The sequence below is a fragment of the Ammodytes marinus genome, assembly GCF_949987685.1.
Source record: "Ammodytes marinus genome assembly, chromosome: 2".
Taxonomy (NCBI): domain Eukaryota; kingdom Metazoa; phylum Chordata; class Actinopteri; order Uranoscopiformes; family Ammodytidae; genus Ammodytes; species Ammodytes marinus.
The window spans coordinates 6,555,560-6,699,738 of record NC_137231.1 but is presented as its reverse complement, the minus strand read 5'-3'; the positions used below and the strand labels follow the sequence as shown (position 1 = coordinate 6,699,738).

Genomic DNA, 144,179 nt, shown 5'->3' with positions numbered 1-144,179 from the left:
AGTATTCAACTTCTCTAATTTCTTGGTAGCCATTTCTAAAAAAATATTGTGTCATTAGTGAATAGGTTCTGAAAATGCTCACATCTGTTTTAATACAATGGCCAAGTGCCCAAATGTATGTTCAGAGAGTTTATTGGTCTTAATGATTAAGCCTAAAGAGCATGTGAAGCCATTCCACTGTACAAAAATCTTTGTGCTGTTGAAAAAATACATTCTTAAGTTCAGGTCAAGCTAGTATCAGTGCCCAAAACATGTTCAATTCTCTGTTATTTTTGGGCAGTGTACTTGCAATCAGAGGGTGTATTCAGAGTGGAGGATTGATGACTGTAACCAAGATCTCTCTCATGGAAACGAAGAGGGACCTAAATGACACCAAGTGATGAATCCTAAATGCAAGCCACAGATGGTGCTACAAATGCTGGATATATTCTGAACTAACCATTTACAGCTACTTGCTATCTGCTAGTAAGCCAGCCTGCTGACATTTCATAAATGAACATATAGAACATATCTCTTTCCTTACCTAAGCTCTGCCCGATTAGCTTTAACTGAACCTGTGAGATTATTTCCTCTCTCCATTGTCCATTCTATTGACATATTGTACAGTAACATCCCAATACACATTTGAGACATATGGTATGTTTGGTACACCGTGAGGTCAGGCGTTTGAATAGCATGCATTTGGTATTGGAAGGCTGGTGTCGGTTCGTCCTTTTGTCCTGTTGGAGTTCAATATGGCTGCTTCTATATAGGCTGTCAAACACTGAGCAAAAGTCTTCTATTTAGGTAGCCATACCTAGGCAAGCCTATACTGTGAGCTTTAATCTGGAGCACATGTCCAGATCTGTTGCTCACTGGTCGACAAAGTTAACCCGATACGTGAGCTGATGGCCATTGTCCCAGGCGTACAAGAGCTTCTCCTTGGGGTTGTAGTCAATCTGGGTGGTGTAGGAGTACTCGTTGATGAACTGCAGGCGTGGGATGGCGGCGGTGTTGGTGTGGGTGTCGTAGGCATAGTTCACCTCGCCCTCCTTTTGGTTGTACACGTTGACGGCGTACAAGACCCCGCAGATGATGAAGCAGTTCCCGTAGGAGTTCCTCTTGAGACCGGTCCTCCAGGTGGTCTCCTTCTTCAGGGTCAGGTCTCCCGGGTCCAGCTTGCTGATGACGATCATCTCCTGCTGGTTGTAGTCGTAGTCCATGGAGGGGTAGATGACCCACAGGCCGCTCTCGTCCACCGCAAAGTCAATGTCGGAGTGTCCCCTCCACTTCCAGGGCGTGGTGTCCTCGTAGACCACGTCGTGCAGCTGCGTCCAGGCCGACACGTAGCGCATCCTCAGGTCGTACTTGATGATGTTCTTGGTGAAGGCCCGGTTGTAGTAGAAGGCGCCGTTGTAAACCACGTGGCCCGTGCCGATCCAGTTGTAAGGCAGTTTGAAAAGGTTGCTCCATCGGCCTGCAATAAATACAATCATTTTATTTTAGCGGTTGATTATTAAAGCATGCATACTCAGATCTCATTTTGCCAAGGAATGCATTATTTTGCACAACACAGATCTACGTATGTTTCACCTCTGATGGACACTGCCTCCATAACTTCCAACGTGTCTGTTATTACCAGTGGCTGCTATATTTAGGTCTATTCAAAAACCTATACCCCACCTCGGCTACAGGTAGGCCCCCCTTCTTATGGATTTTAAAGTTGCTATTCACTGAAAAAGCTTGATCTAAGATATACAGACAACAACACTGTTCATGCAACTTTGAAGGGAAAATTTTCAAATATCATGCAATTTGCTGATGATTCATTGGCTTGGAGACAATAAAATAAATGAAATAAAATGCAATTAAATAATAAGTATGCTTGGTCAACAGTCATCTTATTCAATAAGCATGATAATATATAACAAGCTGATCATTATAGCAAAATAGTAGTAACCCCTGGCCTTCCCGATGTTCCCCTCTGCTGTGCTGTTGTGTTTATTTATACATATCAGTTGGATACATTCAGTGTCTGTTCTGAGCTTATGTTATGCCCGTCATAGAGCCAATGATAATGTTTTCACAATGCCAGACTGTCTACACACTGGCTTCATGAGACAGTGACACAGTTTGTTTAGGGGCTCACTCCTGAACAAACACATTGTGTACTGTAGGTGTCATTTTCGAATCACATCCTATCTGCTATCCTAACCTCCTAACCTCAGGAAGTGCGATTTAGATAAAGATAATACATGAAAAAGCCCGGTGAAGGACAAAAACAACGGGCAAGTGAACCAGCCCCCTCCACCTTCCCCATCCCCATCCCCATCCCATAAGGCCGGCCCACACTCTTAATCCCTCTCCGCTGTGCCCAGTTCAAAGGAAAGGCCAGTGCACATGTCAGGGAACAGCGGGCATCACCGCCACTCCAAATAAGCTAGTCATCCGCACACAGCTGTGAGCTCAGGGCGCCGCGGGACGCCTCACATGTAAGTGCATTTAGAGAGCCCATTGTCCAAACACATCTAGATCAACAAGCCGCAGTCCTATGAGGAGAGATCATCTTAGCTCTCTGAGAGGGTGTAATCCAATTCTTTAGTTGATTTGGATGTGCAAAGGAGTTGATTTTCCCACCCACTGGAGCCGTGCAAACCACTAGGCCCTGCATTCCACAGATCTCATCAGTTTCACAGAGCTCACTGGACAATCAGCATGAATCAATGTCAACATGGTTATTAGAGGAAACCCATAGCTATACATTCAAAAAGGGTGTTATACCAGTAAGACCATTATGCTGGATACAATCATTGTGTTTTCAGTTATTTTCTTTAATGGTTTATTCTATTTTAAAGGCAATTTCCTGTTATTAGTCAGTATTGAGACATGAGGAATAGAGGTTGCTAGGCTATAGCTCCAGTTTGGTAAGTACACTCTGTAGTCCAAAGTGGAGTGAAACAGCAAATTAAAGCAGGACACTCCCTTGTCATGTACAAGACATTTCCCAGCACTGCCTGGTTACCATCACCAGGTGACTTCCTAAACTGAACTACAATACTGCATCTATGACTGTTAAACCGCCTCCTAATAAAAAGACCCAATTGAAGCACACCTTGCTTGAAGTTCTCCAGGTTGCGGAACTCCACCAGGTTGTTGCCGTAATAATAGTTAGTGACGTAGATCTTGTAGTCTTTAGCCAGAGGATCCTTCATCCAGGCTCCCTCGTTGCGTCCGTAACTGTGCTGCTTCTCGGGCTGCTCGATAGAAGACAGGGTGCCTTCACAGTTGAGGATTTTCCCTGGAAGAAAACAAGCACACCGTTCAAAACATGGGAGAGAATGACATTGCATTAACACAGGGCTTGGATCGATTTCACACTCTTGGATTTCTTGGCAGAGTGAACATACATGCTTTTTTTTTTGCTTTTTTAGATAATTTTTTGGAGAGACAGATATGAAATGGGGTAGAGAGGGGAATGACTTGCAGAGAACAACCACGGGCCAGATTCGAACCCGGGTCTGCTGCAATGGGGACTGATTCTCTACCCTCCACTACTGCATGCTTTGTCTGCAGCTAAAACATGGCCTCTGTCCCTTGCAGTCACATATACTGGCATCATTCACAAAGCACAACATACCTGCTCTGTGGAGACTGGGCCGACTGTTGTTGTTGGAGTTGTCAAGCGACAGAACAATGGTCGCAGCTGGTCTCTCAGGTGCCTGTGTACCTTGTGTGGTAGCAGTAGTTGATGCAGTGGTGGTGGTTCTAGTGGTTGTGGCAATGGTTGTAGTCTTGGGACCTGCTGTGGTTGTGACAGTGGCCTCCATGGTATCCAGGACCATCTCAGCTCCCCCATCCTCCGACTGGTTTTCCGTGACGTGGTGCACCGTGAACGCTTTGGCAGAATGGTCTTGGATGGAGGGGAGGAATCACAATAGAGTCAAAACAGAGAATTAGAGACGATATCTGACAATCTGCAAAGCTAGTTCTTTATCCAAAATACAACAGAACTTGGCCAACCAAGATCAGATAGTCCTGAGGCTGAGTGGTAATACATGCCTCATTTCCATTGAGCAGAACAGTTCAGTTAGGTACGGTATGATTTGGTACTGAACTGTAACTAGATCTGGCTTGCTTTTCCACTGCCAGCAACACACTTCCTTGGTACACAGTGTAGCCCGCAAATACATTTAATGAAGAGGAAGAAGACTCTTCACTCCTGTTTACACACGGCAGTTTATCCCTAACACGGAAGTCATTCTGTCGACCAATCAACGGACTGCAGTGTGTAGCTCCACCCTCATGGGACTCTTTCGGACCGGTTGGTACCCCAAGGAAAGGGTATTTTGGGACCATTCCCAACTTTTGACTGTGGAAACGCAAATAATTGCGTGCTGTACCTTATCAAACCAAACTGTGCTGCTCAGTGGAAAGCAGGCCAAAGAGGGTAATGCTGAACAAGCTGCTTCTTGTTCTTGTTAGTCACGGTTAAATTGGGGCAGTATGATCCAAAGTAAGGACTTTGTTTTGAAATTTTTATTTCAACTCTTTTAAACAGTGTTTTTGAAACCTTTCATTCACTGTACAGTTCATACAGCATATGGCTCCTTGACAGCAGGAAACATATTATTGTCTGCTCCGTTCCAGACATTCACATCAAAGAGGACATATTAGCAATGCAGCACTCACCAACTTCCTCCCTCTTCTCTGAACTTTATTCTCCTCTTTCCTTCCTGACACAGCCTGTTGTGCAGTCCTGTAGCTTAAACTGGTTTCTTTATATAATATATTGAGGTAGACTTTAGGTTTAAACAAAAATGTGAGCAAAATGCTTTGGACTGATAACTCAAATTATTGCATTAATTTTATGGCTTTCATTTGAGAGATAGTTAAGGTCTTAGTATGTTTTTATCTTTATAAACACTCCTGTTGCAGAGTCTTTAATGAAAAATCCATATCGGCCTGCCTCTTGTCTTTAAGTTTTTAGATTTCTATAATCACTTGTTATCTGCTGTGATGAACCAAATATAATCTTGGCAGAGGGAGAGTCTGTTCTCCTTCTGGCCGTCATACTCTGGCATCCTGTGCTGCCGCGCAGATGTGGGCAGATTTAAAGCAACGCTTCTTGAGCAGTGAACTAAGACACTCAAACTCTGAACACGTGGACCTGATGCGGAATGGAAAATAAAGAAAAAAAACATCACTTGAGAATTCTATTTAGAATGAACAGTAGGAGGTTTCAGAAAGGCTCCTCAGCATTAAGATGGATTAAATGTAACACAAATGTTCAAACCAAACTAGAGAAACAAACGTTGTCTACATAGAAAGTACTGCACATGAAAGAGAACATGAGCTAATTGTAAACGGCCGTGACATCCATCTTTGTTGAGTAAAGCTGTTGAGAGACACACTACGATTGGTTCTTAAACTAATAACTATACGGATCAAAGACCCCTTTGTAATACTTTGATGAAGATATCTTAAGGCCATGCCATCTCTTTGTACTCTTTATTGCATATGTCCAATATTTTACGATTGCTATTACTACTAATTATTTACCAAATAACACCATTGTCTTTTATATTTTTGGGAATTAAAGTAAAAGGAACATAATTTTTACTTTTATCATAGTCGAGGTGGCATTCTAGTTAATACTGCATGGCAGACTTTTCCTATCAATTTGCAACAGTGGCGTTTTCTCCCGGAGGCCACGGGAAACCAGGCTTCCTTGTTTTTTAGGCTGTAGTTGTCATCCAATAAAAACATTTTTATTAACAGTTTCGGTAATTCTTTGGTGCTGTGTTGCTGTCATTTCTTCCCCATTTTTCTCTTCTCATTGAGCATTTCACAATGCGCGAAACAGCACCCCTTTACATTTAGATTCTAAAGACGCGGCGAAACACGATACAGCACACTTGTCCGCGAGGAAGCCAGCCCGAGCTGGCATCCCTTGGTGAAAAAAAGAAAGAAGGATTGACCAATCAGGTGAGGCTATTGTCTTGACACTGCCCTCCTGTGATTGGTCAGGAGGGTGTCATGAGGGTGCCAAGGGAAGCCACTCGGCCCTTGGCTTCACACCAATCAAATCAAAGCATCATTATCAACGTCACTGAAATTTAACAACAATAACAATAGCGGGAGATTAGCATGTTTGCATTGCTATCATATTAGCAAGAACAGTTATGGAGGGTGGAGATTTTGAGTATTTAGTAAAAAATTATTTTATCAAACTGCCATTTGAGAAGCCATTAAAAATCAAATCTGACGGCAGGCCAATGCGTGTGGAGAGAAAGAAAGTTTATCGCACTTTCAGGGAGGAGAACTATGTCCGCACCGAGTGGCTAGCTGGTAGCGGCAATCTTCAGCTAATGGCCTTCATCTACAAATAGTGAGTAAAATACACACCTTCTCCCGGCGCGGGTTAACTGTTCCCTTTACTGTCCGTTTAGCTATATGTTGTGTTTTGTGTTATTTTATTGCTAATTGTGCCTTGATTAAGTTGCATTGGTATCCACTGAAGTTGTTCTGGGTTGTCTTAAGTAGTGTTGTATAATGAACATTTGGCCTAGTTCTTAAACGAAAAGGATGTATAGAAAGTATGTGTTTATGTCAAGCACATAACTGATTGTGTGAGTCGTGTCTCACGTGAACGTGAAACTTAAAATAGCCTAAAACGTCCCCTAATTATATTGTGAATGAATTCGAATCTGTATTGGGCATTAAGCGGCTAGTTGTGCATTCCGGTCGGGGTGGTGGGTGCATTTATAATACAATGTATAATTTAATAAAACGATTAGGAGGTGTGTGAGTGAGTGAGTGAGTGAGTGAGTGAGTGAGAGAGAGAGCGAACGAGCGGTGTCGGACAGATTACAGGCGTGTGCAAGTCCTGGTAAAGTGACCAGGCGCTATAATAGCTCTTGTAGTTACATTAAATACAAGCTGCGACGTAGTCTGCTCTTTTCTGTCCCCCACCTTCCAATAAACATGTAGATTAAAGGTGTTGTCTCACTTGGTTTCCTCAAAAAAAAATCCCCACGCCACGCCACTGATTTGCAAGAGGATCCACATTGGCTACAAATGCCTTCATCTGAATTACACAGTTAATGTGTTAACAGTGAGTTATCAAGATGCAATCAAGTTTGCAGGCTGTAGAATCAGTGTAAGCAGGTAAAACAAGTGTTTAACATTACCTCTCTTGTTACAATATTTTTTAAATATATCTGATATCAACAGGTGAGGTAGGTCGGTATGGATTTGACTGTGAGATAATGGCAATTTGGTTGTTTTCATAATTGTTGGAAGTCAAAATTGTATTTGAAATTAAACGGTGTATAATTGCCAAGCCCTAAATGCAACTCAAAACAGAAGCATTTAAGTCAAAAAGCATGAAGGTGTATCAACCTTTGCCTGGATGAATAAAGGTCCCCCCTGCATCCTGCTCTTCCCCGGGGATTATGGAAATGCAGCGGACTGGTTTTAGTCATTTGTGAAGGCTGGCTGGGCTCACATTACATGGCAGAACACACGGTTTGACAGTGCAATGTGCGTGTGTCCTGTGCAAACGCAGCATACCTATTCACTCAACTAGACTTAAAGAGGATTGGAAGGAGTCGGGGGAAATGTTTTCCTCTGAATTGGTTGAGGGTCCCCACACACATTGTTGTTGTGAGGAGTGAAACTGGGGCATGTCATGTACATGGCAGTGTTCCATTCAAACCGCATTCCATCAGCTCTGTGTAGTTTGTCAATAAAAGATTTGGATTTCCTGCTTGCTGAATGCAAACTGACAAATCCAATCCTGCACCAGCAAGACCCGCTTTGCTAAACACAACACCGGAATAAAATCTTGTATTGGGGGGGATCATCCCCACAGCCATGGACTCCCCTGTTGTATTGCTTTGCTCTGAACTGTTAAGTTTTTCAAAACAATTACTATCCTTATCTCACACCTGGGTAAAACAACATTCTATGGGGAATCCTGTATACAGTATTGTCCTCTATTGGAAACTGAATCCAGCTGAGAACTATAACTATGGCTCTATGACTCCCTGGCTGATCCTGATCCAGCAAAGTGAGCGTGTGGGTTCAGACTAGGGGTTGCACAAGAAAGTAATTTGGATTATTTTAAACACCCACAGTGGATCACGCACAGATGATCGCACACAGATGGCAGTGCCAACACAGCCAGGGTAAGCCCAATGTTTTGCTTTAGCTCAGAGAGGGTGGCTTTCTATGATGAGGACACCATTATTCTAGGGGAGTATACAGACAGAGTATCCTTGGCCAAGCTGAGAACGCTCACCTCCTCTGTGCTCGTCTTCGTCAGTCTTGGCAGCCTTGTAGTATGTGATGCCCCTCACCACGCCGGGCTGGTGGCCAACAGCCTTGGCTTTGGCCGTAGGGTCAGGCTTGACGGGCTTCCCAGGTTTAATGACCTCTTTCTTGGGCTTTGCAACCTTTTCTTTGGGCGGTTTGGGTGGTGGTTTGGCTCCCGGGGGCTTTTTGTTGGCTACTTTTACAGCCTGCTTGGTTTTCTCATCATGGGTATCCTGCAAACACAGACATTCAGGTTGTATCAGGACATTCATGGTAATATAGGTTTTATATGTTGACTGCAATTGTGAAAGAGTGTTATTAACTTGTGTACCTTCTAGGTTATGTGCAACATTTATATAAGAATGACATGCAATATCCCTAATTACAAGGTCCATCAGTGTTAAGAATTACATTTACCTTAATGCACAGACTTATACTATTATTTATACAAATACTTGTGTTTAATGTCACTAGTGTGACCTTCTCCTGGTACTGCGAGTGACACTATTATTACTGCCCCAAAGGCATCACTGTTCTATTTGTACCAACCATAGACTGTAGGCAACCAACAGAAGATTGAGTCAGACACTAAACAGGAGTCAAGACCAAGTCGCAAAACCAAAACAGATGGATAGACCTTCAATCACTGAATACAGTCCTTTGGAATTAAGAAAGTTCAAACTGTGATTGGAACTGCTCAATGCACAGCCTAAGGCTACATTTTGCATTCATGGTTACAACATGGTTACACAATTTTTCTAACTGTTAGCAGTTGCAGATTTACAGATTAGGCACAGAACAACATTAGCATTCATTTGGAGCCATGTGGCTGATCAGCCGATGAGCTCTATTTTGGTCTCCAACAACAATATCTCTCTAGCCACTTGTTCCATAAAGTAATAAGCATAACATGGTATAATGGCATACAATTGGGCATACAGCTTCATAGGATGAAAATAACACGGATGCTATTAATCGAAATATCTTCACAAAAGGCGGGCTTTTTTGTTGTTGCAATAACTCATTAATCAATTTGTCAATTCATCATAGAACAAGGTGGAGATATTCATGTTGTGGTAACAGTACTACACAAGCATTTTTAAGCAAGACCTGTAGGGGATGTCACAAATGCCAGAAGTCACAAATGCCTAAAAAAAAAAGTTTATATCTCGTAATCTGCTCCATGGATTCATACAAAATTCGGTGTGGATGATCTGTGGGCATTCTTAAGTAATCTCCTAAAGTTAGGTATTGCCTGTTTAAAGAAGGCGAGGCTTATAATAAAAAAATCTCAATTTTTGTTTCAGTACTTGCATGTGTATGCAAAAAGATGGAAAGTGCCTCTCTGTATACCTGAGCCTTGCTCTCAGCTGCGTCTTTCTGTAGCAGCTGCAGGCTGAGGCTGGATATCTCCTTCTTGATGCTCATCATAACGTTGGAGTAGTTCTCGTATCTCTTGAACTGGTTGGTGAGGGTTTCCATGCTGTCCCGAACAAATCCATTCTCTCTCGTGAGGTTTGTCTTGATTGTCTGCCAGAAGACAACATCACAATAATCACTATCAATTACATTATTGACATTTAAATCCATTACATTTAGCTGGTATGCATATAGCTACGCATAAAACACCCTTTATAAAGTGTGTCCTACGACCTCTCGATCATATGATATGAGGAAGGAGATGGGTTGTTGGTCTACCTCTTCCAGCGTGTTCATCTGAGACACCACCTTGTTGATGTAGGAGTGGACCTTCATTAGATCCATGCTGAAAAGTGTTCCCTCGAGGAGGTCCACCATGGATTGGAGCTGGTCATTCATGCCATTGAAGAAGAAGAACTAGAGTTATTCACCTTCTCCTGGACACAAACCTGACAGTTTTATTTGCCTGTATAAACTGCTGTAATAGCTTTAAGTGCCCTCCCAAACATTTGCCGTGATTACCAGTATTGACATCCACACTCTGCTCAATTGGCTGCCCAGTGTTCTCAGTCTGGGGTTCACTCACAGTCCAGCTTAACTAATGTATACTCTCCCGTTTCAATGTAATCATTTCCTACAGAGATGTATTGGGTTAATGCATAGTTAAAGTGGATACAGAGCAAACATCTGGAACTGTCTTTTGTTTCATATGGTACATAGCGTGCTTCTCCAAGCCTGTGAAAAGTGAAAGTATGTGCAGAGGTGTGCTGACGGGCTCACAAAAGATGGTAGATGACATGCAACTATAGCCAGGTCACAGGGAGCGTGGAACAATGACCTTTTAGGCTTTCAAACTGAAGGGACCTTTCATTTCACTGATTGCTTTTCTTTAAGGTCCATTTTTCATTGTTTGGAGTTAAACCAGCTATTTATCTTATTTGCTCTGTTGGTATTTTTACTATTTTAAAACTAATCTGGTGATCTTTTTTTCTCTGGGTTTTGCTTACATTATATTTTTCTTTCTTTCTTCATTAACCATATTACTTCTTGTGATCTAGCAAGAACCCATTTTAATTTCCATTTGTGAATTATGGATTGATTTACTTTCATCTTCTTACATTGCCAAAGTATGAAACTGATATTTGCCAGGATCTTTGTGGCTTTTGCAGTGAGGACTTTTCTTCTTGTCTGGCTGGTTTTAGGAACTTACATTCTGTCAGTCTGCAGCTATCAATTATTTTAATAATTTATATTTTTCTCAAGTACAGTAAATCTTGTTTAAGGAAAATGGAGCGTTTCAGACAGAGGCTCAAATGAAGAGATTCAGCAATGGCACTGTGAGAAATATAAAGGTTTTATTGGACACTACACCATGAAAACTGTTTCTGGCAGACACCCAAATTAAAATTTTGAGTGGGAAAATTGTCATTATATGTGCCCTTTAAGTTTTGTAGTTCCTCACCTTTAATAGCTCTGGGGCCTGTTTCTTCAGCTTCTCCATCTTCCACTCGTTCTCACAGGGGTTGAGGGAGGACGGTGGGGCCGTGCACGTGCACTTACAGTCGGATCCGGAGCTGACCGTCTCCACCGTGTAGAAATCCTCCACGCGGACACTGCCGCTCCGCAGCCGCTGGCAGGCGTCCTTGGTCAGAGGACGCATGATGCACTTACAGCGGCAGTCTGAGCCCTCTGACGTCATCCGAACAGGCTCCGTCTCCCCAAAGATCTAGAAATACATAATGGGAATTGTCCAATTTACAAATCAAAAAAGAGGTATTTTGTATTCACACCCGAATTCTTCTTAGAGGTAACTTTCTTTCAATTTCTTTATTTTTGTATCAGGCCTGATTTAACACATCAGACTTGGATATCAAAGGACTGGAGTGAACTTTATAGTTCTCCAAACTGATCAAATGTGCCAGTTATTTGAAGGTAACTACGGTGATCCGCTGGTTTCTTCGTCTACTATTAAATCCTCAATTCTTCCACTAGATCTATTCCATTAGCCTAACCCCTGCAGGACTTTCATGAATAATAAATATGTTTTCATTGTTTGGAAGGAAAGTGATCCCTGAAAAATAACCACATGTTTCCTCTCTTTTTGAATGTTGGCCAGTATGACTCACAGAGGAAAGCCTCAGAGACAAAAAAACATAACTCATGCGACTTCTGCATCACCAGTTGGCCTTTGGCTGCCATGTCTGATGACAGAGCTCTGGCAGGGCCACGGCTACGGCTTACTTAATAGAAAAGGAAGCGGTGAATTGCAAGCACCGAGCACACATTCCACACCCATCCTAAGTGACACATGTGTGCAAAGCTGACACACAAAAGAGAGATAGCGTTCACACAATAATCCAGCTACAAAGATTTACAGCGGAGTTGATGAAATGTTCAGTTGGTGATTTGACAGAGCACGTTCTGTTTGGTTGAATTTCTCCCCCTTCCCTTATTGTTTCACGGTGGATTGTGAGCTAGTTCAAGACACTGAAGCTCAGCAGGTAATAGATTCACATGGCTTTTTCAACTGAGTGAGGTTAGCATATCTGAATAAAAGTGTGTTTAGACTGAAAGCAAAGCACATTTATAAGATTGAACAGAAAGGCAATGCACGGACACAATTGGTCCCACATTTTTACTTATAGGCTGTGCACAAGGAGAAAGAAACCTCAGACCAATCAATGGGCTTTATGACCCCACTTCGTAGACTTAAAGACACAAGAGGGGGGAAAAAGAGAAAACAAATGGCCTACGTTACCCACAATACAACAAACACTTCTGCAGGTGATTTTGGCACAGTACCTTGGCTACCCTGCTACAGAGATGACTCTAGCTATACAGATCTTTGGTGAGCTGTGTTCTTTCTTAAATCCACATCAACAGATTCTTTTCATTTTCAAAGACCCATCCCACACGGACTCCGGTGAGATCATCCGAGAACATTTATCAGACTTCACACGGCTCCCATCTGGAGACACGTAAGGATTTTTACAAGCTTTTTTTTCATATACGCAGCTGTCTTTCCCAACACCTGGAAACTAAGGTGTAAAATCAGTGGCATTCCCCTGTAAAACTCTCAATGTTATCGAATTTTGACAGCCACTTTTTAGGACCCACCATGGAGATGCCATATTTGAAACGGTTTTACATGTATCTCAGTATACTTTGTCCCACAGGGGATGTTCATATTCATGCAGCTTTTTATAGTACTTCTGTACTTGTATTGTTCATAGTTGTAGTTTGTTTTCTACCTGGCTATATCACTATGGGTTTGGTTCTCATGATGCACTTTATTTTCAACTGAGCTCGGTTCCATCATTTGGAGTTGTGTCTGTTGGATCATGTGTTATAGGATGTCTGGGTTGTCATCTCTCCCTGGTGAGATTTAGGGACCTTTATTAACAGCAGGATGGCTTTACACATGTGGTATCGCTTTTATCAGGAAACAGAGAGATTCTTCATCCATGCTATTGTCCTGTCCTTGTGTGACCGAAACTGGCAGGTAATATTCTCAGATCATAAAGAGTGCATTTGCAGAAACTTTGGTGAAAGACTTATTGAGGTACAACCTGGGATGGATATTAGATTCACCCTATACACCAATCTCTTTGCAATTCAGTCACTCCAAACTGGTAACCATTGCTTTCTCTGTCAGGACTTTCTCGAAGAGATCAAAAAAGGGGCTTAAAGAAGACTTAAATAGAAGGACATAATGGTTGTGTCTGAAAGGCATCGGCTAAACATAAAAGCCACAAAATGTACTTAAGGTTAGGACTCAAGAAGACTTACTTTGTTACCGTCCACCACTGATATTTGAACAGTTTAGGAAGTCTTTGATTTAGGCTGAAGGTAAGGGGAGGAGGAGGTGAGGGCTCATTAGTAAAGGAATGCAGGGCTGAGTGATGGGGGGGAAGATGTGGAGGGATGTGTGTGTGTGTGTGTGTGTGCTTTCTCTTCCATCACTACAGACATATACTGGGACTGAGTGGGGGTGTAATATGGATCAGGACTCCTGTGTGTGCAGAGCCAATCCTGACCCGTGTCAAGCGGAAAAAGGCAGCGGGTCGACAAATCCTGCAGCCACATGAAAACAGCGTGGATTAGCAGAATTACACTTTTTTTTTTAACCGAGGCTGTGTCAATACGGCCATGCTGGGGGCTGCATCGTTCCAAAACCTGCGTAGCAACATGGGCTTCAGTTGGGCTTTGAATTGGAGAAGTCACAGAGAAAAGTCCAGACGGATTTACTTTTTTGGTTTACTTGATGTTTAGTCTGGTCAAGAAGAGACTAAACCATTACCTTGGTTTACTGAAGTAGAAAGATTCTGCAGCATTTTACCATGAAAAACCAATTGGGCCAATCAGAGCAGCTCCCTCCTGCTACTGGCATATTCCATGTGCTGGTGTGCCTAACTGAGCGTCCAGCATCTCCTGCCAAAGCCGACCTACCAGCAGGCGAACAGCCAACACAATTAAGAGTGCTAAGAATTAAAGAGTCCAGAGTATTTAACTTCACGCTTTAAGCTTTAGCCCTTAGCCTTTGAGCCTTTGCCTGTTGACCCTCTCGACTGAAGTCAAGTTTGGGGTCGAAAAAGAACACAGCTTAAATATGAACTCATGTCCGCACACCGGGAGGCCAGTATCCTGCATGCCACAGAGAGCTCCATTAGATCAATCTTCCGCAGCCTTTATCAGCTAACTAACACACCCCGACAGTGATGAAGTGCAGCCCCCAATTGTGCCCAGGGATGGCTAAAAACACAAGATGTTCTTACACAATGTCTGCTGTATTGGTTATAGCCCTCGCAGCTAAAGTCTGTGTTTCAGTAGCACTTGGCCCTGTTGTATCTGCAGCCTTGTTCATATAAACAAGGATATCCTCTCCTTTTAGTGCGTTGCCAGTTGGTAATCTCAGTGGGATAACTGTGTGGTGAAAGAAAAAAGGGCAGGTGTCCTGTGGCAACACTCAAATGTTCCGCTGCACGTTCCAACCTTCAAACACAAACATTACAGTGCTGTGGTTCCTGTTATGACCTGAAGCTGTAATTCAACCCAACAATGCTTTGCTTTTCTTGAACTATTTTCCCACAACTGCACATAAAGGCACAATGAATACCACTTCTAATCAGTCTTAAGCTTGCCAAGGATGCTGAAGGATGGACTATCCTTTTAAAAATCCACAACAAGGGTACTCAAGAAGACCAAAACCGTGGGCCACATTCCAATCCAAAGACTCGTCTAATTAGTGGTGCTTACGATAAACAGCGGTACTGTGCCAATGTAAAGATTAAGAGACATGGTACAAAGGGGGTTCTATTAAAGCCTTCAGTCTGGAGATGAAACACATGAGGTTGGTGGCTCAGACTTTAAACAAAGGCCCAGGCATTAACACAGGGATGTTAATTAGCCAAACACAAAGTGTATCAGGGGCTCGCCGCTTTTGGGGGTACACATCGACATTCCTGCTGAGTCTGTTAAAGTAGCTACAAATATTTTTGAAACACTCTCATTTTTCCTCTGATGACCATACATTTCATGTAACAGCAAACAAGACCAACAGTGGACGACAGAGCACTGTTACTAAATAGTTTTTCTTCATGCCTTTGTCCGGGTACGCTCAGCCAAGGAAAAACAGCTGGCGTCGTAAAAACTCTACCTCTTTTGTCCAAAGGGTCCGCTTGAATTAAAACAAACTGAGAGTTCCTGGGAGCACCTTTAATGTGACCAGAAACGGAAAAAAAAATGATGGGAAAAAGGCTAATGTACATCTTATCTGGGACCAACTTGAACTAATTATGTGGAGTGTCCTCTGTACGCCAGAGTTACATTAAATAACTCATAAGACATATTTTTCATAGGCCTATGTGATTTTTTATTTTATTTTTTTTAAAATATTTTTTGGGCATTTTTATGCTTATTGATAGTGCAGAGAGACAGAGTTGAAATGGGGCAGAGAGGGGAGTGACATGCAGAGTACGACCGCGGGCGGGAATCGAACCCGGGTCTGCTGCTGGGCCCGGCCTGGGGGGGGACGCCCTACCAACTGAGCTAAGGGCGCCCCCCATATGTGGTTTATTAGCCAATATTCAAATCAGCAGACTGTTATGAGTGCCAATATCCTTTGAAAAAAACACAGATACAAATCAACCATGACAGCAAAGGCTCCCCCTAATAAAATCCACATACTAGAATAATCCATTCATATGCACAAAAGACACTGGGTAATTATTAATGTGTGTTTCGGTGACCTCAACTACGAGCGGAATGGTCAGACGTTGCCAAATGCCTTTTCCCCAGATGACTTTTTATAGCAGATGTTCTGCTGAAAGGTTGAAGGGTTTATCACTGCTCAAAACATGCTGACCTCCATTCAATGAGCAAACAAACAAACATTTGAAACATTTCTACTTTTTTAATGAATTTTTACCTTATATTTTTTGTTAACGTTGTTGATCCGCTCTGTACAGGTTTTGGGGAACTTATGATGAATTTCATGCTGTTTTTGCTTTGATTTCTTGAATACATTGTTGAGTTTCTATGTAAAGCACTTTGTAACCGTTTAAAGCTTGCTTTAAAAAAAAGAAGAATTTCACTGCTGCAGCAACAGTACATATCACATCTACACCACAGTACGCATCATCTCCATCCATATACAATATCTTAAACCATTCTGAGCATTTTTCACTTTTGACTAGAGAGATGGGAAAAGAAAGGCACAAGGGAATTTCATTGTTTTAAATTGTCTTTTTTAAATGTATGATCTTATTCGTGACCAGGGCCCAGGTCTGTAAAAGGTCAGATAGATTTGGGCCTAAGAGAGAATTCATGAGACTTCACATACCGTACAAGAATTTGCACATCACATCAGTGTCCAGATGCAGCAAACGGAGAATAGCTGAATTTGAAACTTATCTGCGATCATAAATCTTGCTCTCAAGCTTAAAGGGATCAGCATAGATTGGAGAAAAAGGGGCCTGGACTATGTGAAGACATATGGCACTTTTCAACTGCATACTACCGCCAATAGAAGTCTGAAAAAAAAGTTAGTCCAACAATCCTTTTCAAATGCAGGAATAGAGTGTAAACATGTCATAAACTATACTATACTAACTATACTTTGCCCCTGCGATAGGCCTACAATAATAAAACAATGTGAAGGTTTTTGAAGTTTAATGAAAAATTGTGGACGTACCAAAGCCAGGCTATGTCAGATCTGTGTAAAAGCCCCTGGTCATGTGACATGCAGGGTTGTGCACCCGGGTCGGATGGTGAAAGTTGACCCATTCACACTGACACCGAAAGCACTTTCTCTGGGTCAGCGCCTCTGTGTGAACAAGGTATTAAGCTTCTCTCAATCCCAACAGCCTGCAGCTTTTGTTTGAACCACAAACAGGGAGACATACTTGACTCTCCGCACAGACTGATAATGTTGACTCGTCATCATGTGCACAGCCCCAATTAAAGCAAGTCATGTTGGCATAACACAGCATGACAAAAATGTAATTTTGTGCGCAGAGTGGCGGTAACCTATCGGGCACCTGCAACTGCAGACATACTTCTATCATAGAGCTCTGTCTGCCCTCGGTTGACCTCGCAATGATTGTTCTTTGGGTTTGTTTACAACCAAAACAAGAAGCAGGTGCTGGTTCCCCCCTGCCAACCTCTGGTGCCCCCCCCCTCTCTCTCTCCTCTCTGCCCAGTCTCTCAGTAATGTCTGGCTACAGAGATTATTTTGACTGGGCGTCTGCAGTGACCACGTGGAGCTGTGACACTGCTGTGACGTGAGGGAGAGATACGTCTGTCATCAACAGTATGGATGTAAAGGTAAAAACATCAACTGTGGATTTACTGTAAGTCTCTTACCTGAACTGATGCTTAAGTATCATCCTTTTTTAATGAATCATTAATATGAAAGTCATTAAAAAAAACTGTATAATTGTTTTTTAAAACTTTTTATGGGACATTTTGTCTTGACATTAGAGCTGAGGATAAATTGGAAAGATATTGACGGATGTGAACTTCTCGATTAAATCTTTGCTACAACCGGATACTGACCAAAATGAGACATACTCTTAGCTCAACTTTTAACTGTACTGCATTGTACAAGATTGAAGGTAATGAATATTTTTCTCTTTGGTGTTGCCCCTATTGGATGGTCCCTGTGCTCTTGTCTCACAGCCCACTGCACATAGAGAGTAATGTTATTAGTGGAGGTAAGTGGAAGTCTCGTTTCTGTAAAATTGAACCTCATTAGCCCGATTGCCTTATGATGAAACCAAAGATGGATCGTTGTTTTTTTAATAACATTTTGTCAACATATTTCCAACTTTACCAGTCTGTGTCGTTTTCAAATCTCATAATCAATATGAATTAAATGGTTCCAATTATTCCCTAGTCGGAGTTGGTTTACTTAGAAAACGTCCACAGTCGGTGCTGTGCAACCACTGCTAAGACAGCTACTATTATTTCCACCTCTGCCACTATATCAGCAATGATACGTTTACTACTTTTAGAAGTAGTATTACCACTGATGCTACATGTCTTCACATTACTACTTCTAACACTGACTCCATGGCTGATTTTACTTCATTTATACTACATAGCCAAAAGCATATAGAAAGTCAAACATTCCAGCCACATGCACATGGCCATTACAACCAGATGTTGGAACATCAACTGCAGTGATTTGTGTCCAGTAAGACACAAGAGCATCACTGATAATGCATGATTCTCGCTAAAGAATTTACAGTATATCATCCCTGTGTTCCGAATCGCATACTTTCTACTATTTAGTATGGTAGAAAAAAGATTTAGCATGTCCCGATTCTTGTGGCCAGATTTAGGATGGTTAGAAGATTTTTAGTGTTGAAAACAGCATCCTATTTGGGCGATTCTGACCCATAATCCAGTGTGCACGTGAAGTGACGTCACATCGACGGAGCCTCAATATGAAAACAAACAGGGATGTGACGGATATAAAAGCAAGAGGCAAGATCAAGGCTCATACTGCATCCTAAATAGATTATTTTTATTGTCAGATGTAGTATGTAGAATAGAAAAATGAAAGAGTGTGTGATTTGGATCGCAAGGAGAGATTCTGTCATACAATATCAGATTTTTCAACCAAAACATGCACTGACACCTAGGGCGTGTCCACACCAGTGCGGTTAAAATGAACCCTGGAGCGTTTAAGCCCTTGGTGTGGCTCATTTGGTTTGAACACAGTCCCAGACCTCTGGTGCGCATTAAACAACCGGACTCTGCTCTGCTCGAAAGTGGTGGTCTCAAGCCGCTTGCAAGTGAGCTCTGGAGCGGATCATCTCTGGTGTGAACCCCATCCGCACTAATCACAGGAAGCAGAGTATTTACACATCATTTTGCCTTTTTTTGCTTAATGTCTTTCATTAAATGCATGTGTTATTAAGTTATTAAGTGCACTTTGTTAGAGCATACGCCCCTATGCTCCGCCTGCTGTCCGCTGCTATTGTAACGTGGGCTTAGCCTGGTCAAACCAGACCATCGTACTTCATTTCATTTGTACAGAAGGTTTGGAATCGCTCAATTGACAAACGTTACCTCACTTGAAGGCGGGTGTCTGTTGAAGTTTAAAACTACTGGTTCTGTCAAGTGCCACTCTGGATCTGACAACCAATCGCATAACGTTTGGTCAGGACGTATGTCATGCGCCGGCTACTGATTTCAACTGTAACTGGCGCACGACCTCAATGTCATTGTTCTCAGGCACTCCCTCTTTTCGCTGATTGGACCGATACAAATCTACCGGAGAAAACCCGCAAATATACTGCAGACCCAAATTGACCACTGAAGGGAAATGAAAATTGAGAGGAAGTAGGTAGGCGGGCGGTGCCAGGCTAACGTAGGCTGACAGAGGAAAGTAGAATTAATAGATTGTGGCTATTACAATATTCAAAAATAACCGCCGATGCTCTGTGATGTAGATTATGGTAAGCTAGAAATTGCGAGCTTTTCACTTTTTTACTTGCCAAATTATCTAACTGCATTTCGATGCACGTGACTTGTTCACAATGTATAGTCCGTTTGAGTTTTGAACGCGAACCGAACCATATAAAACACGAAACAATGTATATCCGCTCTCAACTGGTGCGTACCAAAGAAGCGGACTATCAGGTGTGAACACGACCATAGACACCCTAACAACATAGAAAGTAAAGTAACAGCTTTAGAATTTTAGAAAAGCAAAAGCAAAGCAAAAGCAAAGACATGCGAGACTTTCACATTCAGCGTGACTTTAATGCATAGGCATATGAGTGAGAGAATTGTCATGAGTTAAAAATGAGATCGCATTGATATATGAATCAACATCACAATTTTTTTTTTCAATAAATTGTCCAAGCCCTATGTATAATTGTTTTAAGATTTCCTTTCATTGGTAATAAGAGAGCAAACCTGGCACAGGGGTGTCCACATATGTTGTCCACAGACAAATGAATACTAACTAGTTTAAATATTAGTAATGCAAAACACTCCAGTGCTGCCCCCTATGGGGCCTTTGCTCTTCACTGTAATAGGTCGCTGCTCATTAAACATCTGATTGTATCCAGAACAGACAACTGTTGACAGTCACACACACCATACTTGGCCATAGTACGTATATGTGACAAAGCCTGTGGTCTTCATATACAGCGTGCGTGTGTGCGTGAGTGTGTGTGTATGTGTGTGAGTGAGTGTGTGTGTGTGTGTGTGTGTGTGTGTGTGTGTGTGTGTGTGTGTGTGTGTGTGTGTGTGTGTGTGTGTGTGTGTGTGTGTGTGTGTGTGTGTGTGTGTGTGTGTGTGCAGGCCTGTTGGCAGCAGAGGAGAGGTGGCACCCAGTGGGGTAACACAGCAATATCTGGCTGACCCTTGTTTGTACAGCTGCTGGACTCCAGTAAACCCCTTACTCACCCTCGGCCTAATCCAGTTTTACACTCTCCCTCTCCCTCTTTCTCTCTCACTCACACACACACTCACACACATACGCACACAAGGTTTCATCACATCAAGCTATTGTTAAAATGACACCTAACCTGTGTGGTGTGCCATCTGCCTGCTTTGGGATGGGAAATGTAAAAGTCTGAAATGTTGGGTGTTACTCAAGTCACTAATTTGTCTAAAGCAGATCCAAGATGGCTTATTTGTCATATGCACAACAATTACAGCAGCAGTCATTGGCAATGAGGTTCTTGGGTCCCAGGCTCCTCTCAACCATGGAACATAGAAGAAGGAAAACGCAATTGAAGAGAGCAACACCTGAGACACAAATAAACACAAAAGTAGTGCAAGGACACAGTGCAGATAAAAAGTGTTGAGATAAGGTGCACCATATAAAGGCATACACTGTAAGTAAGAGGTGGCTAAGAGAGGATGTTGCTGGGATACTGTCATGACAGGATCTGCTGCTTTTCTACGTTGCTCATTAATGAGTTTCTCATCAACCTTTATTTCAATTTAGCCATGCAATGCAATTACGCGCGCGTGAGTCTTGGAAATGAACGTGCGTAAAACCCGCGTCTCTTCTTACCTTGCTCAGAGAAGACGCATCCTTACACAAAACCAGCAGGCAGGCGAACAAGTTGGTGTATCTCCACATTTTTTAAAATCTCCTGAGTGTCTTGGGGGGCTTCTTGAAGTTCAAAAAATCCAAAGAGACAGTCAAGTCAATGCATTCAGTCCATGGGGCAGATCGAGCAGCAGACAGTGCGCCTATTTTAACTCCATATCCATATCCACGCAGGGAGGATCGTGGGTTAGGCTACAGCGTGTGTCCCGTCTGGATGTTAGAGTGCGTGCTCGTGTTGTGCGTCTGTGGTTCTGCACGGCGCGCTCTCTCCGTATTCAGTCCGGCGCGCATCATCTGTCATCTGCTTTCCTCCTCCACTGAAGGGAGGGGTTACACACTAACACGCGCGTTCTCTCTCTCTCTCTCAAACACACACACACACACGCACACACACACACGCGCGCGCGCGCGCACACACACACACACACGCACGCACTCTCACACACAGGCACTCACACACACTTTATGAATTTGTAACCTTTATTTATACAGGTAAATCCCATTGAGACCGAAGACTCTTTTACAAGGGAGACCTGATTTCCTTTCCCACGTTACCATTCACACACACATTCATACACCGATAGCAGGCTAACTATTGACATTCACACAATTTAAATATCATAACATAACAATTAGAATTTAATTGTAGCCCACTATTTAATAACTTCACTTGACCAGACCCCTCGTGTTATCAGGCTGCATATGTCAATAGGCCTATATAGGCTATATATGTTTAACAGAGGTAATGAAATGAATACACCCTCACGGAGACACAGCACTTGCGGAAAGAGGCGATATGATACAAAGGGCTTTAGGCGCCATCAGCTGGACAGTTATTGCTTTGAGACTCCAAAAGTCACAGTTTTGACATCACACGGGTTGTAAGAGGCTGGAAGCAAATTCAGAAAACGCAGCCAAAAAAAACGTCACCAGGCGACGATTTTCTTGCATATTTAATGCGAGCTGAAAGCCAAAACAAGTCACAAACTCTATGCGAAAATTGTCCTGAAAGGAGGTCCAGTGAGAAATAAACTGCCGAGACCCGTTTGTCTCCCAGTTTTTCAGTGTTTCTATAGCCCTAGATTTGCTTTGTGGTAATTTAAGAATATCCAACATGCAGCTCTAGAAACAAACTAAAAGACCACTCCAAATGTCTTCTTAAATTGGCATCTCTAGGCCTACATTAAAGAACAGAACTACGTTGTCAATTATTTATTTAATGTGGAATATGGGAGAAATGTTTTCAGTAGTCTAGAGAATAAAATAAAGTTGTCCATTGTATTCCAACACATAGAACCAGCGACACTGATCATTTGCAGAGGTCTCTTAATCTTTTCCAGAGTTGGTCAGCCTATAGTCAAATAAAACATTTGAAACGGGACTGAGTCCTTAAGCCCAATACATGAAACAGAAATCACCTTATTAGGTTGTTTCATATTGTGCTTAAATGAATATCACCAAACACATTTTCAATTACATTAGCACAAAGCAGTAGACTGGGGGCCTCTGTTGGGGGTCCCTGGAGTTCCCGGGGCCAAGGGCAGTTGCACACTAGCCTGATAGTGACATGGAGACAGAGGGTGGGCTGTGGAGACACCTGCAGGACATCAAGAGATACACACAAACCCTATTCAGGTAGGATAGCAGGGATATTGAAGTCTGACCTAGTTTGACCAACCTCAGTCATTGACTTGCATGTAGCCTTACTGTTTTGAACACTAAAATAAAGACATATAAGAAATGCTAAAACATAGGAGAACACACGGAGTTTAGCTAAACGCATTCTGGCCTCAGCTTATATCAAACTGAAAACATGATCTCTTCGACATTTTTAGGGTGACCACAAGAGGGCATCCTCAATTAAATGTTTGCCTACTGAAACTTTTATACAAATGAAACTTGATGCTAATGCTAACCGTACAGGCCCATTACATATTTATTTGTTCTTCCCTTTTGGTAAAATACACTGCTCTTCACATTCAGAAAGGGACTCCATATCTCATAATGCATTTAGCATGAAGTGTCCATCAATTGCGTAATCTCTGTTGTGTGTTTGTGCTGCCTTCATGCCACGTGGGAGCAACAGAACTTTATCGGTAGGCAAGGTAAGCGATGAAAATAAAATAATGTTAGCATACTGTGTATTTAAATTTAAAATAGGGTCAATTTTCCACACCTTTACATTCACTAGATTTATTTATGTTTCTAACTGTTCTGTTTTTGTAGGCTAAAGAAACGTTTTCACATAGTGAAACTTATTTGGATACTGTGTTGTAGGAGGCCTAGGCCTATCTCAAGCACGTAGGCTACACAACCACAAAAACAACAACAACAAATTGTGTCACTCTACAGAAAGTAGGCTATGGCCTTTTTGGACTGGTTTATTGGCCTTTATATTTTTATATAACATTCTATTCAATATAATTAGATTAAATTAAGTTACATTTAATGACCTTTATTTCAACTCATGGGAAACTTGCCCTCAAATAATGACAACCGGCAAGAGGGAACACAAAAACACAATAATCAAGGATAACATAGGCTATATAATTGACAAGGATAAGACAGAGATAAACAGAATTAAAGGGATACAAACGATCAAACAAGGATAGGATTAAATAGAGGGTAGAATACTAAGAGCAAGAAATTCAGCTAAAAACAGATCCTAGTCCTACCCCCTTCCTATGTATGATGTATTAAATCATATGATCAGAAATCAAAGGAAGAGCAGTCATTTTTAATCTCCTTTGCAGTGTAGCCTATTCCATACATTTGGAGCACTAGAAGAAAAAGTACATTCTTCATTCAAAAAGGTCATTCCTAAATTGGAGCAAGTTAAAGGAAGCATATAGGAGAAGATGCAGTTCCAATTAAGAGATATAAGGTGAGAGATGTATAGTCTGAATAAAAACAATGTTTCTCACATATCATTGAAAGATAGGGACAAAAAAAATGTAATTCCTTCCATTCGTTATAGGGCCAAATTATGAGCCTATTTATTCTAATTAAAATTGATTGTGAATGGAACATTTCATGTGAAAGAGGAGGAAAATGGTGTCATATTTTCTTTCAAAAGTTATATGCACATCTGTGTGTGTGCTTTTGATATTGAGGTAAGCGTCTCTCCTCCACTCTCCTCGCAGACCCTGAATGCACCACGCCTGGGGGTGTGGACCCAGTTTATTCTGGAAAACACTGGGCTATAATCATGGCACGGCGGCGTGAGCAGTGAGCCAGCAGCTGGGCTGAGGAGGACATCGGGGACAAAGCAGTGCCACCGACATATTCACTAAAGACTGAGAGCATCCAGCGCTGTCTCCTCACCACCACACTACCATCCGCAGCGTGCAGCGTTCCGTGGCGGGAAGAGAGGTGACTGATTCGGGATCGGTTCATGCAGGAGGATGGAGGAGGAGAACAGGGCGAATGGGTTCGACTACCCGGAGAGAAACAACGTTAACGGTAGGCAAACACGAGCCACGGCATGCTCCTGCGCGTTTACTCACACCCACACCACATGTAGCCGAGTGTGTCCGTGACCGGAGCACAACTTTGCTCACCTCCCAACATGACAGCGTGGCTGCACCATTTTTAATTGATTAATTAGCCCCTATTCGTGCATCACTGCCTCACTGGCACCGAATCTTTTAGATAGGCTACACTTCAACTGTAGTCTACACCTATTTACTATCTATGGTCTGCACACACCTGCCCGCGCGTGCCACATAAACGGCAAGCTGTGTGAAACAAGTAGGCCTATTTCCGTCATTAGTATCGGTTGACATTAATTTAAAGCATTCAAATCTTAATTGCACTTTAGTTTAACAAGTGGACCTTAGTAGTGAAAGCTCGCATGTTTTTTTTTTTTGGCCTGAACGTGCAGTTGAGATTGGTTTGTGTCATGTTTTGCATCAGTGGATTGTTTGAATGATTCCTGTGTTTGTTTGCTTCCGAAGCTTTGTGTGTATGTGTGTGTGTGTGTATGTATGTGGGGGGAGATAGCTGGAGTTGGTCTTGCTGGGAACAGAGGTCGGAATGTTTTTATTTGGAGGTGGTCAGTCAGGCTCGGGGAGATCGTAAAAGGTGAACTTTTGAACTTGGAGAACGCCCTGAAGCCATTAGCTTTTTTTTTTTTTAGTCCCCCAAAATCCGGCCGGTGGTGCACAGAATGGAAGAGATGGGAATGAAGACGTTGGTTGAATCCCCGGTGTCTGTCATCATCTTACAGTTCTAACTCTGCTGTCTCCTTCTGGAGCACGCAGCGGGAGTTAATTTCGTCTCCAACTCCATCATAAATTCCATATTGACCAGTTCCAGGCCCAAACTAACTGCGCGCCCCGCCCCACAATGCCTTGCAACTGTGTCTTGTCCCAGGCGCCAGTCCCATATTGTGTCCCCCCCCCCCACCCCCAATGCGGGTGATTTAAGATTTATTGACATTTCCGAGATTAAAATACCTTTAAACTCTGCCTTCGCACAGCATTCACCGTGACGCACGTCATTTGTGTGCGTCTATTGATTGTAGTAATTGAACAATATGAGAAGGCCTGCAGTAAATATCTGAGGTGTTTTTTTGTTTTATGATCGTGGTATTTGCATAGGACATTCTAATCATTAAAAAACGAAAATTAAAAAAAATCCTTCAGTAAAAACATTAAATTAAAATTCAAAGATTTTGTTTGCAGTTTTCAAATGTGAGAATCATTCTTAGGTTTTAGGCTGTTGATGGAACAATTTAAATTATTATAATTTTTTTTTTAAATTTGTACTATGTTCTGTTATTTTATAAAAAATAAAATAAAATAAAATAAATGAAGCTCTGATCATCAGATTGAGATGAAAAACATTAAGTTAGTGAATCTCGGCCCTACCAACCTAAACTAACAGATTTACAGATCGAATTTTTTAAAATTTAGATATTTTTTTTCAGCATTTTAAAATGTAATCCTCTGCCATCCCTCCCCACCCCATATTCTTTCATCCTCTCAACGAAATAAATAATAATGATATCAAAAATAATAAGAACAATAATAGTATATAAGTGAATTCATTTGTTTAAAAAATAAAATAGAAATCATCAGCTATACACACACATCAGAGCACTATGCCGTCATTCATGGAATATCAATTGTCATTTTGTCATTTGTCATAGGATGATATCACAAAGAATGAAACAAATAGGCCCCATTGAATAGCTGAGTACACAAATAAAAAAAGTATATATACACACAGTTAATGGATTAAACCAAAGTAAGATGGGAAATATTGTAGAAGCAATTTGTAAGGATTTAATTTGTACGTATTGAATTTGAGTTATCTATTTAATTTCTAAAATACTGATCAGATGAGACTAACCTAATTTAAGAGCTTTATAGCAATTTACACATTGGCCCATGCAGTTTCTGTAATAATAACACAAAATGAAAATGGCAGAGTTTTTAATGTTATTTTGAATAATATACGCCTACAGCATAAGATGTGGGTGCTGAAAGCCCAATTTTTAAATGGTTTCCTAAGGTTTTCTGACTTTGCTTTTTAGACGAAATCATGATTTTTCAGTTGATCTAATGAAGAAGGCGATGGCATCTTTACTTCTGCATAGTCTGTTACCTTGTGGAGATAGTGATAGTGAGTGACCCAAACCCTTCGCTATGAGGAGTTTGGGGGAGACTTCGATGTAGCAGATGTCAGCCTCGTACTGTCGTGTAGGGGGCCAGCAGATTACGTTTTTTTGCCACATATAATAATCCTTACCTTTTTTGTAAAATTAACATGTTAGACTTTACCTAAGGTAACAGATGCATAAGTGCCCCTATACCACCCCATTTCAATAATACTGAACTATCCCTTTAAAGCCTCTCTTATCATTGTTACTCAGAAGACAAAGACCTGCACACCAGCTCCTGCTCCTCTCCACACATAACCACATTTTAGGAACAAACCCAATTGCCATTGATCTTTGAATTGACCAGGAATTTGGCTCCCCCCTCTGACTGAAGTATGCTGGTTTTAATGTAATTTGAAGTGGAAGGAGAAAGAGAAAGAAGACAGGTTGGGTGTGTGGGTCCACTACTATGGGCCTCGGGGGTTTGCAGGGCTGGCACTGCAGGGCAGATAGACCTGAAAGAAAGAGCTTTGTCGGCCTCTGCTCTGGCTCTCTGGCTCGGGGGAGTGTGTCCTGTCGGCCTGTCCCTGGAGGGGGGAGAGGCCTGCAGAGGGTGGGGCAGACACAGGATGAGATCTGGACCCTGCTGTGAGGCCTGAATGATGAGCCAGGAGCAGTTACAGTAGACTCTGCTATGGGGGGCAGGGGGCCACGCGCGCACATCCATCATCATGTCCAGGGTTTCTTTTGTAAAGTCGCGACTGCAGCTGAGCAATTAAACAAAAATGAATCTAAACCAACATTCAGACCCTGTAATCGACTTAAACATGTTGATTATTTTTATTTGGGCCCTGTCCAAGCCTCTATTTTTTTCAACTCTTAATCAGCATTTATTTGATTTGTATTTGAAAATATTTGTTAACTTGAGATTCAAGTTATTTTTTGAATTTTCAAATGGCAATATTTAAAATAATTTATTTGATTGGCAGGACATGTAACTTATTTATCTCCCTACTGTTTTAGAGAACTTCATTTTTACTTAGAAACTAAAATGTCACATTTTAATTTCAAGCGATGCTTTGATTTCAGTTGGAATAATGAATAAACAACCATAAATGGTTAATCTGTAGATTTCCTTCATTTATATGTACTATTTCATTGGATAACATATCTCAGTTTTAATAGGAGAAAACATATTGACAGTACAAACCTTGTAAGTGAACTATGGGGTCAAAAAAACAAAGAATAGTTCATTAATCGTAATCGATGGTAAAATGTTCAACTAATCGTGATATTGATTTGAGGTCAAATGGCTCGGCCCTAGTCATGACAAATGTACTGGTTCCTAAAATGCAGTCGAGTTACAGTGAGATGGAGCTTATGTCAAAAGGAGAAGGCACATGTTGTACTTAAACTTAACTAATGGCTTTTATATTTTTTATTATTTGGCCTGTTCATTAAGAGAGACAGTGAGAGTATTGGGTTTTATTTGTGTCTTTACAGTATATAGGGGAGAACGGGGGAATCTGAGGCATCGGGTAATGTGAGCCACCCCCTGTATCTAGGCAACGGAAAACATTTGTGGTCATGTGAGATATATGTTTTCAAGCCCCTCTCATTTCCCCATGGCCCTGAAAGAGAGGACCTCATGGTGCTGTGGTAAGCATGTTTTTTTCACCAAAATATTTTGCATGTAAAAGTACATTTTCTTGCTGTCAACTTAATCAACTGTTGTGCCAAAGCAAATGTATTCACGTAGAAAAACTTCTATCATACGTGTTGATGAACTACCAACATATGAAACCATGTGATGCTGATAACTGAAGATTAGCCTGAAATGCTAAGAGAGGTAGTTTTTTCTCAAATTGTGGTGGTGGGGGAAAGTGAGCCAAATGCTGTGGGGGAAAGTGAGCCACTGTCTCACTTTCCCCCTCCATGAGGCACAAGTTAAGTTTAGTCTTATATTTTAATGTAATATTACATACCATATGTTTTATTTTAATGTCATACACATTGTAGAAAAGCCATCATGCCAAGGAAATACACCAGGAAGACGACCTGGGGCAACCACACGGAAAGAGCCCCTTCTCATCGTTCCCTGTAACCTTCAGGGCTGGAATGTAGAGTAGGCCTAGTTGTAGAGTATGACAGGCTGATGTTATAATCCAGTTGGGTCTTCTCCTGTGTTCTGAGTCCCAGGCTGTTCTCGCTGGTTCTGATTTTCCTATGCTTTTACCCCCAGACACTAGCTGGCTGTAAGGGTCCTGTGTTCTGACCCCCAGACTGTGTTCTAATCAAACTGATTCTATCTTTCATTTGAATCTTATTAAAACCTTTTGAATTATAATATGTTGTATTTGATTTTGTTCAGAGTTACTTTCAAGTGTTTAGAAAATTTGCTTTGCTTAATTGACCAAACCCCATCATTCTTTTACTAGTCCGACATTAGTTCTGGAATGTGTGGCTAGCTTTCAGGATTCTTACTGTTACAATATGTGTTGTTATGGTAGTTACAGAGTGGAAAAAGTAAGAGGATCAGTTTACCCCACAGCTGGGGTAAAGTGAGCCACATGACAACTTTTTTTAAAACAATCATATTTTCACTGCCCTTTGTCTTGAAAAAATTCTGCTAATGCCCATTTCTAGGAAACATCCTGAATTAATGGGAAATGTGTAAATTTGAGTAATAAATCATTTTAGCTCCCTTAGAGGGGAGCAAATGTAAAAAGTGTCTCAGATTACCCCGTTCTCCCCTATGTTTTTTTTTTTTTTTTGGGGGGCATTTTTATGCTTTATTTGATAGTGCAGAGAGACAGAGGTGAAATGGGGCAGAGAGGGGAGTGACATGCAGAGAAGGACCGCGGGTGGGAATCGAACCCTGGTCTGCTGCTGGGCCCGGCCCGGGAGGGGGACGCCTTACCGACTGAGCTAAAGGCGCCCCCTCTACAGTATATATGTTTAGCCTATTCTGAATCATTGTCTAAAGTGTGCATGATAAACCTCTGCTCTGTGACCATAATTTACCCTCTTTTTTTTGCTGCTTTTTTGCCTATTATATTTTAAAATTGGTTACATAAAAATAATAGTTTTCATGTAAGTAATCAAATGGCAAAGTTCATAAATAATGGTTATTTATAAGTTAACACATTCAACCTTATTCACCTGCAGTATCTTATGCAGCACATTATTTACCCAGTATATCGATAACCATTTAGTCAATGAAATGTCAAAATATGGTGACAAACGCCGATGTCTGCAAATGTTTAGTTGTGTGCGAGTCCAAATGTCAAAGGTATATTCAATCTCTAATGATGCAAAGTAGAACATGAGGACATGTAGAATGTAAAATACCTGAAAGCATTCTCAAAATGGTCACTGATATACATTTCTATTTTTCTAATCTATCAATCGACCGAATGGCTGTAACTTCCCAACAAGAAGGTGGTGAAATGTGTTCCAGTAAAAAGCAGCCCCTTTTGAGGAGATGACTTTCAGGTTTCAAACATTGGTGTGCTGTCATTTTTCAAACGATTAGAAATTGACAACTGAAGGAATAGTACATGTTTGGGACTCCACCCATTCTAGATAATTTCACCAGATTCAAGCAAAAAATTCTCCTTCCCCCGGGCTGATTAGCATTTCAAACACAGTGATTTATCTCCCAGCACGCTCCACAGCAGATGGTTTCACCGTTAGAGACAATCTGATGAATGAAGAGATCTGGAAGTGTGTGTGTGTGTGTGTGTGTGTGTGTGTGTGTGTGTGTGTGTGTGTGTGTGTTATCAGACTGAGATCCTGTATACAAGAACAGTAAATACTTTAATAATTTCACCCTGGTACAAGGCAAGTCACATCTTTTGATTTTTGGCCAAACAATTAATTAATTACTCAGAAATCAGTTGTATAGATCACTTGAAACAGCCTGATTGATTTAACTTTAATTTCAGTTTTACAATCAAATAATTTAAAATCTGTAGGCTACAAATGAAAATAGAAGTCTACCTAAATGCAAATAATTCCATATTTTTTGAAGAATTCTCTTTTTTGTTCCCATTGTGTTCAAGACTCCAGTTTGTACATGTATTCATTTTCTTTTAGATATAATTATAGTTTTTTACTTTAGCCATTTACAATACAGCCTACATTTTAAATAATAATATAATAATAATAATAATTTATAATAATAATAATAATAATTTTAAAATGCTAACTCAAATGAAACATAATATTGTTTTCATACAGGTATTAGTAGTCATGTATTATTTTACTGTTTATTTGAATTATTTCCAGCTTTCGACCAGTTGAAAATAAACTAAATGGAAAGGTTTCCCTCTGTCACTGTGTACATGTGCATCAGACAGACCTCTTTTCCATTGTTTTACATCAAGCAATGAAAAGCATCAGGATAGGGAAGCACGTGTGTCTTCTGTGAGCTTGGTTGGTTTGGTTAGATGTTATTGGTTATTCTCGGGTCAATTTTTTTTCTGACAATTTGGTTAAAATTTAAATTTGTCACCAGTTATAAAACAACAACAACAAGGAAATAAATATAATGTTACAGAAATGCAGATCAGTGAATGGTTAGGACCTTCTGGGAGGAATGAGGCTGATAAAGATCCCTCATCTTGTATAGTAGGTCTTGAGGCTAATGTCTATCATGCAGACGCTGCTGTCTCCAGGCAACACACAAACGCGCAGACGCACCTTACCCAAATTTCTGTTTTGAATCCAATATAGGTCATTTGTGTTGAGTAGGGAGGGGAATGAAGTACAAACGTCTTTGTTTCTTTTTTAAAACATCAGTGTTCAAAGTTTTTACGGAGCAGATTTTTGAATACAGCCTTTTCCTATTTTATAAATCAAAAAAATACTATGTACAGTACATGTCTTATAAAAATGCATATATATATATAAGGTTAAGTCAAATGAACCTTTTATTTATAAAAGTATGACAGAAGACATATTATGGAATCAAAATAAGACTGAAATCTCAAAATTGACCAGTGCTTTAAAAAAAAAAACAATGTTTTTGCCTACAGTGTCTCCCCATAAAGCAGATGTCACCTATGTCCAGCCCTAATGAGTTTGCATTCTTGAGCATGTGTTGTCAGAATAATGAGGACACACAACACAGCCCCATAGGCCCAGCTCAACATTCATCTCCTCCCTTATCTTATCAGGCATCATTCAAACAGTCGCCTCACGCCGGTGACAGTACATTAGCACACAGTGTAACCCCAGACTTGGGGTGTTTTGCATTCTGCTTGTGAACACTGTAAGAAATTTAATTTTACCATTCACTCTACTATGGACACTGTTTTGATCATATACATTTTTAAGAATTGTTTCGATATTATTTCCAACATAGCACTTGAGTTTTGGTATTAAGGAGAGACACAGCAGGCTAAACACTTTTCTTTTCACAGCACAGGTCGATTTTGAGATTTCTGTCTATTTCGCTTGTCTTATTTCATACTGGTATATGTAAAGGGTCCCAAATCTACATTTAGGTGTTTATTTGACTTAACCTTGTCTGTTAGAATCTGTATTCTTTAACAGCTATTTTCTCAACATTTGTTTTTTATTTCAATACTTAACCAAATCTCAACTTCTAAAGCACTTAAATCAACTCAACTTTCCATAATCATTCCAAGCAATTCAGGCTATTACAGAAGGATTTGTTCATATGTTGTTAATTGTCTGATTAATGATGCATTTTCGTCTTAAAAACATGCCGAGATTTAAATATAAACATAATTATTTAGATTTGAACCAAATCTGCATAATTATTCAAAACATTTGTGAAACATTGTTACACAAAAAAACAATTATTTTAATGTAAGTAATCAAATTGAAAAGTTTCATGATATAAGTTTTAAATGTCACCCTATCAACTGCAGTGTTGCCTTTTTGTCTAAATAAAATGGTCTAAAATTGGCCGAATTTTAAACATAATTTTAAATTATATCTGTTGTTTAACTGTGATACTGGACCAGGAAGCATTGATAGCTCTTTTATCTAAATTATTTATCTGTTTGGCTCTTCCCCGAGGCTGTGCTTGTGATTTTGTTGTTTATGTCAGTGTGTGTGTGTGTGTGTGTGGACACGCGGGGGAGGTGATTTTAGCTGGCTGGCGCTGGTGAGGCTCTATGGGAACGGTGAGGCAGGGTCAGTGGGATGTTGCTCTTGAAGCATTAATGGCCCCTGCTCCTCCGCTGACCTCCACCTAACCCAGGCAAAGTATTTACAACCTCCACTTGATCCATGAGCTACAGGGCTGGGCTGGATGGGCTGCCTCGTCACTGCCTCGGCCCTCGCCCCAACCTGAGGCTCCAACAGCTGCTAATGAGGGTGGGGCGGGAGGGCCATAAACCATATTAGAAAGGGGAGAATTTGTTACAGTAAGGTATTGTGGTGGGGACAGTTGGTACAATGGGGCCCAATGCTTTCGTCGACCCTCTGTGATATTCAACACGTAGCGCAGCCACGGGGGCCATAAAACATCTTCAATTTGAGTTTGAATTTGGGGTGCAGGGATGAGTTTACAGGCAGTTGTAAAAGTCTGAACTTGGTATGCTGACTCTTTTCCCCTGTGAAAAGCGTCCAAGCTGGAGAGAGGATGCAGTTGTCGGTGGGTTATAAAAGAACAGCTGAGAAGTTTCCCTTCAGAAACACTTCTATTTTCAGTCTGAAAAGGGAAAGCGTTGCTCCTGTTCTAGCTGTCACCACCATTAGATGCCACTTATATGGATGTTTGAATTCACTCACTTCAGCTCACAACTGATGGAAGTAGAGGTCTTTTTTACACTGAGATGGTTGGAATCAGTTGAAGACATTCCCTATATCTACCATTGGGGACAAAAAGGTATTGTCCGCTGTAATTTCTAGATCAGGTTTAGTTTAATTTATTCCGTGGAAATAGTCAGAGCTGACGAGACAATTATATTATTAACAGACACCTAAACTAATTTAATAAAAAAACACACTATAGTAGACCACTGTTCAAATAACATTCAAAACCCACAAACCTAATGTCCAAAATAAATAAACCTGACCTATCTATGTTTATTTTTGCCGAATGTCTTTTTTTCACCCGAAATATAGATGTAAAAAAAAAACTACGTTGTGGAAGGTAAAGGTGGAGCCAGAGCACACTTACTATCCAAAGGTGAGAAAGTAAAATGGTTAAGATTGCAACATACTAATGAAGTAGGGCCAATAATGAGATGGTTACTTTAACTGACAATTGTATGCTGAAATCCAATGGAGATGCAGCTAACCTGACATTTCTACTAATGTAACGTTGGATGAATAACTAATGCTGTGATGTAATCTTGAATAAGCATGACCCCAACATGTTGTCGAATAATGTCAATTATGAATGATCAGTTATTTAGACTGTTCATTTTTGATTGATTCTATTTGACCTCAGTAATTGTAAAATCCTGCCTACGGCCTTGGTTGAAGCTGATTGGCTGTTGCAGCGCAGCCATCCTCGCTGGCTTACAGACGAAGGCCCTCATCCAGGCTCCACAGTCATTTCACAGTCAACACAGAAGACACACAGAGCTGTGCACTTTGACTCTTTTAACAGCTATCTGCTAAACACTTACTCTACTCCTTACTACTTACACACACACAAACACACACACCATCATGGGCAAATGTTTATCCATTGCTCACCCGAGTTTAATTTGTTATTGAGTGCTGTGAAATGACTAAAGGGTGGAGAGTGCGTACCAGGACTGGACCCAATTATTTCTAATATCCATGAATCCCTAATATATTCCATTTAGTTAGTTGAGGAATTATATTTAAAAAAAATGTTGAGTAAAATATTTCTCGCAAGACCTAAACGGGATGATTTGCTATTATATCAGTCAAGCTTGAAAACCTTTTTTTTTTTTCTCTTTTCTTGAAAGATAAGATTTTGAAAACAAAAACATATACAGTCATATGAAAAAGTTTGGGAACCCCTCTCAGCCGGCATTATAATTGACTCTGCTTTCACAAAAAAAATATAAAAGTGGTATGTCTTTCATTTACCAGGAACAGTTAAGTACTGGGATGTTTTCCAAACAAAGATTTTTTGAAAAGCAGTATTTAGTTTTATGAAATAAAATACAATGTGAAAAACTGTCTGTGCAAAAATATGGGAACCCTTGTGGTTTTGTTGATTTTAATGCCTGTAACAGCATGTAAAACTGATGACTTTAAACACAAAGTTGGTTGGATTATGGTGTTAAGCCTTGAACCTCATAGAAATGTCTGTTTAATCATGAGAAAAGTTATTTTAGGTGCCTAAATGCAAGTTGCACTTCTCTTTGACTCTCTGCTGAAGTGAGACAGAATGGGATCATCAAAACAGCTCCCAAAAGATCTGAAAAACAAAGATTGTTCATTGTCATGGTTTAGGGGAAGGCTACAAGAAGCTTTCCCAAAGGTTTCAATTGTCAATTTCGACTGTAGGGAACGTTGTCAGGAAATGGAAGGACACAGGCATAGTGGCAGTTAAACCCAGGTATGGCAGACCAAGAAAAAAACAGGAGCGGCATAGGTGGAGGATTGTGAGAATGGTTGCACACAACCCACAGATCACCTCCAAAGACCTGCAAGAACATCTGGCTGCAGATGGTGTATCTGTACATCGTTCAACAATTCAGCGCAATTTGCACCAAAACATCTGATTTTTATAAAGACCAAATAACTTAATTTTTGTCTCATCAGTCCAAAGCATTTTCTTCCAATATGATGCTGGCTTGTCTAAATGAGCTTTTGCGTACTCCATGCAACTGTATCTGTGGCGTGGGCGCAGAAAGGGCTTCCTTCTCATCACCCGGCCATACAGATGTTTTGGTGCAAATTGCACTGAATTGTAGAACCATGTACAGATACACAATCTGCAGCCAGATGTTCTTGCAGGTCTTTGGAGGTGATCTTTGGGTTGTGTGCAACCATTCTCACAATCCGCCGCATATGCCACTCTTGTACTTTTCTTGGTCTGCTAGACCTGGGTTTAACTGCAACTGTGCCTGTGTCCTTCCATTCCCTGACAACGTTCCTTACAGTAGAAATTGACAATTGAAACCTTTGGGAAAGCTTCTTGTAGCCTTCCGCTAAACCATGACAATGAATAATCTTTGTTTTTAAGATCTTTTGGGAGCTGTTTTGATGATCGCATTCTGTCTCACTTCTGCAGAGAGTCAAAGAGAAGTGGAACTTGCATTTAGGCACCTAAAATACCTTTTCTCATGATTAAACAGACCTTTATATGAGGTTCAAGGCTTAACAACATAATCCAACCAATTTTGTGTTTAAAGTCCTCAGTTTTACATGCTGTTACATGCATTAAAATCAGCAAAACCACACGGGTTCCCATATTTTTGCACAGCCAGTTTTTCACATTTTATTTAATTTCATAAAACTAAATACTGCTTTTCAAAAAATCTTTGTTTGGAAAACATCCCAGTACTTAGCTGTTCCTGGTAAATTAAAGACATACCACTTTTATCTTTTTTGTGTGAAAGCAGAGTAAATTATAATGCCGGCTGAGAGGGGTTCCCAAACTTTTTCATATGACTGTATATATATTTTAAAGCGGGCGTGCGTGTTTATAAACCTGATGGATCCATGTGCCATGAGTCTTAGCTGATAGTACGGCTGCACAATTTATTAAAATTTAATCAAAATCGCAATATGGTTTACTGCAATTTTGAAATCGCTGGAAGGCGAAAATTGTGTTGAAGGCTAGTGTCAAATTACATCTTAAATGAAATATTGACATGCTGCAGAGATGTCCTGCCTACACATCATTTTCTTATGTCAAATTATATTGCAATAATCAATCACAATAATCATAATAAAATAAAAACAATATCTCTAAATATCAATGGATAAATAAATGGCTTTTGAAGATTTAATAAATATAAAATGACCCATAGTTACCTGGAATTAAGAATGGTTTGAATATGTTCTTTATTGCCTTCCTTTCTTTAACAGGGATAGTGCTTATTATTGACATGAATGACATATAATGAACCGATTTGTCCAGAAAGGCTTGTGAGATCAGATCAGTTTTCACTACGTCAGTGTCTGAGATAAACAAGACATGACATCATCATCATCCTCATCTCCGTGACAGCGCTTCCACAGTTCCGATCCCCTGCACTGCTTTGTATTCTATCAGGATGATTATTGTCAGATGGCCGCAGTGGGCCTGGGTTAGTGCAGACAGTGTATTGCGCTGGGCGGCTCTGGTGAGTTAGCACAGTGCATAGCGCTGGGGCTGTTCTGTGAGGCAGTAAAACTGTGACCCCTGGTATGATGAAAGGGCAGTGGCTCCTTTGAGCGTGTCAAGCGGCGGTGACGGAGCCTCCCCCCCCTGACCACAGCGTGACCCTGGCCCGCCGGGATTAGCCCCAGATAAAGACATACATTCATTAGTTTAACATAACATACACTGATGACTGCACAATGAAAACGTCTCCCAGGCTATAAAAAAAGTGGCCTTCACCCCCCCCATTGTTTGATCTTGACTTGAAGGCTGCACTGGAGCTCAACAGTGTGGCATTTAATAAAAAATAAGGGTTAGCGCTACAACCTTAAGTGGGGTCAATTTAACTCAAGTGTACATCAATGATTTATCATATTATTCATCATTATTAAATGAGGTTTTCTCCAGTTATATACTCACAGGTTATCATCTTAATGTCGCGTTCCGTACAACTCTGAAGTGGAGGATTTCCCAGTTGTAATTTCCGATTTCCGACCTCAAAGCGTTCCAGACAACCGGGAAGTCGTATTTTTGCCGACCTCCTATTAGGATAATACGACTGGAACGCCGTTTAAAGTCGAAGTTCCTACTTGTAAACTTAAAGCATATCCATCTTCCCAGACTTTGATGTCGGATGTCGGAAATTACAATGGACAATATTCCACATTCGACTTGTCTGGAACGCAGCATTAGTACAAAAGACCTCAAAGTCAAAAAATAAATCATTTTCTTAATCAATAAATGTACCTATGTACAGGTCTTACTTTTTTTTGTGCATGTTTTTAAGATTAAATAATTTATTTAACAAATGAACAAATACTTCTGTAAAAACCTTTTAGAATGGTGATTAAATTACCTTTCTTTATACTAATATGAAAAGACATGTTATGGAAGCAAAATAGACAAACATCTCTGAATTGACCAATGATTGAAAACGCAATCTTTTGTCTGCAGTTGTTTACTTTTGCTTTTCTCCTTCAACTATTGGCATGTCAAAGGTCTCAAAAGAGTAATGTAATGAGACGGTGTAAAGACTGTTGTGGTCAAAAATCTGAGGCCATGGGCTCCCAACGTTCTCTTGTGAACTTGAGGGATTGGAGGCCAACACTATGCAGGGCCGAGCGCTTTGTCAGCCTATAAGCAGCGGGGAGGACAGAGCAGACATTGTGCTGCGCTGTATTACACACACGGGTCAAGGGTCAGGTGTAGAGGTCAAAGGGATGGCCAGGCCGCCGCGCAGCCTGTGAAGACAACACTCGAGTTCCTTCACAATCTGCCATATGCAACATACCCACCGGTAGAGCGCAGAGAGGGTTTCAGACTTTACCTGAGCTCATTCACACCAAGCTGAAGGAACGTTGATGTCATAGAGAAACAATAACTTCCTCAGAACCATCCTCACAATTATAAAAAAAAAAAATTAAGAACAATTTTTTGCATCTTTCCTGCTGTATTGACGGATAGAGAGACGGAGGTGAAATGGTGTAGAGAGGGGCTTGACGTGCAGAAAAGACCCGGGCCGGACTAAAAACCTTCGTCCTCTGCGACGAGGACTGAGCTTCATAGAAAAATATTTTTGTGTGGCTTTCTGTACGTTTGTCAATTTCATGAACATGTAAAACAGTTTAAGGAAAGAATCACATCTGAACACTCATCCATACATTTACCTGCCTTATCTAGAAGATTTTATTTTATTTTTTAAATCACTGAATTGGCGATAACTGTGACCTTTGCACTGGAAATTGGCTTTCCTTCTCTCCGCTGCTACAAAGGACATGGAATACAAGTGGAATTTTGAACGGGGTTAAAATGATTAAAATGCCATTTTGAAGAGAAAGCTCAGCTGCTGGGCTTGGCACACTTCCACAACTGCTGCACCGCTAGAAGGTCAAGGATCTCGTCTAAGCAGTACTATAGGTTTCAAATAGATTGCATACATTTCGCCTGACTAATTATAAGTCTCACACTCATGTTCCCCATGGCCACAGAGGACAAAAATGAATGAATGAATGAATGACTGGGACTGGGGAACATAAGGCTATGATGGCAAGAAACCAGTGGAGGACTAAGAACTCAACTCCAGTACAAAGTATAGATTCTTCTAAGACGATTTTTTTGTTGGCATGTTCAAGCTTTATTAGTTAGGACAGAGTTCAAATGGGGAGACGGAGAGAGAGAGAGAGAGAGGGGGGATGACCTGCAGTAAAGGTCCACGGGTCGGACTCGAGCATTTGAACACTGCACGGAAGGCCAGAGCCAATATAGTATGCGCTCTATCCACTACACACCAAGGAGCGCCCGTAAAGTATAGATTCTTCTGGTCCAAATATTACCCAACTACAAGTGAAAGTTACCCAGCCCAACTTTACTAAAGTTAAAGTTCTAAAGTATGTGTTTTTAAAAATACTCAAGTATTCAAAAGGACTCGGTCCCATCCAATAAGATAAGGGGATCAAACTGAAAGGTGAAGTGACACATATTCCTTTCAGATGATGTTTTAAAATTAATTCTTAATCATCATTCATCACATACACTTACAATAATGACAACATTCAAAAACTTCATTTGAAATGTTTTATCTAGAGAGAAAAAAAACTTGGCCTTGAAAGTAAAGAGTAACTACAAGCTTCCTAGAAGTGTAGTGGAGAAATGTAGTTGACTTCAGTACTCAACTAAATGTACTCTGTCCACCACTGCAAGCAGCTAAGCCCATCTGCTCGTTCAAGGCTGTAGTCAGGAGGCAAACTGAACCTCTTTCTGTCATGCTTGGGTGTCTCTGCTGGAGGGTGTGGGTGTATATGTGTGTGTGTGTGGGGATGGTGTGGTGCCCAAGGGGTAACGGAGCACAGGATCCATTCTGTCCTGCCACACAGTTAAAACAATGATCTATCTGTGGCTGCTGCTTCCTCTCATCCATCACCATTGATTGAGTGGGTGAGTGAAGCGCTGACGTCACACAACCCACTGTTAACTGTAAGTGTAATATCCAATCTGTGCTGTGTCCCCAGTGCATCGGTCAGTCAATAGCTGCTCACTCATTTCTAACATTGGATTTTCTTTTTACTGCTAAGAAGGATTATGGAAAGTTTAGTTGATGCTTTAGAAGTTGAGATGTTTGGTTCGGAGTATAGAAAATGTGGAGAATATGGCTGTTGTTTAGGAGAAATGTACATATGCAAACAGCAGGCGTGTGGTCCAATAAACACCTTTTTAATGTACATTTTACACCTTAATGTACAATTTCAAAACTGACTAACTGAAAAAAAAACTATTTATTTGCCTTTTAAATGCTTCTTGAGCACTCCGAGCACCATAAATATAATTCCAATAGGCTCCATTGTATCGGGGTGGAAATCACTGATCTGAAAATGTAGACAAATACCACCAAATGTATGTTCATGTCTGGATACCACTAGGGATGGGACCAAAACCTGGTTCTTTTGAGGACCCTGTTCCGTTTTCTTCAAAACTGGAAAATCAATAACGTTTGAGCTTATCGATAGTGCAATCGACTCCCATTATGTCCGGAATGTTACATCTCGAGTGGAGTCATGTCATTTTAAATCTAATCACTACAGCGTCATATCTAATCACTGGTGTGCATACATCAGTTTAATTTTTAAATCCACGTTGAAACTGACAGGACAAGAGCTAGTTAGCTTAAAAAAAGAAAGTGAGGTTGCAAACAGTTTCAGATGTGAAGGGTTCAGATTGGCTCAGTGAAATTATTATTAGGCAAAGGTCAAATAAAAAGTCTTGGTTTTAGTTAAAAGCCGGACTGCGTAGTTTTTGAGAAACACACGTGAATTCAGAATTGGATAGTTGTATAAAAAGAAAACGTTCTTTTGGATTGAGTTTGTGTCTCACTATCAGCTCTTACTGCTCAGTGAGAAAGAGAGGGACATAATGGACTGAATATCCTGTTAATGGGTTTATTCACGGTAACAATGAGACTCAGAGGGGGTATTAGAGTTTCAAAGAAAACCGTTTGACCTTACTAAGGCTTCAATGGTGGCATGGCCAACAGCACGTTACATCTAAATCTAGCCTGTGTGAACCCAGTCCGTGCTACGTCTCTGTCAGGCCTAATAGCAGTGTGCCATGCAAGGGCCAAACCATGGTTGAGACATTGGTGGAGTCCAAATAAAACCATAATAATAATTTTTCACTATTCTGAGAGGATAGTTTTGTAATTTGGAAAATTCATATCCAATTGAAAATAACAGGAGACAGCAGATACAATCAATCAATGTCAATAAAAGGCATACACATTTTCTCCTGCACATTGAGCGGTGGTTTGCCCATGTGATAAAAGGTGGCCCTTTGCCTTGTAGTGCTGAGATAAGAGCTGGGGGGGGGGCTGACCCAGGACCAGCCAGGCCAGGCCCAGGCCAGGCTGGCAGGTAGAGGCCAACATACTCGGATATCAGGCTGGCTTTGCCCTTCGCTGGCCATGCGGAACACCAGCCATCTGGGGCCATAGGAACAGGGGACAGTGATGAACTGATATAAGAGGCTGCATGCATGTTGGGGAAGGATTCCTGGTACAGTGCTGTGCTGCTAATGGCCCCAGGTTGAGGTTAGGGGGGACTTTACAACATGGCCTCGCCCTCGTGCACCAACAAGTCCAGCCATATGGCACTTTCTAATAAGGAATGTGAATTCTGATGTATTGTCATATACATTACAGTGTCGGTGGCAGTGTGACTCAAAGCCCAACTGGAGTTAGATGGACTTCAACCACACTATAGTTGGAAGAATATTTTTTATTGTTGCTTTTGTATTGAAAGAGATATTTAGTTGTTTCAAATGATTTTAACGTTTTGATCTTGGTTGTTTTGGTCCGGAGTAAAATAACTGAAGTTGAGGTAATGCCTTTTTAAAGATGGTTGCATAAGAGAAATATTAACAAAAACATTTTTTTTTCATTTTGGATTATTTCCATTTTGGTCAAAGAGTTGACATTAACTGCTCACATTAACGTCAGTAGTGTGAATCTGTGGTCGGATCGTCATACAACATACACATCTACACTAATTTACTCTAGCAATGTCGCCTTCCATTCAGTTACAGTACTGTTGTGGTAAATAAGTAGCATATTGAGCATTGCATAGCAAAGCCCCTGACCCAGGGGGACAAGAGGGCGCTGTGTTATTTTGATGGGGAGCTGATTGCGCCGGAGGTTTTTAGAGGTGAAAGGTTAAAGATGCAGCCTTTCTTTGTCAACAAACAATAGGGCTGGGCAGAGCAGGCTCCGGCTGTATTGGCTGCTGCTGGAAGCCTTCCATGCCTCGGGCTAGAATGGTCAATAAACTGTGGGGTCGGATTAGCAACAGAGACCACACACTGGAGAGCTCCATTCTTCTCTATAGCTTGGTCCATTATCAGTCAACACTGCAGCCTTGGAGAACAGCTTCATCCTCCATCCCAGCAAAGCCACTAATAAGAGCTGTGAGCACAGAGCAATTGAAGAATAAAAAAATAAAAAAACTGATGTGTGGGTGGACTGATGTCCTCCTGTGACCTTCTGTTCGTTTAAGCAAAAGACTGACCATTTTCCAAAGCATGCTGTAGTGTTATACATGTTACAATTGCAACCTTTCAGCCAGCGACCATTTCAGTAAATTAGTCGGTGAACTCCGACAATTGGTTGCAGTGGACCTCATCTGACCAGAGCTATTGGTTCAAGATGGAATCAGACTTGATGTTCACTGTAAGAATTACTTGGACATTGGAATTAGAAAAGTTTCTTTAAAAACAAAAGGACAGGCCATGCTTTGTCATGTTGACGGTTGGTCATCCTACCACTTTGGTCCTGACTGAAGTATCTCAATGAGTAATGGATGGATTGCCATGAAATTTGGCACAGTCATTCGTGATCCTCTCCCTGCTTTATGCACACCCGCCATTACCTGCAACACTAATACAGATAGGTAGAAACCTGCTAACGTCAAACTGAATGCACAAACCCGCAAAACGGAGACTAAAGGGTAGAATTAGCCATTCTGGGGAATGCTGATTCTCTGAATTGCTGAAGGATTTTGAAAATGATTGATTGATTTTGAACGAAGAATTAGATTTTTCTCTTGAATTGCTGACTGCACTTTTAACAGGCAGAAACCTTTTTCCTCTGATGATCATAAATGACCTGCAGCAGCAAACCATCAGTGAAAAGAATGCTATTCTTAAATAGTTATATTGCTCGGGACAGTTTTTTCCCAGGAACTTGGAGGAAACGATTTACGGCAGACGGACAGGAACATCCTGTGTTTCCCGAGACGTTTCTAAATCAAAGTTTAATCTGCTTCACCATGGTCATATTACCAATGTTAAAGTGACAGTCACACATAAAACTGAATGTTCCTCGTACCTGCTTTAAATAAAAAAAGAAAATTAAAAAATTGAGCTTACAAGTTCCAAAAAGCACCAAAAGCTACAGTGAAGCACAAGTTACCCTGCGGCGGGCAGTTAGAAGCAAATATAGCACATGCTCCGATGATGGCAGCACATCGGTCTGACTGTAGTAGCACACTGCTTTAATGAAGGAGCTGTTTTTCCAGTGTTAGTGTGTGTCGGTGCATATTGATGTGCAGCACTTGCCTGATGGCAGTATGTTAAACAGGTGGTGTAAAGGTTTTCTCTGCTGTTCTTTAAGCCCTCCTCACACAGCCAGTGCTCTGTAGATGTTGTAGTGATGTTTTTCAACAGGCTGATGTTAGAGCAACAGTACAGTCTGACAGTGTACAGTGTCACCATAGCCCTTCAGTCTGGTGGGGTTTAGTCATAAACAGTCGTTTAAAGGCCAGGACACACCGGCCCGATAATCGCCGTCGGAGAGTCTGGAGGGGGCGGGGACACGCATCTGTTTGGTGTGTGCCGTGACGTCGGTCGTCGTAGATGTGGTCGGGCTTCTTTTGAGCCGGCGGCGGGCAGTCTTTCAGTTGGAGCAATTTGATTGGTGGAGGGCTAGCGAATCAGTGAAGCCCAGAAGTGAGGCGGGTAGCACAAACGGCTAACAACAGCTAGCCATTGTTTTAATGTGCTTGTTTGTTTGTTTCGTTCAGCCAGTACTCACATGCATCAACCCTTGTTGACTGCTCGACACCATGCTCGACACTCTCTGCTAAAAATGCAGCTCTTTATGGTCCATAAATATAAATACGTATTTCTATCTATGTTCATGGTCTAGAGAGCTTTCTCATCATTTCCGGCTTCCGTATTTTTTTTGGGCCACAATACAGATTAGCGCCGCCTGCTGTTATGGAGACATTACGTCCTGCGCAAGCGCAGAGCGTAGGGAAAGTCAGCAGTCGGCTCAGTGTGTTCTTGGCACTTTTTTGGCCGCGACGGGCTGAATGGAGCTGTCTGAATCGGCAGACTCCATTTTCGGGTAGTTGGACCGTCGGTAGTGTCCTGGCCTTAAAAGCCAGATAAAATAAACACCAAGCTATATACAGGTCCTTCTCATATAATTAGCATATTGTGATAAAGTTGATTATTTTCCATAATGTAATGATAATAATTGATAATTTCATATATTTTAGATTCATTGCACACCAAATTAAATATTTCAGGTCTTTTGTTGTTTTAATACTGATGATTTTGGCATACAGCTCATGAAAACCCCAAATTCCTATCTCAAAAAATTAGCATATCATGAAAAGGTACTCTAAACGAGCTCTTAACCTAATCATCTGAATCAACTAATTAACTCTAAACACCTGCAAAAGATTCCTGAGGCTTTTAAAAACTCCCAGCCTGGTTCATTACTCAAAACCGCAATCATGGGTAAGACTGCCGACCTGACTGCTGTCCAGAAGGCCATCGTTTACACCCTCAAGCAAGAGGGTAAGACACAGAAAGACATTTCTGAGCGAATAGGCTGTTCACAGAGTGCTGTATCAAGGCACCTCAGTGGGAAGTCTGTGGGAAGGAAAAAGTGTGGCAGAAAACGCTGCACAACCAGAAGAGGTGACCGGACCCTGAGGAGGATTGTGGAGAAGGGCCGATTCCAGACCTTGGGGGACCTGCGGAAGCAGTGGACTGAGTCTGGAGTAGAAACATCCAGAGCCACCGTGCACAGGCGTGTGCAGGAAATGGGCTACAGGTGCCGCATTCCCCAGGTCAAGCCACTTTTGAACCAGAAACCGGCAGAAGCGCCTGACCTGGGCTACAGAGAAGCAGCACTGGACTGTTGCTCAGTGGTCCAAAGTACTTTTTTCGGATGAAAGCATGTCATTCGGAAATCAAGGTGCCAGAGTCTGGAGGAAGACTGGGGAGAAGGAAATGCCAAAATGCCTGAAGTCCAGTGTCAAGTACCCACAGTCAGTGATGGTCTGGGGTGCCATGTCAGCTGCTGGTGTTGGTCCACTGTGTTTTATCAAAGGCAGGGTCAATGCAGCTAGCTATCAGGAGATTTTGGAGCACTTCATGATTCCATCTGCTGAAAAGCTTTATGGAGATGAAGATTTAATTTTTCAACAAGACCTGGCACCTGCTCACAGTGCCAAAACCACTGGTAAATGGTTTACTGACCATGGTATTACTGTGCTCAATTGGCCTGCCAACTCTCCTGACCTGAACCCCATAGATAATCTGTGGGATATTGTAAAGAGGAAGTTGAGAGACACCAGACCCAACACTGTGGATGAGCTTAAGGCCGCTATCGAAGCATCCTGGGCCTCCATAACACCTCAGCAGTGCCACAGGCTGATTGCCTCCATGCCACGCCGCATTGAAGCAGTCATTTCTGCGAAAGGATTCCCGACCAAGTATTGAGTGCATAACTGAACATCATTATTTGAAGGTTGACTTTTTTGTATTAAAAACACTTTTCTTTTATTGGTTGGATGAAATTTGCTAATTTTGAGATAGGGATTTTTAGTTTTTCTTTACTTTTTGCCAAAATCATCAATATTAAAACAATAAAAGGCTTGAGCTACTTCAGTTGTGTGTAATGAATCTAAAATATATGAAAGTCTAATGTTTATCAGTACATTACAGAAAATATTGAACTTTATCACAATATGCTAATTATATGAGAATGACCTGTATATATGTATGATTTGAGATTAATAATAGTACTAAGAATAATTATGGAAGGTTTAGTTGATGTGTAAGTGCTTTAATAGTTGAGTTTTTTGGTTCAGAGTATTGAAAGAAAAGAGACAATGGCCATAAGATGTATAGGTGAAATGAACAGACGCAAACGGATAAAGTTCTGTCAAGTAAACACTTAAACGTAGATTTTGGGCCTTTTTATTTATAATAATATGAAAGAAGACATGTTATGGAAGCAAAATAGATGAGAAAACAGTTTTTGCCTGCAGTGTTTCACCTTTTTAAGTTTTAATATCCCGGCGCGGTGGGAGGTGCTCACACATAGACATTAATCCATGTTAAGACGTCAATAGAAGTGTGTGTGTGTGTGTGTCTGCTGCACAGGGGAGGGCCAGCAGTGAGGCACGTGTGTGTGTGTGTGTTGGAACAGAGCTTGTGTGTTGGTGTATGCTCCAGGGAGAACATATGCTGGTGTTGGCTGTGTGTGTGTGTGGTAGGGGGGGGGGGGGAGGGGCATGCTGGCGTGTGTCGGGTCAGGGGTCTGCAGCTGTTGATAGCACGGTGGTACAACCAGCCCGCGCTCTGGATGTTTGTGAGGGATGGAGCTTTGCCGCCTTGTGCCTTGTTGTAAGTGAGAAGTGTTGGACGCAGGCAGCACAGATGGTCAGGGGCTTCTGATGGAGGCACACTGGGGGGGGGGGGCAAGTGGGGATGTTAGAAAGAAAAAGTCTGAGACGGCAAGAGGGGTAACCAATATATGAAGCAAACAGATTGTCCTGGGGGTTATGGTCGGACCCGTATGCTCGTCAGATGGTCTGTAACTCTGTATCAGGCAAGTAAAAAGAAAATGGGATTTGATGCTGTCCGCTCGTGTGGTCCATCGCTCTTATTTTTTATTTTTTTATAATTGTGTTTATTCAAAAATTTACAAAAGAGACCATGTATTAAACCAAAACGGAACAACTCAGCACAAAAACATAATGTTTTTTTTATTGAGTCAGCATTTACTGGACAGTTTATTCATATTCACTTGCTCCAACTCGTCTTATCTGCAACCACTTCGCTAACGAAAAAATGACACCACAAAGTTAGACACCAGTCGAAGTTTCAAGGACTTGAAAAAGCAACAGATTGCCAGAAGTCGAAACTATGTGTGTATCCAAAATGAAGATCTGAAGGTCCAAACCTGTTGTTTCATAGAAATACATATTTTTATTTATTTTTATTTTTAATTTTTTTGCAATTTACCCATTTAAGAAAGGCATTAGGAAAAACGGGTGCTGTAGCCTCACACTTGAAGGATTTCAATGGATTTGTGTCTGCATCATAGCCTACCCCATGTACTGTAAAAGAAAATCTAAAATTACAATGTGGATATTATTTATTCTCACAGGCACACAGGTTCACTTGTCAGGAAAAGCTTAACATACAGTAACGTAGGTCATTTGGACTGTTGGCCAAATTAATACTGCCACAGTGTGTCCTGTTCGGTACACAAGAAACGTAAAAGATTTAGATAATCGTTTATGTGTATTAGTTACATTCTGAATTCGCAACATGGAAATCATGCACGCGTAAGAAATTCTAAATGAAAACCTAGAATCATTATTGTGATTAAAGCAGGTCTGGATTGACATACTAATGAGCTGTGTCAAACATACAATTTGACCAGGGCCCCTCTGTAAAACAAGGCCTCAAGATGAGCTAAACATACATGAGCCACCTTATCATATCAGTCATATTCTGCTTTAATGGTGGTACTTATTAATAGAAAAATAAAAAAAATAATTAATTAATTTACCGTACTTTTCGGACTATAAGCCGCAACTTTTTCCCCGTTTCTCGACCCTGTTATTACACAGCACAGTATATGTTCTGTAGCTACTAGGGATGGGCGTTAGTAATCGAGTACTCGAGTACTCCTCGTTTCAAATGATCTCGATTGGTGGATGAGGAAAATCGTTTTTTGTTTTTTTTAGTGTTTGTAGCCTTTAGGCCGGCCGGCGGGCCGGCCCTATTTTAAAATGTTATATACGTGTACAAAACGGCACAAAACGGATAAAATAAAGTTTAACAAAATTAAATATTTTGATCCAAGTTAAATAAACTAAGCGTTGTGTCAAACAGCAACCGCAAATAACTGCCACCTCTGTGCAGCGCAGCCAGTGTGTGGTCTCCACAGCACCGCGGAGCTGAATGCGGTGCTGGAAAACTTGGAAAGTCACGTAAAGAAGCCAGGCTGACTTCGGGCACATTCGAGCAAACAACAGTTAAGAAGCCTTTATTATGGAATATAGGATTGAGATTCAAAAGCCGACGGTGTAACGTTCCGTTAACGAGGAATTAGTCGCGGTAATTAGTCACGGACAGGAGTGAGCATTACGCGGTTGGATATACAACTACTACTTCTACTGCTTTGGTGAGTTATTTAGCCTATCTATGTGTTTATATTGTAGGACAATAATGTTATTGTATTTGCTGCCCTTCTTATTTTAAATGGTGTCTATTTTGATTGTTAGCCAACTACAGCCCATGCTTTTTTTCTCTCTCTTTTTTTTCTCTCCACCGCAGACCTACTCGATCGGTTTAAATTGTGGCCCGCTTATTTAATTACTTTCAGTTAGGAAAATGTGTTTTAAACTTGTGGAAAATAAATCCTTACAATCATATGGTAACTGTGACTGTTTGACAAGAAGCATTAAGTGCAGGTTATTGGCTTTATTGCGATGCACCGTTATTCTGCAGACAGATGTGCTGCGTTCTAAAAATTGAAAAAAGTTTAACGAGGAATCGATTGATCCTCGAGGAATGCAAGCGATCACACGAGTGGTGAAAACACTCGTGTCCATCCCTAGTAGCTATTGCACTAAATGGTAACACTTGAATATGTTATGCAAATATGCAACTTGTTTGTTGAAATGTTAATAAATGGGAGCTTCCTCAAGCAGCCATCTCTTTCCCGACAATCCCCTCTGTGCACAAATTCTTACATATGGTAATTAAACATTATAACACCTGCGGCTTATAGTCCAGTGCGGCTTATAGTGCGGAAAGTACGGTACTTTCCGCACTGTTTTTGCATCTGTAAAGCACCTTGAATGGCCTTGTGTCCGAAATGTGCTTTATAAATAAACTTGCCTTGCCTTACTTCAAAAGAAGCTGGGGGTCTGTGGCCCTGGGGTAGCTATAATTTGCCTAGTTAGAAACCCAGCCATGATTTGAACAAAAATCATGAATTTGGTAGCCAATTATTAATATTTTTTTGTGTTGTGTGTCAGCATTTTATTCCTCTACAACACACTCTGTCCTCTGTCTTTTAATTTAAATATGATTTTATTTTGAAGTTTAGCTTTTTATTTAACCAGGCAGGTCATCAAGAAGTAATTCACAGAGACGGCTTGGCAAAAGACCAAAGCCTTTAAAGAGGGGGTTGGGACTGAAAAGACAGGTCGGATTAGATGTTGAAAGGACAAACGGCACACACCCAGTTCATCTCAACGCTTTGAACACAGTAAAAGACATATACAGCGGCATTAAATCACACATTTTATGCACAGTTAAAAAGACAGCAAAGATGTTATAGTAATCTGCCTTTTACATTTACATTTAGCCTTTTACAGTTATATTCTAGACTAGATGACATGAGCACATAATGAATGAAAAGGTCATTTTATCAATATCGAATATTGCCAATTTTCTTATTTTCCAAACTTTTCTGAAAGAAATCGGTATACAACAATTTTTACCCTAACCACCTTCAGTGTCTCGCCTAACATAAAAAGGAATTTCCTTTTTATTCACTATAGCTTTGGGCAAATATAATATACATCTCAAACCTCGAAAAAGATCTATGTACAGTGTTGAGGCCATCGTCCAGTAAAGCGCGCTCATTTTCCAATAAATTGCTTTAATTTCAATTTCAGTGTGAGCTGACTTGCAGCTAACCTCTAACCCCTGTGTTCCTCTTCTTCCAGGCTTTTACAGCGACCATCCACTAGACTCTGAACACAACGACGGCATGGGTGAGTCCAAAGACATGTTGCATTTGTTCCCAGTGGGTGGAAGGATACAGCAAAATGAGTTGGTGGAAAAGTCTATTCAAATGTACTCTGCTAGGAAACACACCATCTATTCCCCCCCCCCCCCCCACCCCCCCCCCCCCCCCCCCCCACACTTCATTGTTAAGACACTGAGTTGCTGTAGTAACTGTCATAGCAACACCAGTCACACACAAACATCTTCCTCTGCTCATGACACGGCTGGCTCGGTTTTCACTTTCTGGTTTATCAAATAAAATCCTTACATCATAGCTCCATCTAGTGGTTAAGTAGAGGGCTGCAATCATATATCTTTTTATTTTATTTTATATCATTTCCAATCACATCCACAAGAGGGGAGTACAAACTCAATGATGATGGAGCATGGCTTCTACTGTTAGCAGTATGGGTCCTTTGGCTCCACAGCAGTAACCGGGGAAAAACTGTGTGGGAACTACAGTGGAAAAAGTTAACAATGAAATGTCTACAAGCAGCCACATCCTTTTTAATAGCAGGATCGTTATTGTTGTTTTGTTGCTTTAGAAAGAACTTGTTTGTGTGTTGTTTTTCATCATTTTTTGTTCCATTGGATATAGCCTCAGTTTGTGCATAGGTGTGTTAGTTGAATGCATAACCTCTGTGTGACTGGCTACAACTCATGCCATGGGGTGGTAGGATGGCCTAGAGGAGAAAGTGGCCGACCAGTAACCATGAGGTTATTAGTTTGATTCCCGGCACTGGACAGAAGGGTGTTAGTTGTAACACTAGTGGTGGTTGGTATAGCATCTATGGTGCCCACCATCTCTACCATTATGTCCTTGAGCAAGGCACTTAACCCCGAACTATGGCTGACCCTGCGCTCTGACCCCCTTCCGAGGTGTGGTAACTTGAGAGGGGATATGCGCAGAACAAATTTCGATGTACATTTTGTAAATAAACGTAACTTAATCGTCATCATCACAAATGGCCGCGGGTCATGGATGATAATTTAAACATGTCCGAATGGTGTGACTCTTGGCACTTTAGAGGAAAAGCTGTGAGCAAGAGGGGGCCAAGGGGTGAGGCAATGGTCCAATGTTAAGGTCCAGGTTCAGGCGAAGTTCAGCCCCGGGACCCTTTAGCTTTGCCATGGCAGCGCCAGGTGGCACCATGGGGGGGGGGGGGGTCAGAGGTCGCACACAGTTCACAAAGCGCTGACCTCGCCGTGACTCTCCGCTGACCTGATTGTGTGCGGCTCTGGGTCCAGGCCTGGGCTTTCTCTATAAACAGGGGGAAGGGGGGAGAGGGTTAGTCAGGGAGAAGAAGTGGAAGGAAGCCGGAGAGGAACTATTAAAACCTGCGCACACTAGAGAATGGCCCGCATTGTTGCGTGCTGCACGAGAGGAGGGGCTTGGATTTATGAGGCCCAGAGCCTGATTGGGTTGTAAACTTGACGAGGTTGGCTCCCGGCCGCCGCCACCCCCCCTTCCCCCCCCCCTCTCTCTCTCTCTCTGTTTGTGTGTGTGTGTCTCCCTCTCTCTCCCAGGATGCCCCTGTGCGTGCACTGGGCAAAGGGGTGATGCTGAGGTCAAGGGGGACCGAGGCCGGGCTCCTCCATGCTTGTAAATGCTCTGACGGGTGGGAATTCAGAAACCCCCATTCAGTGACCAAAAAACCTCCAGGTCAAGGGGCCAAATAGCTGAGTTAGCAACAGCTGTTTTCATCACTAGCCCCGTAGATAAAGTCCTTACAATCGGATGAGCTCAAATAAAAAGTTTAGCTGGATGCCCCTGAAATATATGCAAACGCCCTTGAAATTGACATTTTTTTGTATGCATTTGAAGAAAGCCAGTGTTGAAATGGGCCGGCTTTAGACATCTGTAGTGCTTCCTGCACACACTAGTCCCGCCCCTTCCTTCTTCCTGTGCCAACGTCATTGTCGTAGAGGAAGCGAATCGGCCATCGATCCATTTGTGTACAAGATCCATGTGTTAGCATAATTATAAATATGTATCATTGTGGACAGCGACCTTTTGTCTATAATAAAGTTCTCTAGGGCATAGGATTAATACTGATCCTCCCTTTTATATCCATCATACTTGTACGGAGTGCAGTTGGCATTCAATATCATACTAAGTGGTATTAAAAAAGAAAGTCTTAAATTTGGTTTGGAAAACCCTGGCGGCAAAAAAAAGTTGATTTCCTACCCAGCCCTCCTCTGAATCTTTCTCCTTCAGACTTAGAGCAGGCATCAACCATCTTCATGGAGCTGCAGCTGGTCATTTATTGGGGATTAATTAGTGGTTCATGGGGTTATGAAGCTGTAAGACCGCAGTGGGCACAGACGTAGCCCTCTGGTTCGGTGGTAAAACATCCAAAAAGTCCATTTAAAGCCGGAGCTGGACACTTATTCACTCGACACATGCATACATCTGGATCAATTATTTAACGGTCAAGATTTCTCACAGTGGATGTAAATCATCACCTGGGTTATTCTTTAGCTTTTTCCCCTCAAACATTCATTGAAGCAAGTCTCTTGGAAGCGTAAAAGTCATACCCCATCAACAAATGTGTTTTTGTGTCATGTTTTGCCTCCGTGGCTCCACCCCCCCTCCTGCGGTCACCTCTCTTGACCCTGGCTCGGTCACAGTCCTCCCTGACCCCATGCACTGCATTAGGGTCCACAACACAGCTGACCAATGGCTGTCAAGTGGGTCAACAACCGGGGTTATCAGGCTTCTTTAGTGACTACCTCTGTTCCATGGTTAATCATTAGCAGCTGGGGTCAGGACTTTCTCTCCTAAACTTTGCCCCCGAGTGAGTGGTTTCACTCGTGCAGTTTTCATTCCTTTGCAGATACATTTCTCATCTTTTGGGAAATGTACACACTACACAGTAGGTGCGATCATATTGGTAACAATAAATGTACCTTCCAATTTTCCGCATTCCATGTCCACCTGGATAAGCTATGTGGAAGATGCTATTTGGTTAAAAGAGCAATGGCTAAATGCCCAGTTTAATGACTAGTTATCAATCATGTGAGACACTGCCGGCAAAAACATTGCTTTTTTTCAAGTAAAGGTCAATTTTGAGATTTTTGGCTATTTTCCTTCCATACTATAGTCTTCCTCTTTCATATTCGTATACCTAAAAGGTCCCACTTTTTCTGTACATTTAGGTGTTTATTTGACTAAGGGTTGTCTGTTTGCGTCTATTTCTCCTATACAGCCATGTTTAACAGCGCTTATCTTGACATTAGATTTTGTAATACTCTGAAACAAAAAATCTCCACTTCTAAAGCATTAACTTTCCATTATTCATTCTCAGCACTATTCAGAGTGTTATTACTAAATGATTTGTTAACATGTTGTTTATTGTCTCACTTATGATACATTTTATTCTTAAAAACATGCCAAATGCATCTTAAGATCTGTTCATAGGTTTTTTTTTTTTTGATTTGTACAATTATTTATACAATGAAAATGGCTGTATCCAAAATTCTTTAAAAGCTTTGGACACTATTGTGTTGTAAAAAAAAAAAAAAAAAAAAAAAGACTATATAGGGGAAGGTGGGGTGATTTGTGCATTTTGGAAGTTGCAAAACCCCTTGTTTCTAGAAAACCGTGGAAGAAATTGGAAATGTGACCACATATTTAAGAAGAGCCATCCATTTGACTCATCCTGTAAAGAAGGGAGACACAAGGAATAAGATATAAGCACATTTAAGCTAAAAAAACTGTGTTTTGCCTTTCAAAGTAAAATTTCCATGATCAAGGTTTTTTGATTATTGTGTCTGAACAATTATAGACACGTTTGAAAACATTTGACACATGTTTTAGTGCTTTGGTATGCTACACTTTGAGTCTATATAGTTAGCACAATGTCAACCCTAAATTGCTGCATCATGCCTATTATCCAAAATTCTGGGGATGGGGTGATTTGTGCGCAAGGGCCTGGGTGAGTTATAAGTAAGTAAGTAAGTAAAATGTATTTATAAAAGCACATTTATGACAGTTTGCACTGTCCAAAGTGCTGTACATAGTGCATTCAGTAGGTAAACAATGAAGGTAAAATAACAATAACCAAAATAAAAGACGTAAAGCCCATACATCCACATAAACACAGATAGTAGTGCAGAGGTAAGTAAGTAGTGCAGAGGTTAATGGGGAGGAAACACCAGGGTGTAGATATGGGTTTTGAGCCTTGATTTAAAGGCAGTAATGTAGGGGGAATCACATTTGTCAGGTGGCAGTTGGTTCCACAAGCACGGAGCAACTAGTGCAAAGTACATTTCTGAGAGTTGTGCCAGTGGCATGGCTGTATACGCTGGTCACCAAAAGAAAGTGATTGTCTACAGTAGCTCAGAAGAGAGTGACATCTCAATTCCACTTAACGACACCACTGATGAGAGTTCAGATGGCCAGAAAGATGATGATGGTGACTTTGTCATTGTGACACAATGACGCACAAATCACCCCACTACGTGGGGTGATTTGTGCGACAAGACAACTTTTTTTCCGAAAGCTATATTTCTTAAACAGTTTATTCCAGATCCAAAGTTTTTATTGCCAGGGATGCACAACATCCTGAAATATATGTACATATTTGAGTTGGAGACTTAACTGTCAAGGCCTCACTTTAAAATCACTTTGAGTAAAAAGTTGCACAAATCACCCCACCTTCCCCTACGTACAGTATCTCACAAAAGTGAGTACACCCCTCACATTTCTTTAAATATTTCATTATATCTTTTCATGGGACAACACTGAAGAAATGACTCTTTGATACAATGTAAAGTAGTCGGTTTACAGCTTGTATAACAGTGTAAATGTACTGTTCCCTCAAAATAACTTGACACACAGACATTCATGTCTAAAGTGCTGGCAACAAAAGTGAGTACACCCCTGAGTGAAAATGTCCAAATTGCGCTGAAAGTGTCAATATTTTGTGTGGCCTCCATTATTTTCCAGCACTGCCCAAACACTCTTGGTAGATAATCTTATTTGGTTCAGATGGTATCAAGGTTGTGGGGCGGCAACCAGGTGAGGAGTACAAAGACAAGTGTGTCTTGCCTATAGTCAAGCATGGTGGTTGGAGTGTCATGGTCTGGGGCTAAATGATTGCTGCCAGCACTGGGGAGCTACAGTTCACTGAATGCCAACATGTACTGTGCCATACTGAAGCAGAGCATGATCCCCTCCCTTCGTAAACTGGGCCGCAGGGCAGTATTGCAACATGATAAACGACCCCAAACACACCTCCAAACCACCACTGCCTTACTGAAGAAGCTGAGGGTAAAGGTTATGGCCTGGCCAAGCATGTCTCCAGACTTAAACCCTATTGAGCATCTTTGGGGCATCCTCAAATGGAATGTGGAGGAGCGCAAGGTCTCTAATATCCACCAGCTCCTAGATGCTGTCATGAATGAGTGGAAGAGGATTCCAGTGGCAACCTGTGAAGCTCTAGTGAACTCCATGCCCAAGAGGGTTAAGGCAGTGCTGGAAAATAATGGTGGCCACACAAAATATTGACACTTTGGGCCAAATTTTGACATTTTCACTTAGGGGTGTACTCACTTTTGTTGCCAGCAGTTTAGACATTAATGGCTGTGTCGAGTTGTTTTGAGGGGACAGTGTACAGCTTGTATAACAGTGTAAATTTACTGACTACGTTACATTGTATCAAAGTGTAATTTCTTCAGTGTTGTCCCATGAAAAGATACAATGAAAATGAAATATTTGAAGAAATGTGAGGGGTGTAACTACATTTTGTGATATACTGTGTGTGTGTGTATACGTAGAGACGTATATTTACACATAATTAGATGTTGCCATATTTGCATATTTATTCAAACATTTCTGAAAATATTGTATTCCAAAGATAACTGTTAATGTAAGTAATCAACTGGCAACGTTTCATGATATCAATAAGTTAAAAACTATTTAACCTACACACTTTAATCTTCCATGGAGCCCACCTTGCAAAATCAGGCCTCCTGCAGCACTACACCTTCCAGGCCATTAGGGGGCAGTAGATCCATGCCGACCTCCATGTGATGTATGGTCCCCACGTGCCACCTGGACCCAGTGAACTCAACACCCATATGGAACTACTTGTCTGGAACCCAGCCACATGCCTTTCCTTTGTCCTCACATAACTGCACTGCTAACTTATGCCTGTGTCCAAAAAGTCATTCAAGATCACCAGCTTTTCATTTTCCTGTGTGTGCTGCACAGTCAAACACTTGACGCCCCTTCAGATCCCTTGCTTTGTTCCTTTTTGGGATGTTTCTTTTTCTTTTTGAAGTGGTTTTCACTGTTAGGCTGTGTTTGATTTAAAGTAAATGTATAGATCAGCCGAAGAAGAATGAAAGGCCACTAGTAGCCTTTTTCTTCCACTTGATCCTCCCTTGTTCTCCTCTCTCATGGGTGCCCCCCCCCCTCCCCCCGTCCCCCCTGCATTTTGCACTAGGAACATGGCCTGAGTGCTGCAGAGTGTTTTGGAACTGCTGCTGCTGCTGACCTCCGTGCTTTCTTATCATTTTAGTGCTTTCATAATTCATGGTTCGCCTAGATTTGTTTCCCCGTCCCTTTTTCCCCGTCCCTTTTTCCCTTGCTTGATGCAACGTGCGTTGGCGTTGGACTCTGGGGTCAGCCCGCGGAGTGTTTCCAGGTCGGGGAGAAGTGGGTCACGCTGTTCCCAGTGTCGGCGCCTATAACTTCAGTGTGTGATGACAAAGCCCAACTCCACGGGGAGAATCAAGCAGACTTTTGTGTGGCCCTATATTATATATATATACATAGCAAACGGTATGAAACCACTGCCGCATACAGGCCGCTGTAGATACTGTACTGCTTTACTTAAAGCAGCAGCAAAACCAGCACTGACGTTTTCATTAAGTCATCCACTTATTTATTTATAGATTAATCCCTCATTTCAAGTCAGTAATGTATCCGTATTTTGCAGAATGTTGAAAGCTGCAGACTTTAAGGAGCTTAGTTTCATGGAATGTGGGGGTTGTTTGAGAGGTTTTCAGCATGACAAGAATACAACTCGGGAGAGAAACACTTGAATTCCCTTTTTTTTTTTTTTTAAAGCAAACATTTAAATGTATGTCTTATTTTCTTGGTTTCCACTTTTGCCCTTTGGTTGTCTTGTTCCATCTGACATGTGCCCATAATTAACACTGAACAAATCTGAGTTAACACAGTAATGGTTTATGTGAATACACAGTAATGATGAGTTATTAAGACTTAATTAACACCTTTTTAAAATGTCTAGTAGACTGACTGTGTATGTGAGTGTGGAGAAAAAGTGTAAGTTTGCTATTTACTAAGACAGCTGAAAGGCCAAAAGCGTTCAGGGCAGTTCCTCATTGTCCCCTCCGACACGTCCTGGCTGAAAAACGCCAATGTGCTTGACATTTACCAGCATGTTGACATGATCTTACAGGGCGATTACCACAAGATTATTTCCAAATGTTCATATCTCCTCCAATGACATAGTGAAATAGGGTCACAACTTACAAGTCTTATTAAAGTTACAGTATCGTTTCCCTTTTTATTTTTCATTAAGTTTCTATTTATTAGTAGCTGAGGCAGGATTCTGTCTCATATTATTTATGTATTTATTTATTTACTTACTTACATTTTAAGTTACATTACATTTGGGTGAGTGTCCTCCTTTACATCCACATCAGCCAGTCTGTCTTTTTAAATGTCTCCTTGGAAGAATTCAGAATCTGTATCTGGTTATACAGAAAGAACCCGTTTGATTTTCAGCCCAAGAATGAATTTAGACAACACACACAAGTAAGAACAGGATTCAATTTGGAGGTCATGAAAACTGTCATGTTTAATAATGGAAAATCAGAGGGAAGTCATGCAATTGAACATGTATCGGTCATGGTGATAGAGCCTGCTTTAGGCAACATGCTGAACCCCCGCTGTGCTTTGGATAAGAACATCAGTTAAAGACCCACGCGGCGGCTACTGTCAACACAACATGAAAATACAATTAATGTCCATGAAAAGAAAACTCTGGAATCACTGGTCTAAAACATAACAATTTTTGACCCACAATTCGAGGCATACAACAATTTTTGAAATTTGAAAATAATTTTATTTTATAAATAACATTTATAATAACATTTAAGTTAATGTACCATTTAATAACAAATAACCTGAACAGATTTCAACAAAATAACATTGTAAGCAACATGAATACATAAATAACCAAAGATATAACATTTCTCTCTTGTCTGCAACTTCTCTTCTCCAAACAACATTGTAAAACTGTAAAATGTTGGAAGGATAGCTAGTGATAACTCTTTCATTAATCCAAACTTCCCCGCTAACATATACTATATGGTAACATCAGTACATTTCACATAATACGCTTGTTTTTATCAGTGTAGGCCAGCGTCCATGCAAAACATTGCTCTACCTTAATTCTCCCTATTACCCTTACCACGTTTCGGTTCCACATCAGTTGCTCCCATCGAACCTTCACGGCTCACTCACTGGTCACTGAGGGTTTGAACCGCAGTCTGCATTCATTGATCAGTGAGTTATTCTCAAGTAAACCCACCGACAGCAATGAATGTTTATTGCAGCCTTAAAGAGTGAGCGCCTGACGGAATGGTTCCGGGCCAACTGAAGGTCACAGGTTTGACCCTATATTCCACCTACAGTCTGTCGTTCAGACCTCTGCGCTGGATGATGTATGGTTTTCAGACAATGTTGTACTGTGGTGCTCCTCGGGGTACAGTCAACGATCGATGGTTTTGGTCAGAGCAAAAACTCACCGACAGCGTTGAATGTTCACCGCGGGCACCAGGAAAGGACTATGTGTCTTGCAACTACTTGTTTGTTTATTTGATTGATTTAATTGCAGCTTTTTGATTTGTCAGGGAAAAAATCCACTTACACAACATTATGAGACAAAAGTTAAGCTAACCAGGTTTATTTCCATTTGTCTTCAGCCTCTCTTTGTAGGTGCGGTTAGGCTCTAGACTATTGTAAATGCACATAAGCTCCTGCTTGTCCCTGCTTGTTGGTTCCGATCTAAATCACAAATATTTAAAGGTCACCTATTATGTAAAATGACATCATAAGAGGAGAAGCCACATCCCCTCATTACCAATCTAACCTTTCTTTTATTATTTATACTCCAAGAGAGAGATCATTCAGAGGAGACCCTCGTTTCCAATGATGTCGAGTCAATCTAGCATTGCCTCCATATGCAACCCCAGACACCTATGTGTTTCAGACAGAGGCTGAAAAGAGAAGATTCAGCAATGGCACTCTGAGAAATGTGATGTTTTTTTTTGTTGAAAGTACACCATGAAAACAGTTTCTAGTAGAAACCCAAATGCCAATTTTGGACCTGAAAATGACCATAATATGTGACCTTTAAAAAGAGAGACAACATCTGTACTTCTAAACTTGTATTTGTTCCTTTGGAAGCCAGCTAAGATCACCTCAGGTGTCAACAGATGCTTCGAACAACTGAAAAACTCTAACTTTGTAATGCTAATCGTCAGCCAGAGAAAGTCAGGCTTGCATACAGCTGCGTGTTGCGAGTATCACATTCCTGTGTGTGTGTGTGTGTGTGTGTGTATCTGTGTGCGTGCTTCTGTGTTTCTCTTGGTCTGTGCCGAGTGACTCCGTGCCAAGACGCATTACCACCCATGTGGATGTGATTTAGAATGACGTTGATGGGAAGCCAGTGGGAGTGAGGGAAGAGGTGGTGATGCAAAGGTTCTGGTTCCCTTAAATAGCCCATAGCAGACGCAGTGAACGCCATCTCAGTTGTCATCGTCCTCAGCTGTCGGAGCCTTTACCTTCATACTGCAACGACAACAAGAAGAACAAAAAAAATTAAGGATGGGGGAGTCGGTCAGAACATTGCATCATGACGGCAACCGGCTCATAGAAAGGCGGCAAATTGGCACAAATGTGATCAGAGAAAGTTCCCGGTGCCCCGCAGCTTAAACTAGTGCACTGCAGTTGTTGAAGCTAGTTAGAGATTACGCTTGCCTTCACCCTGCGCTGAACCCCATGCTACTGCTCTGGGAGTGCGCCTTTCCTGCGTTAGCTCTCTTTGAGGTTGGAAAATCATGCAGTCATGTATTATTAATGCTGCACTGTCTGTCTGTCGGTCTCTCCTTTTTCTTGTCTTTCTCCCTCCCCGCCCCCCCCTTCTTGGCCCGTTTCCCTTAGCACAGAAAAAGGGATTTAGAACACTCTATATGGTTTACTCTGCATCCTCTTTTCACGTCGGATTTTGCCACTTTATGTAGGTCGGTGGTTTTGATTCCAAGAGGTACTGAGACCTGTTAAAGAGGTAGTGAATATCTCATGATGCAACTCATTGTAGAGAGATTTGTTGCCGTTCCGAGGGATTCTTCTTCTGTTGGATAGATCAGATGGAAAAGGAACACATTTGATCTGCTGATCTCTTTTGTGTGTTCTAAAGGCTTTCTGAACGAAAACCTTTTGGTGTACTGTAGAAGAAGGAGAATGAAAAAGGGGGAGGAAGCAGTCTCTTGCTCTCTGCTTAAATAAATGATCACTTTGGGAAGTGAGGCACAATCCACTCTCTGCTGCTTTGACACAGTTCACTGACCACAAAAGAGACGTCACCATTAACACGCTATAATGCTATCAAATGTCTCGATTTTACGTGAATCTTACATGAATTCTTTTTTTATTGTCGTCGTTTTTCCCGTCAAGCTTCCACTCAAACAAAAGCCCGAAGTTGAGATGAAAGTTGAATATTCCTTGAAAATAATTTTCACCTTGAATCAAAATAGCCAACTCTCCAGGTTTGAGAATTTTCCTAATATCTCTTTGTGTTTCCTCTCACAGACAAGGTGGGAAGTACGGTAATAGTTTTTTTTTTTTAGTCCCTCTGGCTCAGGCTTCAATGGCTTCCCTCTTTGGCACTTGTACTGTTTGGCTGCCTGCCTAAGAATCGGAGGCTTTTTTTTTTTCATTCTGAAATATCTCCCCCTCTACTTCCCCCACATATTTTTTTTATTTTTGTTCTTCATCTGACTTGACTTCCGCTCTCCCCACATTTGGGGAGGGAGACATGTATGCTAACTGACGGCGTCGCATGCTGACTTCACTCATTGCTTCAAGGCGTGGCCGCACTTCCATGTACACGTGTCCACTTAAAAACTTTGCATAACTGCTAAAACTTGCAAAAAGTATAGCATGTGTTTTTAAAAATAGCTGGGCTGAGCATGAGAGCCCCAACCAGGCCCCGGGAGTGAAGAGTGCAACAGTGTGACTGAACCAGTGTGAACCCTGCCTCGTCAGCACATTCCAGGGGTTGGACAATAAGAAGCACACAGTGTACTCTCTGTCGTCGTGTTGCCTGCATAGCTAGCTGGTCTGCGGCCAGGACTCTGTACTTGCTGCCTGAAACCAAGCCAACGCAAAACACACAAAATAAAATGAGCTCAAATGCTTAAAGAAGTTGCTGTATCATATATGATAGTTATGTCAGGACTGTGTTGGTTGGACTGAGCAGTTTTCTTGTGAGTGTGTGTGTGTGTGAAACGGTGAACTTAAAGCAACAATATGTAACATTTCAGTTTGGTGTGCTTTGGCGCCAACTAAAGGTATCTAAACAAAAAAACTACAACATCATAGTGAAGCCAGGAAAGAGTCAAGACCTGAAGCCAGAAAAAAACATGTTGACTGAGATGGTACAGTAATGTAACGGGAATTAACACAAGTATGACCCTAGCGTCTGCAGCCTGTAGTTTGCGTTTGGAGTAATTTACTCAACTGTTGCCATGATGTCTGTAGGCTGTGGCTAAGTGGCCAACGCTAAATTGAAGACGGACATTTAAAAACCAGAAAAAGACACTTTGGTTTAACTGATTAATTTATTTGAATCAAGCCTGAGCCATAACTGGGATTAAATGACTGTCAGCTCCCCCCTAACCCTCCCTGTTTCAAGTTATTGCACAATTTGACCGACTATGAAACTGTGGAAAAGTTACATATTGTTGCTTTAAGGTCAGATTAGATAAGATTTGACATAAAAAAAAGTACATCCTCCCATACAGAGTTATCAATGTATCCAGGGTGCTGTTATTTTTTCCTTGGGGAGTATTGAGCCTTGTGAAAGGTTCAGGGACTTAAATGCTGACTAAAATATGAAGCCGTGGTCCATGTGGGAATCTATTCTCAGACTAGAAACTCTGGGGAATTTAGTCTGTGCACAAGGAACAAGAACTCAGTGTTCCAAACTGTTTCTCTCTGTTAGAGTTGAGGTCAGTCAGCTAGGTTTGGTTAAGCTTCGGGTACAATGTGACAAATCATGGCCAGGAAGTGAAAATGTTGAGTCGGGAGCTGACCCCAGTCCCTTCACACTAGCAGATGAATGTATGCAAACATTCCCCCAAAAAACGGACATTCTATCAGACTGTTATGGTGTAAAACCACCTACTGGTTTCATGGCTCAACCATTTAGGCATCATTATCCACCTTGGTTGAAATTTGTCTTTGGCCTTTTGCTTTTCATTTCCCTTTGGTCATTGCACAGAATCTCACAGGCTATGACCTGAGAGGGACACATATGATGCAGGATTTTGTAGCTCCTTTAGACATTTCAAAACTTTCCTAATAGCTGTTCATTCCCTATGACGTAATGAGTGTTTTGCTCACAACTGTACCCACAGTTAACCTGACACTCCCAGCATAGCACGGATGCCTGTTCTAAAATACTAGTCTCAGAGACTGTCTGCCTGGCTGCATATGCTCTTACACTCTTTCCCATCCCATCGTGCCTCTTGACAACTAATATTATACAATCCACTCTGCGCACTGCAAGACATCTCCTAATGGAACTGCATGAGAAGATTAAATCGCTAAAATCACTGGCGCCGCTTGTGATCCTCCTTCGTGGGCAAACTCAATCAAATTCAACAAATATGCCTTAATTGCTGTGTCAGTCACAAAACGGGCTTTAAGTCAGTGTGGACATTTTAATATCTGCGGGAATTAAGAAGTTTATAATGAGATTTAGCAGTGCAGCGGGTTCAAGAAGTATCATATTTAGCCGTCACGCGGCTTGCGTTATTTCTCACACATTAAGTGGAATGGTCTGTGATGCAACAGTGCTGGTATATGCAATGTGGAAGTCAATAAAGAAATTAGGATCAGATAAAGATAAGGGACCAATAATAGCTGAGAAGTAATGGACACCACTTATGACGTGCAAAGTGTGATGACATTTGATTGTTAACACTGGTTTGATTCTAGTGAAGCATTTTGGCACTGTTCTGTGAAGCTTAGGTATTTTTAGGTTCAGTAATCCTATCATCAATATTAGTATTAGCAATAGTGACACTGATCGTTCTAGTTTTAGTGGTGAGTCCAATGAATCAAATCCAGTTCTAGCAAGGGACGATTGCGGATTATCAGGTTCTTATAATCTTTTTATTTTTTTGTACCTATAATGTCCACCCTGATCGTACACAATGACTTATATTCAGCTCCGTTTGAACATTTTCAGTGAACTATGTGGAATCCTGCAATATGCATCGAATTGTAATTAATCATACCCATGTATCGCGATGCGCATCATATCCTGAACTCCTTGCCAACATGCAGCCCTACCTCCCAAGGTGCTAAAAATCCCACTTATCTTTAAAGATACAAAATATTGGCACAAAATAGCACCTTCTAACAGATTACATTTTAAATTAATAATAACCATGATAATTAAAAAAAAAAACACAAACTTAATAAACCCTACCCGTTGGACAAAAAACACTATTGCATGGTTTGACATTTCTCTTGGTGTATTTCTTTGGATTCTTTGGGCGGACAAAGCGATTTTGGCTGGCCTGAAAAGCCATAGTGTCTGAACCTTGGTACAGGCAGTGTCCAGGCCCGTCTGCCTGCCTGCTCCAGTGTGGAGGGACTCCTTCAGGCGGAGCGCCAAAGTTTTTTTTTTTTTTTTTTCAGGAACACCCTGCTGCCACGTGCCACGGATCATCCTGCCAAGAAGGCTCCGGGGGTTTACTTTGCAAAAACCTTTACTGTAGTCGGGCCAGCTCCTATCTACCGCTGCCAGCTCCTTTCCCCCCCACCATTAACCCATGACTCTCTCCCCTTGACAGTGACAAACATACACTGCAGTCACTGCTTATGATTTACCTGCCCCCCCCCTCCTATTTCCAGTGGTGAGTGACATGCCTGTATGCATGCCTTGTTTTTCTCTTTGTCTATCTATTCTTTCTGACTGCCGTGCACCTTATGAACCTGGTGTCGATGCACTTGATCACCTCACGTCAGTCTGGCTCTATAGTTGACTTATCCACTCCCCGCAGCATGGCCCGAGAGCACTGCACTGGATGTCACACTGCTCTCTATTCTCCAAAGCTCTGTCGGCTCATTTCAGTCGTGAGCGCTAAGGCTGATGAATATGTATCTCGGGTTCTCTTTTTCGTGGATCTCTTTAACAAAGCGGGATGAGAGAGAGAGAGCTCCTTTGTGGTTGTCTTCTGGATTTAACCGTGACATTTCTCCGGAGCCCTCAACCACTTTTTCTTATCTTTCGACAGACTTTATCCCCAGGTCAGACTCGCGGCCCTTTTCTTTTTGAGTGCTGGCATTGTCAAAGCTCACCCCCCCCCCCCCTAAATCTCTCGCTCCAGCTATCGTATTTTGTTATTCTGGAAACTCAAGTGTGTTTGAATATCGGGGACGGAATTGAGTCATTAAAAGCGCAGCAGAAATATCTTTGCCGAAACACAAACACTCTCCTCCAAAGAAAGCCAAACAAAAGGTTATACAACATTCGCTTATGGCACATAATCCCAGGTTTTTTTTTAATCTGTTGAAACGACGCAGTGCAGTGGTGGGATCATCTGTGAACCCTTGTATGCCCCGAATCCGAACTGGCTGACTGGCAAACCGTACTACAAACAGCAAGGGAACATGGAACCAGGCCAACACCCATGATCATGACCATCTTAAAACACCCCCTCCGTCTCCTACACCCATGCCAGCCAAAACGCAGGGAAGCCTCACACCACACTGAGAGATTTAGAAATGGCACTGAGCAGGGGAAGTAGAGGAGTGAAAATCACCGCTGGCTATTCTGATTTCACATTTCCGTTATCAGTGGGTGCCAGCAGCAGGGTGAGCCAGCATAGGGATTGACCTGGTTACTGATCGAACCTTTGTGTTCATGCCCAGATGCTGCTGCCTCTGCCACCTCACGGCCAGACAGACCCGCTTGATCTAAATCACGTTGCCGATTGTGTTCAGCAAAACTAACCGAGTTCAATGAGAACTGGAACGAGAAGGTTGTCCCGAGAAGCGAAATGCTGTATTTTGGTGTCAAAATGGAGTTGTACCCTGAAAGATAGTTCTTCAGCAGTCACCACTGCTGCAAAATGCAACCAAGAGACAATGGGAGGTACTGTATGCACCAAGGTACTTTTTCAGGTTCAAAATAGTAATAGTTAACATGGTGTAGTGAATTTTTCACAGTGCCATTGCTGAATGTCTTCTTTTCAGCCTCCATCTAAAATGCTACGTTTTAAAAATGCTACGTCTCTTTAAGCCCCTCTAAATCAGGTTGGTAATGAGGGGTGTGGCTTCATCCCTTATGATGTTTTAAGGGGAGAGAAATCTGTCTGTTTTTGAACACAGGGTTACGGAAAGGTGAAGGTGGAGAAAAAGAGAGGTTGTTTTTTTCCAAACCTTTTTTCTTGCACTTTGGAAGTCTAGTCATACAATCCCATATTAATGGCGACTAAACATGAAAAATTGCATTTTGCGTAATAGGTGACCTTTTAACGTTGAATTTGTTTACTTACCCTTTTTTTCTGGCATCATTAACCCTATTATTTTAAGTTCAAGTGAAATCTGAGCATCTGAGACTGGCACTGATCACACCTCAACTAGACTCTACAAAGCCATTCATCTGTATGTTTTGTCTATGGCGCCATTTTATTAAAAACATACACCCCCCCCCCCCTCCCCCTTTTTTTTCCCCGACTAACGGCACAAAGTGTCGCGCCCCGTCCCAGTAGGGGAGCGTGTCACCACTGTGTCCTTAATGCGCCATACAACCCTTTTGTGCTTCGTTGACCTGATCAGCTACCGCCTAAGCCACAGCTCGGCTCATCTTTTTTGTCCTACTGTACTGGCGACCCCTACCACTACACTAGTGGATAAAACACACGCCGATCATGTTCTGATCATTTTGAAGGAATTCACCGATGCTCGACTCAACGGCAACGACCGACACTGCGGTATAAGTCGGGCGTGTTTGAGGGTTAACTTTGCAGCTGTTTTGAATGGGCTGATCCTCTGCATAGCACAGTATGACGGCCGTGCGGCAGAGTTGTCGAGGCCAGTGCTTTTGGGGAGACAGTTGCTCAGAGACTTAACCCTCCTCCTCCCCCTAGCACCTTCAGAGGAAAATCTCTGCTGAATTCATGTCTCCTTTCCGATTCCTAAGAGGCGTTAAACCTTTCTGGATTAAAGAAGGTAATCTGACAGGCAGAAGATTGTATTAGCTCCGAGTGTTGGCAGAGCTTTTAATTTCTCCCTCTCAGCCTGCCTTCTCCTGCTGACCTGCTAGATGCTATTATTGTGTATTTTTCTTTTGAATTTACAGCAGAAAAACATCCCCATCTTCCCCCACTGTTCACTCTCTCTTCTCTCACATGCTCTCCATCCCACTCTTCCCACATCCTCCCCTCATGCGCTCTCTCTCTCTCTCTCTCCCTCTCCCTCTCTTCCAGCAGTGACAGCATACTTGTGTGAACCCGTGATTTATCATTCGCTAATCCGCGATGATTATGGCGCTTTCCACACGGGGCCCTTATCTGTTGCTGAGCTCGCTTTTCACTCCGGAGCTGGCAATTATCTTTCAGGCAGCCCTTGCAAACAGACCTGTCTCTGTCAGCCAGCTGCAACAAACCGCCACCGAGGCCTCTTACACTTTTATATACTAAGTAGTATGCATGCAAGCGCTCCCAACAGCAGGCTTCCTGCATACGTGTATTTTTGGGTCGGGGTACTTTGTGAAATGTCACACTAAGATCACATTCAATATTGCATTATGTAAAAAGTTCTGCACTTAAAACCAAAACGCTTTTTAAAAATCCCATTCAGCAATCACCTGCGGAGGGCAGGGACATGCAGCGCAGTAGTTAGGTCTCCTACGAGGACATTTTCACTGTATATGAAAGTCTCAGTTGACCTCTGATCATAAATGAACTAACAGCAAATGAGACCTTCAGTGAAAATAATGCTATTTTTATAATGGTTATTATTAATGCCTTTGCACAGGTCCAATTTCCCTGGATCTCAAACCGAACGATTTACAGCAGGCAGACCGGAATTTCATAAGTGGTACTAAGTCAAAGTTTACCTTGCGTCGCCATCATCGTATTACCATTATTAATCTTGCATAGTATAAATACATTACCTCATCCTGCCTTCTCTTTTACTCAACATACAGTACTACCGCTATTTTCCAAAGAGGCCACTAGATTCCACAAAAACTGAAAGTTCCTCAAAGCTACTTTTAAAGAAGGAAGTTTAATACTGCAGCGGAAAAAAGCATCCCATCCATCATGGCCACTTAAAGTGTTTGACAAACTGGAGCCGGTCATGGCATAACTTCACTGACGGAGAGGGAGGACCATTTTAAACAACCAGCTGATATGAAAACCCTGCCCCAGTCATTGTAGTGACTAATGCTTTCAGTCAGTGTTTTGAGCTGTTGAATTAAATATTTGCCCTGAGCAGGACCCTTATGTGGTGGAACTCATTTTAAGAAACATTCTTCTTTTGGCTATAAAAATAAACCACAAAAAATGCTCTAGTCCATGGCAAGCTTCTACTTATTTGACTTGACATCCCCGCAAGCTTAGTTACTAGCGTATTAGCATCAAGGTCAGCAATTCTGCTATAGCGTGCCAAATCTAACCCCCCCCCCCCCCCCACACACACACACACAGTTTTGAGCAAGAGCCCCCTAAAGCTTGATTCCTCACTGTGACTCATGCAACACTTCCTGCAGTAGTTCAGGGCCAAGGTTGGTGTGTGACAGCATGAGGGGTTACGTTGGTTGGAAGCGAAGGCCCGGCCCGCGGCCAGGCTACACGCACATCGCTGGGCAAACGCTCAGCTGATGTGGCGTCAGCCGTTAATGGGAAGTGACGCGCACATCAGAGCAATGTGGGTCATCACGCCAGACGAGCGGCCCCCGAGGCCTGGATCTGCTCCGCCTGTCTAATCCGCTGTAGCCCGGGCCCAGACCCACACTCTAATCGACCCTGATATTCACTGAGCACACATTAAGCATCTACCATCTCCCCACATCACGCTAAGGAACACAAACACACACACACAGACGCACACACGCGCCACGGAGTGAGTTTATCCATTTGAGACTTTTAAAGAGATTCAAATGTTGTAGTGGGCGTCAGTGGAAAGAATGCAATTTCTCTTGTGAAGCGTTGAATCATTATTTAATTGTGAAGGAGGTTGGGAAAACCTTGTAAAAAAGAAAAAAAAGAAAAAGAAAAAAAGAGACACAGTGCTGGAAACCTGCCCCCACCCAATTGAGTCAAATATGGATAAAGGCCCGAGCAAATATGTAAGGCAAACTGGCAGGCCAATTTATTATTCTGTACTCAACCATGAAGAAAGAGACTCCCAAGAAATCCCGATTTTACGCTTCTACTTATCACCCCCATCTCTGCTCTTCTTGCCTTCTTTGATGTAATGACCAATGTGTGCACAATATTTGTCCACGCCTTCATGGGTTTTGAAATATTCACGCAGGAGGCTAAATATAAATGCTGGGGTCAGTGGTTTTCCCGCACTGGGGAGATGTATATAGCTGATTTACCGATTGAGCTGTAATTTTTTTTTCCTGTCCGATTTGGGTGAAAATGGTTTGGATGGATGATCAGACTATGCGTGTGTTTTTAATAGGATTCCCATGACATGGTCAGGGGGCTGCATGGCGTCTGAAGTAAGAGAGAGGGCTGGGGAGGGAGGGGGGGGGGGGGGGCAGTGTGTAAGAAGAAGAGAAAAAAGCGCACAAACTTTTTGCGAGTGTTTGCTTAGCACCTGTGTTTGGACTTAACGACCTCATCGTAGCCAGAGGGAAGTGACACATGGGCCTTGAAGTGTTTTGACATTTTCCGCTCAAACAGGTTTTTTTTTTCTTTTTTTTTACTGCCGGGGGAAGAGGCCCGGAGGAGTTGAAGCCTGTGCGAATCTGCCTCTGCCTCATCAAAGCAAAAGGCAGTAATTTCCTGTTCATTTTCTGGCTCCCATCCCCCCATACCCGGCGCTCTTGTCTGCTAATCCCCACCCCTTGCAATCTCCCCCCCGCCCCCTCCCTCAACCCCCAGCCAGGGCCCCCCCGCTGGTGTCCTGCCCGCCTGTGCTTCGGCTTGCTACACTCTGGGACCGGGGAGGGCTCTCTCTGCGCTTTGTGTCAGCAAGGCCCGCGGCTTGAGCGCTAACAAATCCTCATTGTGTCCCACGCGGGAGTGGTGACAGAGGAGAGGGAGGGGGGAGGGAAGGAAGGAGGGGGGTTAGGGGCATCGCTGTCTGGTTTCTATTCAAATCCAGGTACACACACACACACACACACACACACACACATACACACACACACACAGGCCTGGGAGGGAGAGGGGCTTATCGAGCTGGGGACCAAAGTCCATCCAGACCTCAGACCAGGCCAGGCCCGGCAGAGGTGAGGTGCGGTGGGGTCACAGGAGCCGTTTACACAACGGACGCCCTCCCTGAACTGACGGACCACATTAGCTGATCAACAAGTGAAGTGATAGTGGACTTCACTAAAGGTTTCCAAAATGTTGTTATCACTTTGTCAGCAAACGATATTGGCTGCCGAGGAATCCTTAACAAGTCTGTGCCGCCATGAGTTTTTGTTTGTTTATCGCATTTGGAGACACAGCCATCCTGTATTAGAGGCTGTATCTAATCTAGGACATAGTTAGGTCTACGTGTTTCCCTGAAAAGCTCTCCTGATTGGGGTTATGGAGTGTATAACTGCCGATGATGAGGGCTGAGATGTGTATCTGTTTAACAAGACTCTACATGTACAGGCATTTCAGAGAATGATTGGGGCTCTTCCTTCAGTCCGACAGTCTCAGATGTGCTACACACACACACACACACACACACACACACACACACACACACACACACACACACACACACACACACACACACACACACACACACACACACACACACACTGAGTTTTTGTTGTTTAGATGTTTTCCAGACCCCAGCCAGACAGGACCGCTGTCTTCGTTGGGTGTTAATCTGAATGACTGTGTGCCCTGAAGAGATGGCACTTGTTTTTCCGATTCTTAAGCAGCTGTGTGTAGTTTGTTCTCATCTTTACTAACACTACAAAATAAATCGAGACTTGTGTGTGTGTGTGTGTGTGTGTTTGTTGGTCCTGGTGTTACGCCTGTTGTGTGTGAGCAGCAGCCGTGGTGAACATCTGTGATCCAGCACAATGTTTTTTTTCTCGGTTGTTGGTATTCCTTTACTCAGCTTTTGCAGTGGATTAAGAGCTTTGGACAAAAGTAGCGAGCACAAAAAAATAAGAACATAAATAGAAACTATGGACAACCAGCATTTCCTGTCACTGAATACATTCCAAACCCAGCAACCCCCACGCAAGCCGGCGGGGGAAAAAACCAAACGCAAAAAGGGGAATAGAAAAAAACAAGCTCTGTGAAAATTATAGTCCCTCCTGTTCTTCCTCTTTTTTTTTTGCTGCCTATATTTAACCTTCTCCTACATTTACATTCTTCCTATGCTGCATTTTCTTTCCTTCAACTCACTCAGTAGTTTTGTTAAGTCAGATTTGAACAATTTCGACTCGGAAATAGCTGCTTTATAAAAGGGGACTGGGGGAAAAAAATGTATAGGCTTTTGAGAAATGCTTTTCACAATGCTGCAAGGGTGAGTCGGTGTGTGTGGGGGGCGGGGGGGGAATTATTTATAGCTCATTCAACCAATGCTTCAAACGGACTGATTTCTTTCGCACACATTTCAGAGCAACCCCGGGGTTTTTCTTAAAAGTGGAAAGGGGCGAGGTTGCAAGGTGAGCACTTTGAGAAGGGCGGTCATGAAGTGAAGCATGGACACCCCTAACCTCCGAGCGCTAACCCTAACCCCCTTCACCCTACCGCTAAGAGGCGGGGTGTCCCCCTCCCCTCGTGGAGCGGAGCAGCAGCTGGCTGACCTGTCCCTCCGCCCGCAGCCCTCTAATGGCTGACCTGCCTCTGTCTGGATGGCCCCGCTCGCTTTTGTCTACTGTCTGGCTCAGTTCCTCCCCAGTCAAACATCGCTACTGGCTACCGCACTTGGCATTGCCATTGCCACAGAGCAAAAGCTTTTTAGAGAGAGAAAAAAAGACACACACACACACACACACACACAGTCTTTCGCACTAGGCACACTTTGTCCGGACGCTCACACAATCTCTTTCTCGCGCATACATCCTTTTCAAAACTCTCCCACACACAGAGCCCCTGTCTGCTTCCAAACACATACGCACACAAACATACTCACACAGACAGACACACACACACACACACAATGTTAGACTTATTGCACCAAGCACAACACAACACTCATACACATCATGAAGAGAAAACATAAACATGTCTTTGTGCCTGCCATAAGTGAGAATCAAAACTTTTTTTTTTATACAGCAACATTTGTAGAAAGTCTTTTTCAATAATATTTAACGGAGTAACGTCCTTTCTTTTATATCAATCAGTATATAACATATTATTACAATAAATGTAAAGTGTTGGAAGTAAAACGTTGGAAATGAAAAGACTGTGGTTCACATACTCACCTAAAGCGTTGCCAGAAGTTCGGCAGAATGAATCTGGGATGACTGGATAGTAGGAAAAATTAAAAAAATCAAGTTCGGGAGTGAAAAAGCTTCCATATTCAAGGAGAAACCTCATGTAGACGTGCTGAGAAGTTGCTGCTCAAATGGGTTGAACGGGTTCCTCTCTGTCTGACTGTCTGCTTGTCTCTCTCTGTGGCTCTCCCAGACGCACACAGACTAACACACACACACACACACACACACACACACACACACACGGACACATTCACACACACACACACACACTTGCGGATACATACTCCTGACAGTCTCTCGGTCTGATCTCCCTGCCTCTAGTGGGAACTCAGCCAGTAGTTTGCAAATACAAGTGCCTTACAAATCTCTCTCTCGCTCTTGCTCTCTCTATCTCGCTCTCTCTCTCACACTCTCTCTCTCTCTCTCCCCCTACCGTGCTCCTACATAGGTAAACAAGCACATGCATTCCCACATGCATGCAACCCCCCACCCTCAACACACACAAACACGCACATCCACACACGCACACAAACAAACAAGAGCTTGGCCACGACGCAAGTTATTGAACTGCTCCACATTTTCTTGCATGCACTATATATGAGGCAGTTGATGGGCAGCAGCACATAGTCATGTGTGGAGCGAGGGCTGCCGTGATTGGCTGAATGCCTGCGAGCTGAGAGGGGGCAGGGGGTGCCTTGATTGGTCCGGGCTCAAACCATTCAAAGTGGAAGACTTCTGTATTGAATGGCTGCCACATGGGGTGGAGTTAAGATGACACTGCTCAGGAAAAAAAAATCTAACATGCTGAGAGTTTTCTTTCTTTTTATGAGAGATTTAACTGCAGTTGTTGGACTGTATGGACGTGTTATGAAGGATATAGTTTGTTACAATTCATAAGCTGAGAGCAGGGAGTTTATGCCTTTTTATTTTTATTTTTTTATTTTATTATCAGTAGTCAATTCAGACCCCTAAACCTATAATTCTAACCCATACTCTTCGATTTTTGTTTTGTCTGACATTTTAAAGATCAAACAGTAAATGGATCAATCAGAAAAAATTATTAATGACGATCAATGATGAAAATAACTGCTTGTTAATTTAGAAGTAAAAATTTTTTTAAATTTAAAAATATTTTCGTTTTCATATGATCTGGGGATTTCATTGAGGGAGAAGGAAAATATGCCATTAAGAATTATGAACCGTGTTCAGACACCATTAACAACTTTAACTTAACGAACTGCTTTTTAATAAAAAATATTAATTTGTTTTTAAAGAGAGGCATTGAACTACATTTGTTTCAGAATCGGTGGACGCATGTTTTCCAACATGCACACATGCTTTTACAGTTTTCCCTGATGTAAATGTGAAGACACGTTCGTCCTGTTTTCGATCCTGCGGGATCGTTGTGCCATCAAAACCCTGCTGTCTTTCTACAGTGCTATGGAAGATCTCTTTCCGTGGGAGCGTCCTCATAACTCCAGTGAGACAAACTTGTATGTGTTTTCCTTCCCTCTGACTGATGATGACGGCATAGCAAGGCCTGGAGCGCAGCCAAGTGCTTTCATTCACACCTGATTAGATCACTCTGACCTGGATAACACGCAACACTCCGTGCTCTGTAACATGCTGCCACACAAGCCTTTTGTTTGGCCTGCTCTGGCACCGAGGGCCTAACAGTTGGACCGAGGTGAAATTAAAGCCCGTACCTCTGCGGATGCTAGGACACCAGAGTCAGTCCACCTATCTATAAATTCCCTTGCTATCTGAACAACTTGCATGTCATCTGCTCCCCTGAATCACATAATTGTTCTGCAAACTGATCTGTTATCACCATCAATCAAGCAATCAATCAAAATGTATTATACCCCAAATTCACACATATCGCAAAATACAAATATCATAAAAACCCAACAAACCATATAAAAACAGGAGTAATTACTTCATACAAAACGTAATGAACAATAAATATGACATACATAGTTCTATTCTATAAAATGCATGCACAGAGGACATTAAATAAAATATAGCCCAATATCAAAAATAGACATTTGCGTCTGGAGGCCCAGTGCATATAAAACTAAAGATAAAAACGATATTGATGACTTTTTTCCAATTTTAACAGTTGACGAGAGGCATCAGGCTCAATGGATATTTAGAGGTGTCATCTTGTAAAAGTTGGAACCAAATTCAAAACTATTGATTTAATATACTGAGGGGTAGCATGTAGATGGTAAAACATAATGGGACCAAGCACAGATCCTTGTGGCACTCCATATTTGATTTCTTTGACTTGGAAGAGCAATTATTTTGGAAAACAAAACAAGCTCTATCGGTTAAGTATGATTTAAACCAGCAGAGTGGTTGACAACCAGTGACTTCAAAATGAAGGACCTGCTTTTTTGTTCTGTCTTGTATTTTATTTTAGTCCACAGTCATGCACCAATTTGTTGTCACTGACGGTGACAATGCTGGAAATGTTGGTTTTAAGAAGCTGATCCAACACTTGAATGAAAGTAGTATTTTGAGAAAGTGGGACATATCACCCGGTCCCCCCCCCCCCCCCCCCCTCCAAAATCTACACCTATGCACAGAGGCAAATATTGCATTTTTAAGCCTGCATAACTGATGAGAAATGTTTAAAGGTGCCAATCTTTCCCCAAGTCAGGTATCACAGTCCCGTCGCAAGTCACATACAGTCATATGAAAAAGTTTGGGAACCCCTCTCAGCCGGCATTATAATTGACTCTGCTTTCACACAAAAAATTTAAAAGTGGTATGTCTTTAATCTACCAGGAACAGCTAAGTACTGGGATGTTTTCCAAACAAAGATTTTTTGAAAAGCAGTATTTGGTTGTATGAAATAAAATAAAATGTGAAAAACTGGCTGTGCAAAAATATAGGAACCCTTGTGGTTTTGTTGATTTTAATGCCTGTTACAGCATGTAAAACTGATTACTTTAAACACAAAGTTGGTTGGATTATGTTGTTAAGCCTTGAACCTCATAGAAATGTCTGTTTAATCATGAGAAAATGTATTTTAGGTGCCTAAATGCAAGTTGCACTTCTCTTTGACTCTCTGCTGAATTGAGACAGAATGGGATCATCAAAACAGCTCCCAAAAGATCTGAAAAACAAAGATTGTTCATTGTCATAGTTTAGGGGAAGGCTACAAGAAGCTTTCCCAAAGGTTTCAATTGTCAATTTCGACTGTAGGGAACGTTGTCAGGAAATGGAAGGACACAGGCATAGTGGCAGTTAAACCCAGGCATGGCAGACCAAGAAAAAAACAGGAGCGGCATAGGTGGAGGATTGTGAGAATGGTTGCACACAACCCACAGATCACCTCCAAAGACCTGCAAGAACATCTGGCCACAGATTGTGTATCTGTACATCATTCAACAATTCAGCGCAATTTGCACCAAAACATCTGCTTTTTATAAAGACCAAATAACTTAATTTTTGTCTCATCAGTCCAAAGCATTTTCTTCCAATATGAAGCTGGCTTGTCTAAATTAGCTTTTGCATACTCCATGCAACTGTATCTGTGGCGTGGGCGCAGAAAGGGCTTCCTTCTCATCACCCGGCCATACAGATGTTTTGGTGCAAATTGCACTGAATTGTAGAACCATGTACAGATACACAATCTGCAGCCAGATGTTCTTGCAGGTCTTTGGAGGTGATCTTTGGGTTGTGTGCAACCATTCTCACAATCCGCCGCATATGCCGCTCTTGTACTTTTCTTGGTCTGCTAGATCTGGGTTTAACTGCAACTGTGCCTGTGTCCTTCCATTCCCTGACAACGTTCCTTACAGTATAAATTGACAATTGAAACCTTTGGGAAACCTTCTTGTAGCCTTCCCCTAAACCATGACAATGAATAATCTTTGTTTTTAAGATCTTTTGGGAGCTGTTTTGATGATTGCATTCTGTCTCACTTCTGCAGAGAGTCAAAGAGAAGTGGAACCTGCATTTAGGCACCTAAAATACATTTTCTCATGATTAAACAGACCTTTATATGAGGTTCAAGGCTTAACAACATAATCAAACCAATTTTGTGTTTAAAGTCCTCAGTTTTACATGCTGTTACATGCATTAAAATCAGCAAGACCACAAGGGTTCCCATATTTTTGCACAGCCAGTTTTTAACATTTTATTTAATTTCATAAAACTAAATACTGCTTTTCAAAAAATCTTTGTTTGGAAAACATCCCAGTACTTAGCTGTTCCTGGTAAATTAAAGACATACCACTTTTATCTTTTTTGTGTGAAAGCAGAGTCAATTATAATGCCGGCTGAGAGGGGTTCCCAAACTTTTTCATATGACTGTATTTATGATTATGTGAATAATATGCTTCTCGGCTCACAAATACTTTATGATAATAGGTTTTTCGAATATAAAGTGTTCTGACATTTCTTGAATACTGTTTACACGTTTAGCTACTCAAAAAGCGTAATTAAAACAGAAATTAAATTGTATAAAGTTTGACATTGGCTGCCTTCCAGACAGATTGGCAGTTGTTGGAAGTTAGGTATGTTTTTAAATTTGATTGGTAACAGGTTTGCAGTATGCACCAGCTTCCAGTGTTTGGGCTATACTAGTAGGCAAAACAAAATCCTGGACTTACAGTATCTGTGAGCTGTATTCTAAGCTTCAACCACCTGCTTCTGCTTTAGAAAGCACACAAAAAAAACCTAGATGTTGTACTGTCCCTTTAAGAAATAAAAGTTTTAAAGTTATGGTTGCAAGTTAGTTTTCATAAGCCACAATTTCACAGTGATTTTATTTTTATTTTGTTTACGGCCATGGCTCAAATTGCATCTCCTCCCTCAACGTTCAACGCTGTCTTCACATTAGCATGTTGTTCTGTATCGAACACAGCATCTCGGTAAAGGATCAGCTAATTATCCTGGCGGGCCTTTTCTCTGAAACACCTCTTTGTTGTGCTAATGTGCTCTCTCTGATAGCATCTCCATCCATAACCTTCTCCATGTGTACAGATAACCTGGAGGGGGGTAGAGCGGTGTATGTAGGGCGCTGGGCTTTGGTTAGTGGGGGTCGGAGGAGGGAGATGTAGCAGCATGTCCTGCAGCTGTGCCTATACGATGACAAGCCTGTCCTCAACCTGCCCTTCGACAGACTAAACACAACACACAACTTTACCTGCAGGGCTTCCTTCCTGCCTGCCTTCCCATCTGCACTTCCACTTGCTTTTTGACTTTGGTGCTGTTTTTTAGCGATCTCTGCAACACATCCCTGCATTGCGAGCTGTAGTTAAAGTTAAAGCAGCGACGGCTCGGCTCTGTTGAAGTGTGATTGGTAGGGTTGGCTGCTTGCCGATGTGCACTGGCCTGACTGAATGCACTGAACCAGGTTTTTGTGCCCACAGCAGTTCTGAGGGAGTCATGCTTGATCTTTCTGGGCCACATGGAAACTAGGTCACTGTACTGTGCTGTCAGTCGTGTCTCTCTCTTGTGGTGTGCGTGTGTTTGTCTATGTGTGCGTGTGCAGAATAAATCGGTAAAATAGGGCTTTTACATAAGGATGGGGATGGGTTCCACGGATATGCAGTGTTGCTGTTGCAGAGATTCTCTCAAACTGCAGCACAACCCCCACCCCCCTTCCCCATGATGCCACATTGGAAGGAGAGAGAGAGATGGAATTCTCATCCTTGGTTCAGATCCCTAAGAACGCTTGGGAAGGCAGGATCTTATTATCACAGCAAATTTGCAATGTGCAGAGTGGAGGAGATTAGATGCGTCTTCCCTTTGAAGTGTATTTTCCGACCATTGTGCGATGGCAAATTCCATCAAGTGTTGGAGCGAGCCGCGATAAGAGGCACGCGTTATGAATGCAGCGGCATTAAAAGCCGTCATTTGAGCAATAAGATGAAACACTCACAAACTCCCGTTAATGTGAAATATTTCCCCCTTGTTTCAGCACTGTCATTCATAACTGTTTTGTGGTAAAGCCACAAATGTTAAAATAACAATGTATGTTGGATGGTTTGGATAAATATGTCAAAAGATGGATCATGTTTTATGTAAATTACAGTGTATTGGTGTTTCAATAGGAGGCTACCATTTCTTTTTATCTACATTTTACATATTTGTTCTCCCGGTCACCATCGTTTAATTCAGCTATGACTCAAATAATGCTTGATTAGACTGTGTGGATCCTTTCTCTATGCAGATTTTCACTCATAGAAATGAGTGAACTTATTTTAAACTCATACACTTTTAAAACAGGTTAGTGATACAAATTTGGCTTGGAAAATAACGTTTTATAAATTGGTTCACAGAAAGTTGCAGACAACATTAGAAGGGCTCAGATTTCCAGAGCAGACAAGAAGGTGCTGCGGTGCTTTGATCAGGCCGTCTTGACGTGTCCCACTCTCACTTTTTGACCTTCACTTTTAGTGTGGTGGCTTCTCTTTTAATGTGGGGGTGTGCAGGAACATGGCTCAAGTGACCCCAGGGCTCCCGGTCACCCCCTCTTAGGGGGCTGCGGGGTGGGAGCATACCCTCAAGGAACCGGCTGTGAAGTGACATCCATGGCCTGGGCCTCAGATCTTGTTGCAGCTTAAGACCAAACACAAACTGTGCAGAGTTGCTGGAGGTGTCTCAACACGCCTGTTCTGCCTCGTCTTATTCCTCTCAGACATCAAAGTGCATTGCGGTGGACGCCAACATGCTGAATAAATCATTCAGAAAATGGTAATCGTCCAGATTCCCTTTTTTATTCCTTAAACAAATAATTCTGTCCTAGGTTGTAAGTGCTGATTGGTGTTGGCTTTTTAGCTGTGTTGAGCATCTAGTAGCTATAAGCAGAAAAACCCCACACACTATGCCATTACATACACTTACGCAATATGGTTATTGTTGGCTTTTTGCTGCGACCTGATATGTGAATGTGTATAAACCTGAAGCCTTATTTGATTATATGGGTTAGATATTAGCACTACCTATGTACATACCTAACAGGGCTTCTTGAAGGGGTTATGGGGCTTTCATGGGTGCATGTGAATAATGAATACTTAGGAAAATAAATATTGCTTCTACAGCAGTCTGCATTTTAGTTACATACTAACTCTGTATGAAACTAAAAAAGTGAAGCTGAAGCTGGTTTATTCTGTGATGTAAATACATTTATGGATTGAGCGCAACTACTGTGTTAATGTCACATAAGCAACAACCTGGCCTCAGTTAATCACAAATGTGCTTTTTAAATGTTGTCTTTGTTGTGGTAGTTTTGCATAGGACTTTAGAAGATTACTGCTAATCCCATCAATTTCCTTTCCCGTAATGGTGATCCTTATATCCTATTAAAACTATAACCACTTTAGTGGCATTTATTTCGACAGTCATCTCTGAACCTAAGCTTCTTATCATGTCCACCCACCAAAAGTAAGCATTTTAGCTAGCCCAGCAACTGTATAAAGACAACAGGCGTTGGATGCTTCTTCAAACATTTGAATAATGATTTCTACTTTTATGCAAAAGAGGCAACCAACACATTTAATATTCCCTCATCGACTAGAAGCTCTGAACAACCACATTTAGCAATTATAACCTGAGCAGGTTATATATTTTCACATTGCTGGCCATGGCATAATGTCACAAAATACTTTGCCAAATCTTGTACCTGCAGTGAACAATTCAAATGGAATGTCTATGAAATGTCTGGAGAATTTTTGTTTTTGCGAAACTGCACTGCTTTGAGGATTGAATTGTGAGCATGGCCAAACAATCTATACTTTCACAAAATTCTTCTTCATGGTGACCTCTTCACAAAATCTTCATTTTGACTGTCATTCAGCAGTGGCCTTCATCAGAAAAAATGGGATTTTGAAAAAAGGGTGGGTGGGAAGACCAGGACAAAAGAGGAGGCTGTAAAACACTGCTTGGTTCTTCATTCAGATACTCTTTCTCAGATGCGCCCCACATTCTGCTGGTGAAATATTGAGTTGTTGTTGGGGGAAGCCTTCCCACTGAGCTTGGATGGGGGTATTTTTAGACTTCAGTCTCTTAAGTGGAGGTCTGGGAAACACTTATGGGGGGGAACACTCCCCATTCAAAAGTGATCCCCCACCCATGTTATTCCCCTTGCCTGAGTTCTCTTCTCCCTTTGCTTCATCATTTCTCGGATTAGCCTGTCCGAACCCTTCAAGGATTGTCAGGTCAATTTTATTTATATGGCCCAATATCACAAATAACAATTTGTCTCAGGAGGCTTTACACTCTGTGAAGCATATGCCCCCTCCATGGGTGTAGGTTTCAGTTAAACATTAGGGGGACATTTTAAGTGGGGGATTCTCCCCAAGAAAATGTTGAGCATCAAACACTTTATTTTCTACATTCTTGTTATGCACCAGTGTGTGCTTTTTCTGCATAAAAGCATGGTTTAAATGTCTTAATTTAACAAGTGTTAAGTAACATGACATAAAGATTGCCTCCCCCCTTGAAATGTATGCCTATGTGACACCCTCTGTCCTCAGACCCTCAATTTGGATCGGGGAAAGCTCCCCAAGAACACATTTAACAGGAAAAATGTGAAATAAACTTCATGAATATCAACCAAGGGGGTTCCCCTCCTCAGGACAGACAGGAAATCGATGTTGTGTCTACAGAACAGACTTACAAAAAAGAACAAAAACTCAGTCCAATCACAGATCGCTTTAAGTGTATCTCGGAGGATGAATGTAAAAAAGATGTTTCCTCAGTCATGTAGCATTAACACAATGTCTGCATCATTAAAGGCTTCATGGAGTGTTTTATATATGAAGGCTTAATGTCTCTGTGCTGACAGATAACCGATTCCTCCCAGGTGTTTTCCATCTCTGCTTCCATATGGAAGCGTTGCTCCATCCTTCTGTTTTCTTGTTGAAGTGGAACTATAGCTGAGCTGTATGCACGTTTGAAAGGGCACCAACAGAATAATTCATTGGATGCTTCGATAAGCCATAATGGACCTGGTAAGGTATAATTCATATGCCCCAGATCTCTGTAGAGAGTCTATGGCTTCCACAAAGTGTCCCACTACCTCCCTGAGTACCCCCCTCTTTCAAGACTCTCATCTTGTTGAAGAGGGACCATTTATTATTTAAATCCTTCCATTATTCATCTATTCCCCACCAATACACCCTCCGTTGCTCTGTCCTCATCTAGTGCAAATTAGCATGAGCTCTGTATTTGTGTGTCTGAAAACAGAAGCGGAGAAAGTAAGCAAGCAGAAAGAGATAGCAGCGGCAGCTCGTTGCTTATTTGTACTGTCCTTCCCTGTGATGTGATGCCGTGTGACATATTGAGTCTAATTTGTAGCCTAAAGAACCAAACAGCTGTGGCCTATTTTGTTTAGCTGTTGTTCGGGTGATGTCACCATTTCTGCCTCGTAAGGCTTCCGCGCTCTGGGCGCTCGGTGTGAGGATGTCAGGAGCATTTCGCTAAGCCTCTGATGAGCAGGGCAGGGGTTGTGCAGCCTTTGGATTAATCTGATAAGTCAACCGATGCTGTTATGCGCAATTTTTAAGACATCTATTTACAAGTGTTAAATATTCACACATGCCCTCTTGCTATATTTGACTCATATTTTAATCTAATGAATAATGGTGTGATAGGCGTTGCATGATGATGTTCTTGGGGGGATGGTGGTAGTACGACATTGTTTTAATTGTAGAAGACGTACTGTTGTCGTTGGTATTTTATAGGGTTGATCCACCCAAATGACAAAAACACTCTAGGCAAGTTTTATTGGTCTGGGTAATGGGATGTGATTTCAATAAAGAAACACGGAAACTTTTGAATGTTATTTATCTAGAGTAACTGGGACTTTATGGGGAAAAAAACACAAGCAATGCACTCCCACTCACTTCCATTTTATTGGTGTGGAGGCAGACATCTTAGAGACAAGTGCCTCGAACCACAGCTATGGTATGTGAGAAATGTTTGTATTTTGACCACTAAAAAAATTAAATAAAAAAAAAAAATTTGAGCAAACTCCATCTGTTAAGGGACATGGTGAGAATGTTTCCAAGGTTAAGAATGAGGTTTTACCTAAATATAAGTGTGTGAATGCATTTGCCTACTGGCACATTTGTCACATCTGAATTTGTCTTGTTAGTTGTGACTCAGAAACATCAAGATAACAAAAATAACTTCAATAACTTTTTCAGATAGGACATCCGTATTAAAATAAAATATATATATATATATATATATACAGTGGAGGAAATAAGTATTTGATCCCTCACCGGTTTTGTAAGTTTGCCCACTTACAAAGAAATGAGCGGTCTATCATTTTCAAGCTAGGGTTATTTTAACAGTGATAGACAGAATATCAAAAAGAAAATCCAGAAAATCACATTAAAAAAAAGATATAAATAATTTTGCATTTTATTGAGTGAAATAAGTATTTGATCCCCTATCAACCATAAAGAATTCTGGCTCCCACAGATTAGTCCTCGTGCTTTAAAAAAGTATTCCTAATCTCAACTAGTTTCATGTATAAAACACACCTGTCTCAAGTTGTTACCTGTATAAAAGACACCTGTCCACAGAGTCAATACATCAAACTCCAACCTCTCCATCATGGGCAAGACCAAAGAGCTGTCTAAGGACATCAGGGACAAGATTGTAGACCTACACAAGGCCGGAACAGACTACAAGACCATTGGCGAGAAGCTGGGTGAGAAGGAGACAACTGTTGGTGCGATTTTTTTGAAAAATAAAGAAACACAAAATGACCATCAATCTCCCTTGGTCTGGGGCTCCATGCAAGATCTCACCTCGTGAGGTATCAATGATCATGAGAAAGGTGAGGGATCAGCCCAGATCTACACGGGAGGAGCCTGTTTATGATCCCAAAGCAGCTGGGACCACAGTCACCAAGAAAACCATTGGTAACACACTATGCCGTAATGGATTGAAATCCTGTAGTGCCTGTAGGGTCCCCCTGCTCAAGAATGTACAGACATGTACAAAACCGTCTGAAGTTTGCCAATGAGCACCTGAACGACTCAGAGAATGCTTGGGAGAAGGTGATGTGGTCAGATTAAAACAAAATCAAGTTCTTTGGTATCATAGTGACTCGCCATGCTTGGAGGAAGAGGAATTCTGACTATGACCCCAAGAACACCATCCCCACAGTCAAGCATGGAGGTTGAAGCATTATGCTTTGGGGGTGTTTCTCTGCTAAGGGGACAGGTGGACTTCACTGCATCAAAGGAAATATGGATGGGGCTATGTACCATGAAATACTAGGTGACAACCTCTTTCTCTCAGCCAGGTCTGTAAAAATGGGTCATGGATAGGTCTTCCAGCATGTCAATTGTCAATGACCCTAAAAGGCAACAAGGGAGTGGCTCAAGAAGATGCACATTAAGGTCATGGAGTGGCCTAGCCAGTCTCCGGACCTTAATCCAATAGATCTGTGGAGGTAACTGAAGCTCAAGCTACAGCCTCGAAACCTTAAAGATTAGGAGAGGATCTGCAAAGAGGAGTGGTCCAAATATCCTCCTGAGCTGTGTGCAAACCTGGTCATCAACTACAAGACACGTCTGACCTCTGTACTTGCCAACAAGGGTTTCTCCACCAAGTACTAAGCAATGTTTTGATAGGGGATCAAATACTTAATTCACTCAATGAAATGCAAAATAATTTGTATCTTTTTTTCATGTGATCTTCTGGATGTTCTTTTTGATATTCTGTCTATCACTGTTAAAATAAACCTAGCATTAAAATTATAGACCGATCATTTCATTGTAAGTGGGAAAACTTACAAAATCAGTGAGTGATCAAATACTTATTTCCTCCACTGTATATATTAAAAAAAATATTTCAGAAAAACGCTAAAACCACCTATACCTGAGACAGGTTTGCCTCCACCATTGTACCGCAATGCGCTGGGTTCAGTATGCATATATTTTCCTTCCTGCTGAGCAGGCCACATCATGTCAGGCAGAATATTTTGACTCCCCAGTGAAGGAGGCTAGAGTCTCAGTGCTTTAATTTGTCTTGACATTCCATATTTACATTGATAAGGGTTTTGTTTTCTGTTTCCATGGATGCAATCAATGGAGGTAATCTAGGGAAGTGCAGTATTCCTGAGTTTTGATCTTACAAAGTACCGTCTGATGAAGGTTCTCTGTCATGATAGTGACTCGGTAGTGTAGTTTACACTATGTTCCACCCTTTAGCACTTGGATAGACGTATAGATAATCAAATGTTCATTAAAATAAAAAAAAATTGCACCAAAAGTCTATTCCAACTGATTGAAGGACTCCTCTGGCAGGACAGAAGGGAGACATTAGATGGTTATTGCCATTGCCAAAGTATTTTCTGTACTGGTCCTTGTTTCAGAGAAGCTGAATGAGCCTCCTACTGAAGATACTTTGTTGTTTAACCAGTAGGCTGAGGCAAGGTGTGTGAAGTGCTTTCCATTATCTTCAGCAGCTTGTGCAACAATATTATCTTCCCAACCAACTCTAGTGGCTCCAGATCAGTCCCCAGCACAGAGCCAGCCTTCTTTATCACTGTGTTCAGTTTCTTAAAGTCCCTCGCACAGATTCTTCTAATTGCTGCTGCCCCAACTTATGGCTGCAAAGATGTCACCTTCCACAACAGACTGATAGAAGATACACTCACCGTCCACTTTATTAGGTACACCTGTTCAATGGCTTATACAGACAAAAAGCTAATCAGCCAATCACATGTCAGCAATTTAATGCATTTAGACGTGGTCAAGACAATGTACTGAAGTCAAACCGAGCATCAGACTGGAGAAGAAAGGGGATGTAGGTGACTTTGAACGTGGCATGGTTGATGGTGCATGGCAGGATGGATCCATACTTTCATGTTGTTTACGCCAAATTCTGAACCTGCCATCTGAAGGTCGCAACTGAAATTGAGACTCATCAGTCCAGGCATGATTTTTCAATCTTCTATTGTCCAATATTGGTGATGCTGTGAGAATTGTAGCCTCAGTTTCCTGTTTTCAGCTGACATGAGTGGCACCCGGAGGGGTCTTCTGTTGCTGTAGCCTATCTGCTTCAAAGTTGGACGTGTTTTGCATTCAGAGATGGTATTCTGCATACCCTGGTTGTAACGAGTGGTTATTTGAGTTACTGTTGCCTTTCTATCATCTCGAACCAGTATGCCCATCCTCCACTGACCTCTGACTTCAACAACGCATTTTACTTCCACAAAAATGCCGCTCACTGGGTATTTTTTTCTTTTTCGGGTCATTCTCTGTAAGCCCTACGGATGGTTTAGAGTGAAAATCCCAGTAGATCAGCAGTTTCTGAAATTCTCAGAACAGCCGTTCTGGCACCCTCAACATTGCCATGTTCAAAGTCACTTAAACCCCATTTCTTCCCCATTCTGTTGCTCGGTTTTAACTTCAATAAGTTGTCCCATCCAGGTCTACATGCCTAAATGCATTGAGTTTCTGCCATGTGATAGGCTGATTAGTTATGTGTTAACAAGAAAATGAACCGCTGTACCTAATAAAGTGGCCGGTGAATGTATATACGATATTGTTGAAGACATTGAAAGATCTAATCTATCTCAAGAAGTAGAATCTGCTCTGTCCTTTCCTGAAGACTTCCTGTTACATTTCCAGTCCACTCTGTTTTCCAGGTGACACCCAGGTATTTATAGCCCTTCATCACCTTAACCTCTTCTCCAAGGATGTAAATAGTGTTCAGCTTAGTCCTCCTCCTGGTCCTCCTGAAATCCACAACCATATACCTCATCTTGTTACTTTTAAGAGGGAGTGCTTGTTCTCACATCATACCAGTAAAAACTGTCCACCAGTTCCCTCTACTCTGTCCCCTGTCCAGAAATGAAACACCTGACATAATATTTATTCAGGTGACAGGAGTCCGAGTTGTATTGGAAGTCGAGAGGAGCTCACCAGAGGTCTGAGATGAGCCAATATCAGTCTCTGCAGGACTTCCATAATGTGGGATGTTACAGTATTCAATCTATAGTCATTGACGGCGGATGGAGAAGACTTCTTTGGTACTGGAACAAGACAGGATGTCTTCCACAGCATTGGAACTTTCTCCTGGCTCAGACTCGGGCTAAAGAGGCACTTTACTGTAGAATCCCACATAGCTGGTTGGCCCAGGTCTTTCTTACCCTGGGGCTGACACCATTCTGACACCATTGTCAGGCCAGTGACACATTTACGAGGTTGAGCTCCCAGTCCTTCTTTGGCCTCGTTTGGTCTTCATGACACGTTGTGACATTAACTTGGGTCAAACTGCTGATTCAACTCTGTGGAGCTTTCCTGTTTTTGACAGGTTCATTGTCCTGAGATACAGGACATACTCAATGCATAATATCTGCCTTTTATGACCTTCATGACTTATGTTATTTTCTTCCTGAAGGCTTAATATAAGTAGTGTATTATATTGTATTGTGAAAAAGTACTACTGAATTGTACTTATATGTATGCTACAAATGTGCTACTAAGGCTACCACTATTACTGCCACTATCACGTAGGGTTTTGTTTTGCGACGGAAACCTAACCCAGACCTCAATACTTATTGACTGTTTTTCTAAGTTAGATCCTTGTTGTTGGTAATCTTCAAATGAAAACAAGCATATACACCGTGTTCCAAATTATTATGCAAATTGGATTGAAGTGTCATAAACATTTAATGTTTTGTTTTTCAATTAAACTCATGTATGATATTGTGTCTCAGGATGCCTTGGATCATTGAAATCAATCTCATACACCTGTGATAATTAGTTTGCCATGTGAGCCCAATCAAAAGAAATCTACTTAAGAAGGACGTTCCACATTATTAAGCAGGTCACATGTTTCAAGCAATATGGGAAAGAAAAAGTATCTCTCTGCTGCCGAAAAGCGTCAAATAGTGCAATACCTTGGACAAGGTATGAAAACAATAGATATTTCAAAGAAACTGAAGGGTGATCATCGTACTGTGAAGAGTTTTGTGGCTGATTCAGAGCACAGACGGGTTTGTGCAGATAAAGGCATAATGAGGAAGATTTCTGCCAGACGAATTCATTGGATTAGGAGAGCAGCTGCTAAAATGCCATTACAAAGCAGCAGACAGGTATTTGAAGCCGCTGGAGTCCCGCGAACCTCAAGGTGTAGGATCCTCCAGAGGTTTGCAGCTGTGCATAAACCTATTATTCGGCCACCCCTAAACAATGCTCACAAGCAGAAACGGTTGCACTGCGCTCAGAAATACATGAAGACTAATTTTCAAACAGTCTTGTTTACTGATGAGTGCTGTGCAGCCCTGGATGGTCCAGGTGGATGGAGTAATGGATCATTGGTGAATGGCCACCATGTCCCAACAAGGCTGTGACGTCAGCAAGGAGGTGGCGGAGTCATGTTTTTTGGATGGAATCATGGGGAGAGAGCTGGTAGGCCCCTTTAGGGTCCCTGACGGTGTGAAAATGACCTCGGCAAATTATGTTGAGTTTCTGACTGACCACTTTCTTCCGTGGTACAAAAAGAAGAACCGTGCCTTCCGTAGTAAAATCATCTTCATGAATGACAATATACCATCTCATGCAGCAAAGAATACCTCTGTGTCATTGGCTGCTATGGGCATAAAAGGAGAGAACCTCATGGTATGGCCCCAATCTTCCCCGGACCTCAACCCTACTGAGAACCTTTGGAGCATCCTCGAGCAAAAGTTCTATGAGGTTGGGAGGCAGTTCACATCAAAACAGCAGCTATGGGAGGCTATTCTGGCATCCTGCAAAGATATTCAAGCAGAAACTCTCCAAAAACTCTCAAGTTCAATGGATGCAAGAATTGTGAAGGTGATATCAAAGAGGGGGTCCTATGTTGACATGTAACTTGGCCTGTTAAGATGTTTTTGATTTCACTAAATATGACCTCCACATTCTGCAAATTCAACAAATGACCATTTTTAGTTCTTTACAACCTATAAGATGTTTTGAAACTCTGTTGTGCATAATAATTTGGAACGGTGCATTTTGAGTTTTTTATTTTTGAAAAAAATACTGTTATCATTGGGAGGATTGTTCAATACAATTTGAATCATACTCTAACGGTTGATGACTTGAAAATTATACTGACTGTCATTTGCATCGACTATTTAGGAAAATCTGAGAAAAATATAATTTGCATAATAATTTGGAATGCACTGTAGTTTCTCTCTGACTGTACCAGTTGCATTCAATCTCTTTTTGTATTACAAGTAGATCCAGAGAGGCAGATGGTGTAGCCAGAGCATTGTATAAGCACGGCACACTGAAGTTCAGTAATGGGTCAAGTTTAAGGTCCCTGCAGAACGGTAGCACCATTGTGGAAACATTTATACCTATAGTGGTTTACTTGTAAAGGGAATGAATGGTAAAATAAATACTAAAATATCCAACATTCACTTGAGCAGAGATATCTGGTTTTAACACATAGTTGCGTGAAAGTCCAGGTAATTTCTCCGGCACTTTCTATATCGTCACAACCCCGGTACCCAGACAGGTAGGTATGTGCGTGTACTGATTATAATGTCTGATGAAACGGGGCGATGCGGGCTGTGGGCTGCAGCATGGAGCCTGTTTCACATTCCTGTGTTCCTCTATAGTGCAGGGAGAAATGTTCCTGGGCAAACATGCTCCAGTGCCGTTTCCTGGTGATTCTCAGTGTTTGCTTTAATCCGCTTGAAGTGGAAGATGAGTGGGGGGTTTACTGCATCAGGAAATTTCACACAATGTCAAGTACTGGATGTGATGAAATGATATTGATGCTTGTATAGCGCATTACTGTGAGGAGGGGAAATGGAATCGATGGATGTCCTATATTTTATAGTAACTCTGTGGTGACTTTTTCACAAGTTCTTTTTTTCTCATTGGGGCATAATTAGGCTATAACACCACATTGATTTTTTTAATAAGATTTAATTCCATTACGATGGAAAATTGGTGCCACATCAATTATTATTTTTTTTTTACGAGAATTAAAATGTGTCGTAAAAATGTGAGAATTTTTTTTTATTATTATTACGAGAATACATTACATATCCCCGGCAGTCTAATGGCAGCGTCCTTGTCACCCACTGTTTGTCTCCGGTGTTGGGCCGTGTCACACAGTCAACCGTAATTTATGATAACGTGGTGCTGATTTGCCAAAAGATTAAGCATTTCCTTATTTGTGAAATATATATGCTGTGACTTCACAAGATTTTCCTCATTTTAATGCAGGGAAAAAGAAAATATTTCTTCTCTAAAGCAAATCACAGCCTACAACTACGACTTCCCCTAATACTCAAACTTTTGTCCTGTAAAATTTCCACTTTATTCTCGTCATGTTTTATTAATATCCTCAACGTGGCCCTAATACTCATAATTCGTAATTCTATAGATTCGCCTGGCTGGATGAAAATGATCCGCAGATTGGTTGGTGAAGTGAATGTTGGTAAAAGCCTATCATTATTTATCGCTATCATTTTTTGAATATTAAATGGTTGCGTGCACTAATCCCACCGTAATCAAAACATGGTAACATATTTAATAACAGTTGGTTAGAATAAATAGATGCTACCATGCTCATTAGGCTTAAAGTGGCCAGCAAAACTAGGTCACATTCTGAATCTCGCTGTTGCCGTATGGCATGTAAAAAATCAGGAACACAGTACATGTACACAAGACATAAAATTACTGAAAAGCAGTTTTAAAAAAGTCAGTTTTAGGAGTGATTCAATAAGTGCAACAAAATGGGTAGCCCTGATATCCTCAGGGAAGGCCATTCCAAAGACCAATGCGTAAGTAAGCTAAGTTAAAGGCCTACTTCACCGGTTTGAATATGAAGGTGTATTGAATTCTGAGATCCTATGTAGTATAAATGTGCAAAAAAAATTAAAATTGGTTCATCCTAGCCTGAGGAAAGGCAGAAAGAGTGTTTTTTTAAACCCTATATTTCTCTTTCTCGTGACATCACAGAAAGAGAAATATAGTGTTAAAAAAAACGTACTTTGTAAATATTACTGTGATGTCACAGTAAAAGACATCACAGTAATATTTACAAAGTAAGTTTTTTTTTAACCCTATATTTCTCTTTCTGTGATGTCACGAGAAAGAGAAATATAGGGTTAAAAAAAACACTCTTTCTGCCTTTTCTCAGGCTAGGATGAACCGATTTCAATTTTTTTCGCACATTTATACTACATAGGATCTCAGAATTCAATACACCTTCATATTCAAACCGGTGAAGTAGGCCTTTAAGAACGAAGCCAATCCATTATACCTCTTTGTTTCCACACACCAGAGTGAGCTTGCTGCCTCTCCTAGCTAGTCCCTGCCTCCCTGATTAGAGGTCTCCTCTGGGCGTAATGACAGAATTGTGTTCCTGTCAGTTCCTGCTGCTCCGAGTGAGGCTAATAGTCATGTTAGCCTACGCAGCATGTCATTAGCTATCCAACCCGTAGCCCAATGAGGGGCAAGTCTGTCATTTTGCCGCTAAATCACAGGGCAAGGCAAGGCAGGCCGGAGATCAGAGTCACACCGGTGCTCTGAAGCTCCAGTGTTCCCCTCCCACCTTTCCATCGCCCGCCGCACTTAATATGCAACCGACTTAACACACACATACACACACTGTATTAACACCAAGGACTTACTGGGCAAGTGGAGGCAAATAGAAGCCTAAGAGAGGCACTTTGATCAGACGCCGATAACAGAGAGATCATTGCAAAAAAAAATCTAAATCGAAACACAACTGACACACACACTTCTGATTGTGATGGGATCAATCATGGTTTATCACTGGGATATTAACAGGCTTGCGTAGCATCTATCAAAGCACGGGCTAATCTGCTTTGATTATTAGCCTCTAAGCCGTCCTCCCTTCCTTCCACGCTGGGCGCGCCGAAGAGAAATCACCCTCTCCTCATATTTGTATTAATCTATCTGTGCTTACTTGTCAAACTGGTAATTGTCGCCCATAGACATCACCGCCTCCAGAATTTATTCGCAGTGTTTATTTAGCCTCACACATGCAAACATTCCTTCACATTTGCATTCGGTATTATAGGTGTATTAATCAATTATGGGCGACTGTGGCTCAGGTGGTTGAGCAGGTCGGCCGATGATCAAAGGGTTGGAGGTTCGATCCCCGCCTTGCCCCCTGTGTCATAGTTGTTGTGTCCTTGGGCAAGACACTTCACCCACCTTGCCTCGTGTGAATGTCGATAGTTAGCCTGCTATCAGTGTATGAATGTGTGTGTGAATGGTAAAGTGTAAATGGGAACAGGTCTCCCTTGAAAAAGAGTCTCCGGACTCAATGGGATATACCTGTATAAATAAAAGTTAAAAAATTTACACTGCAAAAATTGTGTAAATGCTTAGTTAAATAATGGTGTAACAGACAGCTCACTCCATGTGTTGTATTTGTTTGGATTGTCAAGTCAAAAGGAAGTAGTTAAAGCTCACCCGCAAACAAAATCAAAGTAATCCATGCTCAATGTTAGATTACCTACTACAAATGATTAGATTCAACTGACGGATAATCAGTGTGGACACAGTGACGACTGCTACAAGTAAACTAGTTTCTCCCAAAGGGATGCTAATGTGGCCTGTCTCCAAAGGCTTTTTTTTCTTCTTCTATTGTGTTCTACCAAATGACAGTGCTTCATACTGAGATTAGTTTGTGGTTGTAGTACTCTAAAAGATATTGAAATATTTTCATATTGTTATACAGTTATTACCGGACAACCTTAGGCATGGCAATGAGCAGCTTGTACGAAGCATCTGTTACATGTATGCATGGCATACCGGAATCACTGTACCCTCTTTCTCTACACAATAAAAAAACTTCTGCGCATTTCACAGCTTATTGGTCACAGTGGGCTTTTTAATTCCATACCACCACTTGCCCCGCAGCTGAAACTTCATGGGAAATAAGCTGAGCATGATATATTTAACAAAATTTTCCGGCCTGCGGCTCCCATAAGTAGATAAGAAAGTGGATCCGTTTTTTTATCCACGTGAGCCCAGTTATTAGCAAAAAGCTGTGGGTCGATCCTTGAGTCAAGGGGGGGTGGACGAGCTGATAATTATGAGCGAGTGTGACCGTGTTATACAATCCACACTTCTCTTTGCTCGGCGCCATGACCTTCTCCGCCGAGATTTTGCCTTGACTTTGCCCTTTTAGTGGGGCATGTTGTGTAAGCGAAAGGGGGCACGACGACGTGGATAACATTGGTATTTGCGCAACAGCCATGTGCAGGGCTAACTGGAGCAGGAGAATGGCTCGCGCTGTTCGGCGAGGTTCACGGCTGTTATTCCTACAGGCCATGAGCGTGAACGGAGCTAATGCCATCTGACAGTTCTGGAGCAAGAAGAGGAGGGCTGGACAGAAAAGGAGGAGAGAGAGAGAGGGGTGGTGGGGGGTGGGGGGGTGTTAAGAGATAGAGTGGGATGGGGGTAAGGGGGGGGGGGTTTGATGAGAGAGAAATAGGGGATGAGCTAGATATGGACAAAGCAGCATGGATGAGGGATATGGGAGGGGAAGGGCTGAAGAGGCGATACTGTAGAGGGACCCTCCATTGTTACCCGCTGTAGAAAATGGCCGTCGCTTTTCATAACGCTTTTCAAAGAGTCCACATATTCCGACATTTTCTTTAAAATACGCAGACGGAAGTCCGGACCTCCAAAGCAGGTGCAGAAGATCGACATCTTTTAAGTCTTCGATATTCTTTGGAATACTTATCAGAGAGCAGCACATCCAGAGTGTGTATGCGACAGATTCACTCACGGCTGCCATTTTGAAAAATATTTCCTTTGACGGAATTCCAGAAATACTCTCAAAGCAGTGGCGTAGCCTGTAATGGGCTTATGTGACACTACCCCCCCCCTCTCCCAAACACACACTCCAAACATTTGCAGCAAGATTGGCAAAACCAAGTTCTTCACAATTTGGGTAGGACCGACTATGTTAATACCAGGCATTACAAAAGGAACACTGTTGAGTCAAAGCCACACAAAATATGAGCTGGTGAAACCATTTTCATTCATATATCTCCAGATAGAAGGCTCCAGTGTTAATGCATTATTCTAGTTCATAGATGTATCTATGTGAAATGCATGTAGGTTTCTGTGTTACTTGGACATGGACACTGCTGCAAAAATATGCCTAAATGATATTTGTTTGAGATGTTTGTAAAGCTTGTGTTTTGCTGTTATTGCATTTTTGTTATGCATTTAAAAGTCATTTTTTTCTATAGGTAAAGATGGCCCATCCACTTTTGTACTGGCCCACTCAAAACACAATGTCTGCCTATACGCCACTCTCAAAGCATCACACCAACATTACTGCCTCCAATGTTTCTCCAAGACTCGTGCCTTATATTGATACAAGAACATTTCCGTTTAGTGTTATACCAGAGTCCTAAAATGAGTTGTGCTGTTTTTACACTGACAGACAGACGGACAAAAGATAGGAAAAAGGAGGAGGAGTGTCAGTCAAGAGATACAGACAGATGGAAGGAAGAGGGGAAGAGAGGGAAGATCCCACTGTAATTTGACAGGCTCCAGGCCCACTCAGTTCTCTTGAAGGCGGCATAGCAGACGCCCCGCTGCCAGCCTAACCTGTCATTACCGAACATGGCAGCAACACACAGAGATGCTGCGTCTTGTTGTCTCAACCCTTTGAAATGCACATTCTGGGACAATGCCAGATTTGTGTCCAATCGGGGCTTCACGGAGACGGAAAATCGTCCCTCGGCTATGTTGACTTCATTACGCATTGCGAGTTATATAAGACTCTGTGACTATTCTTGAACTATGCCTAACAAAATCCTTTAACACTTAATTCAGACTCATTTTCTGATTCCTTACTCCTAGTTTTGTATTTTACATGTATCAGTTGGTTACACGCAGGCAAAAACATTGTTCTTTCCAGCACTGGTCAATTTTGCTTCCATAAGATGTCTTCTTTGCTACTAGTATAAAATCAAAGGTCCAAAATGTACATCTAGGTGTGTATTTGACTTAACCTTGTCTTTTGTATTTAGTTAGATATTGCCAAATTTGCTTATTTATTCAAACACTTCTGAAGTGGTAAACCTGTTAATGGTCAAACATGTTACCACATTCACCTGCAGTGTCTCGCCTTCAATTCTGCAAATTGTCTGTCCTTAGAAAGTGCCAAAATACAAACAATTCTCACTAGTATTTTAAATGTACCAGAAACGGCCAATAATTTTTTGGCTCCCAATATTTCTTGTATGAAACAGTGGAGCTTTTATCTGGACTGGGCTCATTTGCTCAAGCGTCATAACCGCTATTTATCAATAAGTCATAACCTTCCATTCAGTTTCCCCAGGAGCACTGATAAAGCTCCATCAGCTGATGTGTAGAGACTCCTTGTAGTTATGGTGCATGATATCTGGGGTTAGTTCACCATTCTGAAGCTCTACCTCTAAAACCTGATAGTTGTGGCTTTTGATCTCTGTGGAGGGCCACAAACAGTTTGTTTTGTTGTCCAATAAATGGATTTATAATTATAATGTTTTTTTTTAATAAAAGCCATTTTTTTTGACAGCTGGAGCTAAACATAGTAGTAGTTTGAGCCAGTCCCCAGTCCGTGGAAGAGAAGCCACTTCTGTTAACAGTAAAACCCAAACAACATCAAAGGTGGTTGTTGGTAGTTTGGCATCAGATAAAACGGGTTATGGAGACCGCCCCCCCCCCCCCCCCCCCAGCACCTTTCATCATAAAGCTGCTGTAGCTCCCACATCTATACATTATAATAACTGCTCTTAGCTCTCACACTGCTCCACTTTGATCCAGTCTGTTGGTATTTGTGAGTGAACAAGTCGGCTCATGCTGCAGATTCATCTGGCTCTTTGTCTGCTGACACAAAGCTCACTGCTGGGGTTCCATGTTTGTGTGGCAGCGCCCTCTGGTGGGGAGAGAGCAGTGCTGCCATAGTCCCAGAAACACCCACCACCCCCTTCTTGGTATTCATGTGAGGGTGCTAGGAATAAGTGAAGAAACGGAATGATGGCTTCAAATTCAACTTGATTGAAGCCGAGGCAACAATTTCATAATAATTCTTGGCACTATTATGAATTTGATTACAGAAGGATTTGTTTACATGTTAATTGCATGCTTTATGATACATCTTATATAACATAATCTTTTTTGATTTCATAAAATTAACTAAGGCTGTAATATGTTGTATTAAAAAAATGTACTCTGGCTTTATCCAACATATACATATATATATATATATTTTTTTTAAAGAGTCAAATTAAAACAATCAGTAAGCCATATTAGCATATTTACAAATTAACAATAAAGAAATACAAACATGGGGCGCCTTTAGCTCAGTTGGTAAGGCGTCCCCCTCCCGGGCCGGGTCCAGCAGCAGACCCGGGTTCGATTCCCACCCGCGGTCGGTCTCTGCATGACACTCCCCTCTCTGCCCCATTTCACCTCTCTCTCTGCACTATCAATAAAGCATAAAAATGCCCCAAAAAATATCTTAAAAAAAAAAAAAATACAAAAATAATTGTCTGAATGTAGGTAATCTACTGGCAAAGTTTCCTGATGATAGCTATGAGTTAAACATTTTACCCTATTCACCTGCATTGTCTCACCTGAATGTCATTAATCCCTAATCATTAAACCGTATAGTTAATCAAAACTATTTTATCCTCCCCCTAAAAAACGGAAACTACCACTAAACGCAGCACATCTTGAAAATGTGCAAACCTTTGTTAGATAAGGCAGATTGAAAGCAGGCAAAGTTGGCAGACAGGGCGGCTCTCTCTAGGCTGCAGGCCCTCAGGCTCCAGGTTCACTGTGTGACAATACAAAACTGAAGAACGAGAGAGCTTAAGGCAACCTCTGTATACTTCATGATGTTGAGGAACATAGTTTAAAACAGTTTTAAGTACTCAATTTTAAGTTTTTATATTCCATAATGCATATTTTTTGGTTAAATTTGTTCAAACTGAATACCAATTATTATCTAATACATATATAGGGGAGAACGGGGTTATACTGTATGTCACACGGGTTGGTTGTCACAATCGTTATATCTCGGAACCAGAAGGCGCCGTCTGTGAAATTGTGGTACGTAAATATCCAGAATTGGGATCAGAGGTCACCTACATAGTCTTCCTTGGAGTTAGACTGCTGAATTTGAGGTGAGAGGACTGTTTGTGCTTTTCATGTCATATTGAAAATATTTAGCTCCTCAGTATTTTTCTTCTAGGCTTTTACACAATGGGTTTATAACAAAACAGTTGTTACCCATAAAAAGTGTGAAGGGTAAACTATAGTTTAGATTGTGGTTAGCAAGCTAATTAGTTGTCAGATGGTTGTTGGGCTTGATGCTAGCAAGAAATTCAAGTTGGGGTTGGTCGTCACATTTTTTGGGGGTTTGGTTGTCACATGTTATCCAAAGGCTGCAGCCAGAAAAGGAACCCATTAACGAAAGAAATTGTAAAGCTGTATCCTCACTGACACCCCAGAGAAGGAGAGAATAGAGCAGGAAAAGGCAGCTAGCATGCAAAAGAAAAAAGGGCAACACAATCAAAACAACCCAGTGCATCCCAAACTAGACCAGCTGCCAAGGCTACAGTACGTTATGTAGGCCTATTTGTCAACTTGACAATGCAATTAAACTTTCAATTTAGTTCTGCTTTCTTGCCTTCTTTTTAAGATTATTCCCATTAAGATAACATTGTGACAAACAACCCCATAGTGTGTGACAACCGACCCCTTGATGGGGATGGTTGTCACAATGTGTAAGGGTGTCTTTGATGATAAATTCTTCTTTATTACGATATAAAAAGTGAGGGGTACACATTTCAAGCCAACACCTTAAGCTTCAATTGAATGTAGGAATGACTATTGAAAGATGTTTAGGTGAGGAGCAATTCTCACTAAAGTAAAAAGTGTGCCTACTTACCCCGTTCTCCCCTACACAGTACTCATAACTCAATCTCTTTATATTGACCTCTGGGCTCACTGTTCGGTTGAGGCTGCACTGCTGTTAGACATCATACTGACTAAACACTCAAACTAAACTCACGAGTTTTGTGTCCTATTTCTACTTTAGGTATTTTGCAATATAAAGACTTGGGTAAGCATAGTGCATATAAGTAGCGTGACATCGGTTAGTGCAGCATTTCTGTTGCGTTATGACTCATATGTTATATAAAGATGAAATATAATAGATGAGTCATTCAGTTTTGTGGCCTTTTAAAAAAAATAAAAATACATTCATAGCTCAATTTAGCATTTTGCTTTTACAGGAACCAATTGTTCGAACAGTGGGTCACTGCTGTAGTTGTGAAACAGTGAGGACACTATGAGAAATGCATGAAACTCATTGTGAGAAACTGTAAGTCAGTGAAGTGTCCGTCCTCTTCTCCACAGTCTGGTGACAAAGGCATGCTTTAACCTTTGACCTCTCTGTGTGCTGACCTTCCCACTATGCCTCCGAGTCAAACAAGTGTTATGGCAGCCAGATCAGAATTTGTCATACGGTTTTCTTTATTTTTTATAACTGAAATATTTTATAAAACTCCTACATTAATTACCAACCTTATATTGGCAATTTTAATAGTTAAAATGTCATCATATGGATTAAATATGAGCATTTTCTTCCTCCAATAGAATAATGTATTTGGAACTTATGTGAAGTTTTGCATGTTATTTTTTCACATCAAATACATTTTGAATATCTGAATAATCTTATCCATCACAAAGGTCAGTCGCAGTGTGCTGCTAATACATGTTTGAACACAACCTGGCTACCATGCCCATGTTTACTGACATGTCAAGAAATGTCAGCATCAGGGTTTCTGCCCCTTGTAACCTAAGAGCCGTGTTTTAAAGATGCTACACTCAGAGAAATCCACTGTAGAGTGTCTCAGATGACCAATTTCTCCACACAGTAAAATGCAGCAACGTGTGGCTTTTTGCAGTGGTGGAGAAGGCAGTTCTGAGGGGAAAATTGGTATTAAATAAGTCAATTATAACTCCATTATCCCAGATTAAAATCCCAGGCTTTGAGAGTTAGAAGAGGATGTGAGGGAGATGGGGGCGTGTTTCCTGCCTGAGAGGAAATACTGTGTCACAGCTGTAAGGCCTTTTTCACAGCACACATTTTAATTTGAAGGAAAAGGCAGCAGTGATATTAAAAACATAAACGGTGGCTATATGTAACGGCTGTAGAATGGTTGCTCACTCAATGAAGAATACCACAATGCCAGGCTTCAGGATCTGCACATTTATTTTCTATAAAAGAGCAGCGGAGGGCACAATTAGAATAGGCACAGGCAGGTAGGTTCTCTCTCTCTCTTATTCCCCCTGACAAGTTCTCCAATATTTTTTTTGTGTCTAATAAATTAAACATAAACACTGTGAATAAAATAAATACAAAGTAACCAAAGATAAACTCTTCCAGTGATTACACATTTTAACAAAATTGAAAGCATGTGTACTGTGTGAAATAAAATGAAATTCTCTTAAAATAAATAACCAAAAGAAATGGGTTTAACATTCAATGCAGTAATGCCACAATATTACTAATGCACTGCAGTCCTTCTTATAAGCATAAACAATCATTACAAGAAAAGGTTTTAACAATGCAACATACCTATACAAGAGCAGCGGAGGGCACAATTAGAATAGACACAGGCAGGTAGGTTCTCTCTCTCTCTGTTAGTCCCCTTAAACAGACCAAACGATATGCAAATAATTAAATAAAATAGCGGACCCATTTAACGGACATTAGAAATGTTTCCTTAGCAACAACTTATAAGTAGACCTCTAGCAAAACATTACATACAATTTCGCCAAGATTAAATGACTTAAACATGCTAAGTTAGCAAGAAACGGGAGGGAGCAACAAACACATCTTACCCTGACAAAAGTTCTCCAATATTTTGCCGGGAGAAAGCAATGACGTCACCCATGTGTCTTACTGTGTGCAACGTTAATTAAGACCCCCCTTGCTGCAGAGTAACTCGGAACTATGAAAACATTACTCATTATAAAAATAGCGATATAACAGATATGTAAATGGTTTTATGACAAAAAAATAACATACAGGTTTTGAGAATGTTCCTAAAAATAAAATAAAATAGGCAACAAATTGACTCAGCTACATATATATGTTCAATTCAAGCCTGAAACTAAAGCATCTACATGGAATTAAGCCATCATTCATTACACCTGTACATTACTTACTGTGATGAGTCGGTGTCTTCTGGGAACAAGGCCAATTATTAAAGAACAGACGAGGCCTTTAGTGATATGACCTGTGTCTGTTGCATTGTCAATCTCTTTCAGGCATTTCAATTTGCAACATGGTGGCGGGTCCCGCTACTATGTTGATAACAAGTATAATCTAGGGTTATTAAAAAACAAAACTTATGGTTTTAAGCAATTAAACACTAACTAAAACAGATTTAATATATTCCAAGTCGGTTCTGAAAAAATGTCAATACATTCTACCTTTTAGGTTAAACCCACAAAATGCCGCTGTCAAAAGTTGGGAAGAGTACAAACTAGAGATGCAACGATTAATCGATGAATCGATTATTAATCGATTATTAAAATAATCGCCAACTATTTTGTATTTTGTATTTTATTGGGATCTCCATTAGCTGAGGCCATAGCCAAAGCTATTCTTCCTGGAGTCCACACAACACCTTTGCATCTATACACTGCAGTGCATAATTACATTAAATAATGATCACCATGACAAAACAGTGATAACGGAAATGGTAACAAAAGTAATAAAAATAACTCTACAACAGTCAAAATTAAATAAAATAAAAATAATACAAAATTAACAAAACACAGGACCTAAATTATTCACAGAAACATAGAGATAAACTTATATAAACATGACAGGTGTAATTGATGGTCAGACCAGACAAAAACATATATAAACAGAAACAATTAATGATGATTATACTGATGGGAGTGGCATCATTGGTTAGATATTAGCCACTGCAGAGAGCTGCTCGACTAGTAGATGTTTTTTAAGTAATAGTTTGAATCGATTTTTGCAATTTTCTTGAATAATATGTCCAGGCATGGTGTTCCATTTACTCATGGCTCTATATAATGCTGTACTCTTCGCTCTGTTTGTTTTCACCTTAGGTAGTGTGAATCTTCCTTCCATCGCATGCCTGGTGTTATAATTGTGTGTATCAGAACTGAAACTTAAACATTTATACAATACCCTCGGCAATTTAGTCACTGAAATTTTCCTCGTAAAATTAAGCAAAGAGGCAGTAAATCTATTCTTAACACTTAACCAGGATAGAAAGTTGTGCATTATTTTCACATTACTCCTATAGGAACACCTTAATAAACAGCGTGCAGCCTTATTCTGAGCAATTTGCAATTTTTTTATATGTGACATGGCAGCTCCTGACCAAACCTCTGAGCAATAGTCCAGATGAGCTAAGACAATTGTTTTAATGACATTTCCCATTATATTCTTTGGTAAAAAATGTGAACATCTCCGTATAACTGAGAGACCTCTGCCCATTTTAACTACCACCTTACCAATGTGTTGAGCCCAGGATAAATTACTGTCTACAATTATGCCAAGAAGTTTGGTCTTTTGAACTTGTTCAACTGCCATACCCTTAATGTACAAATTCAACTTGGGATCATTTGATAACAGATGTTTTGTCCCAAATACAAGGCTTTTTGTTTTAGAAACATTAAGAACTAGTTTGTTATGTGTTACCCAGTCCAATACTAACTGATAACAGATTAATCGTTTTGAGTTGTTTTTGAATAAAAAATGTCCAAATTCTCTGATTTCAGCTTCCCAAATGTGAATATTTTCTGGTTTCTTTAATCCTATTATGACAGTAAACTGAAATATCTGTGTGTTTTGGACATTACAATACATTTGAGGACGTCAACATGGGCTTTGGAAAATTGATTAAAAAAAAAATCACCATTTTCTGACATTTTACGGACCAAAACACTAATCGATTAATAATCGATTAATCGAGAAAATAATCGACAGATTAATCGATTATCAAAATGATCGTTAGTTGCAGCCCTAGTACAAACACAATTGGGCTGTACCTATTTTTGTCACCCTTTCATTGGGGTACCAGGCTGTCCCAAGCTGTCCCAAGAGGGTGGAGTAACACAGTGCAGTGTGTTGATTGGTCTGCAGAATAGTCATTTCCTAGCAACAGGATTAAAAGGACAGACATAATACCTGCCATGTGTGATCTCCTGGACAAGAGCGAAGACATTTGTGTTTTGAGGATAATGTCGGTGCGCAGATCTTTGTGTACTGTGACCTGTTCTTCCTCTTCATTGAATTTATTTGCAGGCTAGACTGTGTCGCGTTGCTATGATTTCACCATGGTTACATAGCTGCCACGGCTATAGCCATCCTGCATATAACCCGCATGCCATGTAAGGGTACTGTCTGTAGTGGAAACACAAGTCGGATCTAGGGTTTACCGTTCCGTCTGTTCAGTGGAAAGAAAGCTAAATTGTCGAACTGCAGGCGGTTGACCCTGGCTTACCTTTTCTTGCAATGCGTGGAAGTTGATCAATAGCGGCCCAACAGCAAAGTCTGCCCCCAGGGCCCCTGTAACAGGTTGTTCTGGCCTGTCCACCGACACCCTTTAATAGCATGTTGGCAAACGGGAATAATTAGAAACGGAAGAAAAATCTATTGATGAGTCCTCCCTGAACAGGACAATTAAAAAGCTTGATGAATGGCTATATCGTGGCTGGTTTTTAGTGGTCATTAACTCCTATGGTGGTGGCCAGGTCACCTCCAGTTTTATTTGCCCTTTGGAGGTTCAGGCAGAGAACAGCCCCATTGATCCGCTGGTCATCAGTGCTCAATGCATCCTGGACACGTTGATCATTGTAAATCTAATCTCATGGAGTGGACAGTCACAACCTGGAAACGCTGAGGTCAGCTCCCGTACGGCTGCCCATCACCCTCAACAAACGGAGCAGGAACATCTACTGACATAAAAGACTATTAACATGAATTAATTCATTCATATAAGGAAACCGTTAAAAGCATATTACAACATATTAGATTAGAGAAGTCAGCATCAATATGCCTGAAAAATAGTAGGAAGAAGTATAAATGTATTTAATCCTAACCCTTCTCCACAGCTCAATATTTAATGTTCTTGAAAAGACATAAAAACAACTGCTTAATTTCTCACCACGACACCTGCACCATCACAACATACAAAAATAAACAAATAAAAGAAAGCAAATCTATCCTATGTTCCCATCCGCCATAATAGTTATGTATGGCTCCCAGGGCTCAACAAACATCTTGACAGCTCCTTAATCCACATTGCCAGTGTTGGAGAATTCTAATTTTTCAAACTGAGTGCAATGGCTCTCCTTGCTTGAAGCAGTCCAGTAGTCTGGTCTTCTTTGACACATGTGGAAAGTATTTTGGGTTGACTCCAAGCACACGCAATTTGGGATCCAAAGGGAGCCTGATTTTTAACATCTCCGACCAACATTTTATAACTCCCTTCAAGAAATCCTGGATCTTTGAACATTCAAACAACTGCTTAGTTACTCTAGTTCCAAAACGTTTGGCCTGCTTATCATAACGCTTTGATTTTTTTAGTTGGTCAATAAAAAGCAACGATGAGAAAGTGAAGACATTTCTTTTTTACTGTATATGTTAATTTGTGAAGAAAAATCTATTATTTTGCCTTTTGATCATCTTACAACCTTATCTTAGGGGCTCCTTGGTCACTGTGTTTATTCTGATAATTGATTATTCATTCTAAAGTCATGTATCAGGGGCACTTTACACGACAACACGAAACAGTGCAAACGCGGAAAAATTCCCGCGGTTGCACTATATCATTTACAGGAAAACAGCAAACGCAGGCATGAAACCGCAGGTTTTTGAGATCACCTCCCAGGGAGGATTTTTTGGAAAACTTAACGGTTTTGGTTTCCTGTAAACACCGAAAACATTTCCCCTGATAACGCTGACGTCACGGCTCCACCCTCACACATGCGTAGTCTATAACATTTGCTGTCAAAATACCCACAAGCGAGTTATAAAGTTAGAAGACAACGGTGTCTCCACGGCACCATCACTGTGATCAGCGGAGAGTGTCGTGCAGCGCTAAAATATAGGCTAACACTCGCCAATTTAGTCCAAGCGATTACCGCAGTAAGTTATTGAGACCACCCGACACTTTGGCTGGGGAAAGATTTGTGCTCTGCCTGTTTTTCTAGCTAAATAAACGTGTGTCACTTATATATGCCAGGGACACGTCTCTCTCTCTACATTAAAAACACTATCAGCGTGCAGCGGTTAAGCTAGCGGCTACTGTTCAACAAAAGGAGCATTAAGGCTACGGCTTCAAAGTAAAAGCATTTCACTGGCTAAACATTAATAGCATTTCACTGGACACACGTGAGTTGACTTTTATTTTGAAGTACGCCTAACAGGAAAGTATCCGCTCACGAAGCCCCTTCACTATCAGCAAGTCTTCTGTTTTTACGAGTTCAATGCGGTGAAATAAGAGGACAGAAAGCTTGTCTTTTACAATATTTGTAACCCCAAGCTTACACCAACCGCTTTATGAACGTTAGTGGCATTAATTTTCGGTTACAGTAAGGTTTTATGCATCAAATTGTACCGGAAGAGCTATCTACTAGGCTGTGTCACCGCTGACTATTGGCTTGGCACTGCTGCTACAGCGATTTCGGCCCGTTTCCTCTGAAAACTTGTGTACGGGTGAAGATGTCAGATAAATTGTGTCTGAACGGGGTTTTTATTAAACCAAAAACTGGAAAACTGTCACGTTTTCACAGTGTAAAGTGCCCCTCAGTTAGAAACACCAGACATGCCTTGGTTGCTGCAGCTGATCACATGCAGAAATGTTCTTCCTTCATTCCCAGTTTCATATTAAAATTACCTAAAATTAAGTAAATATAAGTAATTAATTATAGGTAAATCAATAGAACATTGGCCGAGAAGCTGTGGGGCTGAAGCCGAGGATTATTATGCCTTATAGCTCTTTTTAAAAATATGAAATCTAAAACTGTTGCAAAACCTGAATGAACAAAACAGAAAATAAAAGGTACTCAAACTAAACTGGGAATAATACAATACATTTAATACAGTTTCAGACAATACAACAATATACAATAGATCAAAATACTACATTTACTATATAATATATTTTAATTAAACAAATAAAATCAACTGATAAAATAAAATAAATTAGATACCGATCATGTTCTTTCATCATCTTTTGCTTTCTCAGATGAATAACATAACTTTGTCTTCTGAACACAGACTTCTACAGATATTTATTTTTTCCTCTAGTAGTAGTTATTTGGCAGAAAACTCTTATAATTTTTCCAATGAGTATTGCTCATACTATCTGGTCTTCTGAAGTAGATATCTCTCTGAGGAGAAGGTCTTAAGGGCTAGCCAACTGTGGGGTAAAGCAGCAAAATGTCCGCCAAAAGCTCTGGAAGAAAATGTCCAAAAAGCTCTATTCTATCAGGCTGACATACTCTACTACCTTAAATGGTTTTCATCTATATCTCTCTGGCTCTTGTTTACAGAACATTCTGAACAGGCAGTAGGGCCATCAGTGTGTGTCTATCTGCATTGGGATGGCAGAGGCCTTGAAACACTTACCCTGCGTTCCAATACCCATAGTTTTCTGCTATATAGTATGGTAGAAAAAAGATTTAGGATGTCCCAATTCTTGTGGTAAGATTTAGCATGCTTTAAAATATCTGGATGTTTACTAAATCCGGTCGAGATTTTTAATGTTGAAATCAGCATGCTATTTGGGCGATTCTGACCCACAGTCCAGTGCACACCAGATGTGACATCACATCGACAGAGCCTCCGCATGAACCAGGGATGCCACGGATATAAAAGCAAGAGGCAAGATCAAGGTGCAATGTTATAATGAAAATAATGAGTAAAATTATGTCCCAATTGTATGCCTTCTACTGCATGCTAACTAGATTATTTTTATGATCAGCTCTAGTATGTAGAATAGAAAAAAGCGAGTAACGATTTGGAACGCAAGGTCAATGTTCTTGTTTGCCACTGGGGGGGTAAATAGATTGGTGCTGCAGCTTTTATTTAGGCTGTGTGTGTGTGTGTGTGTGTGCGTGTGCGTGCGCGTGTGCGCGTGCGCGTGTGCGCGTGTGCGTGTGTGTGTGTGTGTGTAACAAGAGCAGTGTGGCCTATTCCTGTTCTTAGGGGCCACTCACACTAGGGCCGCGGCCCCGTGCCAAAGCTTATTAGCATACTAAAGTCTAGAACGTTTGGCCTAGTGTGACCACGCCAACCATATTCCAGCACGGAACAGCCCCTTGGCCACGGCCACCTGGGAGAGGTGTGCCGTGGCCAAAGTACAGATGCTAATGAGATGACACGCGCACAAGCAAGCGCACAGGCGGCGTTCCTGACGTGAATTTATTAAGGATGCATTGTCCGTTAACGTCCGCTGCCTTACTAGTCGGCACCAGAATTGCCCAACACTTGGACTTGTAGCTATAATGTGTGAGAATTAACGTGTGTGTAAGCCTAGGTGTGGGCTAATAAAAGAGGGAGAGAGCTAATTAGGTCGGCTCAGAAAGCACAGCAAAAAGGTTTTCGTGTTTACTCACGTTCGTCAGATGATTTTTTTTCTTTTTCCACCCGTCAGCTGTCATAACTGCATTTACGCATGGCGGTGGAGACGCACCCAAAACAACACACCGCGGCCCGGTGATAAGGAAACAGTATAGCCTACACTAAGGTTTAACAAGAAACTTTATAAAGACACTTAAAAAAACGATCTCTGCCCATACAAAAAGTTCTGACTTGGATTTGATGGAGCGATCGATGTGTACAAAACCATCCGGATACATATGGTCTGATGACGGGCCGTTATATTAATAATAAACAGCGTGCTGCACAAATATGAGACTGTCCACCGCGACCTATTAGCCTACGTCAAGGCTACATTTAAAAAAAAAACAATAGCTTAAGGATTCTCGTTGCTCTAATGTGGAAGTGGAATATTTGATGCAAATTTGGCCGGATGAAAATATTCACAAACAGTCGTATAGCCTACAAGTAGACTAAGCTCCAAATCCTAAACGCGCACGGTGACGTAGGCAAGGTGCAAGTGTGCCCAGGCCACGAGCAGTGTGAGCACGGGCCTGCGGGGGGAGTGGGGGGGGGGGGAATCGTGCTGAATCGTGCTGAGCACGGAACAGGCAAACGGCACTAGTGTGAGTGCGCCCTTATTTGTATGCTGAAGCTCTTTGTGTGAGCAGTGGAGAGGTTTGGCCTGTCAATATACAGAGAGAGAGAGGGGGGAGGGGAGCTCAAACAAAAGACATGCCCTTTGTTACTCTAATGTTTAGGGAAATGCAGTAAACAAGTCACAAAGCTGACATTGAATCAAATTACCATTCAGGCTAACAAGTTTGTCTCGTTCTTAAATAGGGGCCTTGCTGCATGTGTTGTGTCAGGAGCACTGGATAGCCCCCAGAACACAGTTAAACAGGTATATACTGTAACAGGAATGCCCTGGCTGCCCGGGGGACTGAGTTGAGTACAATACACTTATCTGCTCTGAGAGATGCAGCAGCATGCTTTTTTAGAAGGTTAAGTCTTTTAATCTCCATTGTCAAATGTCAAACTATTGTAGGAAGTTTTTACAATTGCGTCGGTTTGAGATGATTTCAATCATTGTTGTTCAGCTGTCTATCATTCACTTGAAATTTAAAAGTTTCCAGAGGTTGTCCTTTTTTTAAATTGTAAAGATGAAAGCCCGACTAGCAAACGCCAATATTAAAGGCATTCTCGGGCGCCCTTAGCTCAGTTGGTAGGGCGTCCCCCCCATGGGCCTCGGCCAGCAGCAGACCCGGGTTCAATTCCAGCCCACGGTCGTTCTCTGCATGTCACTCCCCTCTCTGCCCCATTTCAACTCTGTCTCTACACTATCAATAAAGCATAAAAATGCCCCAAAAAAAAAATCTAAAAAAGAAACAAAAGAAAGGGGCATTCTCAGTCATTGTAATCCAGAACACTTTTGGTCGAAAATCATCTTATATCTGCTCTCCATCATCTACCTATCCATAAGGTGTGTGCGCTGTTTTTTTTGTTTGTTTTGTTGGGTGTTTCTACACAGCCGAGGCTCTGTAAAAGGTTGGAGCACTCACTCCGAGCGTCAAATATTGCTGTGGTTAGTATAACTATAAACAAGCATTCTCTTGACAACCTATACCCCATCGCTAAGGCTTTCAACCAAAAAATTGATTATAAAAGAAGTTCTAACGAATATTTAAAGGTATCATGAGTGGGATAACTCACTATTAAATAAAGTCACTTCTTAGTCCCTTTAGCATAAAAACACTGAGACTTGTATCATGCACCTCAGTTTATTAAATTTTTGGCCAACATTTGTGGCAATACCCACAATGACCTAATAACTTCTAAACTGTTTCATCAAAGAACAAGAACCCATCTGAAAAGAAGTACTAACTCAGTTTGTGATCTTCTGTATTTTTGACATTTCACATACGTTTTTGGTCCAATACCGAACCCTCATGGCAGTATGGCAGCTTGCACTCTTATGCAGTTTATTTTCATTTCTGTATGAAGTAATGGTGTAACAAAGTTGTATTATTAATTTGTTCAAAAACTGCCTAAACGGGTCATCGGATACTATTTGAGCTTTCTAAAGTTAGTTTCATGTCGATCATTGTGAGCCATGTTCTAAATGTCCGATTCTTTTGAAACAGTATACAGTAGATGAACCTCTCTTTAAATTGACTCTTTAATGTACATGATTTTAATTTGAAAGCCACATAAAAAAAAAAAAAATTAAAATTAAATCTCGACTTGCGTTTACTTTGAAAGAATGTCTGTTAAATTGTGCTGACTTCATATGCTAATAGGCTCCCCAAAGGACCACACATCAGAGCAAGTCTGAGGAAAAGCTTAAAGTAGAAGAAAAACTCAAACCTGCGTCATTGCTTGAATTTAAAATAATTTATTGTATATGCATATAAAAGTAATAATTCTAAAGCATACAATAACACACATTATTAATATTTATATTATATTCAGTTACTGATATCTACTGTGATCAAAGATTTTGAGCACTGGAGGCATCTTGCTTGTGCCACGTGACAGCAGATAACCACCGCACACTGGCTCCAATTGACTTCAAGGTTAAATTCTGTCGTTCATCTTCGCCGCATGGGACCAACGGTGCTAAGGTCAAGGGTGACATATGGCAGCCCCCCCCCCTCCCTCCCACCCTCCCCACCGCACGCCTCGGGTTTAATTCACTGTTTGCATGGACCAGCAAGGTTATGCTGTTCAGACTGAATGTATATCAACAGAGTCTGTGTTATGTTGATATTAACATTCACAGATTTCAAAAAGTTAGTCTTGGCATTTAAATAAACGCTGTATTCCCTGCTAGCTTTTTTCCTGTCACAGAATAACCTTTTCCAAAACACATCTATGTTAACAAGGAATGAAGTTGTGAATCCTAGGCTGGTTCAACTACATGATAACTTCATTCATACATATTTATTTGACCTTTTTTGAAGAACATATTTGAAAATCTCCATGATCTATAAATTACAAAGGAGACATTTTTATTTTCCTGTGTTCCCCGACCTTTTCACTGTTGTTGTACTCTTAAGGATATTAATTGGCATGTCAACATTGTATCCAATTACAACACCTTTAGCCAGGTCCCTTCCTGTATAAGCCGTGTCTTTGACACAGTGACATATGGCAGCACACACACACACACACACACACACAGAGAGAGTCTTGTATGGTTATTAGTGTGGGGATGGTCGAGACTGCCCTTGATCACAGGTTACTCGCGTTCCATATTCCTACCGGCGGCGCGCTCTCCTGCCAGTTAGTTAGGGCTGTGCGATATATATCGTCTGACGAAACAAAAACGTCTATCGTTTCATTTCAGTTGCCAATCCCACTCTTTAGGACACAAACTATACCTGTAGCTCGCAGTTAAGATACTGTTTATTCAAACCGAAGATTTCCTACAGCGTAACTTCACATTAAAAGCCTTTAACTGGTGAAATGTGAGGAATTAAAGTCAACTTTGACTTTTTATTTGAAGCAGAAACACTAAGCGCTTCCTAGTTCCTAGCCCCGCTGCGCTTCCATCACACTATTTCCGCCCGACCACACCAGGCTTTTCTCGCTTGTGCGATAATCAAAGTTCATTTCGGACACTGAAACCCATCGGTAACAGACCTGTCGGTCTGGGGAGAGGATCATATATCCCCGCTGACAGAGCACTAGAGCCGGCGTTACCCAGGCAGCGCTTGACAGGTTCGCGGGGTTAGCAGCGCAGTTAGCAGCAATTCTGTACCTACCCTGAAACCCCACATGGCCCAAAACTACTCAAATGTCACATTTGCATTTTTCAATTTTGTTGAATGCTTGAATATTTGCGTTTGAATTAAAGCAGAAAATAATCAAATATGGGTAAATACTTTATAATTTAATTATTTATACGAAATGTTTATATTTATTAATTGTCAAATGTATCGTTATCGGGATATGAAATTCCTATATCGGGATATGAGATTTTGGTCATATTGCACAGCCCTACTGCCAGTATGCATTCACATCAGCTATCTCTCTGTGTTGCATTTGAATCCTTATATGTGACTTGGCCAGGGTCATTAGCATTGACAATAGGGGTTGGGCGTATGGGGGGGGTGCGGCTTCTTCTGCCGAGAGAAGGAACAAGTGGTAGGGTGGAGCTGTTGTGGAGAGGGTGGGCTTGGGTTACTGGCTTGGTTGGATGATCAGGACAGGCTTTGTTTGTTTGTTTGTTTGTGTGTGTGTGTGTGTGTACCTTGTGTTTGCTGTAAGAGCTACGGTTTGTTTGAATGTTTTTTTTCACCTATATTTTGGTATTATGATGCTTGAGCTTCATACCGAACCAATACTTGTTTTTACCTTTATGAACAAAAATAAATAAATAATAATAATTAGAAGAAGCCAAAGCTAGCATTTGATAGGATTTTCTCTTGCCAATGACTGTCTCATCAAGGCAATGATGGCTCCTTTTTTATCCATTTCCATTACCTATTAGACTTTATTGAAACGGATGACCTGCAGTGATAGGCCTGACGAGAAGAATCAACATTAGTCTTATGGTATTACATTAAGGTCAGCAGGATTCCCAATTCCTATTCCATTATAACTTAATCATCAAATGTATTATTGAAAATAAATTCAACTAAATCTGCACCTAGCACTACAGAATTAACATTACTGTCATGATATCAGATTCCCAGCATTCGTCAATGTTGTAAAGAGATCCAACAAAGTACAAATATATCGTTGAAATTTAACTTGACTGGTTTTAGTTAATGACAGTCAGTCTTAGTAAATATCCCTGGCATTAGATTAGCTGTTTTTTTAATTGGGGGAATGGAACGCTGTCGGCGTCCATTTTGGACCACACACAGGTTTAACTGGACATATTTGCTTCCCAACTTTTCAGTGTGAATGTCGATAGTTAGCCTGCTATCGGTGTATGAATTTGTGTGAATGGTAACGTGTAAATGGGAACAGGTCTCCCTCGCAAAAGAGACTCCAGTCTCAATGGGATTAACCTGTATGAATAAAAAAAATAACTGTTAGTACCAAATGAAGGAGTGCATGAGAACATAAAGAGGAGCCACCTCAGTGCCCTGTCATGGTCTTCATCTCATTGGCCCTCAGCCCCCTTTGGCTTTCCACTGTGCTCCGGTGTGTAACCAGGCATAGCTGTACAACTTTAGCTTTTAACTGTTGCACTAAGTGCTTCAATTAGTTAATGTATGTGTGTTTTGTCAGCTTGAATGTGTGTTTATGTTTGGACATGCACTTTGGTCCTCCTTCCCAAGTGCTAGGGGCTATACGGTTGGGGAAGGGGAGGCTAATTTGGGTGAGGGCCGGGAGGGAGGGAGGGGGGGTAGTATTGTTGAACGGCAGCAAAACTACGACTATCAGTTCCACTCAGATAACCCCTAGCTGTCATTGGACCTTCAAGCCAAGCTGTGACCCTGGGGGCTTGAACTCTGCGGTCATGTGACCAGAGCAGTAAAGTGACCGCTGGTGTGGCTCTGGTCAGAGAGGGGCCGGCTGTCGAGGGAAGAGGTCTGCCGACACAGAGACACAGAGAAAGGAATGAAGCAACCAGGCCCACTGGCTCTTATCTAGGCCGTGTGTGAATGGAGTCCAGGGAAACTGGGAGAAGCATGAAATGGATCCATGGGACGGTAAGAGAGCAGATTAGGCTTTTTTTTCCTTGTTTTCCTTTTTTTATTGGCTATATATTCAATTGACTGTATTTCTGTTTGAATGGGAGAGGAAAGCTTGTTTGTGGGAGGAGAAGAGAATGGTATTTTCAACTGCATGCTGGTGACTTCATATTTGCTTTTTTCTCCTTTGCAACTCAAATTGAGGATTCATAATGTAAATCTTTCTTTCTAGTTTTTGTTGAATTTGTATGTTGCTATCCATCAAACATACCTTCAATATCCAGCCAATTTCATAATAATACCTACTAGCTATTATGTATAGCCTTGAAATGACAAAGAATGAATGGATATCATTTGTCAAAAGCTTAATTAGTTCAGAGGTATCTGCCACTCTTTGAATCCTATTTGCGGTCTGATTTAGAGAAATGCTACATTGCTCATAGATTTGTCCTACTTATGATAGTGTTGTTAGCCCTTGTATGCTCGCAGGGGTCGTTAATGATTTCAGGCTAGGATAAAAAGCTTTTGAGATATTCCAGCTTTTTTTTTTTTCACGCAGCGTCCCTCCCCTTCTGCGATCGATGCCCTGGAGTGCTTTGTTTACGTGTTTGTTATGATGTATGTTGGCGCAGCAGCGATGAATTTTTGCACATCCAGCCCTCCATGTGTATTGATCTTTTGCTATGTGGCTGTGTGGTTTTACACACAGTCAGCAGCACCACTGTTGATATGATGAGGATCACTCCCCTGCTATAGACCAACACTGAAAAGAGTGTCACACACTGTTCACTTAGATCTGCCGCTTCTATTGCTTCTTTCTCATTTTCTTTTTCAACTTTAGTGATTTTTTTTTTTTTTTTAGTAGTTTCACACAAAAGGCACTTCAGATGTGCTGCTGCCGAGCGGGGCGATCTTCCCTTGAACTTTGTTGACGATTGCTATCTTCTAGAACAGCGTTTAGCTCGCAAAGTGGCTCTTTTGTTCCTTTTTATTTTGGCTGTTTTATGCAAATTATATCTTGAGTGCTGTGTTTGGCAAGTTTTTCCACACTACATCCCCAAGCCAGAGCACCTACCACACCCACCAAAAACCACCCACTCCCACGCTCCCTATACTTAGGAATTTAGAATGCGATCCCTTGTCACTCTCTTGAGATACAGCCCGCAAGCACGTCACCGACACGTCTTCTGGACTGCTCATCACTACTGGTTGTCCCTTTTCTGATAAGCGTGTGTCTTGCTGTGTTTATTGATCACACTGTTCTATTAAGGCCATTTTTAACACGGCGTAACTTGCCTAATCCTCCATTTGGGAGTTTTAAAAAAAAGGGCAATGAGGAAATTTCTGTGTCCTTCATTTGGTATTCTCCATTCCAAGGACTTTGGAGTGGCATGTGGAGGAACCATGTCACTGTATGCGTCCCCTCCCCCCTCCTCCTAATGGTAATCCCACCATCCGTAGAAGCAGCCATGTTGGTTGTGTTACAACTCCACCACTTCTACTCCTATCTAACTCACTATATCACCTTAACAAGACCTCCTGTTTCCATCTCCTTCTGTGTCTTGAAGAAGAAGCTATCGGTACATATTCGAAAAATACAAGAAACGCACATGAGGTAACCGGAGTGACTGGTTGGTGGGGGAGACGTTGTTTATGTGGATGTGTAGATGCAGGCCAGGAGGACAGGAGCTGTGGTGAAGATCAATAGTAACCGTTGGGGGAGGTCAATGACTCTGTTAATGCTCGACTATAAATAGACCCAAATGATAGAGGCTGCTCCAATACCATTCAGCCACGCCACACTCCTTTCTTCACTCGTTTCACTGCAACACATATCCATCTCCCAGGCTCCCCAAACCTGATCCAACCAGACACCAAGTCCATCCATGTTGCACATATTTGTTTTTTAAAGGGTGTGTTATTTCAACTGGCCTGACCTGCCCTGCCCTGCCCTCCCCCCAAGCAAACACAAACACACACACACACCCACACAGGCACGCGCACAGGGTTGAAAAGACTAGACACACTGCAAATGTAGGTCTTCTTTTATGTATATAATAATGTGTTTGTTTAGCTGAGGCCCAACAAGCTCCACATTCATTTTAATGGTGGACATTTTACAGTATTCTGGTCTAGGCTGCATGGGAAAATATCAGTGGGAGTTTTTTTTTTTTTTTATCCTGCTGGCTCTGTGAAGTCCCCCCCAACCTCCTGTTAATAAAAGGGGGAGACTTCGACATTCATTAACAGCAGCTTTTTATATGTGAGTGTGTATCACAAAAGCCCGGGCTGTAAAAACTCACCCACATGGTTCATATCAGCAGTGGGTTGCTGCTGACCCAACATTTAAAAAAAAAAGCAGCTCAGGGCCAAAAGCAGTTTCTGTTCAAGCAGAGTTCTGCAACATAAGTGAAGGAAAAAAGAGTAAAGGCTTGAAGAGGAACATCTGACATGCATCATTATTGCACAGTTACACTCTTTCTTAATGTGTGGGGGAAAAAGCATGCATTTACGTTTTTCACATTTATAACAAATATATTCAGTAGCACATGAGAATGTCCTTTGCGGACTGTTTGGCTGAATCAAGTGTGCTATTAAAGTAGCAGACATGTTTTAATTAACTTTAGTCGTAACACTTAACTATGCCTTAAAGCCAAATCCGTGTATATTGTTGCTTTTATGTCCCTGCAGCAAGATGCTGTGGGGGAAAAGCAATAGTTTGATCAAATTCACTTAAGAAAAATGATCAGCGAACCTAATATTGAGGTTAGATATTGCGACTAAATGTTTCATAGCAGTGAGTGTCAAATACTTCAATATCGACTATAATGTCTGGTCTGAAATCTTTGTCTTTTATCTGATTGTCATCATGATTCAAATCAAATAATTTGCAATGTTTGAGAGGATTTTATTTGTAAAATTGAACTTAAATGAAAGATCCAACATTTTAGAAAACGCATTTCTCAAAATGAGGTATCTATCTTTGTTGATACCTTATTTTGAGACATCTGTTTAGGTTTTCTGTATTGGCATTGGTTTCTAAGACTAATGTATTGGCATTTCTATAGTGCATACATTGTAAAGCAATAACTGACCCGTTTATTTATATTGCCTGTGATATGTCTTAAGAGTAAAAAGCATTCACAACAAACTAAATGTAACAGTCTTCACCAAATATATCCATAGGCCAGACATAGATCCTAATTTAGATTAATAAAATTACATTTAAATGACCTTTTCAGATGCAAACAAAGCCGAGACAGTGCGGCAGACTCCTGCAGTCGATTGCCTGTTCCCACATTATTTAACAAAGTACAGCCAGCCTTGCATGTGGCTCACATCAACATAACATTGACATGTAAGCCAGCCTATCTTTTGGTGTGGTATTACTCAATGCTAATGATTTAGCCTCTAAGCCTGGGTGTATATTATCAGGACGGCAATGTCAACAGGTCGCCATTGTTCTCCGTGGGATGAGCCCAATCTGCAACTGCATGCACATAGTAACTGTAAAGATTAGCATCACAGTGGAGGAATGCTGGAAGATCTGAGTCGCATAAGCACTTCACATGCCTTTTTCAACCTGTGTGAATGTGCTAGATGTGTGTCCATGGACATACCAGTCATAGTCACCCCCAGGTATAGGAGAGATAAGTTTCAGAGGAGAGGGAGATATATGTTGGGTGGAGGGAGGGAGGGTGCTAGCAGCGGAAAAGTACAGCAGCAGATTCCTCCTTGCCAACCCCCGCTCCCCCCTGTCTCAGCTGGAACATGATTGTGATGGAAAGCCCAAGACAAAACCTGAAGAAAAACCCCTTGAGCAGCAGGCCCTGTTGTTCTGTCAAGCCCCTCAAAAGGCCCTGCTTTTACACCATACAGCAAACCCTTTGTGTGTGCACGCTGTGGACAATAGGGAGATTTGGCCAAGATCCATCTCTGTTCTCAGCGTGATGCAGTTTAACATAAAACCAAATCACTTGGTACAAACTCGGGCACTGGGAAAGAGTGGAGTAGCATCGCTTGTGCATGCGTGTGTGTGTGTGTGTGTGTGTGTGTGGGTGTGTAGTCTTATAGTTCCACATGACAAGTGATGCACATCTCACTCAGGCAGCTGGCTTACAGTGACACATTTGCCGGGGACATGTTGGGAGCAGCGGGGAAACAAGGGCCACTGTTTGTCTTTTGCCATTGACGGGGGCCTTAAATGCTTGACTTGCATTTCCTGCTTTGCTTTAACAGTTTGGAATGAAACCTGGGTTGACCCCTGGGAAACAATGCAGCCTTTAATGGGCCTTAGGGTGGGTGGGGTGAGGGTAAGGCTGCGTGTGTGTGTGTGTGAGTATGTGTGGAGCCTGTGGTGACGCAGATCATCGGGGGTTCGTTCAGCCAAGCCAAAGAGACAAACAGAGGGTGGAGTTCAAGATGAAGCAGGGCTTTTATCATTCTTTGTCACCTCGGGGTGATTCTTTCACAACACGTCTCCTTTTTTATGACCTGGCAGTAAATTCACAAACTTATTATTTCTCAACATAGAAGTTCTTTGAGATAAAATGTATATATCACCACATCTCCACTCATTCAAAATGCAAGCAACAACATGCAACCATGTGACATTAGCGCCCTAATTTAGCAAAAAAAAAGGATGCTTTACAAGTAACAACCATACAAGTACACTAATCAAGCTTTACTATAAGATATGTGTTTCAAGATTGATTTATTTCTATAAAGTTGTAAATTGACGAAAAGACATAATAACACTGGATCCTACATTTCCCATCATGCAATGTTTGGTTAGACATTCCCTACCCAGTAATATTACTCCCACCTACCCAGTTTGTATGCTTCCTGTGAGAAGTGAAGTGTGCAGGCCGAGATTACCCTGATGACGTCACCCGGCATGACATCATCGCTAATGTTTTATGGCTGTTAAAGAGTAAAGAGTTACAATGATCACGTTATGTAGAGGCTGGATTTCCTCTTCGTCACACGTTCTTTAGACTGTCACCTGCAAAGTTTGTTAGCATGAGGGGATAGTGCTAATTAGAAAGCTATGGAGCTATGGAGAGTTTTTGTATCATTTGTCCAGATATGCATATGTCTGCCTGAAATGTCTAGATCCACTCCCAATACAACGGATGTGAATCCATTCTCGTTGATATTGCCCTGAAACAAAATACTGTATATATACTGTATATATTTGGCTTTTTACAAATGTGTTCATGTCAATGTTGCATCAGGCTGCTTTTATCACAAGCTTTTATTTTGAAAGGCATGATTTTTTTTCTGTCTGTACTTTTCACTGCACTATGACATCAGACTCAGTCACACATGCTGCAGACGAAGCCTTTTTTTTTACAAAGTGACTTCCCAGAGTAAATGCCATGAATATTTAACTGTCATCTCCAGGCAGGAGGAGGAGGAGTCAAAGGACGTGAGGATCTGAGATCAAGTGTGTGAGGGTGTGAATCGCCCCCCGTTTATGGGCCTGGCCATGCACTTGAAAGACCAAGTGATAGATTTGGCAAATAAGCCTTGAGTGAAGGCAACGGACAGCCATTGTTTCTCTGGCTCATTAAAGGAAGTTAAGGTGTTTCACATAGGGTGGCCAGTGGGAATATATTGGGGTTCAATAGTGTTGGCAAATGGCTGGCTGAGGGGAGGTGGCTGTCATTTATTTGATCTTACTCGTGCTTTATGATGCAATCATATGGCCTCACGCTAAACTCAACTTACAGTAACACCATGCCTAAGTGTAGAGAGGGGATCACTAGTAAAGCCATAGTTTTTTTTTTAGCTGAAGGGGCACTTTTTCCTGTTTTTTTTTCTACAGAGGTGTCGCTCTGATTTGTGCTGCTGAAGTTTAGCCGCTGCTAAAGCTCTTTGAGAATTGAGCTGATTCTGTGCTGAACTGCCCCTCAACTCACACTGGAGAGAACCCTGTGTGTCACCCAGCCTACACACATACTGGCCTGCCTCCCCTTCAAAGCAAATCCTCTAAAACATGTCCACGTGAATAGTGAGGATCTGTCAAAACGAAATAGTCTTTGTGTTATTAAGTCAGGGATTGATCACTTTTACAGGATATCTATGTTTCCCTATTGGCAAACCCACGTGTCACTTCCCTTACTGAAGTAAATTATTTTAAATGTACACTGCCTGGCCCAAAAACAGTCACACACTCATATATTTTGTTGAACCACCTTCTAGCTCTGATAACGACATGCATTCGCTGTCGCATCATTTTTATGAGATAATTTTTTTTGGCGCATAAGGTTGCTGAAACCCAGACCTGACCCAACTGAAGCAACCCCAGATCATACTGTACAATACCACACAGGCTTGTACAGTAGGCACTAGGCATGATGGGAGTGTCACTTCATCCACTTCTCTTCTTACCCTGATGCACCCATCACTCTGGAACAGGGTCAATCAGGTCTCATCAGACCACACAACCCTTTTCCATTGCTCTCCAATCTTTATGATCCCTAGATAATTGAAGCCTTTTTTGTGATTAACCTCACTGATAAGTGTTTTTCTTAAGGCCAGGACACACCGGCCCGATAATCGGCCATCGGACATGGTCGGAGAGTCTGGAGGGGGCGGGGACACGAATCTGTTTGGTGTGTTCGGTGACGTCGGCCGTCGTAGATGTCGTCGGGCTTCTTTTCAGCCGATTCAACATGTTCAATCGGCGTCGGGCAGTCTTTCAGTCGGAGCAATTTGATTGGTGGAGGGCTAGCGACTCAGTGAAACCCGGAAGTGAGGCGGGTAGCACAAACAGCAGTGCCACGCAGGCAATGTCGTAAAACTCTCAACACATTGTTTTGCATCATTTCGTTGGCTTGATATTTAATACTTGGGATCATGAGGACCGAAGAAATCGAGGAACAACTTATCAGCATGGTAGAGGATAGACCGTCGCTGTTTGCGGTTGCTGACAAAAATGACTCCAACCGGCTGTCCCATCATTTCCGGTTTACGTATATTTTTTTTGGGCCACAATGCAGATTAGCGCTGCCTGCTGTTATGGAGACATTACGTTCCGCGCAAGCGCAGAGCGTACGGAAAGTCAGCAGTCGGCTCGGTCTGTTCTTGGCACCTTTTTGGCCGCGACGGGCAGACTGGAGCTGCCTGAAACGGCAGACTCCAATTTCGGTCGACGGTCGGTAGTCGGACCGATGTGTCCTGGCCTTTAAGGCTACACAGCTGTTAAGTCCCAATCCCTTAAGAACTCTTCGCATTGTACATGTGGAAATGTTGTTACTTTCACTTTTAAACATGGCCAGGAGTTGTACTGTGGATATTTTACAATTTGATTTCACCAAACGTTTAAGTGATGTCCCATCACGATCATTCAATATTTTTTTCCGACTACATTTCTTCCTTGAAGATGATGGTTCACCACTAGCCTTCCAGGTTTCAGTGATACGTTAGCAGTGTTGGGAGTAACGCGTTACAGGAAGTAATGCATTACTGTAATGCATTACGTTTTGCTGTAACGCAGTAATGTAAGGCATTACAGAAAAAAAATGGTAATGTGTAACTCTCTAAAGCTCAGTAACGCGCGTTACAATGCATTTTAAACCCGAAATTGACTGGTTTGTTGTTTTTATACAAATTGGCCAACACCGCGAGATTCGCAGAGGAGAAAAAAACCCGCGCTAATGTTACTGCTTGAGGAGAAGAAAACTCGATTTGCTGCTACAATTGATTCCAAAGATTCGCTAGCCTACTGGCTTCCGTCTCACTGCCCAAGTTATTGAAAACCTTTGTGGTGTTTGGAGACTCTGACATGAAAGCACGTATCACTCTGCAGTTACTGTGCTCAACGAGCAGCGGGTGGTGCCGCGAGCCCCTCCCCGTCTCAAAGCACTAATAGGCCTTTCACACCAAAATGAACCAAGAGTCAGTTCCAGGCTGGTGTTGGGGTCAGTTCAAAACTGGTTACAGCCTTATCCCAGTTATGAACCGGTTGGTTTCACATCGACCGGAGACAGCCATGGAGCCGGCAAGAGAGTAACGTCATGACGTCACTGTAAACGTGTGTGTACGTCGCCCAACGCCGCTGCTCTTGTGGCTAACGCTAAAGCTACCGCTAGCTTTAAGCACAACAACAGCGGCGAATACGTCTTATTTTTACACGTGCTAGCTCTCGCTTTGCTTTCTTAACCAAACAGGACCCATACAGCGTATTCTCGCCGGTCAATTTGATCGCTACGTTCGGTAATTATGTTATGTTTACGTCTCGTAGTAGCGGTGTTTTTAAACATGGCGGGCATGAGGTTTTAGTTGGTCTGGTTGGTCAGGATAATCCCTCCCCCGGCCGCTGGCGCAAGCAGTTCACTTCAAACCCTGCTCAATCCTGGGGTATGAGTTGAACCGTTTTTTACGGCCCGTAGCAGGCTTTCTGGCGGTGTGAAACCAAAACACTGGCTCTAACTCCGAACTAGCGCCGATTTTGCGGCGGTGTGAAAGGCCTATCAGAGGCGGTCAGTCTCGGAGCAGCCCCTCGGAGCGAGTCCCAGCCTGCTGTCACAAAAATTATGAAATCTTAACATAACGGCGGCAGTGATGGTGCGTAAAGGACAGCGCAGTTGGCAAGCTCTCCTCAGCACTACAAGTGCTGCAGCAAAAAAGCCACAGTAAGAGTTGATCGCTTTGTCGATTCATGCCTCTGACACACACGTCGACTCCCAACATAATGAGTCGAGGCTTTGAATTCAATGCTGGGGGTGTTGAGCTCTTTGCCGATTTCCCGTGCCTTTTTATAGCCTACTATAGTCTCACCGCGTTCTCTCTCCCAGCGCAAAAACGCACGTCCCAGCTGCTTCAGAGCACACAACCAGTGTTCCACCCGAAAAAAAGAAAAGAAACAAGGTGGACACAGACCCTTAAGCTTAATGATCGCTCTGGTAACGGGCATTCCCTTACTGGACGCCGAATATTAGACCCCACGTATAAGACGACCCAACTTTTTACGACCTATTTGTAGGGGAAACCCCCAGTCTTATATTAAAAACATCACCGCTGCTTGTAACACTTTTACATTGGTGAAGTTTGTATTTATCAATGTAGCGAGTTGCGAGACAAGTGCAGGCTGAGCTTTTTTTTCAGCACCCCCTGTTGAGAATATGTTCCCGTGGCTATGTGTGCGTCTGTTTTATGTTGGCGAGCCTGAGTAAGTAGCCTATATTTTAGAGAAGTTTCACATCAGGCCAGCCTATTATGTAGCCTGATGATGCGCCGAGTCCTTTTATTTATTTATTTATTTATTTATTTTTGCCTCGCACCCGGCCGAGAGTCAAGCAGCTCCGCAGGGCGGAGTCCGCCCGACAGCATGTCGTTCAAATAGGCTGCTGCATCCAAATCATCCCTCAATCACCAATTTGATACCACAAAAGTTGCCAGCGTGTCTGTTTCTCCCCAGCGCACAGCAAAGGAGATATATATTTAGGCTACTGTTGTTATTATAAAATGTCACGCAAGAGAGACGATAAACAAACATAACGGGCAGTTATCATTTGATTAGATGGCAAGATGATAAGGCAGATTATTTGGGACAACTAAAAAAGGCAAAAGTTGATGATGATGTGAACAATTTGTTTGTGCTTTTAAGTCGCCAGAACGCAAGAGACAAGTCTTTGAGGCTCAATTTACTTTTTCAATCTACAGTAGTAGGCTCTAGCTCTATTGATATTAATATAGGCTAAATAAATACCTAAAGATACAGTATTTCTATTATAAAATGTATTGCACCATGAGCCATAACTGTGACCATTATATTATATAGCCTACTTTTGTTAGCCTTAAGCCTAGCTCAGTCATTATGCCATACTCACCTCCTGCTGTGTAATGAGCTGCATTGAAAACAGCAAATCCATATTTCCTGTTATTTTGGTGAAAGTAATGTAAAAGTAGTGTAATGCCTTACAATTCAAAGACAGTAATATTGTAATGTAACTAACTACTTTGAAATGACAGTAACGAGTAATAAATACCGCATTACGCTTTTGAAGTAACTTGGCCAACACTGTACGTTAGACACTTTACTTTAACCCATTTTCAGTAGTTTTAGAAATGTCCTTAGTTGATTTCTTTGTTTTAATGAGGCCAATATCTTTTCCACGACCACAGCACATGTCTTCTGACATGTCTGTTTAAGAAATAAGAAGCTATCCACTGCATCAGTTCGGGTTAAATAGCTTGTTGCCAACTGAAACATATTAATCAATGTGTTTATGTGGTTGTAAAATAAATACTTCTTCAGGACCAACCAATTAAAGGTTCACTATGTAACTTTGGGTGTGTCAGAGGCAAATTCTCATAACTTAATAAAAAAAAAAGATCATCACAGGAAAACTGAATCCCAGGAACACCGTTTGAAACCGTTAAAAAGCTACACATGAAAAGTAACTTTTTGTTGTTGTTTACAGAAGCATGGCCCACAAACATATTCCACTGCTTACATCTGGTTCCAGGTGCCACAAAATGATTTTTCTTTTGATTTATGATATAATTATCCAATACTAAGAATGATATGTAGAGAAATCATGTTCTCTAAACTAACTACAGGCTCTGATCTCCCCTCCCCTGAACATTATTTGAAATGAGAATAATCCTTAGTTGAAGCGCGATTGAAATAGGCGAGAGGCTATGCTTACTTTTTAAACGATAGATTGGCATTAATCTGCTCTCATAAGTGTTAAATTCACCCTTGCTTGACCTTGAAAAAATTCTTAGATTTTTATCAACAGCGGCAAGAATATTTCTGTGCTTTCTCTTGAGTCGCCTTAACCTCTGCGCCATATAGAGTTAATCACCCCAATCGCTAAAATTCTAATCCCAGGACGGGCTCACCGTGTGACGCCCCATTGTCTCTGTACAGTATGGCTGGCCCTGCCGTCTTCAAATTTAAAACCTCGCACCATTTAAATGGTAATCTGTCTCTCTGGGCTTTTAGAAGTCCTCCATTCACCATTCATTATCTGGGGAGAGGCTTTATGCCATGTGCCCCCCCACCTCCTTCTAATTACCTTTAGTACATAAACCCCACAGCCCGCTATCACCCCCCCCCTCTCTCTCTCTCTGTGGGAGGCTTAGCTCTCAGCTCAGTCACATGCCTCTGATGAGCTGACCCCTTTTTAATTATAGACACACAAAAAAGGGCTTAATCCCGCTCATTGGAATATTAAAGATGATGTAACAGTTGGCCTGTTTATTGTCAAAACAGTGCGCCTTTTAATCAGTGACTGACGGGGGACTAGGTCAAACGTCGACAACACTCACAAATATCGGGTTCCCTCCTGTCATTTCCTGTGTTTGTTTGTGTGTGTGTGGCCTCTTGAGCATCTTCATCTAAACCCCTAAACAGGTCAACAAGAGCAACCTTGTTGTATGGCAGAGTTATACAGATGCAAACTGACAAGGTTTAGTCAAATAAATTGTTGACCTTTTAAGGCCAGGACACACCAGTCCGACTACCCGAAAATGGAGACTGCTGATTCAGGGAGCTCCAGTCTTCCGCGGCCGAAAAAGTGCAAAGAACACACCAAACCGACTGCTGACTTTCCGTACGCTCTGCGCTTGCGCGGGACGTAATGTCTCCATAACAGCAGGCGGCGCTAATCTGTATTGTGGCCCGAAAAAATACGGAAGCCGGAAATGATGGGACGGCTCTCTAGACCAGGGGTCACCAACACAGTGCCCGCGGGCACCAGGTAGCCCGCAAGGACCATATGAGGCGCCCGCAGGCCTGTTCTAAAAATAGCATAATAATCTGTTTCCGACCTTTTTTAAATCATTGTTGATAATTATTGTGAGAAATCATTAACATGATCAGTGGCTTCACATAGATGAATATCATTAATCATTAATAATAATATATAACTAAAGGCAAACTGAGCAAATTTGTTATTTCAGAAGAGTGTATCAAACTGGGTGCCCTTCGTATGACTCAGTACCCATGAAGTAGCCCTCAGGTTCAAAAAGGTTGGTGACCCCTGCTCTAGACCATAAACATAGATAGAAATACGTATTTATATCTATGGACCATAAAGAGCACCATTTTTAGCAGAGAGTGTTTGTTGAGCATGGTGTCAAGCAATCAACAAGGGTTGATGCATGTGAGTACTCGCTGAACGAAACAAACAAACACATTAAAACGATGGCTAACTGTTGTTAGCTGTTTGTGCTACCCGCCTTACTTCCGGGCTTCACTGATTCGCTAGCCCTCCACAAATCAAATTGCTCCAACTGAAAGACTGCCCGCCGCCGGCTCAAAAGAAGCCCGACGACATCTACTACGACCGATTTCACGGCACACACCAAACAGATTCGTGTCCCCGCCCCCTTCCGACTCTACGACGGCGATTATCGGGCCGGTGTGTCCTGGCATTTATCTGTACTTTAGTATGGAAGAAGACATGTTATGGAAGCAAAATACACAAAAATCTCAAAATTGACCAGTGCTTAATGTCTGCATGCAGTATATAACCTTATTGGAGTAACACGTGCAGTACATTTTCCCTCTGTTAAATGAACAGAGATGCAGCAGCAGTTCTAGAAAGCTCAATCAGTCGCTGCCTTGTTGTTTACACATTGAGCCACGCTAGCCGACCAGCTCGTCTTGCCTCATTATTGGCTTTCCGAGCCACAGAATCCCTTAGGAGGGTAAAGGTCCTGCCTGTGTGTTGTAGAGCAGTGTGTTGCCTTCCACACACCCAGTGCTACATTAATCAGATGTCCGGGGTTAATCTCTCCAGGCTCAGCCCGGAAGCATTAACCTGTTGGGAGCCTTTCATGTCTGCTTGGCTCTCTGTTGGAGACGTGGAGCACGTGCACACGCTCCGTATGAAAGCACACACGCTGCTGTCCACACAGCATAGCCCCCCGTGTCTGTCGTGACCACAGCCTTTTCTTTAGTGCAACATTACAACTAATAACCAGGGATTATGCTTCCTCTTCCGCCTGTGATCAGATATCTGCCAGTGTCAGCTCAGAAAGCTGTTCCTTTCTCTCAAGAAATAAAGAGCTCAAAAGTAATACTAGTACTAGTTGCTATGCTACAAAACGGTTTGACAGTTAACAAGCTTTGTAGCAACTGTTAGCTTGTTAGTTGTAAGTGGGTATTGTTAAGAATAGAAAAGGGTTTGTAACGACGCGTTTTGTGAAAAGACATCAAAATATTTCTACCAAATCTTGTAATAACACCAGCATTATGTTAAAAGCTGACCGATGGACTGTTTAAAAAAAGGGCCAGAATTGAGACATGTTGCATTCCACGCATTCTTCTTTTGTTTCCTTCCTACATTTCCCACAGTGCAACTTGACTGGTCATGAAGCCTCAGGCAGGGGAGAGATGATTGCAGAGGTTTTAACTGCCCAACCCAAAGTTTCTATACATTTCAAAGTTGTAGTCTTCAGACCTATAGGAGGCTGACACCGCATAATATGTGACCTGATGAACATTGTGCCTGATATGCAGTCTTTAGAAAAAATGAATAAAAATAATGTAGTTGATATAAAGAAAATACAACCTTTCACACATGTATTCAAGTAGCAGAACCTGAAGCACCTGGTTCTTTTTCATGTCTTATATCTACCCCAAGAAGCTTGATATCTTTGCTGGTTGTTGTTACGTCCAGGCTTATTTATAATTGTTTGGCTTTGGTTCCATGTGGTTTTTGGTAGAATCACCCATTGCCTGGCCCACAAAGCCCACCACACCCTGCTGTAGTTCTTTCAGACACTTCACACAGAGCTTGTATGGCTACAGATGTTTTTAGCAGATTTTTTTTATCTTGTAGCCCTATACTATTTGGTGTGTATTTGGTGTTTCAGGGTCCTTCTCTGCCTGTAGTCCACCAGTGAAAGCGCCTCCCTCCTATCACACACATTAACATATCCTATCAGCCCTGTCTCGTCCCGATATGTTTGATCCCAGTCAGGGTTGAGATACAGATCAGCAGCAGGCCACATTCCTGCTTCAGCCTGGCCATTCTCTGTAACCATGGAGCCCAAACCATCTGCTCTATCTCTCTCTCTCTCTCTCTCTACAGCTGTAAGCAAAGGGGGTGGGGTAGTAGTAGTAGTGGTGGTGTGTGTGTGTGTGTGTGTGTGTGTACTTGTACAGGTATCTTTGTGGGGACCACTTTGAGCTTTAACCATCGGAGTGAGGACATTTCCGGAAAGTGGGGACATTTAGCCTGGTCCTGACTTCTTTAAATGGCTATTTTGAGGGTTAAGGCTTGTTTATAAGGTTTATGTTAGAATAAGGTTTAGGTTAGGGTTGGTGTAAGGGTCAGGCATTTTAGTGTTGATTGATAGGGTTAGGGTTAAGGGCTAGGGAATGCATGGTGTCGATGAGTGTCCTCACAAAGATAGAAGTGCGTGTGTATGTGTGTGTGTGTGAGAGAGATGTAAAGCTTAACGCCTTGGACAGCAGGGAATGCGCCTCCTACTTATATCTGAGTGAGTTTGAGTGTGTGCAGTATGTATGTGGCCCTGGAGGTAGATGGGGGATTAAGAGAATGTTTTTCAACAGCTTTCTCCCATTGCTTTTCTTTACAGTCTTGAGTGCACACCTTTATGATTAGGGAAGCATCTTCAGAGGGAAGCCTCATCTCTTTGACCCCGTCCCCCCCCCCACACACACACACCCTGTCACACTTATGTTCTCCTGTACATCCACATTCATTTCAAGTGTAATACTCGGGCCCATTTATTTTTTTATTTTTTTATTGCCGTCTAAATGTCTTTTGAATTTTTTTCACAGTCAGCAAGTTCCCAGCCACTTCCTCCTCCTGGCCCGAGCCCCTAAATACCCCCCTCACATGTGTTCCAAATTACCGTCGTCCCCTTATTCCTGTCTCAACAACAAGAGTTCTCCAGAACCGCTGACTCCACCTTTTTGAAATGGTTGTGTGGTACATCCAAAGAGAGGCTGCTATGGACCGCTCCTGGTAGATTACACATACATAAGTGACCAACAAGTTACATGCTGGATGGGTGGATCTGATTTGTAAGCACACTCACACATTCTTTGATGGAGGACAGTTTGACTTAACATTTAAGTAATACTAGGTCTCAGAGGTTCTTCATGCAATTGAAAGGAGAGCCTGTAAACAAATCAGCGGTGTGGTTTTCAGCTTGCTGAATAAAACATGCACAAGACGTCTCTCCACTCCCCTACTGCTGCCTGTTACACCTCCACTTTCACATCATGAGTGTTAGAGCTTAAGTATCTTTTTGGATTAGCCAGTGCCTTGCCTAGTGCTTAAGCTCCAACCGCCCCCATGATCTCAATTAAAAACGTGTGCCTTCAGCAAGGTTCCCCCCCCACACATGTGCATGAATTAGTGGGTGGAAAATTAGGGGTGCAGCTGTACACAAAAGTCACTGTTCGGTATACCTCAGTTTTGAAGTCAAGTTCTCAGTTAAATAGTTTTTTAGGGAACTTGAGTTTAATTAGGTAAACAATAACAGTGACACATTTGTTATGTATAATGTGTTTAAAATGAAACGAAACATACAAATAAAATGTATAAAAAATACATAAAAAATACTGCTGCAAATTCTCCAACTAATAAAACACTTCTCGTATAATGGTGCAAGTTTCGCACCACGATCAAAACAAGCCTGTACATTACGGCATCTTTACACCATCTTAATGCCATTAACGCCATATTGACGCATTGCGGTTCACCTCCGGAACCGCAGCAAAGTACAGTAACTGTTTTGACGGTTCGGTCTCGAATACGTGTATTGTTACATCCCTCTTAGAACTGGTTCTAAAGGCCTCTCTCTCTCCTCCAGATGATCCAGCTGACCAGCGTACCTGCCTTATCTGTGGGGACCGTGCCACAGGCCTGCACTATGGCATTATCTCCTGCGAGGGCTGCAAGGGCTTCTTCAAGCGCAGCATCTGCAACAAGCGCGTCTACCGCTGCAGCCGCGACAAGAACTGCGAGATGTCGCGCAAGCAACGCAACCGCTGCCAGTACTGCCGCCTGCTCAAGTGTCTGCAAATGGGGATGAACCGCAAAGGTAAAGTGTGCGCGCCACAGCGTTTACATTTAAAAACTTTATTTTTTTTTCTAAGTAATTGTATGAAAATCAGTTATTTGTATTACCATAACATGAGCCTAAACATCTACTAAGTGAAATAGTAAAGCGGTGGGGTGCGCCGCCATCTTGCCCCCCGAACGGACAAACGTAACGGCCTTTTTTATATATAGTGGGTTTCCTGGGGAAATGCACCTGTTAGGAGACAAAGAAGAAATACTCATAAATACATCTTCACCTCATCACTTGATATTGTGTAAAGACTTGGGGCAGTGGTGGATGATGCCATCTTAATGCCATAGTAACTAACTTCTTGTACTTGAAGGCCACCATAGCTTCTTTAGATCCTCCCAATGGGTAGGGGTTAGCAAGGGAGTGTTGGCATCTAGAACGTTCACCACTAGATGCCAAAACAGGCTTTATTACACACTGCACTTAAATTAAATATATTTTTAATGTGTGAGTATTTTTTTTAATAAACATTTCCATGAAAACACATAGGTTTTATAATAAAAACTCCTTTACAATGAATGGCCATTAGTGGATTCTCGACACCTGAACCCTAACCTTGAATGTGTTTTGTCCTAACTCCTCTGCGTGCTACAGGTGGCTCAATCCAGTTGAATTAAGTGTAACCATTATTCCACACAATATATCACATCTCTGAATGTTCTGTAATAAAATGTTTTAGTGTTAAATGGGCTCCAACCTGCTCTCAAAGTCCTGCTGAAGGCTGCAATACATCTCTTTGTACTTATAGTTCTTCTGAAGTGCTTAATGTAACACACAGACACACACACTGCAGTGCGCTTACTGTCAGTGGAGTGTGTGTGTGTGTGTGTGTGTGTGTGTTACATCAAGCACTTCAGAAGGACCATAGTGCTCATGCAGAGGGCTAGTAGAAGCTGCCCCCTAGTGGACGAAAAGCAAAAGTGAGCCTTTAAGCTTTATACCATATGAGTGGTATGAGGCTAAATACTGTCCGCTTCTAAAGCATTGACACAAACTAAACTTTCCATCATCCTTAGCACTATTCTGAAGGTTCGTAATGAACGATTTATTCATATGTTATTAATTGTCTGATTTATGACACATTTTCTTCTTAAAAACCTGCTAAAAATCATTTTTTTCGTTCTTTTTTTTAGACCCGTACTTATTATTTTCTGATTTATAAAATGAAAAAAGGCTGTATCCAAAATCTGTTTTGTAGTAACACATTTATTTTAATATTAAAAAAAAATAAAAAATCATAATACAAAAAATGTGAAAAATATCTTAATGTAGGTCATACTCGTATGCTCATACTAGCAAAGTTTCATGATGATATCCATAAGTTAAAGATGTGACCCTCTGCCAACAGAAAGAGAAAAAGTTTTGTCAAAAGTGGAGGAGGAAAGAGGAAAATCACCACATGGAAAATGAACCATATGGAAACAAAGTACTAAGCCGTTTTGTTGCAGCCACTAGGTAGAGCTATGATACTTCTCTGTGCATGGACCCAATAGATTAACATTGCTTTTTCTTTCTCTTTATTTTGTCTTGTAGCAATCAGGGAGGATGGCATGCCCGGAGGGAGGAACAAAAGCATCGGGCCTGTTCAGGTAAAAAAAAAAAAAAAAACACTGACTACATGTTCACTATATATGTTTTGGAAGACATTCACTGAGTCTGACCCCTCCATGTACAAGTTAATAATGCCCTGCCTCAGAGTTCACTCACTCACCATGAATGCTTAGCAGAGTGCAAACCATTCACTTTAATAACACTAGGTTGGAGTGCTGTAATGCGTATAATATAAGCTGTAGGGATACTGCTGAAGCATGTAATGAGAGTTAGCCCCTGACCCTGTTGTATGGTATAATCACTAAGTCTCAGTTTATTATTCCCTATTCACGCTGACCAGAGAACAAATGTTGAGGGAAAAGTGTGACACAAGGCTAAGTAACACTGAGAGGGGATGTGTGGTCAATTCATTCCAGCTCAATTCAATCCAGTCATAAAAATAAATAAAAAGCCCAAGTGCTTCCCTGCTTCCATTAAGAGCCCGGCTTTATTTCTAAAACCCCTAATGAAAAGGAGGACCTCTCTGTCGTTAAAATGGACTGAATTGCCGTTTCAGTGTAGGCGCTGTTGAATAGATAGAAGAAGAAGAAAAGTGAACAGACCCCGAGCCACGGATACAAGACGCCATGTTTCTCAGCAGGCACTAAAGCCTTTCAAAACCTGCTTTTTGTCTGTGTTCTACTGCCGGCATGGATTCTATTATTTTAGTTGACACCGTCACAGGAAGGTGTGTGTGTGTGTGTGTGTGTGTGTGTGTGTGTGTGTGTGTCTCTGTCTCTGATACAAACACACAAACACACACACCTTCCTGTCCTCCCTTTTCTTTGTCTTAGCGCCCCATTTTCATTGGGCGATTGCGTCCTTGCTCCTCAACACTTTCTGTGAAAAGATGCCATTTAATGCTTATCAATTATTAAACCGAGACACGCATATCCCTCCACATGTATTTATCTCTCTGTGTGTGTGTGTGTGTGTGTGTGTGTGTGTGTGTGTGTGTAGATCACAGAGGAGGAGATTGAGCGCATCATGTCAGGGCAGGAGTTCAAAGAGGATGCCCCAGAGCACACCTGGGGGGGCAACAACGGGGACAGCGACCACAGCTCCCCTAGCAATGGAGCCTCGGAGGGCAACCAGCCGTCGCCTGCCTCCACTCTGTCATCCAAGTGAGTCTCCCTTCATCTCCATGTGCTAAACCCATTGAGTTAATGAGTCGGCCCTGACAGTATCAACCCCAGACTCTAGTTAAGGTATTCATCAGCTTGAAGAATGCCCTGAATATTATAACTCTGGCTTTGGCCATGATGGCAAAAAAAAAAAGAAAGAAAAAAATAACTTGCTGCACTTATCTGCTTATCTTGCAATGGAGACGAGTGCATTGTCTATCTAGGCCCTTCTCAAGGACAAATATTGTCTATGACAGGCGCTTATTTTAGTTTTTTTTTGTCTAAACATCAGGGGGGGCGGGGGGGTTATCTCCACACAGGCCTCGTAGACATTCACAGGAATACTTGTTTTTATCAAGCAAAGAGATCTGTGCAGAAATGAACAACAAGTGCCGAATGGCGGGCGCAGTTCACTGCAGGGCTTGGTATGCAGGTACAGAATGCAACATTTTGTCTACGAGTCTTTTTTATTTTTTATTTTTTTATAAAAGAGAACTTAGCTCCAGCAATGCTTCCCTCGGTGAGAGTGAAAGATAATGATGTTATTTTAATTTGTACATTTTAGTTCTGTCATTTTTCAACATAACAATATAAAGACAAGGACATAGAACAAGGACATAATAAGAATAGAAAACCAAACAAAGGAAGGAAAAAATGGCAGACAGCACTCACTAAATACAAAGAAAAGAACAATGTATGAATGTACATGTGTGTATTAATAAGACGAGATGTTCCAGAAAGTCCCACTCAAAGGTAAAAGGCTCAGAAAAGAAGTCCAGGAGGCTGGGCATTAATGGCAGGCCCGGTACAACAGTACAATGCATTACTGACACACAGAACGGGTTTAAGTGTTTGAAGATGATGATGATGACAGAATGGGTATAATACTGTCGGAGCCTCCATATGAAAACATATCACAGGTCCCCTGCCATATACTTTCATACGATGGCTCCGTCGATGTGATGTTACTTCTGGTGCACAGTGGACTGTGGGTCAGAACTTCCAAAATAGAATCTTTATTTCAACAATAAAAATCTGGACCGGATGTAGTAGGCGCAGGGATATTTTTAAGCATGCTGCATTTGATTACAAGAATGAGGACATCCTAAATTTTTTCTACCATACTAAATAACAGGTATTGGAATGCAGGGTTTATATTATATACGTCACCTGTATGACCAAGTGTGAAATTTGAGCCTTTTTGTGTTTTTCCCAGTCGCTCTGTGGAGATGAATGGCTACACAGCGGCACTCAGGGACCAGTACATCAACACCTCCATGTCCACACACTACCAGCTGCTGCCCCACCTCTTCAGCTACGCGGCCCAGTCCGGACTTCTGGCCCCACAGCCCCGAGGCCTCTACCCTCAGTCACACCCTCTGGTGCTACAGCTGGTGGCTGCTGAGGACCTGGCTCCTCTGGCCACCCCTATGCTCATAGAAGACGGGTGAGACGCTACATACACACTTACCCATGCTGTAAGGTACACCATAGACCATGTGCTTTAACAGTAAGCTGATAGGAAGCTGTAGGTTGACTATGCAACTGAAGACTCACTTTTTTGCATTGGCCTTTAACACAAGTTGAGCTTTTGACAAATGTTTTTTTAATTTTTATTTTCATGTGTCTTATATGTTGTTTTGTATTGTATTTTGTACAGCACATTTTGGTCAACTGATGTGCTATAGAAATAAATTTGACATTGACTTTGACTATATAATTAAATTCTGCTAAATGTTTCTGCTAACTGTAGCCCTAAAGGAATTTAGAATTCAGCCTGCCGGTTGGTATTTTGTCTCTATCGGTGACTCAGCCCACGTAGAATTTAGAAGAAAAGATCTGAAGGCTGAACAGACTGCAGATTGGGCTCCATTTACATCTTCATAATAAGATACAAAAAATGTGAATTTACTATGAAACTATGTGGAGAAGGTCACTATAGTGTTGAATATGTGATCAAACACATTGCACCATGTTGGGTCATCCTAATTAGATGTGGTTTTACATAACAAGCCAAAAGGCGAACACTGCAAGTGAATAGAGTTACATCTTTAACTAAATATTGCCATGAAACTTTGGCCAGTTGATTACTTACATTAAAACATTTTGTAAAAAAATGTATTACAACTTTCATCAAAAATGCTTGAATAAATATACCGTAATTTCCGCACTATAAGCCGCACTGGACTATAAGCCGCAGGTGTTTTAATGTTGAATTACCATATGTAAGAGTTCGTGCACAGAGGGGATTGTCGTCCCATTTATTAACATTTCAACAAACAAGTTGCATATTTGCATAACATATTCAAGTGTTACCATTTAGTGCAATCGTAGCTACTAGCTACAGAACATATACTGTGCTGTGTAATAACAGGGTCGGAAAAAGTCGCGGCTTATAGTCTGAAAATTACGGTATATAGAAAAAGTCTCAACATTGACTAGATGACGAGTGATTGAAAAACAATATATTGGGTCTAATCTTAACGTGTGTGTGTGTGTGTGTGTGTGCGTGCCCCCCCAGGTACAAGGTGACCCAGGTGGAGCTGTTTGCCCTGCTGTGTCGCCTGGCTGACGAGCTGCTGTTCCGTCAGATCTCGTGGATCAAGAAGCTTCCGTTCTTCTGTGAGCTGTCCATCGAGGACTACACCTGTCTGCTGAGCTCCACCTGGCAGGAGCTCATCCTGCTCTCCTGCCTCACCATCTACAGCGCCCAGATCTTTGGAGACCTGGCCAACATCACTGCCAAGTACACGCCCTCTGACGACGAACTGCAGGGGTGAGTTGTACAGACAGACACATACTCAATCATCTTTAAAAACCTACTTCACTGGTGGTAATATAAAGGTGTAACTCCTATGTAGTATAAATGTGCAAACATTTTTGAAATTGGTTCATCTTAGCCTGAGAAAAGGCAGAAAGAGTGTTTTATGGTCTCACTGTCTAACCCTACATTTTACTAGTGTGACATCACACTAGTAAAAATGTAGGGTTAGGATTAACAGGACAACTGGGCCAAGGGAAGACTGAGGAACTACTGAGGGGAAGAAAAACTCATTCATTATATTCTAATAGTTCCGTATGGGTGAAAGTATTTTTTTAATTGTATAGCAGCTTCAAAAACAAAGTTACCGAGTGCTTGACAGATATGATTGAAAACTGTTGGCAGAATCAGGTGGGCTCTTGTGGTGTAGTGGTTAGAGCGTGGTTCATTTACTAATCACAAAATACTATGTACAGGTCTTCAAATGTCTTTTTTGGCATGTCTCTAAGAAGAAAATGAATCAGACAAATAACAACACGTGAACAAATCGTAATGTAATAACCTTCAGAATATTGCTACGACTGATGATGGAAAGTTTAGTGGATGGAAGTGCTTTAGAAGTGGCGATTCCTTATTCAGAGGAATGATGAAATAATAGCCGTTTAAAGATGGTTTTATGGGAGAAATATACAGACGAAAACATACAAGGTTTAGTCAAATAAACACTTTAATGTAGCTTTGATTAATATTAGTATGAAAGAAGACATTTTATGGAAGCGAAAATAGACAAAGATCTCCGGTGTTTGAAAAATGCCTAATATTTCACTGAGAAGAAAGGTGGATATCAGGAATTAAATGTGGGGGGGATATTGTTGTTGGACCTGGGCCAGTGAAGCGGTGTGTGAACGGGAGGCCTCCTCAGGACAGAGCTGTGGCTAGCACCGTCTGCTGGCATGTTGAAATACACACACAGGTCCCGGGCTGGGTTAGAATAGGATGTGTGTGTGTGTGGTGGGGGGTGAGGGGTGGGGTTCTCAGGGTGTAAATCAGGGCCGAATTATCTAACCTTATGACACACACTCTCTTAATATACTGCGCTGTTCTGCCGCTTCGCTCAATTTGCCTGTAGTTTAAGTTGTGAATACCTGATTTACAGTAGGCCAAGCTACAGTTTTATGACAGAGATTGTGAAGTGTGTGTGTGTGTGTGTGTTAGAGCCAGGAAGACCTGATAAGCTTTGATTAGTGGTATTAAGCTTGGGGAATCTTTTTCTAACTTCAGCTTCAGAAAGCTGTGGGATCATTAACTTCCATGAAGGATCTGACTTGTTGCCTCCCTCGTTTTGTTCCAAAAGTTTCTCACAAAGTTCCAGGTAAAGGTATTCTACGAAAAAACCCCTCATTAATGTACACCATGATTGATTTTTTTTTCTCATTGGCATTAAAGCGGCTACGAGTAACATTTAAATATCTTTTAAACAGCCTCATGTTTCCTCTCATAATCATAAATTACCTTTAACAGCAAACGAGACCATCAGTGCAAAGAAAGACGTTTTTATATAGTTTTTATTGCTGCATTTGATCTGGTCGTACACCCAGTCCGATTTTCGGTTCACGCGTGCATGCTCTATGGTCACATATCCGTATTGGTCACAGATTTCAGTGTGGCGCAGGAACGTGAATTGAGAAGCCTATCCCTCCTGGTGAGGGAAGGGGAGCGGGAGCCTTGTTTGAGACAGTTGTTTGTCGTCATAATGACTGATAACGGGGCTGAACCAAAAAAGAAAATGCAATGAAGAAAAGCTAAAAGTGAGAGTGATAGTCGGGCGGGAGGGCGTTGCCAAGCAACGTATACACAATTTCATGCAGCGAAACTAGACTGCAGTGTTTACTCCTAAATGAATGAGCGGTAGCCTACTAAAACAAAGTTTACTTTGCCTCACCAGCATCATCAGATGACCATTATTCATCGGAAATAGTCATTATTTATTTACAACATAAACACATTAGCTCATCATGATCCATACTAACTGCCATCTCTCGTTCATTCGCTTTGTGTGGGGACACGGACTCGTTCAGCTCCGTGAGAGGTGACACTGCATCAACTCATTGCAATCAGGTGTGTTTAGCACTTACTGGCATTAGTTGATGCTGTGTCACCCATAGACTCACGGAGCCGAAAAGAGTCCGGTGCCCTCACACTTTCAACACACGGACACGCACCATATTGCTTCCTGATTATTTGAATCCTGCACTCCCTGCACGAGCTACAAAACAGCTTCACGACAGCTGGCGTCGTAATAATACTACCGCTTTTGTTCAAAGGTGTCGCCAACGTGCCGACTTACTCGTAGTAGCTTTAACTGAAAATATTTTTCTTTTTCAATTTTAACATGATCAACACCAAATTATTTACACAGCCTCAGTGGCCTACGATACTCATGTCTCTAGAAAGTCCTATCATCATTCAACTTTGGGAATACATGCCTAACAAGTGTAGTAGCATGTTACAGCTTAGGCGGCTGAAAATACACGTCTATAAAGTTTTAGTTGAGAAATGTCAAGAAAAATTGTGAGGGAATGACTGCCATTGCCATGCGGAAACATAAAAAAAATTCCCCCATATCCACTGGGAATTATTTAGTTTATTATATTATGTACATTCATAAGCGCTGAATCTTTTTCCCAGCATAATTGACCCGTGTGTGTGTGTGTGTCCTTAGCTTCAGTGAGGACGGCATGGAGGTGATGGAGAGGTTGATCTATCTGTTTCGCAAGTTCCACCAGCTGAAGATCAGTAACGAGGAGTACGCCTGTATGAAAGCCATCAACTTCCTCAACCAAGGTACAGTAACAAGCAACACTCCTCTGTACATATCGCTTTACATTTTTAAAGTTATATTTAACATCATTATTTTACATGAACAGTATGCTATTTCACTAGTTATTATTTCCATGTACAGTATTATATTTAATCTACATTTAGTTTAATTATGCATTCTAAATGTACTTCATATTTCTATATCTGCACTCTGTCCTTGTACTACATATGTGTTCATTTGTGTCTCAGGTGTTGCTCTCTTCAGCTATGTTTTTTCTTCTTCTATATATTGCATTTTTGAGAGGAGCCTTGGACTTGAGATTTTCATTGCCAAATACTGCTGCTGTAATTATTGTGTATATGAAAAAGAAACCATCTTGTGTGTGTGTGTGTGTGTGTGTGTGTGTGTGTGTGTGTAGATATCAGAGGACTGTCCAACGTTTCCCAGCTGGAGCAGTTGAACAAGCGCTACTGGTATGTGTGTCAGGACTACACCGAGTACAAGTACGCACACCAGCCCAAACGCTTCCCCGAGATCATGATGTGTCTGCCGGAGATCCGATGCATCGCAGGTAAGGCCTCCACAGTACTGAATGGGCACAACAGGCCCATACAACACGTGGAATATGTCTATTATGTGGTGTAAATGAACACTTCTGCCGTTGGATGCTGGTAGCTGTAGACATGTATTCTTGTTTTTAAATACTAGTAAGAATGCTAATCCTCTTAGTTGTTAAATTAAGTTAAATGTACAGCTTTTCAACAATGAGAAAAACATAACAACAAACGACGATTTCCGACGATTGAAACTAATTATGAAATGAAAACAGTATTTCTGTTAAAGAGAAAATCCTAGTATTGAGTGTGATTATGATTTGTCAGATTCAAATGTCCATTAAGGCAAGACACGGCCTGAAAATGTTTTCTTCTTCAAAGCACTGGCCAAGTTTAATTTGCTTCCAAATTTAATTTGTCTTCTTTATAGTCAAATTTTGTATTAGGGATAACCTCTTGAGCTGAACCCATCCGTCATTCTAGTATAAATGAACAGTTCAAATTGGTCAATTAGGTGTTTATTTGACTAAACCTTGTCTGACTGCGTCTGTTTATTTGTCCTATACAACCATCTAAGAGATGTAAGTGTTTTCATTTATAAAATGAAAAATGGCGGCATCGGAAAAATCTGACAATAACATTTCCTTCAACTCAGTTGATGTTGGTTTTATCCAACATCTAGATTAAGCTAAACTAAGCTAATCAGGAGCTAAAATGTTGCATTGTTGTTATTGTGGTTTTGCAGGGAAGTTGGTGAACGTCCCTCTGGAGCAGCTGCCCCTCTTGTTCAAAGCAGTGTTGCACTCCTGCAAATCCAGCCTGACCAGTCACAGGAGCGTCCCGTCGCCCGCCGCGGGGAACTAGGGCCCCCAGACCACCCCCCCACCGCACCCACAAGCCGAGGGACCGGTCTCCCCTCGTATGAATGTGACAAGCAGCTAGTTTGTTTTTTGTAACTTTTTTTCTTTCTTTATATATTTATTACACGACAGAGCTGAATGTATGCTGATTTACACTGTGCACATGCTTCTGTACAAAACAAATGCTCGTAGATGCATTGGTCTTTGGAGTTTACAAGTGTGTATCCAGTTTGCTCAATGTGTCAGTGTTGCTATTGTTAGAGCTAGAACTTTAAAAGAGTTTATTTTATTCAGGACGGGGCGGATAGACAAAAAAAAGTGTGACGGGTGTTTTGAGACTACCTCAGGAAAAGATGTTGTTGCTATTTTTCGGGTACCTTTTTCTTGCTGTTTAAAATGAAGAGTTGCCCAGTCTAAAACCAAATCCCTGTGGATGCCTTGGCACACCTCAATCAGACTGAATGTTCAAAGGAAGCTGCATCAAATCAAACATTGAACAACAGTGTTTTTCGTTACACTGAAAAACGCTAAAATGATTTAGCAAAAATGTAGCTACTTCATCTGCATGGACTCTTTAGACATGCTGCTTGTATGGAAGGCAGTCTTGTCGATTTAACATTCCATGAGTTTAAGTTGTTGGATCTTTTGTTGAAAAGAAAAAGGAGGATACGGGTATTTTTTACAATCGTAGACTGGGGATATTAGTCTTTATTGCAGGGGAAAGGGGAGAATAGCTAGGTTTGCTGTTTTTAGTTTTATTGTTTTTTCTTTTTTGACCAAAGTGTTATGCAATGCTTTTTTCAAACACCCATTGATGGGTATGGAAGTTGATGGCTCCAAAGAAAAAAAAAATCCTTATCAATGAAGGATCAGGATAAGAAATGAATCAATCTGTGTCAGAGAGGTGAGCCCTCTGTTGGACAGACGAGTACGTTGCCGGATTTCATTCTAAATGCTGCTAATCGTGCGCATGCATTCTTGTGCACACATGTACGCACAGAGCAGATGTGATTCCCAGTCTGTTTGCCTTTCTTGTCGGATGGCTATATTTGTTGGGGTTCTGCTGCCTTCAGTGCCAGGAACTTGATGTATTGTAGCCTGCTCTCAACACACAATCACCTTAATGTAAGGCCCACGGTAGGACTGGCTGTGTTTGCTTAAAGAACAAACCAAAATAAATACAACACTTGGTTTCTAATGAACCTGAGTGGATAATTGCATTCACCCTGCATTCCAATACCCATACTTCTACTTTTCTTTAGTATGCCAGAATCAGATTAAGCGTGTCCCAATACATGGTGTCAAATACAGTATGCCAAAAATACCCGGATGCCCTAATACATCCAAATGCATTTTGCAGTATGCAATCCAGCATGCTCTAGTTTGTAGTATAGTGAAAAGAAAAAGTATGTGATTTGCAACGCAGGGTCAGTGTTTGCTGCCCCCAGTTTAAAAAAAACCTGTCGACTCCATTGGTCAGTTCTTATCAGTTGTGGAGGAACTTCTGCTGTTTTCAGGTCTTGTCAGGTCCAATCAAATGTTTTGCACAGACCCAAGACCAGCAGCAGTTTTAGGGGAGCTCCAAAGTGTTGACCTGGTTCAGGTGTGATCCTCATTGTTTTACTGGGTAATGTCGGCCCACACATGACATGTATTTTCATGAGTGGATTCAGTGTGATTGACCCAGGCGCAAGGTTTAGAGAATTTAGGTTGACTTCCCCCTCCGGCGTACCTTCTGTTGACTGATATGCACATTGTTTAGAAGAAAGCCATAGGAAATGGTCTTTATTTTTGAAGAACGAGATGATCAGGTCGCTTGAAGTGTCTTCTTAGATTCCTCAAGCTTTTAAGCCGTTTCACGATGTTACGAACAATTTTTTTGAAATGCAGAAAAAAATGCAGTCCTCGCAACGACTCTCTTTTTTGCACACGGACGGTGAGGTTTTGGGAGAGCTTGACCTTTTGACCTCGGCAACTGCCCCTACCCAGTGTGTTCCTCTCTCTCAGGTCCCCCGCCGACCTGGAACTAAACAGGGTAAAGTGAGTGTTATGTATTGCATTCAGAAAGTACCGCAGCAAACACGCTGATGTACTTTGTTGTGTTAGTAGAAGTAGTTTCCGGGACATTGTAGGTCCTCTTAGAAAGGTGTTTTTTTTTTTTTTTTTTTTTCAACTTTATTTCCCTCAAGGTCCCCTCCTCCCCCTTCATTCAGAGAATGTGGCTGTAGTTTGATTGTGAGACATGCGGGGTGGGAGTTTTACTACTGGGCATTGGTGATGCTCTGTGTGCAGCCTTAACCACACCACCAAGCCAATGCAGTGCTCACTTTCCAATGCTACAGTTAGCCCCCTTTTTCATCTTTTTGATTTTTATACATTTTCATGTACCTTTTTTTTTGTAGTTTTTTTGTGAATGTTTTGGGTTTTTGTTGTTTTTCACTTATACATTGTCTCTCTTTTTCTTTTTCTTTTTGATTGAAGACGACCCCTATCATTTCTTAACTTTTGAATGAATTCTTAACTTTTTTATTTTATTTTTTTGGACATGATTTTTATAACTCATTCCTTTGTCCACGGTGGTTTATGAAAAAGTATTACTCAGGCGATGTCAGCCATGTTTTATATAGACAACACTGTCATCTTAGAGCCTTTTTATATATCATTTGAATATTTTTTCACGTGGGTCAGAGCTTGAACTTTATACCAGCAGGTTTCTCATAGCAGCTAAGATGGGTGTGTGGAGAATATTGTCAGTCTCCCATTTTGTAAAATCTTCAGTCATTCATTTCACAAAAGGCATACAATATTACCTCACTTCCTTGTAGTTGAATGTCGTCATTCAGACAGTCAAAGTGTTATTTGTTCAGGTTTTTAGATAAATTTCTCCTCCTAAAAACAAGAATGGTTTTGAATCCTTAATTTGATCCCAAATTCAGTTTATAAAAAACCTGATACTGTGCGAAATTCCATTCTTCCTAGGGGGCAAAACCCATTTTTTTTTTAAAAACAGACATGGAGCGTTGTAAAAGGTTGTTCACCAGAAATGATATCTAGAACCTTCCAGGATCCCAACCTGGGTGGACAACCTGGTCAACTAGCTGCTGGAAAGCTACAGGGGGCCGACATAGAGCAAATCAGAACCACTGTTTAAGCGAATGGGGGTGGGCTAATAGGGAATTTTTTAAACTTATAGATATCATTATGAAACTTTGCAAGTTGATTACTGACATTAAAACAACAACTTTTTGTATTACAGTATTTTCCAAAAAGTTTGACTAAATATGAAAAATCATCAATATCTTACTAATGATGTGTAAATTTGCATATCTGCAAAGCCCCAAAATCTAGATGTTGGACAAAAGCAGAGTCAATTTGTTTTTAAATTTTTAAAACAAAACAAGTGTCCAACTGCCTGAAGCTTTTCCTAATCACAGTTCAAATTTGATCAATAACCCATAGAAAATAAATTTTTTACACTGTTTTTTCCAAGGGAATGTCTAGCCGTTTCCTAAAATACCAGCTGGAGACTCCAAAAGGACACTTTTAGTCCATGGCTAATGAAATGTAACTGTAAAAAATTTATTTTCTATGGGTTATTGAGGCAGTTGGACACTTGTTTTGTTTTCAAAATTTAAAAACAAATTTACTTTGTTTTCTTCCAACATCTACATTTTGGGGCTTTGCAGATATGCAAATTTACGCGTCATTAGTAAGATATTGATGATTTTTCATATTTATTTAAACATTTTGGAAAATACTGTAATACAAAAAGTTTGTTTTAATGTCAATAATCAACTGGCAAAGTTTCATAATGATATCTATAAGTTCAAAAAATTCCCCATTAGCCCATCCCCATTCACCCCCATTCACTTAAACAGTGGTTCTGATTTGCTATGTCGGCCCGCTGTAGCTTTCCAGCAGCTTGTTGACAAGGTTGTCCACCCAGGTTGTGATCGTGGAAGGTCCTAGATGTCATTTTTGGTGAACAACCTTTTACAACGCTCCATGTCCATAACATCACTTTGCCCCCTGGGTATTCACTTCCATTGTTTTCGAGTGGAGGCAGAATATTCCGAGACCATGACCTCAAAAACCTAGCAGATAGAACCATCACTGTCTGAGTGGCCAAGTGAGAAAATGTTATTTTTTTTTGTTTATTTCTTCTGATGAACTGACCATTTCACCCACACAATCTCAGGGATATGTTATTGTATGCAAATGTGTGGGTGATGGTCAATGCATCATTAAACTGAAAGAAAAAAAAATCCCCTTAAAATCCTTTTCCACTGCTGAGCGAGAATTGAGATTCATAGTAGAGTTTTTTTTCCTAAAATCAAAAAAAAAAAAATTCTGCAGAGGGGCCATTTTGCATAGATGTTAAGCAATTCAACCTAATCTGTGCACACAAACAGTCATGGACTAGTAGGAGCCCTTTTTTACTGTAGGTTCAGGGTGGTCAACAACAAAGTAACTCCAGGAATGTACTGAACATCACAGACGGCAGAGATCTGACAGTGGAATAGGATCTGAAGGGCGGATTTCTTTTCCTTTTAATGTCACAGTAAATAATACCAATACAGGCCTCATCAACATTAAATCCAACCAGTCATTTAGGGCTGCCCTGCTGCCACCGCTCAGATGTCCTGAGTGTTCTTTTTTATTTTTCTGTATTTTTTATTTTTTTTGCAGACAAGGGATAGGTCATTTGCAATTTTCTGTACTGAAACTACCTCTCTATTTGTCATCATGTTGCTTACTTTCAAATAGGTGTTTTTTTTGTTGTCTTATTTTTTGGTTTCATTGCACCAATGTTCTACTATGTTGTGACTCCTATTTCACTCAGTGACCTCTTGGATTTATAACGCGCTGAAAATATACTTATAACTTTTCTGATGCTTAAACATGTTGCCTCATAGCCCTCTCTACCTCTGACCGCTGTCTGCAGCTCTGGCTGTAAACTATGTTACACACCAAAAACTCTTAATATTTCCTATTAAGGGAACCTCCCCCCTCAATTTTTTTTTTCCATTTCATGTTAAATTAGCCTCATCTCTCATTTCATTCCTGCCATGTTATCGTGAATACAATACCAAAGATGGAAGAATGTCAATGACAATGTCAGCGCACTGATTAAGCGCTCACATGAAGCATTCTCACTGCCGTTAACCAGTGCTTTATTTTCCTGTTTTGACCTTTTTTTCTATGGAATACGTCTTGTTATCTTGTGAATGGCTGTGCACACTATGTTCACCACGTCATGCTATATACCCATTGTGCGCTGTGATTGTTGTGAGCGGTTCAAGGTTTACTGTGTGCCTGCTATCATATCGGACTGGGTCCAGGCAGCTTTTTGATCGATTATCAATCGGAGAATGTAACCGTGGTCAAACTGACATCTCTCTGGTGTTTACGTGCTTTCACTCAGTCCTCTGCAGCTATCTGTCTGTGGGCATGTGCCACAGCCTCAGGGTCAGTGTTATCACTGGGGTTGGACTCATATGGCTTTGGATTAGAAGATTCCCAGCCTTACTGACTGACATAAAACATACTGGCACCCAACAGTAGGGGAGCTCTTACACACAGCTCTGCCTTTTTAAAGGAATAGTGCAATGTTTTTTTGTTTTTTTTAGCTTGTGGTCTCATTCTGGGTTTCAAAACAAGGTGACAGAAAACATTCCTTTAACTGCATTTTTTTTTTGGTGACTGTCTTGTGTGCTATATTGTCTTTTTAGAATCAAACACATACAGTTGACCTACTGACAAGCACATCCGCGTTGGCCTTCTGGTATGCTTTTGATTGTTGAATGACAAAGTGCAAAAGATATAGAGCGTAACATAACATGGTTATAGTCTTTCAGCTAAGCTAACCAGCTAAGAGCAACTTTGCCCATTTCTTCTACACAAATGCACTCGCATTTAAAGGAATGATTTCTGTTGTCTCGCCTGGAACCTAAGAGTCAGGCAACAAGAAAAACAATAAAGAAAGTAGAACTATTCCTTTTGAAGTGAAATCCAGGATCTTATTTGCATGATTTTTCCACATTGTTCCTATAACTTCTGATACACCATTTAGTTTGGATGTGAAAACACAAGCTTACATTATGTTTTAACCAAAAATTTCAAATTCAAACAACCACTTTAGTAACTTTAGTAATGCCAATGGATAAACAATTGTGTCATAACCAGTAGGGATAAAACATAGCTTCCAGGTTATGGAAAAGCAGAATTTTAGAATTAAAGTAAGTAAAGGTTAAGCCAGGCTTGGTACCATCCATTTGAAGGAGTCACTGAAGAATTCTCTATTATAGGGCCAGTACAGGCAAACGTACCAGTCCAACCCCAGCCCGGTAACCAATGACAATCCCTCACCACTGCCAGAATAGATTTACAGGAGCACAAGTTTTGAAGATTTTGGGGGGAAGTAAGAGTAGCAATTTATTTTATTTTTTACATATCTCAGGGAAGAAATATATTTACACACTGTCATCACCTGTGAACAGACAATTGAAACGCCTTTTATGTTTTTACTCTTCAGAAATCTCTTGTCTGCTGTCGTTACTTTAACTACCTGTGAAGAATGTGATCCATTACGTGAAAAGCATGTTTAGAATGTGTTAGGACTTGAAACCAAATAAATGTGAACGTTATGCAAGTACATGAATTGTCCTTTGTTTAGTTTTTTTTCCCTGTCCATCTTTGACTTGAGGTGAATCCAGAGAGAGATGAGGCGATGTTCAGTCTATTCAGTCCTAGTGACACTGGGCTTATTGAATCAGAAGTAGATCCAGGGTATAGAGTTGAAATCTGTGTGGAAAATGGAGTTTGGATGTGTCTGTCCCTGACCTCTTGCTCATTACACTCTTAACGTGCTTTTCACACTGAGATACTATCGTCAAAATAATCATAAAAGGTGTTTTTCATAGAGG

The 144,179-nt window shown here is 41.5% G+C and overlaps 2 protein-coding genes across 2 annotated transcripts in view; one reads left to right on the top strand and one right to left on the bottom strand.

Annotated features, from left to right (window-relative positions):
• Window positions 1–21,540, bottom strand: part of olfml2a (olfactomedin-like 2A) — a 22,744-nt gene extending 1,204 nt beyond the window's left edge. Inside the window, exons 1-8 of the mRNA XM_080039009.1 lie at window positions 21,254–21,540; window positions 11,177–11,440; window positions 9,994–10,101; window positions 9,649–9,825; window positions 8,282–8,528; window positions 3,617–3,889; window positions 3,092–3,277; window positions 1–1,456 (exon numbers count right to left, since the gene is read on the bottom strand). The exon at window positions 1–1,456 is cut by the window's left edge and continues 1,204 nt beyond it. Of these exons, the coding sequence (XP_079895135.1) occupies window positions 852–1,456; window positions 3,092–3,277; window positions 3,617–3,889; window positions 8,282–8,528; window positions 9,649–9,825; window positions 9,994–10,101; window positions 11,177–11,440; window positions 21,254–21,322 (1,929 nt within the window). The 5' untranslated portion in view covers window positions 21,323–21,540 and the 3' untranslated portion in view covers window positions 1–851. The remainder of the gene's footprint in view (window positions 1,457–3,091; window positions 3,278–3,616; window positions 3,890–8,281; window positions 8,529–9,648; window positions 9,826–9,993; window positions 10,102–11,176; window positions 11,441–21,253) is intronic.
• Window positions 21,541–24,696: 3,156 nt separating this feature from the next.
• Window positions 24,697–137,257, top strand: nr6a1a (nuclear receptor subfamily 6, group A, member 1a; the record flags this gene model as incomplete). The annotated part of the gene is made up of 10 exons (XM_080049670.1): window positions 24,697–24,754; window positions 50,205–50,252; window positions 127,283–127,513; window positions 129,077–129,132; window positions 130,094–130,257; window positions 131,474–131,704; window positions 132,779–133,033; window positions 135,741–135,862; window positions 136,258–136,410; window positions 137,139–137,257. 10 exons carry the CDS (start codon window positions 24,697–24,699, stop codon window positions 137,255–137,257), a joined length of 1,437 nt encoding a protein of 478 aa, XP_079905796.1.
• Between the last annotated feature and the right edge of the window lie 6,922 nt (window positions 137,258–144,179).